We start from the raw sequence: 117,287 nt of genomic DNA, 5'->3' as shown, positions 1-117,287 counted from the left end.
CGTTGAGCTATCCAACGGGCCAGTCTTCGGTTGCCAGGAGGCCGCACGACCTCCTGGCGACTCGGAGTTAGTTCCGAACCCTAGTTCTTTGCTCGGGATTTCGGATTGGTTTTCTTGCTGATCGTTCTCAGATCGTTCCTCTTTCAATCGTTCTGCCACATTCTGCTTCCTTTTCCCTCCTTCCACATACTGCTTTCAATTTCACCTGTTCGCGCTCGTTCTTCCGGAGTAGGGTGCGGTCTCCGCCCCGGACTCCGGGATTGCACCGTGGATTAGGGTTCTGGGAGGTGTGATGGACAAAGGGGGAAAGAAGAAGGGGGTGGACCTGGAAGGCCTCTTCCTAGGTCTTAAGCTGTCCCGGGAGGAATTGAGAGGCATGAAAGGATCTTGGTGCTTGGAGGAGAAGGATGGCGGAAAAGTTCAACAGGCAGTGGGGAAGTTATTCTCTCCACGAGCAGGGTATGTCGAAGGAATGGTGTAGGCGTTGGGCAAAATTTGGTGTCCACAGAGAGGGATTAGGGCTAAGGAGTTGGGAGATAACCTTTTCCTATTCTCTTTCTTGCAACGCGGGGGGGGGGGGGGGGAAGAGAAGAGCCATTACGGAAGGCCCGTGGGAATTCGGAGGAGATCTCATCGTAGTGGATTTTGATGAGACGAAGAGGCTGAAAGACCTTGTATTCACACATTTCCCAGTGTGGGTCAGGGTGTACAATCTGCCGTTCGGCTTGATGAATGTGGATACTGGCCGGGTAATTGGGAATAAAATTGGGAAAGCATTGGAGGTTGATACGGATGAGGATGGGTCAGCCGTGGGAGGTTATCTGCTGGTGAAGGTGCTCATGGATGCCCGCAAAGCCCTAATCGGCGGGGTGATGATGGAGGGTGTCGCCGGTGAGAAGGAGAATTGGTGTGGAGTGAAGTACGAGTTCCTGCCAAATTTTTGTTATTCCTGCGGCGTTCTGGGTCATGTGGAGGAGTGTGATGATAAGGTATGGAAGGAGGAAGAGCAGCAATTCGGGGACTGGTTGCGAGTCCTACCGATGAAACAGCGGGATGTGCGAGGCTGGAGCTCGGAAGGGGGCAGTTCTGGGGGTTCGTTTCAGCACAGGAGTGTCGTATCCTGGAGGAAAAGTGGAGTTGAGAAAGGAGGTAGCAGCGGTGTAGGTGGAAAATCTGCTAGCCGGGATGACCCTGAACTAAGGGATGATGCTGAAAGCCCGGGTAAAGGGCATCCCAAGATCCGGATGGGCGGTGCTCCGAAGAAGCTGACCTTTGTCGGTGATGGTAGTTCGGGGAGTTTGACTGAGGAGAGAGGGCATAAAAAGCTGCTGGAGATTACGGCTCCCTCGGAGCCGCAACTAGTTCCGACCACGGGTGAAGTAGCTAGTGGGTTAGATGGAGAGGACGCTCGGGGGAAGGAGCACAGTACCATGCAGGTTCCTGTGGGGGGAGGAGTAAAGGACAAAGTGTGCATGAATGTGGATATACAGGGATCAATCTCGTTGGAAAGCAACGTCGGGTAACAGCACACTCTCCCGTTGGCTGCTGAAAGTGGTACTTTGGATACTGGGCACTCGGGGACGGGAGATAAGAGGAAGGCCACTTTCAAGCGGCGTCCGCGAGTGATGGATAAGGAAGTCGGCGCCAAGGAGAGCGCGATTGCTGATACTCGAAAGTGCTCTGTAACGGAGGAGATGGTTGTGACCGAAGAACGGAAGAAACAGAATGCTCAGGTGGCTGTGAGTGATGACGCTTCCAAGGTCAATTATGATCTGCAGGCAGGATTGGCCGGCCAATCCCGCCGAGATAAATGAAGATAATTGCTTGGAACTGTCGGGGACTTGGGAATGGCTCGGCAGTTCGTGGCCTTCTGGATATCCAGAGGGAGGAGGATCCCGATGTTCTGTTTATTTCGGAGACGAAAAAAGGTGGTAAGTGGATGGAGGGTTTAAGATGGTGGTTGGATATGCCTAACATGTTGGCGAAGGACAGTGAGGGAGCTAGGGGTGGTCTAGCTTTGTTTTGGAAGAAGGGGGTGCAGGTTGATGTGCAGAGTTTTCTCGTTACCATATTGATGCCACCATCAAGGATGTGCGTGGGTTTGAGTGGAGGTTCACAGGAATGTATGGGGAACCGAGGAGCGAGGAGAAAGAAAAAACCTGGCGCCTATTAAGGATTCTGTGTGATCGGAGTACCCTTCCCTGGCTATGTTGTGGGGACTTTAATGAAATTTTGTTCAATTGTGAGAAGGAAGGGGGAGCTCCTCGGTCCGAAAGTTGTATGGCCAAGTTTCGACAGGCTTTGGAGGACTGCCAGCTGCATGATCTGGGTTTTGTTGGGGATGCCTTCACGTGGAGGAATCACCATCACCTGGCGTCCAACTACATAAAGGAAAGACTTGATAGAGCAGTGGCCAATGGTGCCTGGCGAGCACGCTTCCCGCTTGTTCGCGTAATCAATGGGGATCCGCGCCACTCAGACCATCGTTCGGTCATTGTGGAAACCGGTGCCACTGAAAAACAACAATGGGGGCAACCTTTGGAGATTATGCAGAAGTTTGAGGCTCGTTGGCTGGAGGAAGAAGAATGCCAGGCCAGAGTGGAGGAAGCGTGGGAGAATGCATTGGAAGGTGGTCAAACTCGGCTAATGGAGATCCAAAGCCGGGTCCTGAAGGAATTATGGGCTTGGGACCGCACTGTCCTGGGTGAGTTGAAGAAGAGGGTTAAAAATCTAAGGAAGGAATTGGAGAAGTGCAGGAGGGAGCCAATCTCTAACCGGCAAGTTAACAGAGAACATTTGTTGCGGTACAAGTTAGAGCGGCTGCTGGATCAACAACATATTTACTGGAAGCAGCGAGCACATTCTACCTGGTTAACCAAGGGCGACCGGAACACAAAGTTCTTCCATGCCCAAGCATCGGAGAAGAAGAAAAGAAATACAATACAGAAGTTGCAGGATGGCCACGGTGGTTTGGTTGCTGGAAATCAACTAAAAAGCTTCATTTCGAACCAGTACCAACAACTCTTTAGGTCGAATGGGTGCTCTCAGATGGATGCAGTATTACAATGTGTCCAAGCGCGTGTGACCCCGGAGATGAGAGAAGGCCTTGCTGCTCCTTATCAGAGAGAGGAAGTTTGGGTGGCTTTGAAGGATATGGGGGATTTAAAAGCACCAGGCGCAGATGGTATTCCAGCAATCTTCTACAAAAAATTTTTGTCACTAGCTGGCGATAAGGTGAAGGATGAGGTGCTGGCGGTTCTTAATGGTGGGGATATGCCACAGGGATGGAACGATACAGTTGTGGTATTAATACCAAAGACGAAACAGCCGGACACATTGAAAGACTTGAGACCGATAAGTTTATGCAATGTGGCATATAAACTGATCTCCAAGGTGATAGTCAATCGGTTGAAAGTTGTGCTGCTGGAAATAATCTCTCCGTCCCAAAGTGCGTTTGTCCCGAGGAGGTTGATCACATACAATGTATTACTGGCATATGAGCTCACACACTACTTGAATCAAAGGAAGAAGGGGAAGAATGGAGTGGCTGCGATCAAGCTGGACATGAGCAAAGCTTACGATAGGGTGGAATGGGATTTCCTGCGACACATGATGCTGAGGTTGGGCTTCCATGATCAGTGGGTTAACTTAGTCATGAAGTGTGTAACTTCTGTGACTTACCGGATCAAGATCAATGGGGAGCACTCAGATCAAATATACCCACAGAGGGGGCTGAGGCAGGGAGATCCACTTTCCCCTTACTTGTTCATTATTTGTGCGGAAGGCCTTTCAGCGCTATTACAGAAAGCACAAGCTGATGGAAAGATAGAGGGTATTAAAGTTTGCAGGGACACGCCAAGAATAAACCATCTCTTTTTCGCCGATGATTCCCTTGTCCTGATGCGAGCTGGCCAGAATGATGCGCAAGAGTTGAGAAGGGTTCTTAACATATACGAAGTGGCATCAGGCCAAGTCATAAACAAGGACAAATCATCTGTCCTCTTCAGCCCAAACACACTTCAGAGTGATAGGATGGAAGTTAGATCAGCGCTATGTATTAATCAGGAGGCAAAAAATGAAAGATATCTTGGCCTGCCTGTCTCTATTGGGAAGTCAAGGAGGAAAGCTTTTGAGTATATTAAGAGGAAGGTGTGGCTCCGGATCCAGGGTTGGCAGGAGAAATTACTATCAAAAGCAGGGAAGGAAATCCTTGTCAAAGCTGTGGCCCAAGCTATTCCTACCTATGCGATGTCATGTTTTGATTTGACTAAAGGTTTATGTGATGAAATCAATTCCATGATTAGCAAGTGGTGGTGGAGCCAGAATGACAAGGAAAATAAAATACACTGGCTGTCGTGGGAGAAGATGACGCTCCCTAAAAAGCTTGGCGGGCCAGGATTCCGGGATCTTCATCTGTTCAACATGGCGATGCTTGCTCGGCAGGCATGGCGGCTCCTCCTAAATGTAGACTCGCTCTGTGGGCAAGTCTTTGTTGACGAAAAAATCGAACACACCGGCCTGGGAGATCTGCTTAGCTCCTGTGCAAGTCCAAAGATTGATGAGATGCGGGCGTGCCAGTCAGTTTGATCCTGCAACTGACAAGATATGCAAATAGTAGATCAAAACAGCCAATCGGCTGACAAGCCGATGGAGTAGTTCCAGCCGATAGCCGATAATAGCCGATGCCGATATCAGCCGATAGCGATAGGGTTTAAGCAATCGGCTATATGTCCAATGTAGATAATGATATAGAGGCAATCGGCTAATGATGATGTAATAAAATAACAATAAAACCCAGTATAAACCAATCGGCAAATAATGATATGATAGATAAGCATCGATCCGAAGGTTAAAGCACACATCGGCTGGAGGTCCGATGTCATGAAATCCACAAGATTAGATTAAACAGTGAAACATTTGTTGTCATCGGCTAAATCCAACTTATATGTATATGCAATCCTTATGAGCCGATGCAACACCCGATAACTCACCGGCTGAAATCTCGATGAAACCCTTATTGGCAATCAAGAAGCAGGCTAGAGATTATGGTTCTAAGCATGACTTAGTAGATCAAACTTAACTAATGCAGCACTAAGTATGAAAAGAAACATAATATCTAGACAATCAAGCCGTTGACTGAGTTTTCAGGGTGGTAGATGTCTAAGCTAATCTAATCTAGCAAGACGATTTAGCCGATACCGGCAGAAACCCTAAAACGAGAAGCAACTGATAGAGCTAAATTGATATGCTAAGACTAGATTAACAGAGACATGATAAATAGGTAGGCAAGTATATCATCCAAACCAGAGCAATCCAAGAGGTCGAATGTACTGATGCAGCCTTGAACGACGCTGACGTAGACAATACAATAGCCTGGGCCTGCAGAACATTGGACTTATCCCTTCGCCGGAGATCGAAGACGATGCAGCCCCGCGTCGGGTGCCAAGTTCCGCCGGAACGTAAAAACAAAAGTAGAAATAAAAGGGTGGCGATGCGCCGAATTGTATTGATCGTGAGGATAGATTACATAGACCCCGGGTGTACATATTTATACCCATGGGTTGATACAAGTCCTTCTCGGACAAGAAAGAAACTAACCTAAAGATAAAAGGAAAATATAAAGTCCTTATCGGACACTAAACACACTTTCCTAAAGATAAAAGGAAACTAACAAACTATTCCTAATTAATAGATAAACTGCCATGCCGCATCCTCTTTAAACTCGGTCACTTAGGGATAAGCTTCCTTTAGTAGATTGATTTCCTTAACCGAATATAGTAGGAATCTGACTATTGGCGACTTTATAACTCCCATCGGCTGATTCCGAGATGCTGCAGCCGATAATGATTCTAAGCCGATGATGTTTTTGCCGATTACCAAATTTCACTGTTAACAGTCTTGAAAGCTAAATATTTCCTAGATGGAAGCATTCTGCAGTGTGCGCCGCGGGACGGGATATCATATACTTGGCGCAGTATCTTGAAAGGAGTCGATCTCATCAAGGAAGGTCTAGTGTGGCGAGTAGGAACCGGTGAAAATGTTAATATTTGGAATGATCCATGGATGCCCGTTGGATTTACACGCCGGCCGATCACTCCCAGAGGCAACTCAATCCTAACAAAGGTTGTTGAACTGATCGATCCAGGCACGGGATGGTGGGATGAGCAATTAGTCAATGATCTGTTTTGGCCGGAGGATGCTGCTACGATTCTTGCCACGCATGTTGATGAGAATTTGGAGGACTGGCCGACATGGCATTTTGATTCGAAGGGACTTTTCTCGGTCAAATCTGCCTATAAACTGGCAGTGCAAATCAGGGAGAAGGAAAAATGCAGAGATGCATCAGGATCTTCACTGAATACAAGTCATGCTGACACTCTTCAGTGGGAGAAAATCTGGAACATGGAGGTGCCAAATAAGATTAAAATGTTTGTTTGAAGACTAGCTCACAAAAGCCTGCCAGTTCGATGCAATATTCGGCGAAGGGGCATGGAGTCGGACAATTTATGTCCGATGTGTAATAGATTTGATGAGGACTGTGGGCATTTGTTTCTGAAATGTAAGGGAGTGAAGGAGTGCTGGAGGAGTCTGAATCTTGAAGAAGTCCGACTACGCCTAGTGCAATATCAGTCTGGGAAGGAAACCGTAAAGGAGATCCTGTCAATGACTGCCAAAGATCAGTTAAAAGCTGTTGTTCTGCTGTGGAAGTGGTGGTATGCCAGGAATAAGGCCAATGTGGGAGACAAGAAGCTCACGAGCCTAGAGGTCTGTGATGCCGTCCTTTACCATATAATGGACCTTGAAAAGCTGCACCAGTGTCGAACTCCATGCATGAAGGTGAATGGAAGATGGGAACAGCCTCCGGCCGATATTTACAAGATGAACAGTGATGCATCTTTTGATGTGAGTACGAAAACTGGCGGCTGGGGTTTCCTCGCACGAGGCAGCAATGGAGAATTCCTAGAGGGGGGTTACGGCTATATTTTGCGGGCATCTAGTCCGTTGTAGGCTAAAGCTACTGCGGCGCTTCAGAGCCTGGAGAGAGATGCACAACTCGGGATGACAAGAATCATACTGGAGACCGACGCCGTAGAGCTGCAGCGTGCTCTCACATCGACGGATTTTGATCGTCACCAAGATGGATGCTTATTCCGCCAAATTAAAGCTTTTGTTTCCTCTCATTTTGCAAGTTGTCTCATTCAACACTGTCCGAGGTCTTGTAACAAAGTGGCTGATTGCCTAGCTAAGTATGGGGCGAGTTCTGTTAACTCTGGCATGACAATGTACATCAGCCAAGTCCCCGAGTTTGTATCACATCTAGTCTCTGGTGATTTGCCTGGAGCCCTTGGTTAATGAAAGGGGTTAGCTGGTGTCAAAAAAAAAAACGTTGAGCTATCCAAGCTACACAATTCCATGCATATGTCTTCACCAACAATCTACACCGACACGTCGTTCAAGACTGACGAGGCTAGACAACGAGGGCGGGCGAAGCCGATGCGAAGGCTATGCTAACAACTCTGGCGCATGGACCGACGAGGCCGTGGATGCGTTGCCGACGCCCACATATACTTATATATCCACTATCTACACCTCACCATCATCACAATGCATGAAGAACGCGGGACTAAGATGACGAGATGACCACAAGCAGCTTAATCGGAGGTTCTCCAATTAACTGGGAGTTTCTCGAAGCCCCAGGAACCAGGAGACCACATCGCATAAGTCAGATCTGTCCAACGACAGATTATGGAGCGCACATATATATTACATTGGGAATTTGTATTTATGATCCTTGAGATTAATAAAGCACATGTTCTCTTAGTTTTGTTTATTGTGTATTTAGGTACACTGACACGCCTGCACACACACATAAATATAGAGATAGGGATAGGGAGAGGGAGATGGGAGGAGCGGAAGGAGTTGAGAGTGAGAGGGAGAGGGAGAGGGAGAGGGAGATGGGAGGAGCGAGAGGAGTTGAGAGCGAGTGGGATAGGGAAAGGGAGACGGGAGGAGTGGGAGGAGATGGGAGTGAGTGGGATGGGCGACGACTGTGGGATTATAAAAGTAGGTGAACTATTTTCATGTGCGGGTCTCTTAACAGGTTCGCACTAAAAATTGATTTTTTTTCCGTGCGGTTATTTTAAAGAGCCGCACGCCAAAATGGAGCACGATTTTTGCAGACGCGACCACTTACGGTGCGTCTGCAATCCAAAATGAGTCACGTCCAGAAAAATCATTCCTGTACTAGTGGACGACCTCGGCGGCAGAGACGCCCCTCGTGATGAGCGTTGAGGCTATGGAAGAAGGTACGACGAAGATGATATCGTCGATGGCGGCATCCCTAACGACAAGCTTTGAGGATATGGAGGAGGTACGATGACCTCGTCGCCGGCGGTGTCCCCCATGACGAGCGTCAAGGCTGTGGAAGGAGGTACAACAACGATGACCTCACCAACGACGGCGTCTCTAATGAGCATGGAGACTGTGGGAGGAGGCGTCGTCCCCATCCACCAAGGAGCTCTCCAAGCTTGGCCACCATGTCCTCTCGAAAGCTTCGCCAGCGTCTCCTTCCAGGCATGTGTTGTTGCTGCATGCTCGTGACTCAACTCTCGGTTTGCTGCAGTCTAGTGTGTATGTTTGTTCCATGTTTCATTATCTTTTGGTTAGATGTTGATGTGCAATATTTTTTCTTTGATGTTCCACACAATAGGCTCTCGATGTTGCAATTACATTTTTTCAATGTCACATATGTGTGAAACATTTTTTTACTAAACAATGAAACATTTTTCACTGAGTAATGGAACACCTGAAACAATTTTTTTGTTAAAAGAAGGAAAAAGCTTTGCCTCGTATATATTGATAAAGTAGGAGAGTAAAAATAGGACTGATATTTCCATGTGATTTGTCTTAGCTTTTAATTCAGGTAATCATCTTCTTAGTGAAGGAGGGGTTTATAGATTCACAACCCCATTTACTCAAAACACAAAACCGTAATTGAAAAAATAATCATCGATAGGTTTTAATTATGATCTTATCAAATTTTAATGGTACGTGTTAGGTGAGTGGAAGGGTTTGAATCTATCAATTGTTGGTAGAGATTGATAAGGTTCCATCTTTTCTAATTTATTTACATACTAAATTTGAATGGAAGATGGTTGATGGGGCAAGTAGTAATCCAACGTGATAATTATTTTAACATAAAATTTAAATCGTTTAGAAAACTATTTTGGGATGGAGAAAGTACATGCCAAATGCATTGTATGAGAAAGGCTACACCACAAACCAGCTCGTAAAATCGTCACTTTCCAAACTTAAGAGAGCTAGCATGTACTACTACAAAGTACAGATGTAGGGTGCATGTATCTCGATCATAAAATTTAAATCGTACTTAAGAGCAATTATTTTGGGATGGAAAAAGTACATGCCAAATGTGTTGGAAGAGAAAGACGACATTACAAACCAACACGTAAAATCACATTTTCCAAACTTAAGAAAGCTAGCAGCCTAGCATGTAGTGCTACAGTCCTGATGTGTAGTAGTACATTTGGTACTCTCGAGGTATCAAATATTGTACGGTAAAATTATCCGTATCGGATATACAGAATGTACGACACGAATTTATAACTACGCCCTTGGTTCGAGTCAACACAGGGTGATATTCTGAGGTCACGGTACTACACCTGCGCATGGGAAATGTTGCTGGTTCGGCGCTTGCCATCCATAGCCTTGAGCAGGAGCAGGTGCCGCGAATTGCTGGTTCGGTGCTTGCCCGTACCATCCTCCTTGTGGCGGCAAAGTAGCCGGATGAGCGAACGCCTGGTTCGGCGGCGGCGCTTGAACCGGCACAGGCACCAGAAGAGGATTAGGATATACCGGCTGGAACGCGATGACCATCGGGACCACGATCGGCGGCGTTGGCTCTGGCCGCGTGCGGAGCATGAGGTAGGAGATGATTCCGAGCACCGTGGAGACGAGGACCAGTACGCCCGTGCCAGCGTAGACGCCCTTGTGGATCTTGTCGCAATCAGACTCCTCGACCGCGGCGTGTAGGAGCAACACGAACACAATCACCGGCACTATCCTGCACGCAACGACGCAACAACCGGGCGCTTGCCGTTGTATGTGACCGTAGCAGCGACAACCGCGTACTGCGCGTGTGACGATCGATGGATCACTCACCATGAGGTGATGGCGCAGACGACCCGCGCCGTCTCGGAGGGGATGCAGAAGCTGCGGCAGCAGCAGCCGGCAGCAGCCATGGCGACGTGTGTTATCATCAGGAAGATGGCCGCGCAGATTCCCAGCTCGGCCGCTGCTGATCTCGACGACGAGCCGTGGACAACGCTGATGCCGCCGGTGTCCAGGAACATCACGAACGCGATCACCGTCGCAATCCTGTACTATCACGCAGCATATGGTGCACAGTGCACACACGTACGTGACGCGCGTGAGATCAAGGCGACGATCGATCGATCACGCGTAGTGCACGTGCAGTTTAATTACCTGACCGAGCAGATCGATCGGTGGTGACTCACCACGAGATGGCGGCGCAAGCGACGGCGACGGTCCGCTTGGTCGCGGACGGGACGACGGCGCGGGACTCGCGGCAGCCGCCGCCGGCCGCCACGGTGACCTTCGCCATCATCAGGAAGATTGACGCGGCCACCGCCATCCCAAGCGCTGATGCGCAATCCTGCAAGATACATATATGATAGTAAGATCTGCTACCTCACCTGAGTTCAACAAGATGTATATATCAATGTTCTACAAGAGCACTCTACAGAAGGAGAAGAAAAATAAAAGGAGATTGAGATTGAGAGATGAGCAGTGTGCGCACGCATATAAGCTTACACTGTGCTTTGCGGCATCGGCAGCGAACCCCAGGATGGCGCTGAGCGCGCCAAGGGAAGCAGCCACCGCGGACACGATGACCGTCGTCTTGTCCATTTTAATCGCGACGACGTACGTACGTGTCCGGTCGGTTCTACCGATCGCCGGCGGCCGCCAATTTTTTCCCCCAATAGTGGACCCTCTGTCTTCCAGGAAGAGAATAATTGGTGTCTATTCTCGAACGTCTGTTTATATGGAGGTCTGAAGCTGAAGATTTATGCCGCTACATATCAACGGGAGAACAGGAGGAGCTCCTAGTAATTAACACAGCCTTGCATGTTGCATGATGCATAAATTAACATTATTACTGTATATATTAATGTCTCCACGATCGGTTTATTAATTATGCACTGTATATATGGAGGCAGGTGCCGAGGATTCACAATTTGTTGGAACCTTTCAAGGCACACCAGCAGGCAACACACTATAGAGAGACCGTTGGTTTTGGGAGAATCTAATGGTTTGGAAATTTGGTAACCTATTACTAGTTCACCACCTATTATATACTCCAGGTCACCAATCACGGCTAAATTTGTGTATACTACTCCCCCCCATCTGTGAATATAAGAGATTTTAATATTTTACTTTCACCGTTTGACTATTCGTCTTATTAAAAAAAATTTAAAATTATTATTTATTTTATTTGTGATTTACTTTATTATCCAAAGTACTTTAAGCACAACTTTTCTTTTTTATATTTGTACAAATATTTTGAATAAAACGAATGGTCAAACGTTACACGGGAATAGTGTATCCCTTATATTTACGAACAGAGGGAGTATATGAATAGTGCTAAAATTTGCACACATGATCCGTTTGATAATCCTAATGCACGCGCCCTTTGCCAATGAGCAATGACTGGCTTCACACTTTCTCTCGTTTTATCACTGCAGTACCACCTAAGGGCATCCGCAGCAAGGTTCCTCAAACCGTTTTGGGTCAGGTTACCACCACCCCACACTCATCATGTTGTACACACACATATGTATACAAAGTATATACATATGTATAAAAAAACAGTAGTGGACTAAAGCAGGGCGAGTGCGTCAAGTGGGGAGAGGTGCACGCGTTAGGCTCCCTCTCAAATTGCATTGAACAGGAATAGACCCAGTACTGGCCCAAGGCTCGGGCCAACTCATAAAGACTATTTGGACATTACATAATGATTACATACTGAAAAAATAACTATCCTTCTATGCATTTCGCTCTAGGCCTCGGGCTGGGCCTAGATTCATCCCTGGCAGTGAGATCTTAAATACTCAAAGAGGCAGGACTAAAAATCCACATCCTCATTGTTTGGCTTTCAGCTTATAAGCTGTTATCATTTTTTTTGAATTATAAATCATAATTTTGGAGTTGATTTTGAAATTTTTACATCATAATTTATTTTTACAATTAGCTTTTAAATCTCAAATAACATATATAAAAGTTTACATTAGAGTTAGTATCAACGATAATGACTGCACTTGAATTTTCTTTCTTCTTACAAAGTGTGAGAAAGCAGTTGGCATCACGAGCAAAGGAGAGAATGGAAGTAAGTGTAAAGGAAACTAGATGATACCCCGCGCGTTGCTGCGGGAATTTGTAGCTATAATTTGTGTAAGACCTAAAACATATTAGCAAGCACAATAAAAATATTAAATAACATATAGTAACTTGTAGACGATCCATTATAAAAAAGAAAGGCTTTAGACGATCAATGTTGATTGAACTGTGAGAAATTATAGATGCTATCACACAGCAAAAGAGAACATATGAAAACTGTCTAATGTTGTAACGTAGCGATCTGCTATTAATTTGTCTTCAATTAGTGATAACCACTTGACGTGGAGTACTCCTTTTTTATGTATGCGATGCTGCAAATGTGACTCAATGGTAGATTGCCGATGTCTTCGATCGGTCATGTGGTGTTGATAGATACAGTTGTTTAATTGTAGCCATATATCTACTTTAGATCTCTGTAATGAAATTAATAGAAGAAAGAAAATCATCTTGTCCTGAAGGAAACAGTTTTAGATATTGGCCATATTGTAAAGTAGGGAAGATATGATAGTGTTGTGAAAAAAAAAAGAATGGAAAATGTTGTCATTCGAAAGAGATATGTAAAGATAAATTTGTTTATCAATGATAAGAGATAACCTGCTTGTTGTAGGTGATCCATGTGATGGCCAATGGTAGGAGAAATTGAGCAGGGAAGATGGAAATAAGCTCCCAGTGATACTGTCAGTCATTTATTTGATGAGAAACCAGTGCCTTGCTTCATTGTAAAGATAGCAAAAAAAAAAAAGTCTATATTGAAGCAGTGCAAATAAGAAAATATAACAATACTAAGGGTGTTACATTCCGAAGGTAAGAATGAGCTTAATCATATCTCTAGTATTTTTGTTCACCTTGCTTGGCCTGATTGTCGACTATCACCACTAACTTATTCCTGTACGTGTAAATGAGAGGGGTAGAAGCAAATTTAATAGAACTAGAACAATGGGTACCTAAAACTTGCAATCAGCTAGGAAGAACAATACAAGATGCAACGGAAGGAGGTTGATTTAATTAACACTATGATGAAAAATTGGTCTGTAATGTTATACACAACTACAGACAATGGATAAAAACTAAACATTTGACTGGAAAACTGAAGCCTGAAGGAGCCATAGCAGTGATTTGGAGGATGCATACTCACCTGATCTGTGATTGTTGATTTGTTGGTGGATTGAACTGTGGCGATCACGACAGAGATGTGAGCTGTGATAACAATGCCGTGGTGCGTATGGTACCCCTAGATGGAGAAAGCAATATTAATAGACGAATCGTAGAAGGATAACGAAGAGGATCAGTTGGATTAGCCATGGCCTCTCACCTTCACCTTAATGGTGACTCTTGTGAGAAATTACTACTGCTAGACGGCTTTTAGGACGGACAGATTAGCTTTCAGATTAGGCACTACAGGAGGAATTCATGACGCCATATATCATCTTTATCGCAAGAACGCAATCGGGAGGCGGCGTCCCTGCCCAGGGAGCGTGGAAACGATCTAGAATAGAGGATTGTACTTACTAAAGGCTGTATTAATCGGATGAGTTGGGCTAGGCCTGCCCTTGATTTGGCCCATTAGATGAAGACGTGGGGGCTTCCTGCCGTTCCTAGTTTCTAGTATTGCCTAGACAGCTTACCTGCCACCGGATGGAGATCGAACGTCTAAGAACACTTAGGATGACGTGGAAACACGAGAAGGCTGCAAAATCCTATTAACTACACTAAGTAAGGATCAATTGTATAGATATATAGGATAAGAATGGAAGTGTAAGAATAATGAGCGTTCTATTTTAGTCCTTTTTTATTTTCAAAAGGCATCTTATTAAAAAAATGGTCTTTACATATAGGCCATGATGGAACGACAACAAGCGGCTGATATGGTCGTGGTCATGCATGATGCCGCTCCCTTCATCTAAAAAAACAAATATAGTATGGGATATGATGTTTATTTTAATATAGAGGGAGTATACCTAAGCGTTTGCGCCTATGTAGTTGTGTCATGCTAGCCTTGAGGTGCAGTGAATTATGGGTACAATACTCGTTCCTAGCCAGCTTGCATGTGGTGGCAGAGCAGTCGGTGTTTGATCGCCGTTTTCCGGTGCTGGTAGAGGTGTAAGGTTGGTCATTCGAAGATTGGTGAGGTACCGCATTGTTGGTTATTCTGGCTGCGGTTGATGGCTAAGACATGATATAGGAGGCGATCCCTAGCAGGATTCTGATACGTGGCTAACCACACGCCTGCACCAACCGCCTCCCAACCTATACGTATATAAACATGCAAGTATATTTGTTTATATATGTATAAACTTTGTACATATAAAGTTTATACTTTATATGTATAAATTATGTATATACACTTATAAAAATATTTATATATGTATAAACATGTGTATATGATTTGAATGTAAAAAAAATACATATACATATCAACTTTGTATATATATATGTATACATACCAACTTCTTGTACACATATCTACTACTACTTAAAAAATAAGAGGTGCTTCCATCGTCCGTCAAAAAAACCGGGTGAAAAAAAACCGGGCAGAAAAAACCAAGTTTGTCCGATCAAAAAAACCGGACGAAAAAAAAGTCCGATCCAAAAAAAAGTGAAAAAAAAAACCGGGCGAAAAAAACACCCGTCCCTGGCAAAAAAACACCCGATCCCTTAAAAAGGGAAAAAAAAGTCCGAGAGACAAACCGTTTAATGAATAAAAAAAGCGAAAAAAAGAGTCTGATTCCCTGGAGAAAAAAATCTGATTTCCCTGGAAGAGATCCGATCTGTATTGGATTGGAGAAAAGAAAAAAAAAACACTTCTCTAGGTGCTTCTGTCGTCCGTCAAAAAACGGGAGAAAAAAACCGAGCGAAAAAAAAAAGAAAAGTCCGATAAAAAAACCTGGCGAAAAAAAACCGGGCGGAAAAAAAACAAATATGTCCGACAAAAAAAAAAGGAAAAAATACCGAAACGAATCCGACTACATCGACGCGGTAAAAAGAGTTTAAAAAAATAAAAAGAAAACTGTCCTATTCCAAAGAAAAATGAATTATATGTATCGTGGAGCAAAAAAAAAAAGAAAAGTCCGATAAAAAAACCTGGGCGGAAAAAAACCGGGTGGAAAAAAAACAAATCTGTCCGACAAAAAAGAAAGCAAAAAAAAGGAAAAAAATCGAAACGAATCCGACTACATCGACGCGGTAAAAAGAGTTTAAAAAAATAAAAAGAAAACTGTCCTATTCCAAAGAAAAAGGAATTATATATATCGTGGTAAAAAAATCGACCGGGCGAAAAAAGAAAAAAATAGTCCGATCCGAAAAAAACAGGAGAAAAAAAAATGGGCGAAAAAAAATTTGTCCGATAAAAGAAAAGGAAAAAGCTGAAAAGAATCTGACTCCATCGACGCGGTAAAAAAAGGCGAAAAAAACTTTCCGATAAAGAAAAAGGAATTATATGTGACGCGGTAAAAAAAATAAAAAAACCAGGCGAAAAAAAGATAAAAGTCCGATAAAAAAACGGGGCGAAAAAAAAACAAATCTGTCCTATCCAAAAAAAGCCAAAAAGGGGAAAAAATCAAAACGAATCCGACTCCGTCGACGTGGTGAAAACAGGGCGAAAAAATTCCAAAGTAAAGGGAGAAAAAAAATCAAAACGAATCCGACTCCGTCGACGCGGTAAAAAAAGGGCGAAAAAAATCCAAAGTAAAAGGAATTATATGTGACGCGGTAAAAAAAATCGATCGGGCGAAATAAACCGGGCAAAAAAAAATCTGTCCGATCCAAAAAAAGGGGAAAAAATCAAAACGATTCCGACTCCGTTGACGCGATAAAAAAGGGCGAAAAAATTGTCTGTTTCTAAAGAAAAAGGAATTATACGTGATGCGGTAAAAAAAATCGAATCCTATTATATCTAGAAAGGTTTGACACTATGTGAAAGTGGTGAAAAAAAACCCTTCGTAAAAGAAATGCACGAGAAAAAAAATTAAAAGGACGGAAAAAAGCGCGGAGGAAAAAAGTCAAATTTATATTCGTCGTTTTTTAATCCATTTATATATCTTCTTTATCTCTAATCTAATCTAATCTAACTATAAAAAGAGAAGTTTCTACGGTATATTAAAAAAGGAAAAAATGCGCGAGAAAATAAAAACGGTTTAAAAAAACACGTGAGGGAAAAATGTCAGAAAAAAGCACAAAAGAAAACGCGCTAGAAAATAAAGTTTCGTAGTTCTAATTTTCTGATTGTTATCGATATGGTTATGCATGAAAAACGTATATTATCATTACGTTTTTTCACCCGTTGCAACGCACGGGTATATTTGCTAGTATGTAAAAAAGTATAAAATTTGATGGGCCAGAACGCGATTGCGCATAGCATATGCGCCTTATCGCTAATTAGCAATTTTGGATGACGAGGCACGTTGCAATGGAGCCATTTCTTTTAAAAGTTTCTCTTAACTGAGTAAAGAAGTGAATAAATTAATGTAGCGCCATATTAATATATCTAGTGGATTCGAGTTAAACGGTGCATACTTTATATGTGGTCAATACTCAATACTAACTGATAATGCTAATCTAATCTAAGTAACTTAAAGTCCTGGATCAGCTAGCCCGTGATCAGCGGTCAGTCCAAGATCAAGTCTACTAGCACACAGTTGACTCAAAAAAAATTGCGCTTGCATGAATCTGAAAAGAAAAAAAATCTTCAAGTTCCAATTGTAGCTAGACTTCAAATTAAGGTTACATATATATCTTGTTTGGATAGATATAAATCCCACGTATACATTTGTCATTTTGTCTGTATACATCCTTTTGGTTGTAGAGCCCGGCCGGTTTTAATCAATTTCTAAGGAAGAATATAAATCTCACAATAGAAATAATACTAATATTGAACCAAGAACGGGTACACAAATACAAACTTCAAGCGTAGCCGCGTTAGGCTACTAATTAAACCGGATTGCTGATACTGTCGTCGACGGACGGTGCATTGCTTAGACCTGCTGCGGAGGAGGATGAGGAGGCCTCGGCGGGTACCCGGGAACAGCGTCCATCGGGATCCCGATCGGCGTGGGCTCGCCTCTCCCCGCCGCCGCGTCGGGCTGCGGGCGGAGCACGATGTAGGAGGTTAGCCCGAGCGCCGTGGCGATCAGGGCCAGCACCCCGGCGCCGGCGAAGAAGCCTTCCCTGACGATGAAGCACTCCGACGCCACGATCCCGGCGTCCAGGAACATCACGAACGCGATCACCGCCGCAATCCTGGTGCAAGAAACGAACGTACATGACGTACGTGATGTGAGATCATGGTGACGAGACGCGATCACGTGTCGTGTGCGCAGTGTGCGTGGTTAATTACATATGTGGATTATTTGATTAATTTGGCTAGATCGGCGACGACGAGTACTACTCACCATGAGATGACGGCGCAGACGACGCCGACGATCCGCTTGGTCTCGGACGGGATGGCGCGGGACTTGCAGCAGCCGCAGCAGCCGCCGACGGCCGTCACGGTGACCTGCGCCATCACCAGGAAGATGGCCGCGCATACGCCCAGCCCGAGCGCCGATGGGTTCGTCGACGAGTATAGGCAACTCTGCAAGACACATTCCCATCATGACATTGTCTGATCACTTAGATAGTACTCCCTCTATTTCAAAATGTTTGACACCGTTGACTTTTTAGCACATGTTTGATCGTTCGTCTTATTCAAAAACTTTTGTGAAATATATAAAATTATATGCCTACATAAAAATATATTTAATAATGAATCAAATGATAGGAAAAGAATTAATAATTACTTAAATTTTTTGAATAAGGCGAACGGTCAAACATGTTTTAAAATGTCAACGGCGTCAAACATTTTGAAACGGAGGGAGTAGTAAGATAAGATCCAGAACAAATTAAAGAAGAGGGAGAATTAATTCAAAGACGAGCAGAGTGTGCATGCATGCGTGCATTGCTAGCGCTTACAGTGAGCTTAGAGCCCTCGGCGGCGAACCCCAGGATGGCGCTCAGCAACCCCAGGGATCCGACCACGACGGACACGATGATCGTCGTCTTGTCCATTTTGATCGCAACTACGGTCGTTCCTGCCCCGGCGGCTACCGTATTTTGCCCCATGTCGATCGATCGATCGCGAGATATCCGTCTTCTAGGCAGATATTGAGAAACGGATCAGTGGCGTTGTGCCCGTACGATGGTACGTCTGTTTATATAGAGGGCTGGCGAGCTCGATCGGTCATCGGTCACACACTCACATGCTGATGCAGTTCGAATGATCGGCATGACGGCATAGGCAGGTTTACGCTACTGCCAACGAGAGGAGCTTAGAATAAAACGGCCTTGATGCAACAGGCCATGTTCGCCATAATTAATGCCTTCGTGGATGTTCCATTCTGTAACATGCTTGCAAGTTGGTGGGGATTCATGTAGTACATTAGATCGAGAACAGTCAATTTACAACTTAGATGTAGATGCATTTATCTATTACTACATGCTATATAAATGGTTATACATTTAATAATAATAATAATAATAATAATAATAATAATAATAATAATAATAATAATAATAATAATGTTATGTATTGCTTCATAAAAATTCAAGAAAAAAGTCCTGTTTATTCCCTAGAACTATTTCATGGGTTCATTTTACCCTAAACATCTTATTTTCATTTTATACCCTGAACTATTGAAAATAGAACACGTTACTCCTAAAAGGTGTTTCTCTCTTTTCTTTTCTCTCTATGTAAGTTGAATTTTGCAACGAAATTTAGTAGAATTGATAGATGCATTATAACTTACCTATCAGCATTTTTAAGAATTCTTTTATCACTGTTTAAGTATTGAGACTGATTTAAATATCGAGGTTTTAAATTTCAAGCAAATACTCATGAAATTTTTTTAAATTATTTTTGAACTTTGATAATGTTTCCATCTATGGCTCTACTAAATTTCAGTTTAAAATGCAACTCATATAAAGAGAAACAAAGAAAAAAATGCTATTAAGTAGTAAAAAATAGTTTAGACAGTTAATTAAGTGAACCAATGGAATAGTATGCGAGAGTAAAATGGATATTTTTTTCAAAAATCAATAATAAATCCAAGGATGTTTAGTTTGTAGTCGAAATTAGCCTTAGCAAGAAATTAGCCTTAGCAAGAGTTCATTTCAGCCTTTTGGAACAACTATTTACGTTTTCTGTTAGAACGTTCATAAACCGCTAAACGATATGTTTCCTACAAATAAATATATATTTTCAAATTTATGATAATTAGTACTCTATTAATTACATGCTAATGACTTGTCTCATTTTACGTGTGGCCGAAAATTTCAGCCTAAACACTGAGTACGCAATAAACTAGCATGCCTCCACTATCATTACCTCTATCATATTTTGGTAACTCCATAAACTTCTTTTAAAATTAAATCCAAAATTTGGCAAAGCTTCAAACAAAAACTACCTTAGCATCTTCCCTTGTAAAGATTTGGTTATGTTAAAATTTAGCATCATCAAAATTTGACAAGGTTAATTTCTATACGGAAAACCAACAGAGATAATCTCTAAATCCAAAAATCTCATAACAATAAACACAAACTAGGAAATAGCACAGATCGATCTCAATTATTGAACTTGTCCTAAGGACCAGGTCAACAATAAACACAACCTCTTGGTAGTAGGAAATTACCCCGGAATGATCAGCTGATGAAAGTCCACCATGATAAGGTCAACTAGTCGACTACGACTGTTAATTACGCGGATCGAGTAATTTACCATTGGCTTCGGTGATACATAAAGGGCTGCCTTTGTCGTCCTGGAGGTCAATGTGCGAATTACCCATTGTGTGGAGATACACGTACTTGCCATGGATAAATCTAGTACTTGCTGAGCTACTACTTCATTGCGTCGACCAACAAATCATCCACTTATTCATAGGGTGCATTTATTAGTCAGGGAGAATTTTTTTTTTAAAAAAAATGGACTAGCTAAAAAACTGTGGTTGCATTCTCTTAAGTTGGTTCCATTGTCCTCCACGGTATGTCCTATCTGACGCACGGAGATGTTAGGTCGGGATGAAAGGGTATCTCAAGCGAACACAAAACACATCGAGTTGATATCCAAGAGAATCAAAAATTTGTCACCGGCTGACAATCCCAACGAGCTAGATCCCCTCTCGTCAGGTTAGTAGAATGGGTTTTAGAGTTAGCTAGGATTTTCTTTTACTCCCCCACTTTTCACATGGCGTATCCCGTATCAATAAATATAAATAGAACGTACATAGTGCTATTAATCAGGTCTAAGGTAAAAAAATATATATAGCTGTATAAGATTTCTTATTTAGCTCTCTCTAGCTACATATTTATTTTGTACTCCCTCCGTCCCATAATATAAGAGATTTTGACTTTTTGCTTGCACTCTTTGACCACTCGTCTTATTTAAAAGATTTGTGCAAATATAAAAGACGAAAAGTTGTGCTTAAAGTACTTTAGATAATAAAGTAAGTCACAAATAAAATAAAGAGTAAATTACACTTTGGTCCACCTTTTATTACCCAAGTTTCACTTTGGACCACCCTTAAATCTATCTTTTCAATTTGGACCGGATAAATTTACAATTGTTGCGGTTTGGACTACCATAAACAACTCTTCTTGTCATGTCTAACTTCCCTTAAGACAAACATATGAACCATAAATAGAGAAGTTCGCCCGGCCCGTATACTAGAGTTGATGTGTTTAAGGCCGTTGATTGTACTGAAAAATAATCGTTCGTGGTGATCCAAATCGTAAAAATGGCAAATTTGTCCGGTTCAAAGTGAAAAGATATATTTAACGGTGGTCCAAAGTAAAACTTAGGTAATAAAATGTAGCCTAAAGCGTAATTCACTCTAAAATAAATAATAATTCCAAAATTTTTTGAATAAGACGAATGGTCAAACTGTGCAAGCAAAAAGTTAAAATTCCTTATATTATGGGACGGAGGGAGTATCTCATATTGGCTGAATTTCTTATAGATGAATACTATAATTGGAACTTTCTTCATGACAAACGCCCTACAACTGCTGCACAAACCCTTTGTAGCCCCGGTTTGCAACCCCCTTTAGTCCCGGGTAGCAAATTGAGGCTACGAATCTGGAACTAAAAATTGCTATCTTTAGTCCCAATTTAAATACCGGGGACTAAAGGTCAATCTTTAGTCCCGGTTGGTAATATCAATCAGGACTAAAGATGGCTAAGCCACGTGCCCAGCTCCGCCATCTTTAGTCCCGATTGGTACCAACCGAGACTAAAGATTTTTTTTTCTTTTCCTTTTCCATTGTTCTCTTTCTGCTTGAATATTGATTTCAAAATGAACTAAAGAATAAAATCATCCTCATTTACAAAATCATCCACATTCACATCACAAAATCATCAACAAATTTACAACACAAAATCATTCACAAAAATATCTAAAAATCATCCCCAAATTTACAACACAAAATCAACACATATATTTCCAACACAAAATCCTTCGTGACAGCCACGCCCCGCCGCCCTCCGCAACCTCGGTCACCGCCCTCTCCAGCCCTGGCCACGCTTTCGCCCGCAGCCTCGGCCGCCGCCCTCCGCGACAGCTGCGTCGGGCGCTGCCGCCGGCCACCACATCCCACAGAGTTGAGGGTGCCGCAGCCCGCGACCCACTGCCCGCTGCCGCCTGCCGCAACCCGCCGCCCACCAGCCGCAGCATCGGAGAGGGCAGGGGAAGAACCAATGCTAGCAGAACAAATGAGGGGAAAGTAATGTGCAATTTTTCTTCTGTAGAGCAGAGGAGTGCAATTAGGCAGGTTCCACCAATCCAAAATCTTGCCCTAATCTGAAGTAGTGGTGAGCCCTGAGATTGGGCAAACTGGTCATCATGGAACCTGAAAGCAACAATAGGGAGGGGGGAGCAGCAGGAGACGGCACATTTGTGAATTCTCAAAAGTTCCGGTTTAGGAACCGGTACCTTTAAGATTCTCGGGATGAAAAAAAAATCTGCTCGATGTATCGGCTCGAATCGACCCCGATTCGCCCCCAAAATCAACCACAACGAACTCTCAACAGTCAAAATTGCCATCACATATTAGTCATTATCACAAAATCACAAAAGGAACCGACACCACAGAACAACAACAACAACATCTAAAAACAGACGAAAGAAGAACTTCCAAGCACTTCTCTGCTCCCGCCACTGCTGGATCCACCACGGGAGGAGCCACTGCCGCCGGATCAGCCTATGGGAGAGCCGTTGCTGCCGACGCCGCCATCACCGGGTCCACCGCGGGAGGGAGGTGAGAGGTGGTGGAGGGAGCCGCCACCTGTGAAGGGAGACAAGAGGGGACGGAGGGAGAGGGAGGGGGAAGAGGGCCGCCGGATCCGCCAAGGGACGCCGAGGTGAGTGAGTACGCCGCGAGGGAGGCGAGATGGGGCGGAGGGAGAGGAGAAGGGGGCGGCGAGAGAGAGAGAGATTGGAAGGTGGGTACGAGAATGGATAAGGACGCAAGTGATATATGGGTGTCGATCGGTCGCTCAGCTCGGGTCGGTTTTCTTTGTCAATATTTTAAAAACTTCATTAAAAAATCGGCATTTATAGTATTGGTGTCGATTTTTCTTTAAAACCAACACCTATAGTTTCTAAAAGGTGCCGGTTCTATAATTTTTTGCACCTCGCAGGGACGGGAAAGCGGTTTTAACTATTTCGGTATATAAAGTGTCGACCTCTATGTGTTTTTCTATAGTAGTGAATAAGTCACACCACGCTATGCTACCCACAGTCACAATCGTTAATTAAACATTCGATAGTATCACTCCAACAGAAGACATTGACACAACTTGTGCTCTTTTAGCATGAAATTCGTAAATATTATATATGGACGCACTCTCTAGCCTTTTATTGGAGACATATAGCCAACTATAATATGTGTTAAATACTCATAGCTAGTCAAATCATTGGACAAATTAAGCCATCTCTTTCTATAATGCGATTATGTATATGATGAGCATGTAGATGGTTGCAAGCTGTAGGACGTAGATCGGTTAGCTTGGACAACCATAATGTTATTAATTAAGCATGATTCTTTAATTAGAACTATGTGCCTTACACGTGGCAATGGAACTGTGATATCACTATAGTATACTCTTTACAGATTTTTCTGGATACTTTGATCAGTTCCTAAGTCATAACTATCTCGCTTATATTAGTTGATGCTGTGTGTAGGAAGGCATAGACAAAACAAAGTGTCATCAAGTGGCCCAATTAATACATTAATAATTGCAATTACAGTTCGGTATTTTGTGCTTGACCCTGTGGTGTAGACTTGGATCTGTCTATTTGTCTAATAGACTAATTTGGGCAAATATAACAAACCTACATCAACATGCTATAAGAATTGCAACGTTAAATTTCTAATGGGTGGATGATAGAGAATTGTAGGCTACTACTGTAGCCAGACTGCAACACTCCTCCCAAGACCAAAAATTGAGGCCAATTACTTTCTGGCCAACGACATTTTACCATATTTGTCTAGAGACGAGAGAATTATATATTATAACCTGCCTAATGTATAATTTAACTACTATCACTGACGACTATAGATGATGGTACAATTTTTATAGCTAACTATTGTATATATTATTCACCTTGCTCTAATAGGGGATATGGAAAAAAAAAGTCATCAAGATAAGGGGTGTGGCATGAGAGTTTGGATGTATATAAATATATACTCCCTCCGTCTAAAAAAAATCAACCTAAGAAGGGATGTGACCACTCTTATATTGATTTTTTTTTGGTACGGAGAGAGTAAGTGTTACTAAAGGAGGCACTAGAGTACAACATGCATAGTGGTGTGTTTCTTCTGTGCAACTTAAAAACAAAAACAGATTTGCTAGATAACCTTTGACAGTTTTTTCCTCCCAAAATTTTCAATTTGTAGTCCATCAAATTGCATGGAGATTCATGCAAGGGGTGGGGAAGAATTTTTTGCGCCATGCGCAACCTGCCACTTCATGCGAGGGGCGCGTGGGGGCTAGCCAACCAACCAGATGTGGTTTCTCTAGTTGATTTTATACTTAGTTACATATTAGTTATAACACAATTACTATAGAGTTACAATGTAATTACATTTAGCAACAAGGGAATGACCTTACAACACATACTACCTACTTTGTTGTCACGCGTTTGAAACTTCTTTCCATCTACTAGCGGATTATAGATATAAAAAATCTAGGGCATGCCTACAACTTAAATTGCATGCGAAACAACTAATACCAAGGTCATGGGAGGCGATGAACACGATCGAAAATGGCGGGGGGCAATTGCCACACGAAAAGGGCTACCCAAACTTGGGACGTGATCTTTTATGCTACTAACGTCCTGGGAGATTTGAAAAGAAACAAACTAACAAGTTCTCCACCACAGAGAGCTCCCAACGGCTTCTTGTTGCTAAGATAAAGGAGGAAGGGAAAACTTAGACGCGAGTGGAAGGGAAAAGACCCTCAAAAATGTTACCCTAATTCCTTCAAAACACTTTTAAGTCATTTTTCTTTTCCAGACTCCTTTGTGACTTTTACTCCTACTCTATACAATGAAATTAGTATTGTCTTGTGCTAGCTGGTTCATTAAAAAAAAATAATTACAATTCAATTACACTATATACACTATAGCTAAATGTGAAAGTATTCCCATAAAAAACTTGCTGAACCATTTTAGGTAGTCCTTCAGAAAATCACAACCGTCCGTAGTTCTTGAATGCATAATTATTGATTATTTAAATTAAAATCAAGGGCCACTTTCCAAACATCAGAAAGCAAGCACGTGCATGCATCACACACACACACACACACACACACACACACATACACAGAAAAGCACAAATACAAACTTCACGAACAGTACACTAGCCGGCTAGTCCCTTGATTCTAAGCCAACACACGGGATGATCGCAGTGTGAAGTCAGTGTTACACCTCTGAACGCCCTCGAGGATTAGCCGGGAAGTGCTGCTGGTTAGACGCCTGCGATCCATAGCCTTGAGCAGCAGCAGGAGCAGGATCAGGAACAGCTGCATCAGCGAACCGCGCGTGCGGCAGCGCCTGGCTGGTAGCCGGATGAGCAAACTGCTGGTTCGGCGGCGCTTGAGCAGCAGGTACAGGCACCAGCAGAGGATTAGGCGACGACACTGGTGGCGGGAACCCGGCCGGGACCGCCGTCGGGACCCCGACGATCGGCGTGGGTTCATCGCCGCCCGCCGGACCTGGCGGTCGCCGCGCCGCCGGCGCCGCGGGCTCGTCCGGCTGTGCGCGGAGCATGAAGTAGGATGTCATCCCGAGGGCCGTGGTGATGAGGGTCAGCACGCCCGCGGAAGCAAAGAAGCCGCCCCTGACGAGGACGCAGTTGGACTCCACGATCGCGCCGTCCAGGAACAACACGAACGCGATCACCGCCGTTATCCTGCACGCACGTACGTACGTACGCAACCAGCGTACGTTCGTGAGTCGTGGCATCACAACACCGCGCGCAATCTGTCGATCAGAGCATGCACGTACGCGCGCGGGGCGCGACGACTCACCAGGAGAAGACGGCGCAGACGACGCCGACGATCCGCTTGGTCTCGGACGGGATGGCGCGGGACTTGCAGCACCCGCAGCAGCCGCCGATGGCAGCCACGGTGACCTGTGTTATCACCAGCAAGATGGCCCCGCAGACACCCAGCCCGACCGCTGCTGACGATGAGTTCGACGAGTAGTACAAGTCGTACAGGTCGAGTTCGCAACGCTGGAAATTAAACACATATATAATCACTAAGGCAGTAGTCATCAAGTTCAAAAAAAAAAAGCAGTAAACATATATATACCACTAGAGTCTAGATAATATGTAGCTAGTGTTAGCAAGAACTTGCCTTGGTGCGCTTCGCACCCTCGGCGGCGAATCCCAGGATGGCGCTGAGCAACCCAAGGGACCCAACCACCGCGGACACGATGATCGTCGTCTTGTCCATTTTAATCGCGAGGACGGCGGCCGGTTCTTCCAGGCCGGCGGCGGCGGGCGCTTCGATCTTAACCATATCGGACTCTTATTTCTCTTCGCGGCTGATACAAGATTGGCGTCTCGTGTTTATATATAGAGAGGTCTCACGAGAGCTCGGTTACACGCTGACACAGTTCAATGGGCACACGGTTTATGCTACGGCCAACAGGAGCAACTCGTAAAAACAGCGATGTGTGATATGGGCATGGTCAGCGTGATTTCTACATAACTCAATGGATCGTTTTTTATTCTACGTTTTATATATCTACCCTGCATTCTGACTTTTTATTAACTAGAAATGTAGCGCACGGGCACAAAGAGAACCCTGACCCCGGACACCCTAGGTCATGTGATGGCGTGCTCTCTCTCTCTTGACCTGATCTTCTAAGGAGATAACTTTTACTTTGATCGAGTATGACGTTTTCGACGTGGCTACTAACCAAAATAAGTATAGGACACCCATGCAATCGCTAAACCACAAACGATGGCATACCAATAACCATGACGTGCGGTTGATGATCTCTGCAATGCAAACGAGAGAACATTGCAAGAATAAAGTAGGATGCAATGGCATAAAAAAATAGTTGCGATTGAAGTGATAGATATAATCGATCACGCCAATCAACATATCAACTATTGGGGGCTCTGAATCTATAGTCGCCGAATAATTGAGCGAGGCCTAGAGGGAAGGTGAATGACACCTGGAAAAAATTCAACTAAACAAAACCCAATTGTTTTTTTAGGTTGTACAAATCTATTTATAGAGAAAAATAAAGTTAGAGATAGGTGCTAGTTCGTAGAGGTGGAGAGAGTCACTTCTTAGATGAGTTTACTCCATTACAAAGCCTAAGGCTCAAGGTCGGTTTCAGATACAATACTGTCTTGTTTTGACGTTTTCTATTAACTCGGAATGAATTTTGATATGAGACATGATGCGTTTGAAAGGTGACGAGATAAGCTTTCCAACAAACCCAAGATCATCCAAATCGGAGTTGACATGAAAATCAGCACTGCCTTCGGAGGCCGAACTGGAACTTATAGAGTTACATTCGTATCTGATGAAGTGATGTTCTCGTCATCATGGCCTCAGTATGGGGATGAAAGCCCATGCAGATATTTTTTTTTCACCATAATGTTGCTATTTTCTTTTATAAATTACTCCCTCTGTTTTGTTTTATGTTATAAATCGCTTTTATTTTTTCTAGTCAAACTTTTTTACGTTTGACTAAGTTTTTTAAAACAAATATATTTTCAATATAAAACAAATATATTGTCAAATATATTTGTTTATATTTAATTAAACAAATTTACTGTTATAAATATTACTAATTTGTCTAAACATTTGGTAAAACGTAAATAGATTTGACTAGAAAAAAAAATCACACTATCTAGAGTACAACATGAAACAGAGGGAATAATAGTGAACAAGTTTATTGCATTTACATATACTTCACATCAATAAGTTGTACGTCCTGGCATGAATCTGAAAAAATCGTGGAACTCCAATAAAACTCAAACTAATCTCCTTGCTTGAAAGGGTGAACAGTCCTCGGAAAAAAAATGGTGAACAGTAACGTTCGGTGCATAGATAAATGTCACGTACACAAATCATTGAAATCAAACCAATAAAAAAATAAGCAAAACAGGGCAGCACGTATGATCAAGGGCATTGCATTTGTCGCGTTAGGCCTTAATCGATTCAGTTCAACACCAGATGATGATAAATGCGTGCACGATGTTACAGCTACACGCCTACACCTGCGCATGACCTTGTGGATGAGGCGCGAGCTGCTGGTCGGGTGCTAATTGGTTGCCGTTTCCCTCAGCCGGAGCCGGAGCAGGAGCAGGAGCAGGGGAGTACGGTGGCGGTGGATAGTTCGGCAACGGCTCAGGCACCTGAGGGTTAGGAGGCATCGGCGGCCGGAATCCGTGGATGTCTATCGGCGTCCCGATCGGCGTGGGTTCGTCGTCGTCGTAATCCCGCGGGGCCGCCCGGTCTGCCGCCGCCTCGCCGGCCTGCGGATGCATACGGAGCATGATAAACGAGGTGATCCCGAGGCCCGTGGCGACGAGGACCAGCACGCCCGCGCCCGCGAACTCGCCGACCAGGCCGACGCACGCCACCGCCGCGCCGATTGATCCGTCCACGAACAACGCAAACGCGATCACCGCCGCCACCCTGCACGGAAGACGTAGCGAGAGGGTGTAAATAACGAGAAAGTATTTTCTACACCTAGGTGCCATGCATGTAATTTAAACAGTTATATAAAAAATTTATAAAATTCGATAAGATGAACTTTGATAATATAAGACAATATACAAACATGCAAGTCTAAATTCGATTGACATATGAAGAAACAAAAATAACAAATTTTATCTGCACTATACGGGTACTATTCACTGTCTGATTTTATTATTTTTATTTCTCTAGTTGTAGATCAAATTTAATCTTGCATGTTTGTCTATATACTTATATCATCACAATTGATATGTTACTAATTTTTTTAATTTTTTTCTATAACTATTTGTGTCTTATGTAAATAATGGGTGCCATGATATCTAGGTGTAGAAAATCTGCTAGTCTGCGATGATCTATCGTTTGTTGTACGTGCGCATGAATGCCGTGAGCTCATGATATCGTATCGATGAGAATGGTGATGAACTCACCATGAGATCGAGGCGCACACGACGCCGACGATCCGCTTGGTCTCGGACGGGACGGCACGGGACTTGCAGCACCCGCAGCAGCCGCCGACGGCCGCAACGGTGACCTGCGCCATCATCAGGAAGATGGTCGCTGCGATCGCCAACCCGAGCGACGATGCACAATCCTGCAAAGACACATAACAAAATGTCATTATGTTCGTTGATGATTAAGATCTACTCAGAAACAAGATCATCATCACAGTTCAACAAAAGAACAACAAGAAGCGAGAGAGAGAGAGAGAGAGAGAGAGAGAGAGAGAGAGATGATAAGATGAGTGCGTGCATGCATGCTTACAGTGAACTTTGCCGCCTCGGCAGCGAACCCCAGGATGGCGCTGAGCACGCCCAGGGAACCAACCACCGACGACACGATGATCGTCGTCTTGTCCATTTTAATCGCGACAACGATCGGTTCTTCACGCCCGGCGCTGGTGCCGGCGCCGGAGCCGGCGGCCGCCTTCGCTTTCTTCCCCATATCGGACTCTTGGTCTCTTCCCGGCTGAGACAATGTTGGCGTCGTGCGTGTATTTATGTACAGGTCTCGCGAGCTAGATCACAGACTCCGACGCAGTTCGAGTGGCACATATTTATGCCACACTACCAACGGGAATATACGGGAGGAGCTCGTAATATAATGGCACAACCATGCTGCACGATGCATAAACGTTGTTGTGGTTGTGTCCATGTTGGCGTAAGTAATTAATGTGTCCATGACTGGTTCATTAACTATTCCCTGTACATATGCAAGGTCTCGGGGGTTCACAGTTTGTTTAATTCCACCACACATATTTTGTTCCCCCTTTTAATTTCTACCAATTTTTTTTCTATTCTACAAAATTTGGTTCGATGGCTTCTTTAGGTCAGAGCCTCGCTTTCAAAATTATGTTCACTGACTGCATCAAAGTATCAAACCATGCATGCAATTAGTTCACTATTATGTTCCTTTTTTTTAATTGAAAATACTACCAGGGCTTTATTCAGTAGTTATATATTAAGAGCAGAAAGATATGCACAGAGAAAGAACAAAAAAAGAAAAACAAAGTCCTCAAAAATTACAAACCTTGTAACTAGCTAAGAATGGAAGTGCTAAGAGTATCCCTCATTTTTCAAACATGTAGAAGAATTTCATTCTTAAAAGCAACAAACCACCTATTAAAAATATGGTTGAATGTTGTCAAAATCATGGCCATTTCACTGCTTCCAAATGTGCCAACAAGCAAAGCGCATAATCTCCAAGAAACTTTTTATCCTTAAATGGTTTCTAGCCAACACCACCATTTGGCAAATTTCTAATTAGTATTCCACCTGATACCCAAACGCTCTCAGCACACCTCTTACTGAAAGGACAACTGAAAAACAAATTAAGCAAGGTTTCTCTTGGTCCTCCACTAATTCCATAGCACAAAACATCATCTTATGGGGCACAAATTATAAGTTGATTTTGATTTTTAAATTTGGCTAAGTTATAGAGCAATATAGCAATACTTTTAATACAAAACAAACATATTATCAAAATATATTCAATATCACATTTAACGAAACTTATTTGGTATTGTAAATGTTGCTAATTTTTTTATAAACTTGGTCAAACCTAAAAAGTTTGATTGAAAAAAGTCAAAGCGAAACAATGGAGTAAAAAGCAACATCACCAGGTGGTAAAATATAGAATATATGATCTGATATGAAATGAAAATTGCAAAACTTCTGAACAATGCGTTAACTATATAATTTAGTTTAATTATAAAGTCCACTACAAGAAAAACATACGCTATCTTATTAACTATTATCTATTAAGAATAGTCTAAATTACACACTTAAAGTTTTGCAACAATCCAAATTACTAACTTAACTCTAATACTAGATATTTTACACCCGAACTCATCAAACCGGAGAAATTAACCCTCCCTCACACCCCAAGAAAAAACTGGTTCTAGGCGGCGTAATGTGAGTGTCTTTTCTAAAGCTTGATTTTTCTTGTGTTGAATAGCTAAAATTACATAGCCACGATGTTTTAGGGGTGAAATTTGCCAAAGTTTAAACTGACGAGGAAAACGAACAATTCACTTACGTTATCATAGACTTTAGGTTAAACTATGTTTTTTTAGATAATTAGGTTAAACTATGTAGCGCCTGGTATGTACAACTTAGTAATATTTATAACTTATCCTCATTGTCAAACTTAAAAATATATACTACATGGACCAAGTCCAAAGTCACCCACGGCACTCACATGGCTCCCCATGATCACAAGCATTGTTAATTAATATCAGGATTGTGCATATGATCGAGTTGACCCAGTTTTCTGTTTCAAGCTTAATACATTCTGTTTGCTCTTGTTTTATATATACAGGGAAAGGAGTTTCTTTAGACACAGTTGCGCTGCAGCTGGCGCACATAGCTTCTGCTTCTTCTATCTAGTTGTCCTTTATAATTTTAAGACCGTGTACACATTTGACAATGCCCCCGTATTCTACTTGTTACGGCGCGCTTCTGATATACTCTGTTGTGTCAACGGCCACTATAATGGCCACCACCAACTAATTTTGGGAGAAAAAAACCCATTGGTAGCCAGATCATGCAGGCTGCGAGCCTCTCCGTTGCGTTGTACCTCGGCATTGACCAGAACTAGCCGTGTTAAGCTAAGGTCCATCGGGGCAGTAGATCGAGTCCATATCGCTGTTGCACCACGCATGGTTTGGAGAAAAAAAACTACTCTTTTAGCGACGACTTTGGATTTTGGAATAGGCTGACCCCCGCGCGCGTAGTAGTGGCCGCGCCGGCGGCAGTTCAGAGAAGCGCGCGGAGTGCCACGATTTTGCGCGGCTCATTTCGCCCGTGGCCGCGTGAAGACCCGACCGCCCGTGCGCCGCGAGCTATACGCGCGCGCGGGGGGAGGGCTCGAGAATCGAGATTGTGCCGTGCGCCAAAGAGGAGGTGCACCAGGCACCACCGCACCAGCGCAGCGCGACCGCGAGCGTCAGCTGGTCGTTTGTGAAAACTCGTTACTGACTATTGAGGCCCACCTTCTGAGGTCTGATTGGGCTAAAACTGTCTCCGGATTCTCTGGGGTAGTTCCGCCTTCCGTCCTCTTGGAGTCTTGGGCCGAAGGCACACCGCTGAATTATCACCAAAAAATGAATAGGTGAATGTCTAAAACTAAGAAATTTCAGAACTTCCCACACTATTAAAATTTTAAATCTTCATATGACTCTTACTCAAAATTATATTTGTATTTGGTGTAGCTGTGTGGGGCACATACTCGGTCCATAAGAACAACGCAACGTTAGACGCATGAATTTTATTTTATGGATATGGTCCAAAGAGATCGAAGGTTCTCGTTATCTTCTAGTTTCCATGGCTCGTCTCTCATTTTTATTTGACTTCTCAATGTGCCCCCACACTTATGATTCTATTGTTAGCTGACAGATCTAGCCATAAAGGGGCTCGCCCTCACCCATCCATTAGCTTCATCACGAATGCCTAGCCACGGTCATTGTCCCAGTCTCCATCCCCGACTATTTTCCATCCCTCTCCACTCTTGATGTGGTCCTGTAACCCTTAGCTCCTCCATGTCCATCTACCGTGTTTATCTAGCCATGTGGCACCACCACACCCTAGCTCCTCAACCTTATCTAGGTGTGGCAACAAGACAAGTCCGGGCTAAGTTGGGAAAGAGCACCCATGTGCCCGTCCCTGCCCCCTCAGCATAGATCGGGTGCAAAACAATTCCCGTCCTTGCCCTCACCGGATCCCCGCACCCCGGGTTAATGGCAGTGAGAGTAGCGCTAAGGATAGGCAGCCGGCAAACTACAACATCATCTTCTCCATAGATGACGAGACAAGCAGCACCAGACAAGAAAGGGCAAGTAGCCGACGAGCTATGGCGCCATTTCCGAAGAAGGGGAGGCAAACAACTGGGCAGAGATCGAGAAAGACTGGTGAAGTTGCAAGGACACAGGGCGACGCTGATCAGGGATGACGCCGCGACCTCCGCATGAACGCGGTGATGCAGGCGCAGACTACGTGACCTCCGCATGCAGGAAGAAGCGATACAGCCAAGGGCGGAGCTAGAGAAGAATGGAGGGGGGTGCACCACTATATAGTACAATGTATATATTTTAAAGCAATATTATAGTAAATTATAATGTTTTTTCGCGTTGTTATCATCAACGATAACAGTGGAGTGCACTAACAAAGAAGCATAGATAAAAACTGCACTAACCATAACCATTCGATCCGAAAAAAAAAGAGAGCTATTATCACGTAATTGAAAACTTATATCTCACGGTGAAGGAGCTCTTCCAATGAATTGATTGACTGGTAAAGAATTAGTAAAAAAGAACAAAAGATAGAGGAGGCAAGGAATTGCCTGTGCCCTATAGCCTAGTGGTTGCAGTGACGTGAGTAGCACACCAAGGTCCTGAGTTTAAATCTCCGTAGTAGCGAATTTCAGATTGGGTTATTTCAGAGTAAGTTCCTTATTTGATAGGCTAAATTCCTAATTTAGGCTCTATATATCCGGTTGGATATAAGACATATAAAGGTTGGGTAAAAAAAACCTTCTCTTCTAAAAAAAAGAATTGCCTATGCCCATCCTCGGTGACATCCTTTCATCTTGCTAAGGCATCGATTATTCATCCAGGATTAATTGTGACATTGGCGGCAAGAGGCGTTGGCGTTGGTAGGGAAAAAGAGGAAGAGCGAGTCGCCAGAAAGAAAAAAAAACGAGAAGAGGCGTGCGTGTGCGTACGTCCTCACGGTGATGCGGCAAGTAGGACTGAATTGGGCTCCTACTGAGGTTGTGGTTGTAGGCCGTTCGTGCTTCAATGGCCTGATTTCTAGCGTGGGGGTACACCAAACTTGGCTGAGGGGGATGCACATATGATTACGAAGGGGTATTAAGCACTAAATTTTCTTTTGCAACCGGGTGCCCAGGAACCCCCATAACACTACTTAGCTTCGCCACTGGATACAGCCTTGGTTGGTGGCTGGGTACCACAACCAGGAATGCAGTGATAGCTGAGGCCAACTTAAAAGAGGGAGGAATCGTGGAGACGTCTAAGGTTGAGTATGTAGATGACAATTATTTGATTTTTCTTGGTTGAAGTTTTGTGATTTTTAAGATAAAAGTTTTATGTTTTAATTGAAAGTTTTGTGATTTTGAGAATAAAGTTTTAGATCTCGAATAATTAGATGTTTTGTGATTTTTAGATGAAAGTTTAAATTTTTGGATTGAAGGTTATGTGATTTTAAGATGAAAGTTTGTGATTTTGAAATAAAAGTTTGAGGCACAAGTTAAAAGCTCAGAGCATTTTTTTTTTTGGATCAGAGTCCGAATTTCCCGCGGCACGTACGCAACTTAATATAATAGCGCATGCACTCGAATTAGGGGTGAACTCAAGATTGGAGTGAGCTCTTAGCTAGCCTGTTGAGTTGGGCTAGTATCTTAACAATACAAACTATTTTAAACTTCAAAAATGAATTAATATGATTTTTAAGGCAACTTTTATATAGAAAACTTTTGTAAAAAAAATACACCGTTTAGTAGTTCGGAAAGCGTGCGTGTGAAAAACGAAACAAACTATCTCACAATATCATGCTGCCGAACGCAGCAAAGAATACAGGGGCAGTGAAGTGGCCTTTTGGTCCTACACCTTGGGCCCTTGACCTATTTGGTTTGAGGTATGGTCTCATTATAATTTTATTAAAAATGCTGATGGTAACACATAGTAGCAGAGCTTGTGCGGTAATTTGGAGGTGGTCGATGTGTCAAAGTTTTCTTTTTGAACTAGTGGCTATTATACTTAGTTTGTTTAGCGGCAAAGTGAAATTCAGACCCCCAAAGTTGGAGTTCCACGATCAATGTAAGTCTCCATGCAGCTCCGTCGATTCAGCAATCTTTTGAGTGTCATTAATTATTATCATTTCGAGCAATTTATATTGTTTTTATATTGTCACACCAAAATATAAAAATGCACAATTACTAACTTGGAGGGATGAATAGGTTACATCATAATGATTTCGTTCCTACTAAAAAAATTTTAAAACGCTTCGCAAATTGGGACCTATCAGAGACGGACCGAGGCCTTGAGCCACCTAAGCCATGGCCATGGCCCGAGGCCTGAGAATAGAAGTCCACTATGAGTCTATGAAGTATAGATTTTCACCATCTATAGCTTGGCCCAAAAGTGTGTTGGGCTGACCCGCCTGCCTTACTTCAAATTATCAAACCTCTCCATTAGGATCCCTTTAATTTCTACGATATTATTCACAATCTTGTTTGCTTAGGGTGTGGACATGTGATTGCAGAGTAATTGATACATCAAGCAAAGTTCAAGATGGAAAATGATCGACTACTGGATTTCTACTACTACTGTTTATGTTTGACTCGACTAAGTCGATGGACCCGCAGTCGAGTATGAATCAGTAGTTCTCTAGCCGCATCCAGCTCGATTCAGATTGAACTCTCTGGTTTGACTTCACACGTAGGCTGTTCCGATTCATCCGCGGTTGACACCGTGCTAAACCTGCGAATGCCATTGAGGATGCGGCGGGAACTGCGGGTGGCCCATCGCGATCCCGGAGTGCAGCAGCGGCTGCCTCCAGGACGCGACCGCGCCCGCCGGTGCGTCGTCGTCGTCGTCGGGCAGCTGCCTGCGGAGCATGACGTAGGAGGCGACACCGAGCGCCGTGGCGGCGAGGGCCAGCACGGCCGCGGCCGCGAAGACGCCGTCCTTGAGGAAGTAGCACACCGGCGCGGTGTCCCTCGCCACGTTGGCGTTCCACGCCGCCCCCTCCACGAACAGCACTACGGCGATCACCGCCGCTATCCTGTACGCACGCACGCACGAACGCACGCGACACTTGTCGTGAGACCACACCGAGGTTGCGCATGAAAGCAGTCGTCGCTGCGTGCTTAATTTGCTCACCATGAGGCAACGGCGAAGACGATGCCGACGACCCGGTTGGTCTTGGAGGACGGGATGCCGCGGGGCTTGCCGTTGCCGCAGCAGCAGCCGCAGCCGCCGATGGCGGACACGGTGACCTGCGCCAGAAGCAGCAATACGGCGGCGCAGAGCCCCAGCCTTAGCGAGGGGTTCTGCGGGTACAGGCACTCGTCGCCGGAAACCCGCACGTCCGAAATCTGCAAAATCGATCGTTCAACTGTCAGTTGTTGGCCACGTATATGCGCCACGGCGCATCCATTCCAATGAAGCAAGAACGTACGCTTCAGGGGCCAGGAGAGAGATCGGCAATGTGCTTACAGTGATCTTTGTGCTCTCGGCGGCGAATCCCAGAATGGCGCTCAGCAACCCCAGGGACCCGACGACGGCGGAGACGACGATCACCGTCTTGTCCATTTTCCCGGAAATCCTTATCCTTCCCACCTCTCTGTCCGATCTTTATCCGTGGTGACAGATCAGATTTGTGTGAGCTTATATAGAGATAGACCAACTACACGGTTCGATCGGCACATGGTTGAAGTCAACGAACAGGATGAGGGACATGATGCATGTTCTGGGCATGTTCGGCGCGCCTCCGTTTCCAAATGTCCGTTTTTACCATGGGCATGTTAGCAGGGACTGGCAGTTGCATGCGTCTTTGTTTAAGGAATCAAGGTATTGCCATCGAGCTGCCAGGGTTTCTTCTCTTCTGGTTAGCAATCAGCAAAGAACATTTACAGCTGAACGTACGTGCAAGGTGCCATGTTCGTTGAGGCTAAATAATTAATATAATTGATATAGGTAGCTACTTTCTCTCCATCCCAAAATAGAATTGAGCATATTCTAGTGCTACGAATCTGGACATAGATCTTACTACTTTGAATTTGGATAGGAGTTTGTTCATGGTTACTCTTGTTCATATTCGTAATACTAGGATATGTTTGATCCTGTTCATATTTATAATACTAGGATGTGCTCGATCCGGTACTAGGTTGCAGTACTATATTTTCACTGGAGTAGTAATTTACTATTTGGATTAGACAACCAAATACTACGAATTTGAACCAGTATATGTTTAAATTTCATAATATTAAGCTATGTGTAATTCAGAAATAGTTTACAATATTTTGATTTTGAAATAGATGGAATATTAATTAAGATAGGTCGTGAATATGTCTGGCAGACTAGGAGATTTAATTTGACTCTCTTCTCGTTGGACATGCAGCTATCATAGCTCATGGGGGATAAACCACAGATCCTATTCCTGCCCCGCTGGCAGCTGATTGTTGTACATATGCAAGAGATGTTGGCTGTACGTTTGAAGGAATCCAAAGTCACCTCGCTGCACCACATGCCTGCACGATCACGAGCATTTGCAAATCACTTGCAAGAGCGTGTGAAGTGTGAACCGCGCATGATTTGACCAAGGTATTTTTACAAGCATAAGTGCATTTCTTTTTCGTATTATTTTCACAATGAGTAGGTAAGAGCATCTCCAACGAAAATGTCTATTTAACTCTCTAAGCTAAAATTTGACTAACACGAAAAAAAAAGAAATAGCTTCAATACACTCTCCATCCGGATAGCAAAACCACTCCTTTGGATGACTAAGGCTGAGTTTGAGAAAGGGGAGATAGAGAAGATTGGTAAGATACGCAAAACGAGGTGAGCCATTAGCACATGATTAATTGAGTATTAACTATTTTAAATTTTAAAAATAGACTAATATGATTTTTTAAAGCAAGTTTCCTATAGAAATTTTATACAAAAAAACGCACCGTCTAGTAGTTTGGGAAGCGTGCGCACGGAAAACAAGTCACAATCTCCTCAATCTCTCCCAAATCTCCTTTGAAAGAACGCAGCCTAAAGCTTCGTTCTAGCTGGTTCCAGCTCCCTCCGCCTCGTTTTCTGCACGCACACTTCCCAAACTGTTAAACGGTGTAGTTTTTTTAAAAAAAAAATTTTCTATACAAAAGTTACTTAAAAATCATATTGATCCATTTTTGAAAAAAAAATAGCTGTTGGACCACTCCGTTTTTCGTGCACATTGTTCGTGTTGGGAACAAAGGATAATGAACGCAGCCTAAATGTAGCTAGCCTCCTCCACTGGCTAAAGGTGGGTCCCACCACCTCTCCCATCCCTCCTTCCAATTCCTCCCCTTCCTGCTCTCTTCACAGGCTGCCCACCAACAAGCAGCGACACCGACAGTGGCAGTGACGGTGCTAATGGAGGAGTAAGGAGCAACGACGGAGCAAGTAGTGGCCTTGAGCATGATGGCCGTGGACGGATTGGAGGGGCCCATATGCCAATCGTTACGGCTATCGTCATCGTCGTCTATCGCCAGACCTCGTCAGGGTCGCCATCCGATGTTGTAGTTGTCGTCGCCAACGTCATATCTGCCCGGATGAAGAAGAAGAAGTTGGATGCGCTAGTAGCCGCTGTCGCGGTCGAGGATTCACTGCGCGAGCCGCTGCCATCACGGATTTGTCACACCAAACGGCGCCGCCGAACACTGGCTCCCCATCTCGCCACGAGCAGTAACCACCACCACCTCCTTATCTGTCGGGTGGGTGGGAAAAGGAAAGAGATGTGGTGTTAGAGAGAGGGGAAGAAGAAGGGTAGAGATTGACATGTGGGATCTAGTATCAGATTGGAGAAGGTAATAGAGAGGTTATTGGAGTGAAAGATAAATTTAAATCTTTAACTTTTTGACAAGCTGTCTAAATTGGTATTTGAAGAATGAAAAGTCGGATTTTGAGGTGCTGTTAAAGAGGCCCTAATTAAGGGATGATCGCTCGATCCTGCAAGCTGCAACTTGCAGGTGTGGTCTCAAACTCTCAACTCTCACTAAAAAAGTTGTTGGGTACTTGAGGTCCATCTAAGAGCAGGTCTAATAATATAGCCGGTAGTTGGCTGTAAAAATATACACATCGACTATTAGAGTTAACCACAAAGATAGATGTATACACTAGCTTGTTCATCATTTTTCTCTACACGACTGCCTATGCTTTCTTTATACTTTGATTTAATGATGCGTGTCATCAGCTTACTCAATTCCTAACCCATTCAGTCTTTGTAACGTGGGTCCACAGATAATCTTGCACCTTTGGTTCAATGCAAGCAGGTGATAGAGCATCGTTTATTGTGTTAGCGTTAGCGCTTAAATAAGCGCCCGCTTGGCTCTCTCTCCCCTCCTCTCTCTCTTCCACGGAAGATTTCAATGACGTGGATGATTTTGCCGCTAGCTGACTAGGCTTATTGTACTCGCTCTAATAACTGGCCCCAAATTTCGCCCGGGCTACCTGTCCCTGCACGGCCTCGCCCATCACTCCGCATGGGCCAAGGCCCACAGTCACTCCACCAGGCGACAGAGATTTCCCAGTTACAGACCTATCGATTCAGCTGTTCCCAATTCCCACTGCACTGCACCCAGCCATCCACGACCTGTTTATGCTTCGAAACTGAACGATCAAACGTCCAGCCATTCCCAATTTCCCATGGTGTGAAGTGGACGTACAGCGTCCGTGACAGGGACCTTCCGGCTGCATGCTCCCGGCTCCCCTGCCTCTAAGATCCTGCCTGCCTACTGCTACGTACGTATACGTTCGCATATTTGTTCAGTCGAACGGCATGCACGCGTCGCGCTCTGATCCCCTGCGGGTCGGCGTCGACTGGGACGGGGAGCACCTCCATCCATCTCCTCTCCTCTCCCCTGCTCTAATCGACCGGCCAAACGCCGATTTCAGTGTACATGCCCCCCATACATCGCACCGCATCGTCTCCACAGTTTGGCATTGTCACGCCGTGCGGTATACGTGTGGCCGACGCCACAGGTGCTGACAAACTTCCAACATGTGCGTGCATGATTTCAGTTTTTCTGCTCAGGGAGGCGCGAGTTCGAAGAAATTACGGTACGACAAACTATACTATACGCAGCATCAACCGTCATCAGGAGTACAATGCATGTAGTGGTGCGAAGAGAACAAATCCGATGATAAAACTAAATGCTAGAGAATTGGAAGAAACTCGATATCAAATAATTATAATATACAAAAACCACTATATGCAAGATAAAAGAACCGTGGTACATGTAACTTATCATGTGTACCATTTGATCAACGGGATAACACACCTGTATAATATAAAGTGCCACGAGATAGAACAAAACAATAAAATGTTCTACGCGTTCACAAGTGAATAGCCCACGGTTCACTTTCTTACTCTACTATTGTGACCGGATTCACTTTTTTCCTCTACTCAATTGGTCGGATCCACGGGAACTAGGCTTCCCATTCTGATGTCTAAGGTTGTATTCTATCCTAAAACATTGGAAGAAAAAATACATCGTCCTTCGCGCACACATTTTTTGAATTGCTAAATGGTACATTTTTTTTCACTAATTATATGCTAACGGTTTATCTCGTTTTGCGTAACTTTTTAATCTTCATTTTTCATTCTCTCAAGCACACCCGTTTTGCTTATATTCTCAATTTCCATTTTTCTCTTGTCTCAAAAACACCCTCAGTCATGGGTGCACTCGAAGCCTCTAGCCTCTCTATCCCGGTCCGGTCCTCCTCTCGCTTTTGTCTTGTCACCCCATGTCTACAGAATTGCTAGATAACTTCTCCAAGTTTTTTGCTCCAAAAACTTGCACATTTGTGACCATCGGATCACCTCTAGATTTACGCATGAAGAAAAAAATTGCTAGAAATAAATTTTCACGCATATCACGCTTAAGATCTCGGTGCTATCCAACCAAACCATAGTTGAATAGAAGTTTTATACAAATTATATCGTAAAAACAGTGTAGTTACGATGCAGTTATAGTGTAATTGCATTGTTATTACAATGTAATTACTCTTTCAGTTATACTACACTATATTTGAAAGTTTTTCATAAAAAAACTTACGGCAAAATTTTTAGATGCTCCCCACGTCTATTCTGGCCTCGTTACACATCATGTCCGCCAACCACATTGGAGTGTCGTGCCCAAAGGTAGAGGAGCTCCTGTGTCTGCATCGGACGTCCAGAGGGGATGGTTTCCCAAATGAAAATTCTAGAAATTCCAACGGAATACCATACTAATGTCTAAAAGTGTGCACGTCCTAGTTTCTAATGCAAATTCGTATCCAATATCCATAACCGAGTACGAACATAATCGTTAGGTGGGATCCAAATCGACCCATCAACATCCTACTAGTAATATACCCGTACTAACATTACGGCAATATTTGATATAATTCATCCTTCAACCAAAAGAAGATATTTGGTATTATTCATCCTTCAACCAACCAAAAGACGATAGAAGTATGTGCATAATAGTATTAGTATTGTTCTCTGAATCGCAGACTTTAGTTGCTAGGAAAAACAATAATGACATTATACTAAATATTTTTTTAAAAAAAATCATATGTTAATGCAATGCAAGAACTCTATACTTGTTGTGAGCTCTTCTTTGTACTCACAGTTCCTTTTCAGAAGTTCTCCCTTGCAATGCTCTTGCAATCCTAGATTTTTTCAACTCTAAGGTAGCCTAAGCATAAAAAAGATTGCAATTATCCTCTTTAAACAACTAAAATATCATTTGTGGTGCTACAAGAAGCTTACAAATTGACTACAACAAACTGTGCTGTTGCATCCTATGTATCCTTACCTTGCCAATTTATTTTCGTAGAGAAGAACCTGTTCTTGAACTGTACTGTGTCCAATTCATACTTTTGGTTACATGGAATTGTTGCACTCCCTGCAGTAAGAACTCAGGTCCATATTAAGGCTAAAAGATAAGTACAAATATCCCACCATCCCTATAGGTTGCCTCCTCTTGCAAAGATGGGAAAAAAAACTATTACCAGCTTATTGCAGTGCTTCAATTATCCCATTGCAATGCCATAGTACTAACTATGCCATCCGTCAGAACTTCAGAAAAAAAAGCTGAGAACTTGCTGTCTTCTCAAAACGAGAAACTAAGAATAAAACCCTCCCATCAGTAATAAACTATTTTATGTGAAAGTAACAATACTTCATGTAAAACTTTTGTTTGTTGAGAAAACCAGTAACGAGAAATAGAATCATCCTATCAGTAAATATAAACCGGTAAAATATGAGACACATGATTCAGTGAATTTACAGCCTACTCTTTGCAATACAAACTGCACCTGGCTATTCAGATAACATGGTTCAGTGTTTTATTGTATAGCATACTAAATGGAATCATACATCAATGAGGAAAGCAAGAAGAGGAACCTACCAACCTTGTGGACAACAGTGTCACTGAGGAAAAACTTCTCGGTGAATCAAATCTGCCAATGCTTACAACCATTGCCGATCCTCTAGAGTCATGAAATCCCTATCACCTATCACCAGATTAAATGATTTGTCACTGGACCCATATGTCATAGACACAAGAGAGACCACATATCATAGACATCGAGTGGCAAAACCTTAATTGCCACATTATAAATATAAAAAATCAACTGCATCAGAGCATGCATCTCTGCTTACATATAGTGCTATCTGTCTAGATCAGGTATTGGTAGAGTAATCATACACCAGCTTTTTGTTCACTCCTTTGCTTACATAGGAAACGAACATTAGAAATCCCATATATGTACGACGGATGGTATCATTTCACTTCAACAGTGGCAGCGTATGTCTAACATTAAAAGTTTCCTTTATCTCCCAGCAATATATCAAAAGAAGAAAAGTCAGAGAAAGTTATGAGTATCATCTTGCTGTGAGGCATTGTCACGAGCATCTCGTATGCAGCGGTCCTTCTCGTCGTGCTGCACTCCTGCATCCCTAATAAACCTGGAAGAAAACAGGAGTTACCTCATGGACTGCTGCAGAAAGATCAGGTTCATTCAGGAGCTGAAGTCGACACTCCAATCGATAAGAAATAGACTTCGAATCAGCTCGCAGGATCTCCATTACCTCCTGACCATGGCTGATCCAATACCTTACCTGCCCGTTTATCTCCATGAACTCCAAGAGAGGAATCAAAACATCAGTGTTCAAAGAAACAAAGAGTCAGAAAGCAACGGTTGATCAGCTAAAAAACTTGTTAACTTTTATGAATTAGAATTTGTTGAACAAGAGATCTTAAGAAACTGAAAAAAAAACACTGCAATATATCTGTAGCAGGACGAGGATCACGCAGTGCCGTCTCCCCCTGCACTGGTTGGCTACTGTTGCCGTCGTCGTCGCTGCTGCGCTCTGGCGGCAGGGGATCAACAACGGCGCTTGAGACGACGATGATCTTCGTGGCGGAGAATGCGACGGCGCCTGATGGTGGAGAAGGGGATGTGATCTTCACTGTTTGGAGGAACGTCGATGGCGCACGGCAGGGAGTGCTGGGCGCGCGGATGAGCGCAGATTGGTAGGTGAAGGGAAATGGAAAGGGGAGGAGATCGCGCAGATTGGCGTGGAAGGAAAGATCGCGTCCGCACGGAAGGAAAGGGAAAAGATCACGCGATTCCTTCGCCCGGGTTATCCCTACGCCGCAGCGATCATTTGATTTGGCCGGATGATTTTCGTCCGTCGGATTTGATGAATGAGTAATGTAGGTGTAAGAGTGAGTTGGTGAATTATGGGTAAAAGATTCGTAGAACCAAGCCACCCTAGTTTTAGGAGAAAATATAAAATCTTGACCACCTTATTGTCAAAAAAAGCTAATGAGCGAATCGCTCGTGCTCACCACGCAAGATTAGATTTAAAGTTCCTTTTTTGGCACAACAAACTACATACGGGATTGTTTAGTTTCTCTTTTTGGCAAATACGAGCAACAATTTGATTAATCACAGGCTCTCACTTATTTTTTCTAGTTAGTGTTTTCTCTTTTTGCTTGCATGTTTTCCACGGAAGGCCCATCGAGCAGGCATGCCATGCATGTGGTTTGCCCCAGGTCCATCTGGATGTTTTATTTTTATTTGTTTTAATTTTATCTGCATAAATTTTGGTACGAAGATATTCCTATGTAAAGTTTCCATCTATAAAGTTTCTATATATAAAGTTTGAATGTATAAAGTCTCTCTCTATATATATTTTCTGGGCAAAACAACAGTACTATTTATGCCGAAAATGTGAATTTTGAATGGCCGGGAAAAAGTCTTGTGCTCGCCCCCGCGTCGCCCACGCGTGGGCGAATCGGGGGGAAACCCTAGCGCCTCCGTCGCCACTCTCTCCTCCTCTCCCTCCCCTCGCCGCCGCCGGAGCGCGCCGCCGGAGAACCGCGTGGCCAGCCAGGATGGCGGCGGCGAGGCCAACCCCCGACGGCGCCCCATCTCCACGCGTGGATGGCGGGCCGGCGCGCGGTGCAAGGCTGACGACGCGGCGTGGAGACGGTGGATCCGACGCCGCCGCGGCCGGATCCGGCCTCCCCGCGGTTGGATCCGGCGGATCCACGCCGGATCTGGCCGGCGGCGGCGGCTGGCGGCTGGCGGCCGCCGGCAAAGGAGGCCGACGCGTGCCGAGGACGCGGTGGCGACGGCGAGGCCACGGTGGCGGAGGCGGTGGAGGATGGCGCGGGGAGACGCGGCTGGAGGCTGACGTGTGCGGAGGCCGCGAACGGCGATGCGACTGGAGGCTGCGGAGGCCGGCGTGCGTGGAGGCCGCGGTGGCGACCGCAGCGAAGGCTCGGCCGACAACGGCGGAGGGCGACGTGGCACAGCTCCCGACAGGGGACGGCTGCACGGCGCGACGGATCGGCGGTGGTGAAGGCCGTCGGCGGTGGTGACGGTGAGGCGATGGCTGCGGTGAGGAAGATGGAGGCGACGGCGATGCGACCAAGCACCCGTTGACACGGGCGGTCTGGTCGAGGCGGCAACGACGGTCATGCTGTGAGGGTGGGTGTTCAAGCCTGTGGCAAGCTTCCTTCCAGGCGTCTGCCCTCTTACGGTGGCGGCTTGCCGCCGAAAGATGGCCACAGTGGACGAGCGAGTGCGGGGGAGAGGGGATCCATTCTTCTCTCTCACCCTCTCCCTCTCCAACCCAACCACGTGGATGGATGTGAAGCGCGGTGAAGGTTAGGACTCTTCTTCGATGGCTAGCCGGCGGCGAGGCGTCGGCGCGGTGGCTGCGCGTCGAAGGGGATTAGATGGTGGTTCTGCTGAACTGGCATGCACTTTTTAACGCGGGAGAGTAGAACAACGGGCGAAAGCCTAGCCTTCGGGCCGGCAACGGCGACGCCTGCGGGCGCCGTTTTCCCCTTGGGGTGTTGCCGTGTTTTCTATTTTCCCAGTGGGTTCTTCAGGTGAAAACCTTGTCCTGGTTACCTAGGACGAACGGCGGCGGCGCTTTTGGCGTCGTTTTCCTTCTTGGAGACGTCGTTTAGAAGTCATATTCCTTTGAGAGTGTTGTGTGCTTGTTTTGTTTTAAACAATAGGATCAGACGTATAAGCGTGGTGTGGTTGTTTATTTTCTTTTTCCTGACTATAGTCTCCCAGGACTATAGGCTTGTATTTTATTCCTTCTTTATCAATAGAAACATCATACTATCTTATGCGGGTTGTTTCAAAAAAAATGGCCGGGAAAACAAAATAAGGCTTTGCAGACAATTTTTTTTCTAAACCACAAGATAGTGTTCATTGAAGAAAACAAATGTGGGCTAAGAAAATGCCTGAGAAATAAAAATAGGCTAATATATGGGTTGTTAAATAGGAATGTCCAAACTGAAGTCCAACAAACACGCATCCGCACATGGGGTTGTAGGATCGTGTGATCGCGCGGGACGTTGGACTAGCGATCGATCGTGCAGTAGACTTATTACCCCTCTATTGCCCCTATTTATGTACTGTACATACTTGCATACAGTAGCAGTTTCGGAAGCATCTGCTGTGTACTCGTCGTGCCACAGAACCGGTCGTCGGCGTCTTTCTTCCTATACACGCCAATGGCAGTGACAGTGGCCCCCACACGCAGTGCGCCAGTGCCTATATATAAGGCACACAGGCTCCTGGCACGCCGCGCCATGCACCGCAAAGCGACACACGCGACACGCCGCCTCCACCTGTATCCCTCAATCACCGATTCGTCGATCTCCCCTCCTCCTCCTCCTCCTCCTCTCCCCGGCGGCGGTGGCGGTGGCCTCCCCCAGCGTGAGAGACAGATCAGAGTGCTCAGCTCCCCACTAGGTAGGTGCGGGTGTGTTGCCGCGTGCGCCGGCCGGCATGGACACGTACGAGGAGGTGCGGAGCATCGGGTCAGGCAACTTCGGGGTGACACGGCTGATGTGCAACCGCGACACCGGGGAGCTCGTCGCCGTCAAGACCATCCCACGCGGCAATCACCGGGTCCGAGTCCTTCTACCCTCTTCACTAGCGTAATAGGGTTTTGGGGTTGTAGGCTGGGGTTTGGTGGGTCTTGCTCGTGTGGATCCGGTGGCCAACATTTGGTTGTTCTGATGGGGCTTTGGATTGGTTTTTGCGCAGATTAACAAGAGCGCGTACCGGGAGATCATCAACCACCGTTCGCTGCGGCACCCAAACATCATCCAGTTCATAGAGGTGTGTATCTATTGTTGTCTTGTTGATGAGGAGCAAACATTTTTGGTTTAGAAAAAATAGGAGCAGATAGTCAGGGATTGTTCACTCATTGTTTTGTCCGTCTGGGTTAATTGTCTGCTATGCCATGATTTACTAGTTTCTTGAGCATGAATATTGAATGGGTAAGGATTCGATTTTGTATTTTTTTTCCTCCCTAGTTTGATGGGTTTTGGTGATGTGTTTTCTATTTGAAGGTGACAATTGTGGAATGTACCATGTTTCTTCTTCATTCTAATCACTTTATGGTTTAATCTCGGTTTTATGGGTGCATTTAAGTTTGATCTCCTTTTGATCTTACTCCTTTCTCTCATAATCCCATGCCGTGTGGAACAAAATAAACAATGCTTTGTTTTCAATTTGCACAGGCGATCCTAACTCATACACATCTTGCAATCGTGATGGAGTATGCATCTGGTGGAGAACTCTTTGATCGGATTGTCGATCTTGAGCGATTTAGTGAGGATGAGGTCACAATATATAATCTCTGGTTTTGATTTCAATAATATTTTTTAAAGTTTTATGCTTCTAAAGTTTGTTTCTTCTACTCAATGCAGGCCAGATATTTCTTCCAGCAATTGATTTGGGGTGTAAGCTATTGCCATCACATGGTATGGATAAACAATAAATTGGTCTTATCTTATCAGCACATTCAATAATCTAATGTTCCATGTTGCTCTGTAGTATGTGTAGTAGAAACTGCTAGTATGTTTTCTCAAATAACGTGAGTGGGACCTGAAAAAATGCTTAAATATTGCAACCATCTTCGCTACTTTCTAGAAAATATGCCATAGAGATTTGAAGCTGGAGAATGTTCTCTTGGATGGCAGCGCAGCTCCGCGCCTGAAGATATGTGATTTTGGGTACTCCAAGGTTGTCTCCAATTATTCAGAGTTTGCTCATGCTTTTAGTTCTTTTTTAGTTTGAACAGGAATAATTGTTTGCCATTTCTAACAGTCATCAATGTTGCATTCAAGGCCCAAATCAGCAGTTGGGACTCCGGCATATATTGCACCAGAGATACTAAACCTCCAGGAGTATGATGGGAAGGTGAGTTAAATAGCTTCTTGTTTACCTATGATATGTACTTTGATGTTTCTTTGGTAACATTTATCAGAAGCACGTCATTTATCTTGGTTCCATATATGGCTTATTTTCTTATTTTCCTTTCATTATGGCATGCATATTAATACTTTCCATGTCAGCAAAAACCTGGAACTGGAAGTACAAGTTGATTATTTAGATATAGAATTATTACTTTCTAAGCACTTTGGCATTGCCTAATTAACCTAGACTATTGCACAGATATGGTTTGATGTACCAAGAACCATCACATTAGCAAGCCATATGCGAATAATGGTATACGTTCATGTGCTTTCATCACAAGAATAGTTTTGACTTACAGAGTATGATATCGTTTCTAGTTTCAACACAGTTACTATTGATTGAATCATGGTACTAGTTACACTAACTAAAATTGACAAATTGTGGATGACCTTGTCATTGTTTTTTTTCCCTTTGAGATAGGTTTAGTTCCTGTGTGTATAGCATGTTAGATTCTTCTTGAAGATGATTTTGGAGTAATGTTGTAAACAAGAGAGAAGTTCAACCAGCGTTAGTGTGCTATACTCTACTATGATCTCTTAATTCATAGTACAGTTACACAGTTTTGGAAAGATAAGCACTGCAGGGCTGAAATGAACTTTTAGTAATGATTTAACTGATTGGTTGCATACTTTGTTATCACCAATTGAAAACTCAGATAGAAGATATATCTCTTACTTTACAATGGTACTCCTGTGTCACACCCTGAATTTCTTTTCCCAAGCCTAAATTGAATTTATAAATCGCCTAGAGAAAATATCAGTGTAAAAGCAAGAGAGAAACCCTAATAAATTAATGCAAATAATAATCAGAATTGGCATGTGGAATTTTTCTTGAGTTCTACATGTCGAAATATGCTAACAAGATTTTTAGTGGAATTTTCAAAGCTCTAGAAATAATTTTAACCAATTAAAAACGAGCACAAGCAGTATTTAATCCCAGGAAAATTCATTTCCTTCTTTTTTTTTTCTTTTTCCTTTTTCCCTCCTTTTCCCAATGGGCCGCCAGCCCATATTCCTCCCCCTCCCCGCTGGGCCGGCCGAAGGCCACGGCCCAGCCGGCCGCCCGAGCCCCCCTCCTCTCTCCCAGGGTCACCGACAAGTGGGGCCCACCTGTCGGGTCCTCCCCCAACCTCCAGTCGCCGCCGCGCATCCCGCAACCACCGCCGCCCCCTCGCTCCCGTGCCTCCCGGGCAACGTTGCCCACATCGCCGCCCGCGCCCGCCTTCCCCGCGCCCACTCCCTCTCTTTCCCGCCCGCGCCCGCGCTCGAGACGTCCAGGATTCAATTTTTGAATCCCGCCTCTCTCTCCTCTCCCCCTCTCCCCACTCCACCGGCGAAATCGCGGCCATCCCGGCCACGATCAACCCTTGCGAGCCTATATAAAGCACCCCCGCTCTCCCCTCTCTCTTTTTCTCCATTTCGCCGAGCTCTCATGTGCCCTCTATCGCCCTAGCGCCGTCGCCCTCCTCTCCACCGCTGTCGCCGCCGCTCCGGTAGCCGCTAGCCGCCGCGCCGAGCCGTGCCGTTGCCGCCGTCGGGTTCGCAAGCCCAAGGGCCACGCCGTCTGCCTCTCCGCCACCGCTTTCCGCCGCGGGAACCCCGTTCGCACCGCGCGCCGGTGAGCTCCGCCATGGCTGCCGCCTTCGGCCGGCGTCCTCGCCCTCTTCCATCTTCCTCTCTCTCTCTCTCTCTCTAACCCCTTTCTTCGTGTTCGCTAGGTGGTTCCGGAGCTCGTCCCGTCGTCGCCATCGCCCTCCGTCGCTCGCCATCGTCAATCGTCGTCGGTGAGGCCCCTCCTCCTCTTCCTCTCTCTCTCTCTCTCTCTCACCGCTTAGCCGCCGCTGTCGCCGTCCGCGTCGCCACGACACCGCCGCCAGCTGATCGCCGCCTTGCGCCGCCGCCGTGCGCCATGGCCGCCGGGCCGGCTTGAGCCGCCCGTGCGCGCCGGCCACGCGCTCCCGCCGCCGTCCGATCTACCCTCGGGTAGATCGGGGCCATCCAACCCCGCCGCCCGCGTGGCTGCCATGTGGCCGCCACGTGTGCGCCGTGTCGACGCCACGTGTGCACCACGTGGTGCGCTGCTCCTTCCCCGGTCCGTGGACCCGGTCCACCGCGGACCGCCCTCCCCCCGAGTCACTGCCAAGTGGGGCCCGCATGTCGACGCCGCCCTCTCTCTCCCCGGGATTTTAATTATTGCGCAATAAATCAATTAAGGATTTTTCTGGTTATAGTAAAAACACAGCGAATCTTCTAAAATTCATATCTAATTCATCCGAGCTCCGTTTAAGCCCATTCAAGTCTCAGTAAATCAAGAAAAGTGCATAGAATCCATTAAAAATGGTTTTGTTCGCTGTTTTAGTAGTCTTATAGCATGTTTGTATTATTTGCTTTGTATGTCGCTTAGATTCCGGCTCTCCCGACGCTCCGGTGTACTTTGAAATAGTCGCCGAGGTTCCTCCAGCAGCAGAGAAGGCAAGTCATGCTTGTCACTTGAACATGTTGATCCTATATTGCAAATGCTCTACCGTTTTCCTTTAAATACTGCATTGTTTTATAATGATACTATGGGATGTTTACCTACTGTTACAGCCATGCTACTTTTGTACCATGCTCCTTTGTTAGCTTGGGATATAACATGACTAAAGATTGGACTAGGGATTGCTTAGCCATGCTTAGTTCAACTAGCACACCGTGGGGGAAATCACATTAATGCATAGACTTCAGGTTCTAGTGTTGGTGTTGGATTAAAGCCGCCGTCCTGGTGTTAGTCAATTAAAATATACCTTATGGTGGGCTGTGGGTGCATGGTTTTGATGGTCGCGCCCATGGCACTTAAGGACCGGTTCGCGGGAAACCCTGGAAGAATTCCTCGTACTTACCACAAGCCAGCGTGGGCAACGGCTGGGCTTGTAGTGTAGCTTTCCTCTAGTTGACTCATCCAGGCAAGGGTGTGCGTGATGGAGCGGGGCGGGCCCTGCGACGGCCTCTGTCGCTTCCGGATTCACCTAGGCACGAGAGGGGACTGCCCGTTGCCCGCTGGGGACGGGGGTGAAACCTGAGGTGTGGTGTGCTTGGCTAGAGGGGGTTATGCGAAGGGTCCTGTCACGGCCTCTTTCCGGTATGTCGTGGTGGCATGTCGGCACACGGAAACGTGTCGTGGGGCTGTGTCTTGTGGGTACAGTTGTACACCTCTGATCAGAGTGAAACTATTCGAATAGCCGTGCCCGCGGTTATGAGCGGTCAACCAGATTCACCGTGATTAGCCTCACCCTAGTCTAGTGTAATGGAATTGATTAGTTCAGGTGGATGGTGGGGCCTGTTGCAACGTGGTGTAGCGTTGGACAGTGGATGGTTAATATTGAGTAATTATTACAACTGATTTACTGCTTTCAACTACCGTCTTTAAATGCTCGCTTTATGCAAATGAACCGCTCAAGCTGTCCTTCAATTATATCCTGCATCATACCCTCTATTCCGGTATGACTTGCTGAGTACGGTGGTTGTACTCAGTCTTGCTCTATTTTTCCCCAAACCCCCAGAGTTTGAGTGCGTGTCAGATGGTGGGTTCTCCGAGGAGTAGGCTTCGTCCGTGCTGTCGAGGATGCATGTGGAGTGGTGTTCCCGCTGCAGTCCAAGTCAAGGCTTAGCTCCATTTATCTTTTAATTTTCCGCTGCATTTATGTAAGACTTTTATAATGTTTGTAAGACGTGGATCTGTATGTCGACTTTGTCGTTTGTGTACCCCGGCCGGTCCTCGACGGGGGTTTTAATGCACATTTTGCTTGGAATTCTATTCGGGAATTTCTGGGCGTGACATCCTGTTTTTTAGACAGCACAGTTAATTAATTAGTGACAAGTGTATTTTTATATTGTAGCTTGCAGATGTATGGTCGTGTGGGGTTACTCTCTATGTCATGCTTGTGGGGGCCTACTCATTGAAGACAAGGATGATCCCAAGAATATTATGAAGACCGTCAAGGTGATAGCTCAGTCCTATAATCTCATGGATATATTTCATTGGCATTTCTGTGAATATATTTGCGGTCTTGTTTACACTCATGAATTCCGGCGGCTTATCTTCGTTTGCAGCTAATAAAAGCAATTCAATATGAGATACCACAGCAAGTCCACATATCTACTGATTGCAGAGAACTCATATCACGAATCTTTGTCAGTGATCCATCGAAGGTAATGAACGCAAGTTAACATTTATCTCGGTTTCCATATTGATATCCATAAGTGACTTTATTTTCATGTGGTGATTAATTATGGCATGTGGTAAACCATACTAGTGAATGAGCCATATCGAGCTGTGGTCTTACTCTAGAACTCAAGTTCGATGAGCTCTTTTCTTTTCCTGTATAGAGAATCACCATGCAGGAAATAAAGAACCATCCATGGTTCTTGAAGAATTTCCCGAGGGAGCTCACAGAAGAGGCACAATCTATCTACTTCACAAAGAATGACTATTTCCCTACTTTCTCAGCCCAAACTAGTGGAGAAATCATGACTTTCATGGAAGAAGCGCAGAAAATACCCAAATCATTCGGCGATGGCTATATTGATTACAGATCAGATGAAGAGGAAATGCAGGAAGAGGAGGAGGGGCCAGAAGAGAACGAGGAAGAGGAAGATGAATGTGACAAGATTCTAAGGGAGGTCCAAGAGAAGGAAACTCCGAATATGAAAGCACTTAGCATCGGCTAGATGGTGCTACTTGTAAGGTCGGGCATGTTGATAATTGCATCGCTATGTAGTTTGCGTTTGGTAGGTTGTATGCAATTCTGGCTGCAGATACAATGTAGTCTAAATTATACCTTTTTGCATCTTGGAACATAATTTTAGTCGAATATGTATGTGTGATCTTAAGATTCACTCTGAAGGAGAGATGTTTTGTACATGAATCCATCCGATTGTCTTTTGGATAAAGAGATTTTCCATTGTGTGCGGCAAAGCATCTCTTAATAATCTGGATAATTTGGAGTGAAATTTTTCTATGCATACGACCCAATTGTCCGATTCACGTACGATTGGATTTGATCAATAGTTGTAAACGGCCACAGTGCATATGAAGATGCTCTCCTTTAATTGATCTATGGTTGCATGTCTATCGTTGTACAACTGGGTCGTACGTATAGCAGTACTCTTTGGAGTGCATCTGTGCATCAACATAGCTTTTGCCTGGTTAAAAGCCTAAAGAAGATAGATCGCTACCATGTTTTCAGGTCCATCCAAAATGGTCGGTGCCATGGTTGGCATGACCATGAACAGTAGGATCGACCGACTTCCTAGATTATTTTTTAAGAGAAAATCCATGAAATACCATCGACAAGCACCATAATCCCAGAAATACCATCGACAAAAGCATCTTCCTAAAAATGCCATTGCATCTTTCTCCCAAAAATACCATCACAGTCAAACTGTTATTAACATCTCTCCGTTAAGTTGTATGAAAAGACAATTTTACCCCAGGCAACCATTTGCTCACACAACATCATTTGCATTGTTTGCTCACACAACATTATTTTGCATTGATCCATATTTCTGTTAGCATCTAAATACAGACATCAATTTTGCTATCAATCAAATTATTTTAGAATTAAATTCACATAAATCAAATTCACAAACCAATTTCACACATTCGCCTCGTCCGGACGCGCTGCACCTCCACACGAGGAGGAGCAACTGGCAAACACCACTGCAGAGGCAGCAACTCAGTATCTCTGCATCGGAAGAGAAATCCAAAAGAAACTTAACCTACCACTGGACATCGGCGGGAAGCGAGCACAAAGAGAAAGAAGAAACCCCGAGGCCAATGTCATTGCTCCTGGTTCGTGAGGCGAGTACGGCGGCGGTGCCATCTCCACTCCGAGGTCCAGTAGCTATTCTCTGGGAGGAGGAGCAGGGACGGAGCCATCGGTGGGGGCTTCCGCCGCTAGAAACCCGCCTCTCCCTTGCGGCCGCTGTGGACCGTTGCGCCGCCGCCGTGGACCGTCGCCGAGCCCCGCACCATCGCCGCTATGGATAGCCGCACCGCCGCCTGCGACCTCCTCGCCGCGTCCTGCCCCATCGCCGCTATGGACCGCCATGCCGCCACCGTGGACCGACGCCTCATCGCTGTCACCGAGCCCTGCACCGAGCTGCCGCTAGGAGAGCCGCCTGGATCAGGATCGTTCTAGGGTTAGGGTTAGAAATTTTCACTGTTTCATCTCTCTTTTTCTTTTACCATAAAAACTGGGTATATTCTGCACTGAGGGGAAAATGGTCATTGTTAAAAAAAAATAACGGTTGTAATGGTGTTGAATTGACGGTGATGGTATTTTTGGGAGAAAGAGGCTTGTGCAATGGCATTTCTAGAAACTAGGAAGTTGCTTTTATCGATGGCATTAATATCTCGATGGGCAACTGAACACCAGATGGAAATGGAAAATGCTTCGTGTCGCGCGTCCGACGGGAAGACAAACATCGGACGCCAGCTTCCTCCTCTATACTAGTCTAAAATTGATTTACCTTTCCTGGTGTTTTTCCTGGTTTCTCTTTCCAAGTTACTTTTACTCAGCCGTATGCATGCACAACTTGCATGCAAGTATATAGGAACATGCAAATTGAGACATGATCTTTAAAACTATTTTTCTTCCAAACTAATTATGCGATTCATGATCCGATTATTGTGGTATATTTGTTGTTATTAAATCTTGCATGATTATATTCTGACGAAAAAAATATATATGTTTCTACTGTTAAAATTCAGTGTTTCACTCAATGAGAAACAAATGTTTCAATTAGATATGGACTATGTTGCACTTTAAAGTTTTTTTTTGTTGCAATGGGTTTTTGAAATGTCACATATAGCTGTTGTTGCAATAAGCATTTCATGATGTTTCAGTAGTTTTTTATATCAAAATATAGCCATATGAGATCTTGTTATAAAGATTTTATTATAACAAATCTAATGATGCAATCAAATTACATATCAAATATATATTTTAAGAGAAAAGAGTTCAAAGAATAAAAATATATGTGTACATTATAATATAGTGCTAGTAGCCGTACATGCTGCATACACAGGCTAGCACATGTAGCTGCATGCTCTTGCGCTTTAAATGTAGTGCTAGGTGCGCTGCTACTAAGGGCTGTGAGAGGCGGCCGATATTTCGTTTTTTATTAGACGTCCGATGGGTAACCTCCTCCGATGGAAATTGGAGACACTTGAACCAGCTAAGGAGTCTCTCTGTTGTGGTCTTTAACCAAAGCAGGATTATACCTCCTCGGTGCCCATGGCCCATGGCCCATGGGAAACCACGCAGCCACGCAGGTGGTTGCGAAGGTTGGTGGGGGTTCGGAATTTTCTTCTCCGACCCCCGTCAGTCGTAATCCGTTCGGCTACGAATCGAGATTTCGATGGCGAGTAAGGAATTTTTTTTATTTTTAATTTTTTTTATTAAAAGTTTTACAAAAATAATTTTCCATTTTGAAAATTGACGGAAGTAGTCGCCTACCGCCCTCTGGGAAGGCGATTTTTAAAAATCGCCCTCCCAGAGGGCGGCGAAAATGACGTGGCAGACGGCCGTTCGCTCTCGGGCGACGGCCGTCAACGAAATTTGCAGGCGGCCCCCTTGCCGCCCTCCGCGAGGGCGATTTTGTACTGTGCGGGGGGCTGCCTGCAAATGGGCGGCGAGGGGGGGCATGGAATTTTGCAGGCGGCCCCCTTGCCGCCCTCCGCGAGGGCGATTTTGTACTGTGCGGGGGGCCGCCTGCAAATGGGCGGCGAGGGGGCATGGAATTTTGCAGGCGGCCCCCTTGCCGCCCTCCGCAAGGGTGATTTTGTACTGTGCTCTATATTTTTGTATAAATATCAATAGTTATCAAATCTTTTTATATTGAAAACTATACAAGATTAAAATCTCCAAGACTGGTAAAATACAATTTTATTATTTTTTAGGGCATATTTGGATTGTTACCGTACAAATATTTTGTTACCGTACAAATATTTTATTAATTTTTAGGGCATATTTGGATTGTTAGTGCCAAATTTTTCTTCACGACCAAATATTTGGTAAGGTAAAATTGCATTTGATCATATTTGGTTTGCTGCCAAAATGTAAAATTGTAGTGAAGAATGTTCTACATAATCTCAAATCTAGATTACGTATTACCAATAAATAGGCTTCCATTTTCGTGTGTTGTGTGCTAGTGGGAAAGAAGATATGAAGAGGTTGCCTTCAGATTGTCAATTATATAGCGTCGTTTTCACTGCAATATATGTGAACTCAATGAGATACATTATTCATTAGATGTGACAAGACGATCACGCGTGGGCGTGATTCACTTTATGTAAACAGGCAGCGCCGAAAGTTGATAGTGATAACTCGAGCTGCCGCTTTTCATGTGTGCTGTTGTAGACTGTGCGCGCTACTGGATCTGACACTACCGTGCAGCGCCGAAAGTGTGTTGTCGTGAGCATAAGTTGTTCTAGCACCATATGAATGAAAAGAACTATGTAGACGAGACAAACACAAGTAGTACTGCAGTAGTAATAGCAAAAGTAGTACTGCTTTACAAGTTTGTAAGCCAAAAGAAACGGTCACATAAGGACTGAAGAGGTAGAACACTACTGACGAGGCCTCTTACCCCTGTCCCTCCTACCCTGCGCCCTAATGTGCCCGTGGGAGTACGTGAGTCGGTCCGGGAGTACGGCACGGCCAACCCGTCCTGCCTGTACAGGTGTGACCTCTGGCTGCTCCTGAGTGTGCGCCTCTGGAGCTCCTCCAAGCTGAGAGGAGCCTAGTACGTCGTGGTGGTCTGCACCGTGCAAGTCGTCGTCGTAGAACTGGCTAGTAGGACCAGTCCTACCGGCGTGAGACGAAGAGGCCCCAGTACCGAAGATCCCGGCTGCAAATCCTGCTGGACAAGGACCATCAGTTTCGTACAGGTATTTAACAGTATTAATAAAAAGTAAAGTACCGTGTGGGCGAGAGATCGACGCTCCGTGAGAGGAAGAGCTGGCGAACGCGCCCGAAGAGGTGGCGAACGCCCCTGCGGAGCTCGTGGAAGCGCCGGTCGTGCCTGCGAACGCGCTCGAAGGCAGACGAGGTCCTGCGATGAGGAAACGTGCAGTTAAAACATGGTGACATAATCGTGCAAAAGCTGAAACAAAAATGAACTAATATCTGGGCTGAACTGTACCGTGCGAAACCGGTGCTGTAGGTCGCACTGATCCGAAGCTAGGGGCGCTCGAAGGCAAACGAGGTCCTGCGAGGATGGATCATCAAGTTATGACGGGGTGATGTTTTCGTACAAAAATAGAAACAAAACTTAAGAAACCTCTGGGCTGAGCAGTACCGTGCGAAATAGGTGCCGTAGGTCGAGGTCCTGCTCCGACGGTAGGCGCGCGAGGCCGTGGTTGTACCGGACCAGCTGGAGGTACGACGTCCACGGCGCTGCGACAGGAGAAGACGCGCATGACCGCACGCATCTTCTCCTGCATCCGGTCGAAGGTCACCCTCTGCTCAACGTCAGTCAAGTGCAAACCTCTGTTCAACCTCACTTGGACTGCGGTGATATCGGCACTGATATCCCGTGCGGCATCAGCCTATGCAAGATGGAAATAACAAATTCAGTAGTTGTCCTATATTATGCAAGATAAATGAAATAATTGTAAGAAGTAATACAAATTGGATGTACCGCCACGAAGTAGTCTCGGTCACGGTGCGTGGGATACGCGTCCGTGACAGCGGCAACGTGCGGCTCTGGGGCGTCTGGAGTGAAGGTCACACGCGCACGAGTGCGAGGAAGGTACCAACGAAGGTAGTCACGGTAGTTCTCCTCCGTGTGTGGGAAGAGCTCGTTGATCACCTCCTCTGTAGCTAACACCCAGTCGTCAACGTACTGCTGTACACGTGGAGCCCAAAGTGCGCCTGCTAGCTGTCCCCGTCGAGTCAACCTGTGAAGAGAGGTAAATTATATGGCTCAATGAAGTAATTATCATAAAAATTTAGAAATGAACAATCCGAACTCACGAGTGGTCGGCAGGGAGGACGGTCGGCTGCACGTTGCCCGGAAACACCTGCCTAAGTCCGAACTGTCTCATCACACGCTGCGGGCAGTGAGGCTCAACGAAAATGTCGAACACCATCGGCAGGATGGTGAGCCAGTAAGCCTGGTCGCGTGTGCACAAGGACGAAAGTCCTAGCGGTGCTCTCGCAGCGACGGCCTCTTCTGTGTACGGCTCCCAGATGACGTCGCTCGGCTGGAGACGGTCAAACTCGAACACGAAGTCCGGGTAACCACGTCTCACCTGGACGTGAGCGTAACGACGCTGCAATAAACATGATCGGAATTAGACATGTTATGTGAAGAAAAAAAAAGACGACTGATAAACTTATAACGCAGCGAAGTTGCACTAACCCCACGTCGACACCAGTAAGTCCCCATCGTGTGTGTGCTACAGATGTGCTAAAATATATGGAACTAAAACTAAAACGCAACATATATACTCAAACATAACATATTAGTACAAATGCAAAAGATGTATGGGAGCATACCTGTGATGAATTGAGCGAACCAGCAGGGCTTCGCCGCTCCCCTTCTGCTGCCCTCCCCTCTCTCTCTTTTGTTTTTTTTGGATTTTTAAGTGAATATAATGAAATTTCACAGAGGAGGGACTGGGCTTTATAGGGGGAGAGGCAAAAATCGCCCTCCCCCAGGGCGGCAAGGGGGCCGCCTGCAAAATTCCATGCCCCCTCGCCGCCCATTTGCAGGCGCCCCCCCCCCCACAGTACAAAATCGCCCTAGCGGAGGGCGGCAAGGGGGCCGCCTGCAAAATTCCATGCCCCCCCTCGCCGCCAATTTGCAGGCGGCCCCCCGCACAGTATAAAATCGCCCTAGCGGAGGGCGGCAAGGGGGCCGCCTGCAAATTTCGTTGACGGCCGTCGCCCGAGAGCGAACGGCCGTCTGCCACGTCATTTTCGCCGCCCTCTGAGAGGGCGATTTTTAAGGCGGTAGGCGACTCCTTCCGTCAATTTTCAAAATGGAAAATTATTTTTGTAAAACTTTTAATAAAAAAAATTATAAATAAAAAAAATTCGGCGAGTAAGTAGGATTGTTCTACGGCCCATGAAGCGGCCCAGATGGCTGGGCCCAAGCTGGGGCCTTCGCATAGACTTTTCACGCCTTAATCTGGGCCTGGGATAGTAGTGATCAAACGGTCATTTGATTGCCTCGGCTCGTAGCGGACGGCAGGATCATTCACACCCTGATTGAGTGATTGTGTTGCTTTCGTTGGGAGATGCAGAGCAGCAGAGGAGCACACTGTTCTACTCTTCTCGTATATGAACCTGGTTATACGAGGCTCTTCAAATTATTATTGGAATAAAATGATTTACAAGTTTAATGTTCTTGTTTCGTCATTCGGTAGTTTGGTTCTCTACGTACCCATTTGTTAGTACTTAGTAGCGTTAAAATCTTGGTAAAATTTGAAACTATCAATTTGTTGATAGGAGAGAGATATATTGCTCATATTTAGTTTATTATAAATATGATATCAGAGTTCATAAAATATCATTTAAATCTTATTTGCATGTACTTTTCAGTGTAACATATTGGCTTCGATCATAGGTTATTCTACAAAAGTGTGATGATGACACTAAATTAATAAAAGTTGCATGTCGCAAACTGGAGTCAACCGGCCTCATCTTTTCGCTTATGCTTATGCTTATCAACGAAAATTTAAATTTTCAATCTTAAATTTGAAGTTGATTTTTGGATTGTTTTTTCATTGAAGTTTATCTTTCAGCCTTAGCTTTTAGGTTGCTAAGAACATACTACCTCCGTTCCATAATATAATGTATTTTGGAGGGATGTGACACTTCCTAGGACTATGAATCTGGACAGGCTCAGTGTCACATCCCTCTAAAATCTGTTATATTATAGGACGGAGGGAGTATATAAAAGTTTTGTTTACAAATACTTCTCGTTTGCAAATATGCCGTTTGGCTTATTAAACAATGAGACTGAACGGTTGTGCAACTTTTTGCCAATTTTGGCTGGAGGTTCACAGATAGAATTCAATAAATGTGCGTTTTATTTTTTTTCTATTGGTGTTAGTACCGGTGTGCGTCTCTATCAGTTTGGATGTGTCCCTATTATGTCTTCTTTTGAGGTGTGATTATGTTTGAAACTTTTTTTTAATAATTAGCTGTAATTCTGTGAGCAAAGGTCAGGATTATATTTTATTATCTTAAAAAAAATAATGTCAAATTTCGTTCCATTGTGAAGAAATTTTGCCACATTTGCATTACCATTGGCTTCAAACAAAACCATTATATTTTCAATACTTGTGAATTGCCATCACACTACTTATCACGGATTGGAAAAAATATGAGAAATCATGCCATGTGTTTATCCCATTGAAAAAAGTTCTTCCTCTTGTGGTGACTCTGCCTACCTAATAAGCAAACAGATAATATGAAAGAGAATGAGGTGTAATCCGAGAAAAGCTTCATAATCATACAAGCTTCTTTTATTTTCCCCTTTTCTTATCCCAGAAGAAAACCTTTTTTTCCTCAATTAAATCTAACACAGAAAACCTTTTTATAGAATAAACCAAACCTTGTGAAGCCAAACTGCAAAAACTTGTGGGGGAGAAGAAGAAAAATAAAAACTTCGTCGAGAAGGCAAAGCAAATCAAGCCAAGATAACGCGGAAGAGAACGAGAATATCACGGCTATTAAGACCTCGGAATCCACGGGTGATGAAGACCAAATCCTCGAGCGTTCTCAGCAACTCCTTCCCAATCCTCCTCCTCATCTTCCTCGCGGCGGCAGCATCCGTTCCCCAGATCGCCATGTCGGCCGAGCAGCCGGAGCAGGCGGCCCCCGCGGCGCAGGAGGCGACCGTGCAGATCGTCTACCTGGACCGCCCCGCGGACGCCGACCCCGAGGAGTTCCACATCCGCACCCTCGCCCCCGTCCTCGGCAGGTATACTCGCGGAATTTGGATCCCCCGCCTGGTTGTTTCTACTATTTGTGCGATCTATGTTGCTCCGGTTGTAGGAGTTTGGATTCCGGTGGTTCGATTGAGATAGAAACTTGTGTCCTTCTGGGGGCTCGATTAGCTCCAATATGACCGTGGTGATACTGGGTAGGAATAGGGTTTTCTGAGAGGTGTGGATTGTATGGCGATTTGCTGATTTTGGGGTTGGTTGATTGCAGCGAGGAGAAGGCAAAGGAGGCGGTGCTCTACCACTACAAGCACGCCGCAAGCGGTTTCTCTGCAAAACTTACTCCCCAGCAGGTCGAGGAGCTCAAGAGTGAGTACTCTATCCTATTTTTCTTTCAGAATTATGCCCGTTTACCGTTCTTCTATATCTGGAAAATGAAACGAGAGGAATAAATCTGGTTTTTGGCTGGCACCAAACCAATGGATGAACATCGGAGTCTCAAATTCTTATTGGAACATAAATGTATCATTTGTCAATCTGTAATACAGCGGCCGTACTGAATAACTTCCATCTTGTTGAGTAAAATTAAGTATGATCCTTAAGCTTTTAGATCTTTGGACTTAGGTGTGATTGATTGGTGATGTTCTGTGGTAATGTTGATGGTTATCAAAGTTTCTTTCACACTGTAGTCTTCCGTTGCAATAATTGCGAAAGCAATCATTCTTTTCTCTCACAAGCCCAGGTTCAGGCTTAAGTGCACACTCACAAATCATAGGATTGTAAGCTACTAAGAACCTGTTCGGGGATTGTACATTATAACTATAACTAATTCTTCATTGCCCCATAATAATGTGCTTCAGTCATATTTGTCATGTAATATTTGGTACTTTGGAACCAGGAAGTACAATATTTCCTTTGTAGACCAGGATGTATCAATTTACATCCTACTTATCCCATATAGTATGAACAATCCTATTGAAGGATATTTGTGAATTCTGATGCTCTTAGCTGTTATTGTAAGTATTTGCCAAACTGATAAGATATTTGCAAATAAAACCTATTCCTTATGAACTGGACTTGCATCTGTTCATTTTCTAGGATTATATATGCAAGGTTTTTCTTTTCACCGTGGATTTTATTAATACCATTTTAACTTATATTTCTAACATGATTCGATCTTACATATACGCTATCTATGACCAAGCAGCTACCGGATTTCTTAGTGTACTGTTCTTTTTATCATTAATCAAGTAAAACTTATCTAATGTACATGCCAGTGTCGTGTGGTTATAGATTACAATACGGCACATGATTTCTTTGGATTTTGGTTAAGTTTCTGAAGTATGTATGCTAAAGTCGCCAATAGTGCGAATCGTACTTGGGCCATTTGCACTTCTGTTTGTATCCTTACGTCTGATTTGGCTCCTGCCTCTTTTGTTGCAGAGCAACCAGGTGTTCTTCAGGTTGTACCAAGCCAGACATACCAGCTCCATGGACCCGGGGCTGGCACTGGCACAATGAACACCTTTAGTCTTGTGTAGTGTACCGGCCTAGCTGATAAGGTAGTGTAATGCAAGTGTTTCTGGTGTGTGCATCTCATGGCATGGTTGTAATACTATATGGTAGTAACAATAAGAGATGCAACACCTGTACATCCCCAGTGGATACAATGATCTTTTAGCTTGTATCCTAAGTTTGTAATGAGTATTAAAAAAAAGGCTGTAATGCACTAATGTATAACAAGATCATTTGATACTATATATAACTATGTGTTGATCTAATGTTATTCTCTTTTAGAATTTTGGGTCTTCATGTTGCTGAGTTTGCACCTGTGGAAGACCTTCCCTGTCTTCGTATTTGCTTTGTTATTCACATTCGCAAAAGTAGTACTCCTTCCGTTTCACAATGTAAGACTTTTTAGCATTGTCCATATACATATAGATGTAATGAATCTAACACATACATATGTCTAGATTCATTATATGATGAATGTAGACAATGCTAGAAAGTTTTATATTGTGAAACGGAGGAAGTAGTAACAATAATCGTTTACGACAAAAATACGCATGGGCCCACTAGTCAGTGTCTTCCCAGCTCCGCACAGTGGGGAATACCTCTCGCAAGGTGGGCCCCACCAAGCGCCCATTTCTTAACCGACGAAACGGGCTCACGTGTCTGACCATCGCTCGCAATCGCAATTCGCAAGTTGGCATCCAACTCCGTCCCGTCCCTCCCTCCCCCCCAACCCGATGGGAAACGCGGCCGCCGGCGATTCGGCCGCCGAGCTGCTGCTCCGCGCGGCGGCGCTGGTGCCGCCGGCGCACTACGCCCTCGCCGCCCTCCTCCTCGCCTGCGCCTTACTGTACCGCTTCCTCGAGCTCCACCTCATCGGCGACCTCCTCCGCGGCCTCCGCGGGGGCCGCGTCGCGCTCACCTTCCACCCCGCCTCCCACGTCTACCACCGCGTCGCATCCAAGTGCCGCTCCCTCCATGGCAGGTGAGATGAGAGAACTCCGAGTTGTGTGGATTCGTCGGAATATTTTTTTGCGATGTCATCGCTAACATCGGGAACGCTGGTCGGTCGCGTAGGTACTTGGCGACGCCGTGGCTTGCGAGCCCTCATTTGCAGACACTGTTCCTGAGCATCTCTGGGAGACCCCCTTCGTTCACGTATAGGAGGTAGGAGTAAATTCATGTCTTGGAATTGTGCATTTACTCGTTGCATTTGTCTACGGTCTCTCTGCACCAACGTGAGTATTTGTTTGATTGTACATTGGTATGAGATGTTAATGGACTGTTCTGATGGCTCAATGGCCTAACGGTATCACTTGAAACTTCTCAATATGGATATGCTTGTGCGGTTTTAGCTTCCTTTTTTCCCTATGAAGTTATGATTGTTGCGCACCATTTTGTATAAAAATAAGGGGCAATAAACTTTTGTGCGAAATCTGGTATATGCAGAATTGCGGCATGCTGTTCCTTTATTATTATATGATATATATTGGTATTTAGTATTCTCATGAGTTCCAGTTCCAAGTTCAGTAAGATCAGCTACTATAAGGTAGAGACTCATGTTCTGTTTTGGTTGGACATTACAAATTAAACTTGGAACGGTGCTGCAGCTAGTTATGACATTAGTTTGCCATATTTATTAAATTCTTAGTTATGAAATTAGTTTCCCATATTCATTGAACTCTATAACACAGGCAGCTGTACACAGTTCGCGATGGTGGGACCATTGCTTTGGATTGGTTACTAGCCTCTGATTGTGAAGGTGCTGATGTTTTTGTTGGATAGCTTCAGATCAATAGGCTAGAGATGCCTGATAGTTAGTTCTATGTTGCAGAAGAAGATGTTGGTTTTTGTGATGGAGTTATCTCTAGGGATGATTCGACGCCTCTTGTTGTTGTGATACCTGGATTAACTAGTGATTCTACTGCTGCTGTAAGTCCCTATGATTTCTCTACCAAACTTTGGTTTAAACACAATCTGGAATTTTCCATAAAATCAATTTTAGGTATTTGGGCTACCTTCCCTAATTGTTCTAAACAAGATGCAGCTGTCTGTTGCAGTATGTGAAGCACTTGGTCTTTTCTATGGCAAGCAAAGGGTGGAATGTTGTTGTAGGCAATCATAGGGGTCTGGGTGGCATCTCCATAACTGTAAGTTTCCTCCTATTCTATAGTGATATGCAGCATTGAAAAATCGATGGTGTCATCTGCTTTAACTGATTGGTTTTAATAGCCATGCTTGTCTAAACTAAAGTCCAAAGACAAAAGGATGATAAAATGAACTACAGGGCAGAAGTTTCGAGAGAGGCATTGCTGAAGCTTACTGTCGATCTGCACCTTCCGTACGAGGACAAGCAATTAATTAACCAGTGTCATAAGATTAAATATGGTGGAAAGCACATTTGTTACTTGTGCTCCCTTAAATTCTGTTAGCTGAATGATTCATGTTTGTCTTATAAGGTAGATATTAGGATTGATAGCAAATGTAAAGACACTGCATATTCCTGTTTTGAACCACTTGAACATTTTTTTTTTATTAAGCTTTTGAACCATGTGGTCCATATTCCCAGTCTATTACATGATATGTGCATGAAAGTGAAAATGGGTGAAATGGTGTTAGGCCTAAACCATCAATCAATGATGCTGATGTGGAAATTAGAAAATCCTTGAATACATGTTCTGACTCCAGGAAAATTATGTCCCAGAATCATCAATTTGGTAGCAGTTGATGAAAAATGTTCAGGTGGTACTTGTTCCTCAACCTAGTATTTATTCTTGCAGTCTGATTGCTTCTACAATGCTGGATGGACAGAAGATTTCCGTGAGATTGTCAATTACCTTCATCAGAAGTATCCACAGGCTCCATTATTTGCTGTTGGGACAAGCATAGGTGCCAATATTCTGGTAGACTTTGTCTGTTCTTAAGATCTTCTGTTTTGTTTTGCATAATCTCTCTTGCTTGCTCTCACTCCACGCATGCACGCACTCTGCTATACACTGTAGTTGATATTGTAAAAGTGAGCTGCAATTTGTTTATGTTGTTTTCATCTGTTGCCCTTTTAGGTTAAGTATCTCGGAGAAGAAGGTGAGGGTACCCCTGTGGCTGGTGCTGTATCTATTTGCTCACCCTGGGATCTGCTGGTCAGCGTCTACAGTTTTTTTTTTTTTTTGAATTTTTTTTTATGGTTCTATAGATATTATTTTATGCATAAATAATTGTTTATTTGTTTTGAAACACAATTTTGCATTATGATACCTATATTTTTGTTTGCTAACAATTTCGCTGTGTCTCACTTAATGAAATAACAAATAGCAAATAATATCCTCTTCTAGTGTTTCATTTCACACCAATACTTCTTAATTGTTTTCTTACATCTATCCGTAATATTTTGTTATATCAATCAATATTGCAGGTGACCAACAGATTTATTCAGCGCAAGCTTGTGCAACGATGTTATGACAAAGCTCTTGCAATTGGTCTGAAAGGATATGCAAAACTGTATGTTCTCATTACGCTTCTTTACCAGCTAAGCATTTAAACAAGACTAACATTGTATACAACTTGCCACAACCTTTATTCATTGAATTACTATAGTTTGTGCTAATCAAGGTTTAGTGATTATCAAATAAATCCTTTTTCAATTTATTTGATTTGCATTTCAAATAAAATACAATGGCAATGATGGTTTGCGTTTTGCACCTTTAGCTAAAGATCCAAGTTCTTGCCTATATCAATTGAAATGTGTGTTTATGATCTTTGTTAAAATTAATTTCATTGTGGACAAATCAAGATGAGACACTATTCTTGAGCTCATGGTATCAAGGGCCTGCATCCCATACAATCTTGTGGACAATTGTAGACTAGTATCCTGGGTTAGAGTTTATATGTTAGGTACAAGCAGTTTGATTAGTGTGGCTTTGTGATCATGTTGCTCATTGCGACAGAACCCACATAATGGTCTTACTCGTTGCCTATCGTCAAGTGCTGTCTTATGGGGATTTGGAGGGTCAAGAGGGCTTTTTGTTAAGTGGTAGGAGAGAAACCAGCACTAATTGACAAATATCAAATAAGAGAATGAGGAGAGGGTGGGACGTCCAGTAAAGAACTTCTGCTTGCAGTCAACCAAGAATGATTAAATTAGTAAATATGAAGTTTATGTTCCCTGAACAGTTGTTTTTTTGTATTTCTTCTTACTCTCGAGAAATTTACTGTAGACCACATCTCCCTTATGGCTTTGCTTTGATGGTGACTGATGAGTTTCCAATCCCATGTGAGCCCTAAGGAAATGTTTGGACCTTTCTGATGAATTGTTGCTTAAACTTGTGATCTGATACTTGAAGAGCAAATAGCTGTTGCTAGCTGAACTGTTAAGGCACTCGACTATTCTAGTGAGGTCCAGACTACATTGAAGGAATTTTCTCATAGTTATGTGATAGTTGGAGTAATCGGGGTATTTCATATTGTGATCTGTAACTGATCTGTGCCGTAAGAAGATACTAGGTCTTGTAGCAAATTCTTGCAGCACTAACTCTCGAGTAGTTACCATCTTCAGTTCTAGTACAAGTGCCACAACTGCAGAATGTACACTCCATTTACTGATAATCTGATTAGAGGACAATAACTTGAAGTACTACCTCCTTACTAGATTCATAGTATTAGGATATGTCCACATCTAGTAATAGATTAACTTATTCTGGGACGGAGGTAGTACATGTTTACATTCAGACCATTAAACCCATTTCCATCTGCATTAACTCTGATTTTTCTTACTTTTTGTAATTTCTAACAATGTTAATGAATTTAATTGATACATAATATACCGAATATGCAAATGTCCTGATAAAATGTTTAGGCTTAGCAGTCTCGCACCATCATCCAGAGCAACGGATGTAGTATAAGCCCGTGCTGCGTAATGACAACCAAAGATGGTGAATGCACTTTTTCTTCATACTCAACTACTGAGTTTTCTCCCCATTTTGTTTTTGCAGACACCAACCCGTCTTGGCAAGACTTGCTAACTGGGAAGATATTAGAAAGGTACATTGACTGACTGACCCTGTTGTTCTATTATCTCATGTGTATATAGTATGTACTGTACATTGGAACTTTCCCTGTGAACCATGACAAAGTATTGAGTGTTGTTTCAGTTTCCATAAAAAAGGGTTATATATTGTAGTTCACAGAGGCTACAGTAGATTACTTTTAAGGGTCAAAAGAGCAATTGTCCCTTTAAATTAATTGGCTGGTTACACAAATTTGTACTTATCCTATCATCTTCTATTTCATTTTTTCAGTCACGATCTATCAGGGAATTCGACCGTCATGCCACTTGTGTGGTTGCAAAATATGAGGTATTCTTTCTAATGCTAGTGTACCTGCTAAATATTTTAGCATTGCTTAATATCATGAGTTAGATACTTAGATCAAATCAAATAGCATTGTGCTGTTCCAATTACATTTGAAGGTAGAGGTGGACTGGCAAAGCAACATACAACTATTTGGTTCAAACATAAATGGACCAAATTAATTTACCACCTTTGATTTTCAAAGGGATGTGATCAGAATTGACCATAAGCTAGTGCATCAAATCCAATTTTGTAACAAATAAGCAAAATTCAAATTGAACTGCCAGTAAGCCTCTTAATCTACTTTTAACACCAGTAAGCCTCTAACTTGCATCAGTATAAATTTGTCAGACAGTGGACACATTCTACCGTCGGTGCAGCAGTGCAAATTACATTAGTAATGTGTCAGTGCCCCTGCTTTGTATCAGTGCTCTTGATGACCCACTTTGCACAAGGGAGGCCATTCCCTGGGACGAATGCAGGTAAGCTTACTTTTCTTTCAAAAGATCACCATCCTAAAGTTTTATTGTGTATTGATGAGGTCCACATTGTGTGATTCAGGGCAAACAAAAACATTGTTTTGGCAACTGCACCTAACGGTGGCCATCTTGCCTTTTTTCAAGGGCTAACTGCTGGAAAGCTGTGGTATGTTGTTTGCCCCTATTATGAATAGTAAGGACAAAGTACCGTTACCTTTCTGTTCATGGTCTAAGAAACTTGAAAATAGATATTTGTAAGGAATTGCGATTACCGGGGAAAGCTTGTTTTAGTTGTAGTTGATAATTTGTAGGATATTTTAGATAAGTAGAAGTAATATACATTTATAAACACAAAAATTATGTATTTTGAGGTGCAAGCGGCTAAATTATACTATTTTGTGCGGGGATATAATTGGGCAGGGATGAAAAGACAATTCTTTAATCCGCTTTCCACTCACACCTCCATTTTTCACTTGTGATGTTTCTTCAATATACATTATTATCCAATAGCGATTAAGTCAGTGTGTTCCTTTATGAATATTTGGTAGGTGGGTGGGAGCTGTTTCTGAGTTTCTACTTGCTCTACATGATAGCCCCTGCATGCATCGGCAAAAGGTAGAGATTATTAAATCGCAAACTGGCGTACGATAGCATGAATACATGATATAACATGTAGTTGAATGCAGGCACAAGAACACAGCTTGCACACTTCGTTGGAATCATCCATTGATAAAAGCCCATATGTGAATTTCATGGAAGATGGGATGGTAACTGCGGTGACAAATGATGATGCCAACAATAGTGACTCAGATAATCCTATTTCCAATGAAATGGAACTCCGCAATGGCATGGTTGGTGTGCAACAGGATGGAATCGCCACAGAAATACAGAATGAGTGTGACGGTAATAGGTCACAAGAGAATGTGACGCCAGCCCAAGGTCCTGTAGGATCACAGGAACAGCCAAAACAAAACATAGATAAAATCCAGGATGCTATTGCTCCTGTAAAGATATCCATTAATCAGCTCATTCGATCGCAGGGGAGATCTGTTTGGTTGCTTACTTACATTGCTTTTGTAACATCTTGGCCTTTCCTTGGTGCCCTGGGTTTTATCTTGTTTAGGAAAAAGTTCAGGAATTCTTTGCCTGCTAAACGGTTATGAAACTAAGGCAATTATGCTTACAGTACATACACATAATTGTTTCACGTGTAGTATGTAAAATGCTGGCAACAACAGTTCATATTTGTGTATCAGTTCCTAAGAAAATAAATTATATAGGTGTAACATGCTGTCATGCAATGATTCAATTCCTCTGTAATTTTCTGTAGTTGGAATTACTAAACATTTCCCAGTATTTTACTGGTTCTGCATTTCTTCTACTCTGCACTACTTTGTTATTCTAACTACATTTACAATGTTTATAGGGGATCAGTGAGGGATTTAGCTAATGTGAAACTTCTGTGGAGAGGTAGGGATGGAAGTGGATCCACCCACGGGTACCCCCACTAACTTGTCTCTATTTAGTTTATAACTATAAGAGGTCGCCATGTATAATTTCACGGTAAATACAGCTAGCACAAGGATGCAGTTTGCAATTTATCACAATCGATTTTAAATAAAATTACACATCCATGTTCGTGGCTACTGAACCAAAACATGATGAAATCAGATACTGGGTCTAGTATTTCTGTTTTTAGCTGTTACTAGAGTTCATGAACACCAGAATATAACCGACGCAGTAAGTTACTAGCAGCAAGCAACTGAAAAACATCAGGTGATTAAACACCAACAGTTACAATTCTAGAAGACGCATGTCTCTAATCATTTCTTCTACCAGACTAAGGAACCTTTCAGTCAATCCTGTTTGTCACGAGCAAGCTGAGCCCGATGCCTTAGTTCTGCTCTCTTCCATTTCACCATCAACCGACATAATGTAATAAGGGAGCTAACCTGGAATAGTAAAAAGTGTTCAATATGCATACAAGATGAACTGCAAATAGATAGAGAGCATAACACCAACTAATTAATAAGGACTTTAATAACAGGGAATGGAAGGTCTTTTACTAACCACAATGACCATAGATATGAAGATAAGGGGACCCGACCAGACGACAGAAACAAAAACTCCAGCGCGGTCGAAGTAATTTCGTGTGGCAATGCTCTTCCAGTGCTCTGCCATATAGCTATTTATCTTTTCAGCAAGATAAACTCCTGAATCTGCAGATAGGCAACCATGGAACCAATCAGACAATTAATCAAACCAAGCAGCCTACTCTGATCAATCAAACAACCAGGTTTTTATTCTAGATAATTTACTGCCACCTAACGTCCTGAGATATCCGTTGTCTCTTCCTAATATCAGAATTGAGAAGATACCAATTATAGAAACTCACAATAGCCACAAACTCAAGCTCTGTAGTAGACTTTGAGTGGCACACTAGCAGACACCAAGAATACTCTAATTCTACATTATTGACAGAATAATAAAATGTTGATCATTTATAGTGCACTCCCTCTGTTTCATATTACAAGTTTCAGCCTTATGCATTCCTTTCACATTACAAGTTTTAGCCTCCTGACATAATTTTATCACATTCTTTCCACTCAAACCCTTATCATAGTTCGCATTGCGATATCCTGAATATTTGTCTTGTGCCAACTGCCAAGGCATCACATCTTTAGAAAGGTTTAGTGGCCAATTCTGCTTTAACTTCTTTGTGCTCAAAGCAGCATCTAGGTGAGCGCTGTATGTGCTAAAGTTTAAGCAAATGCAGTAACTCGGTTAAACTGTTAGTTGCTATTGACCCAATTACTACGACAAGGTTCGGTTTATGCAAATGGAAGATTATACTACCAAAATATTATTATACCCTAGCCTCTCTTCTCCGACGACAATGTCTCAGTCCTAAACATACTGCAAAAATATGCAAAAAGAAACAAGAAAACTCACAGGCAAGAAACAGCATGAAGAGCTGGAAATTGGCATTCCTCCTCAACCCGACGGCCGTGAGCAACAGAGTCGCATGGAATACCATCAAGCAAATCAGCCATGGTTCCTGAAATAGCCTCAGTGCCACAAGCACAAGGCACGCGAATCATCAGCAAAAGAGAAAGGAGGCGGCGCGGCGCGGCGGCTGGAAATCGGTGATCTCCGCTAATCTGGGGATCGGGGAGTTAGTTACCGTCCAGTCGACGGCGCGGACGAAGGCGAGAAGGCTGTCGGCGGCGGGGCCGATCCCGCGGCGGAGCTCGGCGGAGAGCGCCTGGACGAGGCCCGAGACCTGGTCCAGGTGCGCCATCACGGCGGCCTGCGCCTCCTCCATCGGATGGCGCGTGCGGCGGAGGGCGGCAGATTGGCCCAGAGTACTCAGGAAGAAGAGGGGAGATGTGCTGCCGAGAGTTGTTGCGATGATTCGGTTGCCTGCATATTTGCAACGTTTACCTTCGCAAATTTTCTCCAAAATTTATCATAGAGATGTTGGATGACACACATAGTAAGGCTGAGTTCCCCGCACGAGAAACGGTGGGCCATTTTGGTTTGATGCTAAAATGATGCCCTACCAAATTGTTGGTATTTTAAATAGTAGTTTGGCTAGTGTTTGGTTTGCTACCAAAATATGCCAATAAGACACATAAGTTGCCAAAACATTTGTTACTACCAAAATTTGCCAATGATTTGGTATTGCCAATATTTTGGCATGATAGCAAACCAAACAAGCCCGGTGTTATTAAGTACTTAAATATAGATAATATGATTTTTTTAAACAACTTTCCTATAGAAAACTTTTACAAAAAATACATTGTTTAGCAGTTTGAAAAAGCATGCTTAACGAAAGAGGATGTTTAGCCGTTTGAAAAGGCATGCTTAAGGAAAGAGGAAGATGAGCTGAGAAAGAAGGGGAAAGAACATATCTTAATAAGTAGACAAATCCAAGCGTGATTAACTAAGTATTAGTCTAAAAGAACTTGAAAATAGAGTAGTATGATTTTTTAAAGCAACTTTCATATTAAGAATTTTTGAAAAAAAAAACACACCGTTTAATAGTTTGAAAAGCGAAAGCGCGCGTGCAAAAAAAAAAGGAACTGTGAGGTAGCAAAGGGGAAAAACACAGCATGAGTAGGCAGATCTGTTATTTGACAATTGGTGACCAGGCTCTGTTTGGCAAGACTGCAACTCAAGAACTTTTGCAGAAAATAGAGTTTATTATGAATAAAGAAATCCAATAATCTGATTTTACACGAAAGTAAAGAACAGTGATGATCTTAATCTGGAGCTCCATAAAAACTCGAGTTAGAGCGGTGCCAAACAGCGCTGCATAACACAGTATACGACAATCCCAACAGTTATTACTGCTTCAACCAGTAGAAGACATGCATAGATGAGATTTACTCATAAATCAACTCAAATTATGTGATCTAGTCTTGAGTTTCTGGCAGCGTATCTATAAACGCATTACACAGCAAGTCATGGAGTTCTCTTACAAACGAGCTGCTGCATAACAACATTCAGATGAACTAAAATGAACGATCGTGGGGGCAAATCAAACTTGACGCCATTCCAGCCTGCGTATATTAATACAAGGAAAACAGCGTTTCAAATTAATCCCCCAACAAGCGACAAGCTGAAACAACAGCAAAAGATTATCTTCACCTATTTCCTTTCGCTTGTATCCCCCCATGGCAAAGAAAAGTTGATGGCCCAGAAGAACATAAAAGAGTCTGGCAGGCAACAATAAGCTAATCAGCAACTGAATAGCTAAAGCCAGTGCTGTGATATATCTTTGATGTTACTAGGAACGGAGCATTTTAACTTTGGGCATGGACTTCTTCATCTGACGAGCCCTTTCTTTTTCCTCTTTCTTGCGGAGTGCCTCGGCGCTCAATTTGGCCTCTGCCTCTTCCATAAGTTTTTTCTTCTCAGCCTTCTTCCTTTGAAGGGCTTCCTGCCTTAGACCCTGTTGCTCCCTGAAAGCCTCCTGGGAAGCTTTTGTTCTTGCAGCTTCAGTTTTGGAACGAGCCTGCAATTACCATGAATAAGAAGAATTAGACACTGTAACCGAAAAATGGTTGTGGCCTAAAACAAAGATAGAGGAGATACTCACATGGTTGCTGAGCTTGTAACGCCCCACCAAATCAATGTAGTATGGCACGAGAGCAACTAATCTTGTCATCTCAGCCATGTTGCTTGCATCTGGCAGTACAAACTTGAAAGAAAGGACTTTCTTGTAAGAGCCTGCCAGTTGATCTGAAAAATGAAGTGAGATGAACCATTTCCCAAATTTCTCAAAAGCTTTGTCACCAAGGACCTGCAGAGAAACAGGTTGTAAAACATTATATATGTATGCCACTGTATAGCATTGCTCAGTCTTACTAAAGACATGCGGATCATATTGAGCCAGCCCATGACAAAATTCTGAGCAAAGCTATGTCAATCCTTAATTACTAAACCTTCCATCTAATTTTCTTTATCATAGCATTAAGACAGGCTACTTCAGTCGTTAAAAAAGATATAGATGGCGACTTTGGTAGAACTCTAGCAGTCAAAAATTCAAGGTACTCCCTAAGTTCTTCGCTATCCAAATGTGCAAAACATCAACAGCTAGGAACAGTACCCCGACTTTCCCAAGACAAATATGGCATGTTCAATATCAACACTGCCTTATGCAAAAGCCTGATGATATTATTAAATTACAAACATAATGAAATGATAATACAAGCCATCATCACATTACTTGATCCACAGTTACTATTCTGGGAAAATCTTGGTACAAGAATAGTTATGAACATAATAGAATCCAATTGGTGCCAATTCACCCAAAAAGTAAGAAACTCAGATCAATTCACAATTTAATTCCTTTACACTTCATCCATATTGAAGTTAGTGATTAATGATATAATTGAAGGGAGTGAGATGTTTCTCGAATGTCGAATATTGCACCTTTCTCACTTCCAAATTATTTGATGATAATTTGTAATATATACCGTTTCGTTTTAGAAGGCACTTACCTATATTACTTTCATAAAAGAATCAACATCAACAGGACACCTCACTATATCATCTGTACAATCTTACCAGAAGAACCATTTACCCAGTACCACCGAAGCTAAAAACAGCAATTCTAAAAATAAGTAAGCAGGTTAAATCATCACCTGGTCCAGCACGGCTTCAGTAATCATATCCCCAGCAACCTCCTTTGACTCGGCCACTACCGCAAGCTCATCCGCAACCCATCTCCTCCCGGCGGGTGCCGAGGTCAGAACCCCGGCAAATTTCTGCAGATCCCTCTCCTCCTTCTGCATCGTCTTGGCCGCCTTCTTCCTCGCCACGGCCAACATGACGTGGTCCATGGCTTCCTCGTTCATCACCACCTCGAACGTGATGGTGTCCTTCCTGGGGAACACCAGCTCCACCAGCTTGGACAGCAGGTCGTGCCGCGCGCGCATCTCCATGGTGGCGAGCATCCCCTGGCAGTACCGCCTCCCGCTCGCGTAGAACTTGAACACGTCCTGCCCTTCCTTCATCAGGAGCGGCGTGTCCTTGCCGTCGCCGGTGCCGAGGAGGCTGAAGTTCTTGTCGAAGATGGAGTCCCTGGTGGCGAACCTGGTGGCCCAGGCGAGCGCGATCGCCTCGTTCTGCCGCTTCCCGGTGAAGTAGTTGAGCAGGAAGCAGATCAGGAAGCTGACGCACGCGATCTCGACGGTGTACGCGCGGAGCAGCTCCGCGGGCCGCCGGGGCGGGGCTGGCGCCGCCTCGGCCGCGGCATCGGCCGCGGGATCTGACGGGGCGGCTTCCGCCGGCGTGGAGGATTCGTCGGAGGAGGCCGCTTCCGGGACAGGGATGCCCTCGAACTCGTCCTCGTCCCAGAGATCGAGCGTCGGGGTGGGGTTCGGCGGGGTCAGCGTCGGGTTGGGATCGGGGTTAGGGTTTGGAGCGGAGGTGGTGGTGGTGGTGGTGGTGACGGGAGGGGAAGGAGTTGAAGTGGAGAGGGAGATGCGCGGCGGCGGCGGGAGCTCGACGTCGAGCCCCTCGTCGTCTTCGTCGTCTGCCGAGGCCGCGTCGGCGTGGGCGGAGTGGAGGTCGTCGGAGCCAAAGCCCTCGAAGTGGGCGGCGAGGGTGAGGGAGAAGGACAGCGCGAGCAGGAGGAGGACTAGCGCCGCGCGTGGCGGCCGGATCGAGCTCGCCGTCGCCATGGACGGGGAGGTTTGGACTCTGGAAGTGGGGATAATTCTCCTGTTCTTTTTTTTTTCTTTTTCGGGTGGACGCGTAGGGAAGACGAAGGAGATGTTTGCTACTACAGCGGCGGCCGGCTGCGATTTGCGAAAGGTGAGAGATAAAGGTAGGCACTCGATTTGGGCGCTGAAGGCTTGTAGCGGGAGGTGGAGTAGTTGATCGTTGGACTTGGATCTGATCGATCTGTGGTTTCTCGAAATTTAATGACACTTCGCAACTAAGTGCACTTCGAATGGTAGGATCGAAAAAAATAAAGGTATAAAAAACACATAATTCTGATAAAAAAATAAATGTAAATCAGAGTTTTATAAAACACAGGAAAAACACAGGAATTGCCGTTTGAGTGAACTACATAAAAAACATAGAAATTGGATGAGAAAGATAGACTCGAAGAAAATTTTCTAAGAGGTTGTAGCTCTTGCTAAGATTCCTCCAAAATCCATGTGCAATGAGCCATTCCATAGGAATTTTATAGAATTTGAAAGCTTTCTTGAATCAAATGGTCACACAGGAAAAATTCCTATAGGATTTGAATCCTATGAAATTTCTACATAAAATTCTTTGAATCAAATGGGCCCTAAATAAATTGTGTGAATTCCAGCATGCAATTGGCAATTGCAGTTTTATGGTGCAGATCAAATTCTCAATGAGAAAAAATGAGTGAATTCCATAAAATTACTGTTTACTATAGTTAAAGTTAAAGAAAATATAAAGTTCGACATCTAACACATTAATCTAGAATCTACACCCTCCGTTCAAAAAACCAATTTATATGGATGAACATAATGCTTGCGCAGATTCATTCCTATAAGTTATTTTTTTATACGAAAGTAGGTACTACAGCTCACATAATCACACTGTTATCAATTATTTTTTGTATTCTCAACATTTACAAGTTTAAAAGTTACATTCCAATCACTTAAAGTATTTTCGCAGGCATCCCTCTCTCACTCAATCTCTCATTTCCTCTCTCGCCCTGCACCTCACTATAGTCGCATGTTTCACCCTTGTCCTCTAAACTGTTTAGGCCGAATAGGGGGGACGACATTTAACACCCCCCCCCCTCTCTGCTTCAACAAGTTTAGTAATAAGTTCACTCTAGATCCCTCAGTTTGTCGCCTAGTCTAATTTTCATCCTTAGTCCAGAAAACCAGATACAACGCATCCATCAACTCACAAAACCGTGCAGAATAGGTCCCTCAGCAGTATTATGCTCGGTTTTGGATGACATGGCACCTATGTGGCTCCCTTTGACTAGGTCATCATCCCATGTGGCATTGACATGGCGCTTACGTGTGTTAACGACCAAATTTGGCAAATCATAGATCGGATTCGAAGTTAAAATCGAAGAGGATTTGGAGAGAGTTTGCTTTTCAAAAGCAAAGTGTATGTTTTTCGCATCAACAACGTGTCAATTGGATCTCAAAAAATAATAAAAACTGTAGGACCCACATGTCAACCACACACAAAAAAGTTTAAAAAGGTGGGGCCCATGTGGTCCCACATGTCATCCCCCCTCTTCCCTCACCCCCCTCTCTCTCTTTCTCCCCTACACTGCAAAAGGCAAGCGGCGGCGCAAAGTAGTGGGCGGAGCAAAGGGGCAGCGAGTGGAAGTGGAGTGGTGGGCGGAGCGATGGCGGGCGGCAGGGTGGAAGCGGAGCAACGGCGGGTGGAAGTGGAGCGGCGGAGGGCGGTGGGCAGAGTGACGGCAGGCGCCAAGCGGAGCAGAGGGGCGGTGGGTGGAAGCGGAGCGTTGGCGGGGCGGTGGGCGGAGCAACGGCGGGTGCCAGGCACCGAGTGGAACATAGGGGCAGTGGGCGGCGCCGGGTGAAGCGGTCATTCTCAACATCGAAGCTGCCATCTCCGCCCCTCCACCGCCGCCGCCGCCCCCTCCCCCCCCCCCAAAAAAAAAAAAAACCCGACCCTTCCCCGTCCACCAGGGCTTGCCCGCAAGGCACTGCTAGCATTGACCCTACTGCCCTCGCCGCCTTCCCCACCCGCGCCTTCTCCTCCTCCGTCGCCACTGCTGGTGGTAGCCGCGTCGCCCCGATGCGGCTCGGCCTCCTCCTTCGGCTCATCGGCTCCCTCACCTCCATCCTTTTCTCCGCCACCGGAACGCCGCAGCTCCCTCCTTGCTGCCTCGCAGGCCACTTCCGCCACTGCTGCCTTGCGTCGCCATTGACCCCCATTGGGACCCATAGGGGATAGAGAGAGGGGGTGAGGTGGAGGTAGTACGACCCACTTACATATTTTTATTTTGTTTGACTAATATATGGGCCTCACATCTTTTGTTGTAATTTTTTATTTTCCAATTTTATTTTTTCCGGATCAAACTGCCACATAAGTGCCACGTCAACGCCACGTAGGACGAAGACTTAGTCAAAAGATGCCACGTATCCACGTCAGTCAAAACCGAGGTCAATACCACATAGGAACCTCGTTTGCACTGGTTTTGTAAGTTGGGGGATGCAATATACCGGTTTTTCGAACTGAGGATGAAAATCAGACTGGGCGACAAATTGAGGGACCTAATGTGAACGTATTCCACAAGCAGCTTATTACCGCGTTCACTTCCGTTGCTAGCTGGGCCAGGCCCGATGGATTAGGCCTCTGTCTTTGTTAGTGCATTCTTGGGCCCTGCTACGCATGAGCACGCGACAGTTTACTTCTGCGCCGTCGTTTAAGTTGTGGTTAGTTTGGCTTAACACTGTCAGGCGTTTGGTAGATCGGTGGCTGACGACGCCGACCCGTGTTTTGGCTGCACCTACTCTTCTAGTGCCTCGTCTGCACCCAGATTTGCTGCCATATATTGGTCACATGCAGCGAAGTGCCAAAGCTACAATGCACCCGTGTGATCGAGAGTAGCTAGCGTACGTACGAGCAATCTTCCCTTGTAAGCCGTGCCAGTCATGATTTCTCTTGCTGAATAGCTGACACGCACGCACACGCACAAAATGGTTTTCGTGCATCGTTGCTAGTAATCGCGCTACTATACCCCAAGCTTTTCCCAACCATGCATAGCAAGGCAAAACTGAAAAAGTTGCTACGCAATTTAATCATAAAAGCAAATACTTCATTATATTACTTATTTGCTCGTACACGGTCGATCGATCGATCGATCACGACACGCCACATATATATGCACACACATCATACATATTCCAAGTAGCAAATACGCGATATAGCAAAGCTAGCATGCATATGCAAGCTACATGCATGCAGGCACGAAGTAGGTAGCACATCTAGCTAGCTAGGATCATCACAAGGTTGCCGCCATGTATCATCACCGGTCGGTTGGATAGCAAAGCGGCGGCGCGGTGATCGAGCGGTGATATATTGGTCGAGATGATCAAGGGCACTTGTGGCGGCCGTTGTGGGTGGTCATGTTGGCGTAGCAGGGGCAGACGTTCTCGTTGCCGGAGGTGCCCGGCGGCACGCAGCCGCAGCGCTGGCAGCAGGTGCCGCATGCTCTCAGGCACATCTTCGGCCGCCCCGACTTGCTGCACCGGTACCCGCACTTCGCCCCGCAATCTACACGAGATTACATACATTTGCATGCAACTCATCAGTTCATCACACTCACACAGATCAGAAAAAAAGGGAAAAGAAAAACTGAACTAGATCACGCATTGCTTACCGATGGCGTAAGCTTGTCCATGTGGAGCAGTAGTCTGAAGACCAAACAAGAAATAAACAGGATCGGATCAGTAACTGAAATATATACAATTCAGGAAACCGTTTCGTTTAGGTTAAAAGATCAGTTTGAAATATCTGATTAATTACCTCGACGAGGAGCAGGATGGCGACGAGCGAGATGCACAAGAGCGACTTGGCCATACTGGCCATGATGATCAAACGACTGAACCTGAACGAGCCGAATTCAACTGAATTTGCAAGGTGAAATTAAAGTACTGGTTCTGTTTGCGAGGTGGAGGTGATGAACAAAAGACGCCGGCCGGTAGCCCAATTTATAGGGCGAGAGGTCGGATGGGGCTGCCAGATCTATCACACGGTGTATCCCAGGAGGCACGCATACGCAGCAGCAGCACGCAGCACAGCAAGCTCTGCGTGCGCCCCCCATCCTTGGTGGTTCCGTGTTGGGCTCTCCACGTCGCCACACCTTGCATGCATCAATCGCTTCTGTGATCAGATCAGCGTGCAAACAATTTTAATTATGTCTTCGATGAGAAATCAGCGGCTGGATATATTAGTGATTAGTTCTCTGACGAGCACTAAGCTTGCATGCGTGCTGTAATCTACACGCTCCCCGCTGCTGAACGGAGAAGAGTGAGTTCACTTTTTGGCCAAAGATATACCCCATCAACGCGATGGACTCCACTAAACCTGAAAATATGTGTCATGTGGTTTCACCATTTCAGCAAGTTTACCTTTGGTTTTAAGCATGCCAAACACCTGAACTTTTGTTACAGGTGTTGTTCTGCCCATCTTTTCTGGGTGTTATACACTTGTACTGTTAACATCACTAGCTGCCGTCAAAAGATTTAATAATCTCGGCCAAATCAATTCAGGAAGTAAGTACAAGCTCGCAAAGGGAAGGGCAGTACGTAGCCACTAGCCAGTAGGAGGAGAGTCTACTTAGAGCCTGAGGAGTGAGGCCCAAATAATTCCTAGCCGGACTTGCTATCGGAATATGGGCCTCATGCGCATATAGTACGTTGGAATAAGTTCATTTAGCTCCCTTAACTTGACAGCAAGTTCGGTCTTCTCCCCTCAATTGTTAAAACCAGTCAAATAAGATCCCAATACGGTTTGAATGACGGTTTTGATTGACGTGGCATCTATGTGGCTAATTCGACTTGATCCTTGTCCTACGTGACAGTGACATGGCACTAGAAGCAAAAAAATAAAAAATAAAATAAAAATATGGGGCCCACATGTCAGTCAGACAAAAGATATCATCAACCGGCTACCGCTGCCGATGACCATCGCAATGAGGGAAATCATTGTCGGCATCCCAGCGACGAGATCCACTTGAGGCCCAACGAATCCACTCTCCCTAGGGCCGGCCACTGCTCCAGCCGCCACCGCCACTAATGCACGAGGAGAGCGTCGACTGGTTGAGGATTCACCCGCGGCTGACATGCGGGGGCCCGCATGGGTCTCACGCTAACTCAACCGGTTGATATGTGGGTCCCACATGGTCGCCACTGTAATTTTTTTTTGTTGTAATTGATATGTGGGCTCCATGGGTTTAAATTTTTTTCCGGGATCAAACTGTCACGTAAGCGCCATATCAATATCATGTGAGATGAAGAACTAGTCAAAGTAGCCACGTAGGTGCCAAGTCAGCCAAACCTGGTAACAATACTGTTGAGGGATCTCGTTTGCACTGGTTTTGTAAGTTGGGAGGCTTGTTGTATCTGGTTTTTGGTTCAAGGTTGAAAATCGAACTTGGTGTCAAGTTAAGAGACCAAAAAATTAACTTATCTATACTATCTATATAGTTGATGCCCACTAACTTCTAAAGATCAACATGCAAGTGTGCCACGTCATCACTCACTATTAATTATTATCTAAAGTATTTTAAATCACATACAAGTGTGCCACATCATCATCCACTAACAATTATTATCTAAAGTAGTTTAAATATAATGCAAACATGACAAATCATTTATAATTTTGTTATTTTTTAGAACTCAATATGCAAGCAATGTTAAATCATTATCTCCAGATCATTTTCACATTATTTAAACATATACATTATTTTCCATTCTATGCCATCGACAAAGCGCGGGTTCTACAAGATGCCATTGACAATGCTCGGTTCTACAATATACCATTGAACGACTCATTTTCTTCCTTATATGCCATCGGTGTTAGTCAGTCGTTAGTCATACACCGTTAAGGGAGAAAAAAATGACAATTTTACCCCTAGGATAAAATTGAGATTTTGCACAATGTCATGACTCATTAAATAATCTTGGAGGATAAAAAGACAAGTGATTTCTATTTTTCATCAATGAGAAGAATTAGTGGATCTTGACCAATGAAATCTGAGTACGCATGATACCCTAGGGGGTAAAATGGACATTTTCTTCCTCTTAACGGAATTTGACTAGCTGTTGACTAGCGGTGATGGTATGTAAGGAAGAAAAATAGTTGTTCGATGGTATATTATAGAACTGAGCTTTGTCAGTGGTATATTGTAGAATCCGTGCTTTGTCTACGGCATAGAATGGATTATCTCTTTTTATAATGTATAACATGCATTTTATCTACATATTTTACAACAAAGTGCGGGGTATCAACTAGTTCCTACTATGTTCGTGGACTGGACCTGGCCATCTGGCCATGCCTTGAAAAGACCTGTCTAGCCCTTTCACAGTGCAAGTTCGTGGCGCGTTACCTGGTCTACGTGGAGGAAAAAGCGAGTGGGCCGCATAGCTATGATTGGTTTTCGCATCTCTCTAGAGGAACGAGAGCCTGGCGCCTTGCTCTGCAAAAAGGCCGGTGCAGCCTTGGTGGTGAGCGTGGCCGTGGTCCTCCAAAGCCGGTGAAGCTGCTCAGCCGTCGGGGTTGCCGTTGCCAAGGGTGCCACAAGCAGATCGACCGTGTGCCATTGCCGCTCGAAACGAGGGCGCTCCAGACCGCCGTCGCCGCCTCGTCGGTTTGAAGTGCTGTCATGAAGGGAGAGGAGGGGCGCCGACCGGGGGAGCTCGTGGAGCTGGTGGAGTCACCACCGGGGCCCGCCATGACCGTGCCACCGCAGCCGCCGACGACCGCGCCTCCCTCCCGTTAGCCCGTCAACGACGCCACCGCCCGCCACGATCGCACCTCCCTCCTGTCATCCCGTCGACGACGCCACCGCCGCTCGCCATGACCGCTCATGGTTGTCCTCCTCCTCGCTTCAAGAGGCGGCCTCGGTGGCGGATCTCTACACCGCCAGCCATCGCACCGGTTGCAGATCTCGAGTGGCGGTGGCGTCGTCCTAAGTCCCCATGCTCTACTCCACTTCGCCGACCTCGGTGTCGCCGGGGAGCTCGTCGCCGTGCTGCTGGGTAGCTCCCCAACCACCACCCTTCTCCGCCTCGAAACGGAGGCCCCGGTGAGCTCTTGCGCAGCTCCGATCCGCGCCGTCAAGGCTCCGCTCCGCGCTTCCTGGAGACGAGCATGAGGACACCGTCGCCGCTCCACTCTAGATCCGCGCTGCCGCTCCAGATCCGTGGCGCCATCATCACCCCTCCGCCGCTCGAAGCTGGGACGAGCCCGAGGATGTCGCCTCCTCTCCGCTGGGCGCCGGTAAATGGGGGAAGTGTGAGAGAGAATGCGAGGAAAGTGGGAGAGAGAAGCGCCGGTAAAAGGGAAATGTAGCAGTAGTTGGGTTAGGGTGTTTGGCTTGGGGATCCCGTGAAAGTAACTTGCACTGTGAGATGAGTGGATTCTATATGCATTTGTCCTACGTGATATCTAAGGTAACTCGAATGAGAGACTTGCACTGGTTAGATCGAAGCCGAGGGAACCCCGGCCTTGTCCGAGGATGTACACCGCAGTAGGACTGGAGTATCGTACGTCCTCTCAAAAGGAAAGGTACAACGTAGTACTGCTACTGTAGATTAGTGTGCACATACAGCCCAACTGACCTTCCTCTCGGTACAAAAACGTTCAAAACGAGAATAATCTGCCCGTCTGGCGTCTGCTCATTTTGACCAAAATTCGTGGTGGAGAACCGAGGCACCCAAGATGCGTACCGCAGCTGACGCTGACAGCGTACTGCCAGAGCTCGCGAGTCCTAAGCACGCAACGTCGCCAACACCAGCCAGCCAATGAGCCATGTCCGGCGCCCGCCAAGACTAGCCATGCATGCATGTCCGGCGACCCACGGCCCCGTCACCGGCCACCTGGTCAACTGGCCGCTTTGCTTCAGGGTGTAGTTATATTATATTTATGGCGCCATATTTTTCATCAAAAAATAGTCGGTATGTATTTATATTGTAAGTCTCTAAATTACATATGTAATTTTAGTGTATTTACAATGTAAGTCTCAAAATTACATATGTAAGTACTAAAACTACATATGTAAATTCGAAAATTACATACTAATTACATATGTAAGTGAGGTGTAAATGAGGTGTAACTACTGTGTAAGTGGCTGAAAAAAAATCGACTGTAGCATATGGCGCCATATTTCTAGCAACTCCGTTGCTTCACGCACCCGTGCGTATAATGGGCCGTTTTGGACATTAATTTTGACAATTTGACCTTTTGCAAAAACTAATTTTACAAATAAACTGCTGCCAAAACTTATTTTAAAAGTGACCCTTCTGTTCAGCACCAAATCGTGTGGCGCTGAATTTAGACACATCAACGCCAAATAGCACGACGCTGAATATACGTTGGCACGCTGACTCAGCCTTCCATCCACGGTAGCACGGCATTCAGCACCAGGTGATGTGGCGCTGAGGTGTTTAAGTTCAGCGCCACATCATTTGGTGTTGAAAAAAAGGTTACTTTTGAAATAGGCGGCGGTTCATTTGTAAAATTAGTTTTTTAAAGAGTCAAATTGTCAAAATTAATGTGTTTTAGACTAGTGCTAAAAACGTGCCTTACCAACATTTTGGTAGTTTGAATAGTGTATTGGTGGTTTTGGTTAGAAGCCAAATCATTGGCAATGCCAAGGTCCAATTTGATATTTTCTATATTCCACTAAAAGCTTAGTTTTTAAATTGGCCTTAAACCAAATACAACTCTACCCTACCAAAATATTGGTTGTGCCAATACCAGTATTTTGGTAGGGTATTGAACCAAACAAATCCAACATGCGCGACGCGTGACGAGTGCGACCCCTCGTTCCATAGTACTAGTAGTGATAACTATTCCGTCTTGCTTAGCGCAATTTCAAATATCAGATCCACGATAGAATAGTAATTTAAAATTTTATTTAAAATAAACGCAAAATAATTATCCAAATATTATCAACATAATCGTATTCACATATCAACATAATCGTATCCGACTCTATCCGATATGGCGCGGCGCGGCGCGGATCTTTATTTCTAATGCTGGCTGCTTCTGCCAGCAGTGATTGGTCCACGTGTCCTCTCTCACATGGCACATAAATCCGAAGAGCACAAAGAAAAAAAAAGGAATTGAGCAGTTGTGCGTCTAGGAGTACGAAGGAAGTACAGGGTTGTGGCAGGCCAGTCCTCCTATGCCGATGAAAGGCTATTCTGGAAGGATCGATTAGGCAAAAGCAGCGAATGCCTATGTCAATAGAGCTCACATGCTCTACATATGTATAAGTACTGAGGTAGTACATTAGTATTACAAAAAAAATGTTGAATGCATATACAACTACTCAGTTTTCATACATATCAGCATCTTTGAAAAATTGAGTTAGCATATCTCAAAATAAAAAAAAATATTTTACTTCTCCGAACTAATTCGATGAATACTATTAAAAAATCTAATTTTTTTGGCTCATCTTACCTCCTAAACTGTAAAAAATGGTTCACTTTACTCCTTAATAATATTTTGTAGTTTTCTTACTTTAAGCTGAAATTTGTTGGAGTCATACATTAGAATATTATTAAAGTTCAAAAATATTTTTCAAAATGTGGTTGTTTGCTTGAACTTAAAATTTTGATGTTTAAATCAGTCCTATGTACTTTCAACCTGCATAAACGGTGGGAAAAAAATTAAAAAGAAATGTTGAATAAGAAAAAAACAATTTAGTATGTTAACTACTCCGGTGAAATAGTTCAGGAATTAAAATTAACTTCTTTTTCTTCTAAAATCAGCGAAATCACCACATGCAACTCATCATCAACGTATATATGTCACCCATCACTAATTAGCCATCAATACAAACACCTATACAATGTTTATGATTTAAACCCAATTTAGTATTGTTATGTCATCAAAACAAATGATGAACATTGTGGCTCCTAACAAAACAAAAATCTGAAACACTTTTTTTTAAAAAAAAACAACACCAATTTTATCATTAGTAAACAATTTAATTATAATTTTAGAAAAACAATGGAAGAATTAATAGTATGGATTGAAAAAAAGAGAAAATTTGATGATTTTCTCAACAATATGACCCGTTATGTTAAACTTAAACTCAAAAAATTCCATTCCTACGATTTTTTATGAGTTTCAAGGAAATTAAATTGATTTCTATATTTTTTATGAACAATGTGCTAATTAATAACACAAAAATAATATAAATGGGATATAAATCGAGCGCGCCAGTTGGCGCTTATTTTCTGTTGAGATCCATTCCCGGCCGATTCTCATGCTGCTTTGCTTATTTTAGCCGCCGCCAAGCCAAGGTGTGAGTGAGTAGGCATTGACTGCGAAAGTTTCGGCCGAGCTGCGGCTAGTTGTGTGCGTGAGAGAGAGAGAGCGAGCTGCCCATATATATAGTGTCAAAGCCGGCCGGCGACGATGCCTTCCGGCTCCGACTCCGGCTCCTACGACCCGCTGCTCGCACTGGACGACGGCATGGCGGACGGGGATGTGGCCGCCGCCGCCGCCGCCCCCGTGGACCACCGCGGCCGCCCCGCCCTCCGCGGCGCCACCGGCGGCTGGAGGTCGGCGCTCTTCATCATAGGCAAGTAGTGCGCTCGATTGGCAGGCCAGAACTGAGAATCATCGATGCGTACGAGTTGTGTGGTGGTGAATTTGACATGGATTATTGGGGGATCTGCAGCGGTGGAGATCGCGGAGCGGTTCGCGTTCTACGGGGTGTCGGCGAACCTGATCACCTACCTGACGGGCTCGCTCGGGGAAGGGAACGCGGCGGCGGCGGCGGCCATCAACGCCTGGAACGGCGTCTCCCAGCTGCTGCCGCTGCTCGGCGGCGCCCTCGCCGACTCCTGGCTCGGCCGCTACCGCACCATCCTCCTCGCCTCGCTGCTCTACATCCTGGTAAATTAATACCACCAAAACGCCATTGTTTTTTTTTTCTCTTCTTTTCTCTCGTCTGTTTCTCTCCTAGATATAGAAAAAAAAAGAGAGAAAAAAAATTCCCGTTTGTTCGGCATGGGCGAGAGATCTCAGGAGTGCGCTAGCGCGGGGCCCACGTGTCAGCAGCACACCGGAGATCTCTGAAAGCTATCCATGGCTTGGAATTGGTTCTTGGCTCGTGACTCGCGTGAGCATGTTTCTTCCATGAAGATATTTGTTAAGCCAGTAGCAGCTGTAGCACTGAGAGTTATTAGGAGCCAGATCGCAAAAATTATTCGAGTGGTTGGTGAGGTCTCGTCGGGGATCGACTAACCTACTCGTTTGATCGTGGAACACGACGAAGAGGGTCCCTTTCTATGACGAAGGCAAATCAAGCCATCAACTTTGATTTTTCTAGAGGGAAATGATCGATGATTCTATCCCAGGAGAGAGAGCACATCACTGATGAGTTTCTGGGCAAATACGGTTACGCACGCCCTGCACTTTAAATTCGCAATAATACAAAAATTTCTACTTTCAATGTAAAAAAAACCAATCTAGCAGCCTCATCTTTTTACATATCCTTTTACAGTAGCATACCCATACTAAAGCTACGGTAACATTTGGTAATGCACGTAGTCACGTTTTTACAAGCATATATATACATATATATATATATATATATATATGTATATATATATATATATATATATATATATATATATATATATATATATATATATATATGTATGTATGTATGTATGTAACAAATAATACATAATCATATTCGCAAATAAGTCGCGACCGAAATCGTTCATCAAAAATTTCGAAACATCTAGGAAACAACAAAATACAAAAAGTAATTATGCTAGCAAACAACTAAAAAGCAAAAATGCTTAGAGATGTTATATTAACTGATCCACTTCTTTTCTCTGACTCCGACCGCCTTACATGATGAGCACATGATATTTTGGCTGCTTAATACAATCTCTACAGCACATGCTGGCTGCACGGAGGAAGTATTATTTTCATTTGGATGTATACAAATAAAACTCATTACAATTTGCAACTGAGGTGAATCAAAAATACCATAGCTTGGCCTTAGAAAGAGAGAAAATCAGAATATTCTAGACCAAAAGCTTTCTAAATCAGCATACCTGATATTATTACTATATGAAAATAATAATCCATGACCATCGACAATTATATATAATCACTTCAATATACAATATATGTCCACACAAAAAGAAACAGTGGAGTTATTTTTATAGATATTCATATAATCTTGTTAGTTTTGACAAGTATAATTCAAGACCAGAATCTGGATAATTTTTCACACGATTTCCATGATCCGCATCAGAAAAACAAATAATCCTTACCCAAAAATCCTAGGCAACTTGGTAGTCCTACAAAAACCGATCCTTGTAAGTTGCAACCTGAAATTTATCGGATCTGAAAAATAAGAATGCTAATATTAGCCATAAAACAACATTTCCAATATGGCCCATGAAAATATATACAACGTTTGATGTAATTTGGTAGAAAAGCACTTGGTAAATTACCATCATTTTCTTGATTTACCATTGTCACAGTTGCCCAAAGGAATTTTACTGAAAACACCTTAGCAAACAAATGGTGTATGTAGAGCTTGGCAAACATCTTGGCAGATTCACATCTTCCAAAATTCGAACAGTGTATTCATATTTCTCATTCTAGTTGAGAATGCCAAAAAAAAACTGGCGTTCTCTCTCATGCTCCTCCCTCTCAAAGAAACATGTATTCACATACAGCACAACCCCACACTGCCCTGACATGTTTTCCAGTACAGAATCCTCTGTAGACAAACTACCAACAATCTGGCACAGGAATTGGCAATCTGGGAAGCTTGAGGTTACAAACAAAAGAATAAAAAATAATATTTCAGTCGATATAACACTCCATATACTGCAAACTCAAATTGTTGAAGAATCGTTGATTTGTTTCTTACCCAACAAAATATGAAGGCGATGGATCGACGGCAACCTGATGTCAGGGTGACGGAGACCCCAGCAAGCCAGCACCCTTGACCACATAGGAAAGATTCCCTACTATTGACTGCATTTACACCAGAAAGGCTATATATATGATTTTATGATTGCAATTTTTTTTTCTATACCACACATACAAATTTTCATCATATATTTTCGCTAAACAAAAATGATATATGAGCAAAAGACGACGCTATAATTGGAAACATATCTACAGAAACTCTCCAATTGGAAACAACAAAATTGGGGAAAATTGACCTGATCTCAATGGAGATTAGCAGCACAAACAGGGGAGCACAAAGATCGTTAGAGCTGCCACACAGATCGGTCGCCGGGGAGCGCCATGCTACTGTTCAAGCCGCCACTTGCCAACGAGGAGCACAATTGCCGATGGAAGATGGAGCAATGGCGCTGTGATGTTGCCGAAGATCCGCTGCAGTCCACGTCATGCCGGCGAGGCGCCTTTCGCTCCAGCCACTGCGCCACCTCGGACAGAAATGCCGCGCTGCACGTCGATTTCAACGGAGATCACCGCGCCACCGCTTCACCATCGTCGAGGACTCATAGTAGGCGGCGACAGGGGAGAGATGAGGGCGGCGATGGAGACCACGGCGAGCCGGCGCCCTTGACCACGGAGGATTGAAGGCAGCCGCAGCAGGGGAGAGATGAGAACGGCTATGGAGATTGCGGCGAGCGGCGCGAGCCGGCGCCCTTGACGACGAAGGATCTAAGGCGGCGGCACGCGGCAGGCGGCGATTAGGGCGGCGGCGTGGTTAGGGGCGGAGAGGAGACGTTGATCTGGGAGAGCGAGAGAGAGAGTGGGGCGTGCGCGATTCAGGAGGTGGGAGGTGGAATCGGCGATTCCGGGAGGGGGGGAGGTTGGATCGATCTCGATCGTTCGATTTTATATGGACGATCTGAACCGTTGAGTGATGAATGTAAGAGTGTAAGAGTGAAAGATGAGTAAAATGAGTTGGTGAATTATAGGGTAGATAAGTCAAAATTTGAATCATTTGCTTTTAGATCACTAAAAACATGTATATAAAAATTTTATTCACAAATCATTTCTTGTTTGCAATTATGTCATTTGGCTTTTTTCCTCAATAAGCCAAACAATGACCCTATAGATTTGGATGGGACATCACCTAGTACTTTGTTGTACTCGGGCTCTTTATATTCATCGTTTACATGATAGCATCTGGTAAGGTGTACACTGGCCCGTCGCGCCATTTGTGTCCCTCAACTAATGAATTGTTCACTTCACATCCCTCATCACCGATTAGGATTCCACATCAGCCAAAATTGCCCACAAACCACTAAGAGAGTCTATTTGCACTGGTTTCATCAGTTGAAACCTGTTATATCTGTTATTATGGTTCTAAGGATGTGATTTAAACTCAACCTCAAGATAAGGGATACAAAGTGAACTTATTCCTGTTTAATTACAGATGAAGTTGTGGGCCGATATGTGCATAAGTTGGGCCTTCAATTCTTTTGCATTCCTCGATAAAATTATAATGGCAAAATTTGCTGTAGGACACCTAAAAAATGTGTAATTAGCTGTGGGACATCGCAAAAACGTGAATTGCCTAAGGACACTCTAAAGGTGTGGTAATTTGCTGTAGGACACTGCACGCATTAAAATATAATATCCACCTAATTGATGAGAGAGAAACCACATCAAATGACCATTTTGCCCTTATCTTTATCTTGCTTCTTCCGACGTTTCTAAAAAGAACAAAAACCAAATCACATCAGCGGGGTGTACCACTGTGACCTTGAGCTTGAGAACCTGCTGCTTAACTAGGCTGAGAACCTCCGACTTCGGGCTCAGCACAGTCTGCTACCATGCGCGCCCCGACGAGCTCCTCCACACCGCTTGTGGCACGCCGACGTACATTGTCCCCGACGTGCTCGCCGGGTGGCTACGATAGCACCAAGGCCGACCTCTAGTCCTGTAGCATCATCCTCTATTGCTCGCCGGCGCGCTACTGTTCCAAGACGAGAACCTGGTGTGCATCTATCACAAGATGCGGCAGGTGACTTCAGCTGCCCGACGTGGTTGACAACGGACGCACGGAAGCTCATCAAGATGTTGTTCGACCTCAACCCAGACACCTGCATCACCTTCGCCGGCCTCCACAAGATGCAGTGGTTCCGGAAGATGGCACATGTTCTGTGACCCATCTCACCAAGCTCGCGCAGGAGCCAGTGGACATGCTTGGCAATGTCGACAACGACAAGGATGAATTGCGCAAGGTGCTGAACGCCTTCCACCTGATGTCCCTTCCAAGGGCTTTGACTTGTCGCCGTTGCTCGTGCGTACGACCCTGCCGTGTCGCAAGGGCGAGCCATGGCGCGCATGGGTGGCATGTGATTCACGACGCGCGAGCCGGCGAGCGGCGTGGTCACGCGATTGGAGGCGCTCGCGATGGGCAACACCATGCCCGTGCACGTGATAACGAGCAGCGTGTTCAGGGTGTGCCTCAAGTGTGAGGAGCCATGGGGCGGCTCGCCGGCGCATTTTATTTGGTTTGGTGTTTATTCTTTTCGGAAGCATCGGAAGAACAGCAGGAAGAGGGGAAGAAGATAAGGGCAAAACGGTCATTTGATGTGGTTTCTCTCTCATCAATTAGGTTGATATTATATTTTAATACGTCTAGTGTCCTGCAGCAAATTACCACACTTTTGAAGTGTCCTTGGGCAAATTTACGTTTTTGTGATGTCTCATAGCTAATTACATATTTTTTAGGTGTCCTGTAACAAATTTTGCCAATTATAAAATGCTTTACTATTGTTCCCTTTCCAACTTCGCCGCCATCTGCGCGCGCGTATGGCAACGTACTACATCACTGATCACTCAGCGCGATACTGCGTGCAGGGCTTGGCCATGTTAGCTTTCTCGACCTTGATCTCCACCGGCGGCAACCAATGCAGCAGCGCCGCCGTCGCCGGCGGCAAGACCTGCCCACCGTCGACTCTGCGGGTGGCGTTCTTCTACATCTCCCTCTACATGGTGGCCGTCGCGCAGGGCGGCCACAAGCCGTGCGTGCAGGCGTTCGGCGCCGACCAGTTCGACCCGAGCGACCCCGAGGAGTCGGTCTCCAGGAGCTCCTTCTTCAACTGGTGGTACTTCGGCATGTGCGGCGGCACCGCCGTCACGCTGGTGTTCCTCAGCTACGTCCAGGACAACATCGGCTGGGGCCTCGGCTTCGGCATCCCCTGCGTCGTCATGGCGTGCGCCCTCGCCGTGTTCCTGCTCGGCACCAGGACGTACCGCTACTACGTCTCCGGCAGCAAGAAGGGCGTGGTCGCTCGCGCCGGCGAGGCACTCGCGGCGTGGCGAAACAGGGCGAAGTCGATCCCCCTTCTTCCGCCGGCTTCGCAGGAGTGCCATCCAACGGCGACATCGGCGCCGGAGTTCAGGTAAACCAGTAATGCTCGCTGCAATGCGTCTTCACGCATCTGGTAATCTTGCACATATGGTGTTCGATAACATGATTTTTTTTGTCTGCAATTTTGTAGCACGGGAGTAGAGGAGGACGAACAGGTGGTGGGCAAGGCGGGCCTCGTGGAGCAAGCGAAGGGCATCGTCCGGCTGTTCCCGATCTGGGCGACGTGCCTGATCTACGCCGTGGCGTTAGCGCAGTCGTCGACGTTCTTCACGAAGCAGGCGGGGACGCTGGACCGGCGGATCGGCGACCATATACAGGTCCCACCGGCGGCGCTGCAGAGCTTCATCAGCATCACCATCGTGGCCATCATCCCGGTCTACGACCGCGTCATCGTGCCGGTGGCGCGCCGCTACACGGGCGTCCCCTCGGGCATCACCATGCTGCAGCGGATCGGCGCCGGGATGGTGCTGTCCCTGGTGTCCATGGTGATCGCGGCGCTCGTCGAGACCCGCCGGCTGCGGGCGGCGCGGGACGCCGGGCTCGTCGACAAGGCGGGCGTCCCGGTGCCGATGAGCCTGTGGTGGATGGTGCCGCAGTACGTGCTGTTCGGCGCGGCGGACGTGTTCACCATGGTGGGGCTCCAGGAGTTCTTCTACGACCAGGTGCCCGACAAGCTGCGCAGCCTCGGGCTGGCGCTCTACCTCAGCATCTTCGGCGTCGGCAGCTTCATCAGCAGCGCGCTCGTGTCCGGGATCGACCGGGCGACGGCGGCGAGGGGCGGCAGCTGGTTCTCCAACAACCTCAACCGCGCCCACCTCGACTACTTCTACTGGCTGATCGCCGCGCTCAGCGCGCTCGAGCTGCTCGCCTACGGCTACTTCGCCGTCACGTTCAAGTACAAGAACAAGAACAAGGGAGCTCTCCTCGCAACTTCTACGTCCTGTTGATGATGCACACAAATTGTGCTTTAGGTATGTACATGAATCAGCTGGGTACATATCTACATATTTAAACTTTGGGGAGATGTTCTTAATTATGTTATTAGTGTTTTCCGAATATCAGCCTTTGATCTATCACAGTAAAGATGAACATATTATTTTTTTATGGGAGGGGAATGTGGTTTTATTTTCGCGAGCTTTTGAATGGGAATGGGGCCGTACCACTTCGAAAATCCTAAACGTCGGGCGCCGGCGCGGCTGCAAAAAATCGGGCGCCGGGCGCCAGCCCTGGCGTCTCCCACCGCGCGCGCGCGCCCCGCCCCGCCACCTGTCCTCTGCCGCCCTCGTCACGTGTCCCTACATATACTCTATTACAACAAATTACTCATATATTTTCGAAACTCTCGATTAAGGGAATTCGTTTTATTTTTTGTTCCATAAAAAATATTTCACCTAGTGTACTTACAATGTTTTACTATGTATAGATATAATGTTACAGCGAATTGAAACATTCTTTTACAACAAATCACCCACATATTTTAGAAACCCTCTATTAAGGGAATTCGTTTCATTTTTTGTTCCACAAAAAATGTTTCACCTAATGTACTTATAATGTTTCACTACGTATAGCTCAAATGTTGCAGTGAACTGAAACATTTTTTCGCTATTTGCTGAAATATTGTTTTTATATAAAGTGAAATAACGCCCAATTTTTTGAGAAACTGTTGTTTCATACGTTGTAGCAAAATGTTTTACGAGGTGATTTGGTTGTGTTTCAACTTTTTAAATCATTGAAATATTTTTGATCTACCTAGTGAAATAATTACTATCTACTTAGTGGAACAATTTCTATATACTTGGCGGAACAGCGTGCAATATTTAAAAATAATTCAATAATAAGCTAATTTTTTTTTCATCGGATTATATTAATGTGTGGTCTTGTTTTAAAGATTTAATTGCAACGAGTTTAGTGGTGCAATCGGATCGTGAATTGGATAAGTAATTTTTGAGAAAAATTAGTTTAAAGTTTATTTAAAAAACTTGACACATGCATGGCTGCATGTTCTGTGCATGCAGTGCCTAAAAATAATCTCTCTGTGCATGCGTGTAGTAGTTTTGGGTCCTGTGATTTTCTTTCTCCCGGATCGGATGGCTGGGACGGCCGGACGGCCGCCCGATTTTTTGTCTCCCCGGATCGGGCGCCCGATCTCTAGTGCCCTCCGTACCACTTCGTCGGTCAGATTGCATTTTTTTTCCTTTACTAGCAATTAGCAGAGTGGCCCGCATAAATCGGGTGGCTAGCATCGTTTTATTTTTTTTCCGTATAATACTCTGCATAAAACATGTGGCTAGCATCGTTTTATTTTTTTCTCATATAATAGTTTAAATATTTTCACGTTTTATGATTAAAATATATTAAAACTAGCAACATAACTTTAAATTATGTACTAACTTAACCAAACTAACCAATCACGAACTAACTAATGCGTGATATTTATATTGTATTGTATATATGTGATATATTCATATTGTATTGTATATATGTGATAGTTATTAATTATTTTTAAATTTTGAATTTTAGATATTTCTAAAATATACTTTTTATGGATTCTAGATTAAAACTAGCTAGGTGGCCTGCGCTATTATACGGCTAGCACCCATACAAAATTATCTTTTTTTACATATGATTTTATTAAATAACTATCTTATGTTAGAACTTTAAAAGACCGACTTTATCATCCCCGTGTTTTTAATAGTCATGCCAATTACTACGCCTTATTTCGTTTTCATCGCTTTATTTGCTTTCTCGATCTACCATTGTTTTCATTCATCCTCGTTGGAACCTTTACTGTTGGTGATATGGGCCCGGGGGTATCAGGTTTAGAGGGAGGAGGCTGCCCCCCGATGCCATGTGGCCCTCCCCCAAGGGGAGTCAGGCCCGAGGTGGGGTGGCGGCCACTCCTTCCCCAGATACTAGTCGGAGGAGGCTGCCCCCCGATGCCACGTGGCCCATCCCCCGAGGGGAGTCAGGCCCGAGGTAGGGCAACGGCCACTCCTTCCCAGAGACTGGATGGAGGAGGCTGCCCTTCAATGCCACGTGGCCCTCCCCCGAGGGGGGTCAGGCCCGAGGTAGGGCGGCGGCCACTCCCTGGCCGAGACTAGAGGGAGAAGGCCGCCCCAGGCACCACGTGGCTCCCCCCCGAGGGGCGATCGGGCCCGAGGTCGGGCGGCGGCCGCCCCCTCCCGTGACTAGGGGTCGGGCTCCCCCGACCCCCTCTCTAGGTCACCACGTACGGTGGGTTAGGTGTCCACCTCCAGGTGCCCACCTGCCCGCATTTATGGCATCCCGAGCGGTCGCGCCACGCCGCGTTTTATGCGGTGTGCAGTGCACTTAACCGGTCTGTGACCGGTCGAATGACTGATGGGACCCAAGATGTTAGGCGCACCATCACGTGTGCCAGGCGACGTGCAGCCCGACATATCCCATCAAATAATGATGATGAGAGGTTCTCATCCTCTTATCCCAGCCGGAGTTGGTCCTCCCGCTTTGGTCAAAGCAAAGCTCCCGTTTCCCGGTGTAATAGGAGTCCAGAAGTCTTCACCCGTTAAATGGTGACTGACAGGGGCACCCCCCGTGTCAGGCGGCAAGATTTGACAGGCCCCATCATCAAGACGACGTGTGCTTGGCTTCCCAAGTCAAGAGACAAGACATGCATTTAATGCAAAGATTATAATACTTCTCCACCGGAGCTAGGTTAGATTGTTGGGCCCATGTGGTAACCCCTTGAGGTATAAAAGGAGGTCCAGGCCTAGTGGTGGAGGGGGGGGATTTCCGAGCGAACTGGCGCTTGGGTCTCGCAACCCCAAGCACTTGTGTTCTACATTCAATCAATCATGCACAGGAGTAAGGTATTACGCATCTCAGCGGCCCGAACCTATATAAACATATTTTGTCTCATCGTCTTGGAGGGGCCTAACCCCCTCAAGATCACACAGCTCCGCTCACCAAGCCCTCGAATCTCACCCGCTGCCCCTGGCCGAACTCACAAAGGGGGGCCTCACGGTTCCCTGGTGGAGGAGTTCATTCTCTGACATCTGGCGCGCCAGGTAGGCGGTGCGTTCGTGATTTTTGAGGTTCTTTTGAGTGCTGGCGTGGTGAGTGTCGCGCCACCGCTACGGGGAAGGCGCAGCATCCTTAGGAGTGTCGTGCCACCCCAGGCAGGGGGCAAGGCCCCCCACATCCCCACCAGGTAAGCTTGGCTACCAGGTCTTTGTGGCGAGTCTTCGGAATGTCCGATGGCCCCCAAAGTTCCGGCCTAGCCTCACCGAGAAGTACGACGACAGCGTCAATCCCTTGAGTCCTTCCAGATCCACATGACGATCATAGAGGCGATGGGGGGTGACGACCGGGTCATGGCGAACTTCTTCCCCATGGCCCTCAGGGGCCAAGCGCGGGGTTGGCTCATGAACCTGCTGCCCGCCTCGGTCCACTCCTGGGAGGACCCCTGCAGTTGAGCTCCGGCTGCCATCAAAGCCCAGGATCCCCTGTGCTGGCTCTTCCGTAGCGGCTAACTTTGGTCCCACCGGCTGGCTATGGTGCCTGGCCCGGCTCAACTAATCATCCTCTCATGTTTTCAGTACTTTCAAATTTTCAACTCATCAACCTAGTACAGCTTGAAATCTTATATTTATTTCCCCCCATTCTATTCTCATGGCCCTGCGACGCCCGCGTGTTGCTCATTTGTTTGCTCCCTCGGTGGTAAGAGCCCAACCTCTCTCCAATCTACATGAACGATTCTTCGCTAAGTGTGGGGGCTAAGTCTTCTAGCCTTATCCTAGCCTTAAGTTGAGCTCTGGGTGCCATCGACGCCCGGGACCCCCTGTGCTGGCTCTTCCGTAGCGGCTGGCTTTGGTCCCGCCGGCTGGCCATGGTACCCGGCCTGGCTCAACTGTGGACAGGAATTGCTGGCTCTAGAGTTTTCGGCTCTCACACTCGTGCGAAAGTAATCGTCCATGTAAAAGGAAAAGAGATTGGAAGGAGGCCACCGAAAGAAAAGAGCAAACAAAATGTGTAGCGTGAGGACACAGGCTCGTGGGAACCTGACCTCGTTTGCTAAGTGGTCACAGTCTTCCCAAGATGGTTCGGAACCCATAGTGGGGGGCCCTCTTCGAGCTAAAGGTTTGAAAGGTCGCGATATGCAAGCAAGGTTTGTGTTTGCTTCATTCATACAAGCAATTCTTTGCTAAAAGTGTGGGGGCTACGATTCCTAGCTCTATCCTAGCCCTGCGTCGAGCTCTGGACGCCGTCGACGCCCGGGGCCCCCTGTGCTAGCTCTTCCGTAGCGTCTGGCTTTGGCCCCGTCGGCTGGTTACGACGCTCAGCTTCGCTTGATCGCAGGCGAAGATTGCTGGCTATAGAAAGTTCAGTCCTCACACTTGCGCGAAGTTAATCGTTTGCATAGAATTATTCTTGCTTATATTTATCTCTCGCCTATCTCTTCCTCGCGGTCCCACGGTACCTATGTGTCGCGCGCAGGCTTGCCTCCCTTGGTAACAAAAAGTTTGTATTCGCTTCATCCATTCAAACGATTCTTTGCTTAAAGTGTGGGGGCTACGATTCCTAGCTCTATCCTAGCCCTGCGTCGAGCTCTGGGTACCGTCGACGCCCGGGGCCCCCTGTGCTAGCTCTTCCGTAGCGGCTGGCTTCGGCCCCGCCGGCTGGCTACGGCGCCCAGCTTAGCTTGATCACGGGTGAAGATTGCTGGCTATGGAAAGTTCATTCCTCACACTCGCGAAAATAATCGTTTGAATAGATGAAGTAGAACATGAACAGAGGTTAACAAATGGCAGGGGCAAGCGTAAGGTCACGGGCCCGAGATAATCTAACAACGTTTGCTGAATATATACAGAAAATAAGTTCACAGCCTAAGGCACGGGCTAGCGAGTCACCCTCAGGCTGGGGCGAAAAAGGCGCATGGGTCTTAGTGCCAGCAAAGAAAGAATAAGAGATCTGGTCCACATGTCATTTGACTAACAGAGTGGCGTCAACCCTGACCACCTAGGAAAAGTTTTGGTCAGGGCTAACGCCGGGGGCTACTGTCGGTGATATGGGCCCAGGAATATTAGGTTTAGAGGGAGGAGGCTACCCCACGATGCCACGTGGCCCTCCCCCGAGGGGAGTCAGGCCCGAGGTGGGGTGGCGGCCACTCCTTCCCCAAAGACTAGTCTGTAGCGCCCTTTCCGTCGTGGCGCCTAGCGGGAAAATTATCTCTTAAAAACCCTAATTGCGAAATTTGTTTCTTTGCTTGTTGTCTAGTGTCCGTGCCATCTCGGATCTCAATCCCCGATCTATCGTCGAGTCCAATTCCGAATCCAAATCCTTCCAAATCAATCCCTCCGCAAAAGTCTATTTTGCCTCCCCCGGGGTCGATGGGCCGAATCTCTCTCGGCCCATCTCCCCCTCCCTCCCGGCGCTCTCTCTCTCTCTCTCTCTCTCTCTTCCTCCCCCTCCGCTCCGCCCGCGCGCCGCGTGCGCGTGCGCGAGCGTCGCGCCGAGCGCCCTCCGCTCCGCCTGCGCCCTGCCCGCGCGCGTGCGCTTGAGCCGGCCGCGCCGAGCCAAGTCCTCCTTTCCGCTCCCTCGCTGCCGCTCCCCGCGCGTCGTTCGCGCGCGCGCCCGCGTGGTCGTCGCCCGCGTCGCGTCTGCGCCGTCCGCGCAGCCGCCCGGTTCCGCTAGCCAGCGCGCGTGCCCGAGCCGCGCCGCTCAAACCACCGCGCCGCCCGTTGTTTCCGCGCGCGCGTGCCGTGGTTGCCGACCGCCTGGTCGCTGCCGCCGTCAGCCCCTGCCGCGCCTGTCGCTCGTGTCGCTGCTCCGCTCCACACCGCCCCGCCGTCATCGCCGTCGTCATCGCCTCGGCCCCGCCTCTCCGCGCGCAAGCCGCCAAGGGACGGAGGCAGAGCTCCCCCTCCCTCTGCCGCGTCGCCCCCGCTCCCCTCCTCCTTTTCCCAAAGAGGCAAGGGACAAGCCCCCTTTCCCTCCCCTTTTTTTTTCTCTTTTTCCCTCTCGCCGGCGTCACCTTCTGTTGCCGTTTTGGCCGCTAGCCGGAGCGCCAGCTCGCCGGCTTGACCGTCCAATGTCGGTTCCCCTCTCCCAAACCGACATTGCTGCCCATTTAAACCCAAGCCCCTCCCCCTCCAATCTCCCTCGTTTTCGTCTCTCGCCGCCACTGTCGCCCCTGTTCGCCGTCGCCGTTCGTCGTCGCGTGCGTGCCGGAGGAGCCGGTGCGCACTAGGACGCGGAAGGGGACTCCGGGCGCGCCCTCTTCTTCCTCTTCCCCGGCCCGAGGCCGGAGAGTTTACTCCCGCGCCGTCGGCCTCTCGTCACTGCGTCCCGTCCGCACGGTAGTGCCTCCCTCCGTTCTTCCTCCTCGCTCCATCTCTCCTCCTTAGTTTTCGGTAGTAGCACGAGTAGCCTCCCCGTAGCTAGCCGGCGCCGCCCCGGCCGTTGCCGCCGCTCGCCGTGTGCTCGCCGCCGTCGCCGCCCGAGCTCGGAAGCGCCGCTCGTCGCCGGCCTCGCTCGGCGTAGCTCCGCCCAATCCGACGCTAGCAACGGATTCCCATAGCCGCGTAGGTGCTCTCGCCGCCGGGAATTGGCCCCTCGTGACCTCGTCGCCGTTTTCCCCTTTTCTCTCCGCCGGTTGCCGCCGCCGCAATCCGCAGCCGACGGACTCCCTCCGGCGAATCCGAGCCGTTGGCTCGTCTCCCCTCGTCCTGAGCAACCACCCGGTGTACTCGCTTTCGCCGGTATCGCCGTGGTTCACTCCGCCGCTCGCCGCTGTCGTCCGCCGTCCGTTCCGGCCGGCGTCGTCGTCTACCTCCCGCCGGCCCGCGTAGCGGCCACGTAGGCGCCACGTCGGCGCCAGCTCGGCCGAGATCGGATCGGGCCGATCCCGGTCAGTCCCTCCCGTGCGCGCGTTCCACCGCGAGCCGTGAGGCTGCGCGTGGGCCCGCCGCATCCGCATCCACCGCGAACCGCGCGCGTGCACCGCGTCCCTCCCCCACCCTAGCGCCGCGCCGCGTGCTCCCTCCGCACGGTGAGCCGAGCCGCTGACAAGCGGGTCCCACCCGGGACCACGCGTGGTGAGCCCGGTCCACCGGCCCTCTCTCTCCTCCCCTCCCCCGCGCGCGCGCTTGGGCCGCCTTGGGCCGGCCGGCCCATTTAGCTCGGCCGGACCGCCCCATCTCTCTCGGGCCGCGCCCTAGCCGCCCGAGGAAAAGTCTATTTTCCCTCCCTCTTTTCCTTTCTTTTCTTTTCTTTTTCAAAAAGGACTTAATTAAATCCTTTTCCTTTAGACCAAAAATCCAATAATCTTATAAATTCAATATCTTCCCAACTGTAAATCCGTTTGACTCCGTTCAACTTCCAAAATTCCTCAAATCTCGAGATCTATCTAATGGCATGCTTAGAGGTCATTAATAGGGCTTTATTTTCGCCGTTTGTTTCGCGTGTAGTTTCGGAGCCCGAAGACCCGCAGCGCGAGGATTTCGAGGATCAAGCTCCAGATCTCGAGCAAGGCAAGCCACCTTTGAACATCTTGAGCCTATATTTGAAATTTAATTATGTTGTTTGAAAATATTATGCATTGATAGGATCGCACTTAACCTGTTGTCCCGTCTGCAAGGCAGATTGGCGGACCTACCTAATTTGTTGCATTTGATCCTTCCTTTATTAATTGTGATACCATGTCCCCTTGTAACCATCTAGTTGCACCTCGATATTCGTGCACTCTGTGCGAGTATCGACGGTCGCCTTCAAACTTAAAATCTGAGTAACAACTTGGGTAAAACTTGGGTTTTACAAAAGACTTGGAAAACCCGACACCTGGGTCGGTGCTTGCGAACTAAATGAATTTCCGAAACCGCGGACCGGGGAACGTACCGGGTGTACGGTTTTCCGCTCTTGCACTTAAGGACCGTTTCCTTGGAATTTCATCAAAACATAAGACAAGTACGACCACATGGGTGGAATGGGACACCCCTGGCTGAGTAACTAGCTTATCAGGGGAGCCTTGATGCCGAGAGACATGTGGATTCGCCGGGGTGGTGTCGGGGAGGACCCCTGGGCTTCCTGGCACAGTATGGTCTGGGACCTAACCTGTTGTTGGTCTGGGACCCCTCTCGTCGGCATATGGTAAACCTGTGTCGGCTTTGGAAATGCCTTGTCATGAAAGCTTGGAGGTCTCCCGACGTGGCTGATCCCCATGGGCTGGGTGATCCGGGTTAGTAATGTCGTGTGGGTAAAGTGTACCCCCTCTGCAGAGGTTAACAAACTGTTCGAACAGCCGTGCCCACGGTCATGGGCGGATGTGAGATGATTCCTAGCGTAGTTTTGTTTGACTACTGCTTGTGAAATTGCTGTTGTGGAAAGGGGTTCGATGTTTGTAAAATCTGCAGCTGATGGGATCAGCTAGGCCCGGGTGGCCGTTTGAAAGTTGTTGGCCCGGGTGGCCGTTTGAAAAGCTGTTGGCCGGGTGCCAACCTTGTTTTCAAATTTTAAAGACTGATACATTGCACGTACTCCGACCGGACGAGACGCACTGTCTCAACCGTGTCGTTTGAGAAGCACTCACTTAGTTGTTTTTAGAAAAGAGTTCAAATAAAATCAACTGCAAAAACAACAGCCTTTCCTTGAAGCCTGCATTAAACACTTATTTCCCTTGGCTTGCTGAGTACTCCCGTACTCACCCTTGCTCTATATAAATAATCCCCCCCAGTTGCTGAAGAAGATGAAGCGGATCCTGCTGATGAGGAGTTCTTCCAGGAGCAAACCGGCTACGATGAGTTTTAGGGTTTCGGCCTAGTTCCCAAGTCGCGCCTGTGTTGGTTGGTCCTAGTCCTGGTTTCCGTTCCCTTTTGTAATGCAGTTGTGAGCTCGGGATCTGTCCGTAGCCCAACATGACTGTATCTCTACTCTATAATAAAGAGACCGCTGTTGCTGTGATATTCTGTCTCCCTGTGATACCAGCACTGTTTCCTGGGACTGGTATCGATCAACAGGTTAATTTGGAGCGTCACGGGCTAGTTCCGGTCGGGATTAGTTCGGGGCGTGACATAGTCGGAGGAGGCTGCCCCCCGATGCCACGTGGCCCTCCCCCGAGGGGAGTCAGGCCCGAGGTAGGGCAGCGGCCACTCCTTCCCAGAGACTGGATGGAGGAGGCTGCCCTCCAATGCCACGTAGCCCTCCCCCGAGGGGGGTCGGGCCCGAAGTAGGGCGGCGGCCACTCCCTGGCCGAGACTAGAGGGAGAAGGCCGCCCCAGGCGCCACGTGGCTCCCCCCGAGGGGGGATCGGGCCCGAGGTCAGGCGGCGGCCGCCCCCTCCCATGACCAGGGGTCGGGCTCCCCCGACCCCCTCTCTAGGTGTAACGCCCCGATTTTCGTTCGGGATTAAAAATCAATTAATAATACATTTTCTAGAAATTAAATAAAAGTTAAATCAACTTAATCAAGTGAATTATAGAGGAAATTAAAATTTTCTTTAAAAATCATTGGCCGGGAATATTTTGTAATATTCTTTGTGCCCTAAAATACTCTCTGAAATTTCCCGTGAATTTTCGGAGCTCAAGAAATAATTTTAATAGCACAAAGTTCATTTAATCAATTAAAATAAAAAGAAAACAAATAAAATTTTCCCCTCTTTGTCTTTGGGCCGCTTTCGGCCCAAGATCTTTTCCCCTCCCGCGGCCCGCGCCCTCTCTCTCCCTCTCCCGGCCGGCCTCCCTCCCCATCTCTTGGGCCGTCGGCCCGTTTCCCCTCTCCCTCGCGAAGTCTGTTTTACGTCCCCCATCCAGCTCTCCCTCCCTCTCTCCCCGACAGGTGGGACCCGTGGACCCCACCTGTCATCCCCTTCCTCCAGCTCCAACTGCCGCCATGGCCGCCCGAGCCGCCCCACGACGCGGCCGTTTCCGCCCACCTCCTCCACCCCCCGCGCGCGCGCTCGTCCGTGGGACCTCGCCGCCCACGTCCGCGCCGTTTTCCCCCACCTCTCCCCTCCAAAACCGCCACCCACACCCCACGATGCCGCCCACGCCACCGGCGGTTGCCGCCCCGACTCCGCCTCTCCCGGGCTCGATCCCGCCTCCCCTCCCCTATAAAAACAATCCCCGGCCTTCCCTCATCCATTTCCCCCATTTTTCCCAAGCCGCCGCGCCCTCCCTCGCTCTCCCCGCGCCGAGCCCACGCACCGCCGCTCTCCGGCGAACTCCAGCAGCGCCGCGCCGCCGCTCCCGTCCACCCCGCACTGCGCCGTCGCCCTCCCCGGCACCGCAGCCGCCGTGCACACCCCGTCCACCGCTCCGTCCTCTCCTTCCACCCCCGCAGCACCATTCCCACAGTGCAAGCCAAAACCACCGCCATTCACCGCCTCCAGCCGCCTGCTACTGCCGCCCTAGGGCTTGCCGCGTCGTGCCGTTTGTGTCGTCGGCATCACTGTGCCGAGCTCTACCCCGGCCCCTAGTCCTTTTCCCCTCCCCAACTCCGAAACACCGCCACCACGTGCACCACCTCTCTCCGCCGTCGCCGCTCCCGCACCCTGCCACCACCGCAGCCGGCTTCGCCGCCGCGAGGACAAGCCTGTCGGCCGCTCCCCTCCCCAACCGACCGCCAAGCTGTCACCTCCACTGCCAACCCGAGGCCGCCGCCGCTTTCGCCGCCCCGGCCACCGTTTACCGCCGCTCCTGGCCGTCCCGAGCCGCACCCGTGGCCATCCTCAGCGTCGCCGCGCCTCGGTCGCCGCCCCTCGCCGCCGAAATTCCACGGGAGCCCGCTTTTCCCCGTTCAAGGTCCCGGAGGCCCCCGGCCGTCACTCGTCGCCCGTCGGCCGCCGTTGGGGCGCCGCCGTCGTCCTCGCCCGGGGAGCGCCGCCGCTACCTCGCCTCCGTCCGGTGCCGTGCCGCTTGGTGAGCATCCCCCTTCCTCCTCTCCTTTCCGCCGCCCTTCGCGCGCCTTCTCGCGCCGCCGCTCGCCGCCGGTGGCCGTGCGCCGCCGTGCGTCGTGTCTCGGCCGGGCCGGCTCTGAGCCGTGCCCGTGCTCTGGGCGCCCTGCCTCGTGGCCGCCCGATCAGCTCGAGCTGATCTGGGCCGTCGGTTCCTGCGGACCGGCGGTGGACCACCCCGTGGTCCCGGTCCACGGTGGACCGATTCCCTTGACCCGCTGGCGTGTGGGGCCCGCCTGTCGGCGCCGGCCTCTTTGATGACGTCAGCACTTAAGCTTTTCCTTTGTAAAAATAAATAATAATTGCGCAATAAATCGAGTTTAATTCTAGAAATTCATTTAAATGGCTCAAAACTTCTAAAATTCATATCTAATTCATTCGAACTCCGAATTGAGCCATTCAACTTGCAAAATTCATCTAAAATTGAGCTCTACATGTTTGTTTAGTTTTTATGTACTATTTTCTTGGTTTTTATTAGAGTTTTTCCTCGTTTTGCGTGCCAGCGTGTAGTTCCCGTCGTTTCGGAAGATCGCGTTCGCAAGGATAAGAGTTCAGAAGATCCAAGTGAAGAAGCAAGGCAAGTCACACATTCCCCTTGAGCATGTTGATCCCAATTTACAAATGTTTTACTGTTTGCAAATAAATATGCATGTTTTGCTAATTACATGGGGTCAGGGTTTTACCTATCTGCTCGCTTGTGTCATGTTTACTTGATATCTGTCCTTTGTCAACCATGGGTAATAAATCGCCTAGCTGGTGTTACTTTGATGACCTAGCTAGAACTATATGCTTAGCCATGCTTAATTACCACTAGCTCAGTCGATGGGATAATTGCAGTATTAGACATTCTAGTATCTTGTTGAGCTGCGTGCTCGAGACATCTGGCCATGCTTCATGGTCGTAATTATCCAACTAAAATGCGACTGAATGGTGGGCTGTGGGTGCATGGTTTTGCTGGTCGCACCCATGGCAGTTAAGGACCGATTCGCGGGATGCCCTGGAAGAACTTATCGTACTTACCACAAGCCAGCGCGGGCAACGGCTGGGCTTGTAGTGTAGCTTTCCTCTAGTCGACGCATCCAGGCAAGGGTGGGCGTGATGGAGCGGGGCGGGCCCTGCGACGGCCTCTGTCGCTTCCGGATTCACCTAGGCACGAGAGGGGACTGCCCGTTGCCCGCTGGGGACGGGGGTGAAACCTGAGGTGTGGTGTGCTTGGCTAGAGGGGGTTATGCGAAGGGTCCTGTCACGGCCTCTTTCCGGTATGTCGTGGTGGCATGTCGGCGCACGGAAACGTGTCGTGGGGCTGTGTCTTGTGGGTACAGTTGTACACCTCTGATCAGAGTAAAACTATTCGAATAGCCGTGCCCGCGGTTATGGGCGGTCGACTAGATTCACCGTGATTAGTCTCACACTTAATAAATCGACCCAATACACTGTAGTTTAGGTGGGTTGGTTGGGCCTGTTCAACGTGGTGTAGCGTTGATCAGTGGAGATTTAATGTTACTTTAATTACTCAACAGTTTTACTGTTTTGCTCAATAAAATGTTTTACAACCGCCTTTATGCAAATAGCCACAAACCATCCTTGTATCCCCTTGCACGTCTGCATCGTTGGTGTGGCTTGCTGAGTACGGTGGTTGTACTCAGCCTTGCTATTATTCCCCCTTTTCAGAAGTGTAGTGCTTCTGAGCTGAAGATGGAGTTAGAGGACCAAGGCTCAGACCCCAGTTGAGTTTGGCCTGTGGAGTGGAGCTGAAGCCCCGCTAGGATCGTTTTTTTTTCCGCTGCTGCTGCTTTTGTTTCGGTGTGAGGACTAAGTGCCTCTTCTGTAAGTATTTTACGCTTATTTTACGTTTGGAACTGTATATTACTTGTCGTTTTGTGTACCCTGGCTGGTCCTGGACAGGGATTTAATACGCAAAATAGTCTGGAAATTTGGGTTAAATTTCTGGGCGTGACACTAGGTCACCACGTACAGTGGGTTAGGTGTCCGCCTCCAGGTGCCCACCTACCCGCATTTATGGCGTCCCGAGCGGTCGCGCCACGCCGCGTTTAATGCGGTGTGCAGTGCACTCAACCGGTCTGTGACCGGTCGAATGACTGATGGGACCCTTGATGTCAGGCGCACCATCGCGTGTGTCAGGCGGCGTGCAGCCCGACATATCCCATCAAATAATGATGGTGAGAGGTTCTCATCCTCTTATCCCAGCCGGATTCGGTCCTCCCGCTCTGGTCAAAGCAAGGCTCCCGTTTCCCGGTGTAATAGGAGACCAGAAGTCTTCACCCGTTAAATGGTGACTGACAGGGGCACCCCCGTGTCAGGCGGCAAGATTTGACAGGCCCCATCATCAAGACGACGTGTGCTTGGCTTCCCAAGTCAAGAGATAAGACATGCATTTAATGTAAAGATTATAATACTTCTCCACCGGAGCTAGGTTAGGTTGTTGGGCCCATGTGGTAACCCCTTGAGGTATAAAAGGAGGTCCAGGCCTAATGGTGGAGGGGGGGACTTCTGAGCGAACTGGCGCTTGGGTCTCGCAACCCCAAGCACTTGTATTCTACATTCAATCAATCATGCACAGGAGTAGGGTATTACGCTTCTCAGTGGCCCAAACCTGTATAATCCTCTTTTGTCTCATCGTCTTGGAGGGGCCTAACCCCCTCAAGATCACACAGCTCCGCTTGCCAAGCACTCGAATCTCATCCGCTGCCCCCGGCCGAACTCACAAAGGGGAGTCTCACGGTTCCCTGGTGGTGGAGTTCATTCTCCGTCATTTACAAATTTGACCTTGTGGTTTTAGAGTTCATTGTATCGTTGGGTTTTATTTTTATAATTTTTAGAAGTCTCACCAAACGCCACCATGTACTCCTCTACGGCCCGCCCGCTGCCTCTCATTTTTATTATCGTTGAGATTTGAATATCGAACATAATTATCATTGAGGTTTTTTTGTTACTTTCTAGAAATCCCGCCAATCATCGAGACCGTGCTGCTTAACGAACTGCTCGTCGTCCCTCCTCTTAATTATCATTAAAATTCTATTTTGAGATTTTGTTTATAGTTTTTATATGTTCCATCTACCTACGCCACTCTATTTTCTTATGGGTCTATTGTTTCTCTCATATGTATTATAACTAGCATGGTGGCTCGCGTAGATTACGCGGCTAGCATCATTATATTTTCTCTCATATAATAGCATATATGTTTTCTTAATTTATTATTAAAATATATTAAAATAACAACGTAATTTTAAATTTTGTACTAACTTTACGAAACTACTAATGCGTACTATTCATATTCATATTGTATTTTATATACGTGTTAATTATTAATTATTTTTAATATTATATATATATATATACACACACACACACATACAAATAACTAAAATTTGATATTAAAAATAATTAATAAATAACACGTATATAAAATACAATGTGAATATCACACATTAGTAGTTTCGTAAAGTTAGTATAAACTTTAAAATTATGTTGTCATTTTAATATATTTGAATAATATATTGAGAAAACATATATGCTATTATATGAGAGATACTATAATGATGCTAGCCGCGCAATCTGCGCGGGCCACCATGCTAGTTTGATATATTAAATGTAGACTAATAACAAAACAAATTACAGATTCCGCTTGTAAACTGCGAGATAAATTTATTAAGTCTAATTATTCATCATTAGCAAATGTTTACTGTAGCAACACATTGTCAAATCATGGAGTAATTAGGCTGAAAAGATTCGTCTCGTAATTTACATGCAAATTGTGCAATTGGTTTTTTTCCTACAATTAATACTTTATGCATGTGTCCAAACATTTGATGTGATGGATTTTTTAAAGTTTGAAGGGAATTAAACACATCCTTAGTTTTAAGTTACGAAGCCCACTTCTTTCATATGTGGCAGCGCGTTTTGCTTTTGTCGACTAAATCTACCATATAATTCACCAACTCATTTTACTTATCATTCACTCCTACTCTTACATTCATCACTCAACGGTTCAGATCGTCCGTGTAAAATCGAACGATGGAGATCGATCCAACCTCCCCCCTCCCGGAATCGCTGATTCCACCTCCCACCTCCTGAATCGCGCACGCCCCACTATCTCTCTTGCTCTCCCAGATCCACGTCTCCTCTCCGCCCCTAACCACGCCGCTGCCCTAATCGCCGCCTGCCGCATGCCGCCGCCTTAGATCCTCCGTCGTCAAGGGCGCCGGCTCGCCGTGGTCTCCATTGCCGCCCTCATCTCTCCCCTGTCGCCGCCTACTGTGAGTCCTCGACGAAGGTGAAGCGGTGGCGCGGTGATCTCCGGTGAAATCGACGCGCAACGCCGCAATTCGTTTCTGACTGAGGTGGCGCAGTGGCTGGAGCGAAAGGCGCCTCGCCGGCATGACGTGGACTGCAGCGGATCTTCGGCAACATCACAGCGCCATTGCTCCATCTTCCATCGGCAATTGTGCTCCTCGTTGGCAAGTGGCGGCTTGAACAGTAGCATGGCGCTCCCCGGCGACCGATCTGTGTGGCAGCTCTAACGATCTTTGTGCTCCCCTGTTGTGCTGCTAATCTCCATTGAGATCAGGTCAAATTTCCCCAATTTTGTTGTTTCCAATTAGAGAGTTTCTGTAGATATGTTTCCAATTATAGCGTCGTCTTTTGCTCATATATCATTTTTGTTTAGCGAAAATATATGATGAAAATTTGTATGTGTGGTAACAGAAAAAAAAATTGCAATCATAAAATCATATATATAGTCTGGTTCTGAACAAATTACATATCAGGTTAATTCATGTGGATCATTTGGTTAATTCAGACAAAAAAATTGCTGTACATAATTGTTCAAAGAAACCTTTTTTTAAGACAAATATGAGCTCATTTTTAGAAGAAAAAAATCCATTCCTCTACTTCAAACAGTGATCACTCCAAGTGCACATTCTATCGACCATATTATGATTTAATGAGATGCTTATAGCCCTTCTGGTGTAAATGCAGTCAATAGTAGGGAATCTCTCCTATGTGGTCAAGGGTGCTGGCTTGCTGGGGTCTCCGTCACCCTGACATCAGGTTGCCGTCGATCCATCGCCTTCATATTTTGTTGGGTAAGAAACAAATCAACGATTCTTCAACAATTTGAGTTTGCAGTAGATGGAGTGTTATATCGACTGAAATATTATTTTTTATTCTTTTGTTTGTAACCTCAAGCTTCCCAGATTGCCAATTCCTGTCCTAGATTGTTGGTAGTTTGTCTACTGAGGATTCTGTACTGGAAAACATGTCAGGGCAGTGTGGCGTTGTGCTGTCTGTGAATACATGTTTCTTTGAGAGGGAGGAGCATGAGAGAGAACGCCAGATTTTTTTGGCATTCTCAACTAGAATGAGAAATATGAATACACTGTTCGAATTTTGGAAGATGTGAATCTGCCAAGATGTTTGCCAAGCTCTACATACACCATTTGTTTGCTAAGGTGTTTTCAGTAAAATTCCTTTGGGCAACTGTGACAATGGTAAATCAAGAAAATGATGGTAATTTACCAAGTGCTTTTCTACCAAATTACATCAAACATTGTATATATTTTCATGGGCCATATTGGAAATGTTGTTTTATGGCTAATATTAGCATTCTTATTTTTTAGATCCGATAAATTTCAGGTTGCAACTTACAAGGATCGGTTTTGGTAGGACCACCAAGTTGCCTAGGATTTTCGGGTAAGGATTATTTGTTGTTCTGATGCGGATCATGGAAATCGTGTGAAAAATTATCCAGATTCTGGTCTTGAATTATACTTGCCAAAACTGACAAGATTATATGAATATCTATAAAAATAACTCTACTGTTTCTTTTTGTGTGGACATATATTGTATATTGAAGTGATAATATATAATTGTCGATGGTCATGGATTATTATTTTCATATAGTAATAATATCAGGTATGCTGATTTAGAAAGCTTTTGGTCTAGAATATTCTGATTTTCTCTCTTTCTAAGGCCAAGCTATGGTATTTTTTATTCACCTAAGTTGCAAATTGTAATGAGTTTTATTTCTATACATCCAAATGAAAATAATACTTCCTCCGTTGAAGCAAGCATGTGATATAGAGATTGTATCAAGCAGCCAAAATATCATGTGCTCGTCATGGAAGGCGGTCGGAGTCGGAGAAAAGAAGTGGACCAGTTAATATAACATCTCTAGGCATTTTGCTTTTTAGTTGTTGTTTGCTAGCATAATTACTTTTTGTATTTTGTTGTTTTCTAGATGTTTCGAAATTTTGATGAACGATTTCGGTCGCGACTTATTTGCGAATATGATTATGTATTATTTGTTACATATATATATGCTTGAAAAACATGACTACGTGCATTACCAAATGTTACCGTAGCGTTAGCACGGGCATGCTACTAGTATGGATAGGTTCTGAAGAATAATCTACACTATAGTTTAACAAATATTTTTACTCATTCATCATGTGACACATCCAACTATCCAAATTCATCTATGGGGTAAGATCCGATGGCTCCGCACCTCCCTCTGATCGCGCCTCTCTCTCCCGCATCCCCTCTCCCCTCCTCTCTCTCTCTCGCAGTCTCGCGCTGTCGCGCACGGTACACCCGGAAATCCTCACTCATCCCTTCAATCACGCGCTCCTCCCGCACGCCGCATTCATGCCTTCGCCGGTTCGCCCTTGCGTTGCATCCCTCCCCGTCGCCTCGTTGTCCCACCCCCATGCTAGGAACCGCGCCTCACCGCCGAACCCCATGATTCGCCGTCGCCGCAGATCCGCCACGCGCGCCAGAAACTGCCTCGGAGCCTCATCGGCTGCCGCACCGACCCCACTCCTCCATTCCTCCGCCGCGGTCGACGAATTATGAACTACTATAATTACGAGGACAGCCGACGGTGGGGTCGCCTCGTCGCATGGCCCGCACCCCCCACCGTCGGCTGCGCCACCAACGCCGGTCTGCGACGCGCCCGCTCCGCGATGACCCCACTCCTTTGCCGCGCTCGGCGCCTTCCTCGTCGCACGGCGCGCCCAACCGTCAGCTGCACCGTGAACGCTTGTCCGCCACGCCGCCGGTATCCCCATCTCGGATCCCCACTGCGAACGCCTGTCCTCTCCGGACGTCGTCGACTACTTCTAGCATCCGCCGCAATCGGCTTCGCCCCTGCCGCACAGGGCTGAGCCCTCGTTCGCCACTGCTCGATTTCTCCTCTCCCACGCGGCTCCTCCATCGTCGTCGCATCCCGTCACGTCGATCCGGCGGCGGCGTAGGTGGAGTGGCGGCTCAGGGAGCGGTCGGCACGGCGATATGCTGCTCCCGTCGATCCGGCGGCAGCGCAGGAAGCGGTCGGCGGAGGGAGCGGTGTCTTGCCAATATCTCAGGTGCCACCTGACTACCCTCAAGCACCGCTGCCGCCACGCCACGGGTGGACAGGTACTTCTCCGCCTCGCCGGCGCCACCGTCTACCACGCCTCCGCTGTTCGTCGCATCGGCTGGCACATGGAGGTAGTGGACACTGCTGCTGGTGTTGCCATTATATCTTGTAATCTACCCTCGATTTTTTTTTTTTTGCTTTTTTACACTTGTGCCTGCCCCAATTCAGTTGGTGATGTACTGTTAAAGATTGCCTTGAAATGCTATTACATCACAAATTTGAGAAGTGAGGTGACTTGTACTTACATGCAGGAGCTGAAGCCAAATCCTAGCTGCCGCTTCAGTTAGCATCAACGCTATTGTATTTCTTCCAAGATGATCCCGGAGCTCAATGCTAAGGTGAGCGTTAATGTCATTTACCAGATCTCATGTTGGGCTATGCTTGTACTATCATATTTGCTAATGGTTTCTTGATAAGCTAGCAGGCGGCTGCAGGAGGTGATGTGGGAGGCAGTTAAGCAAAGAAAGAATGTGTTCAGAAGCTGCTCAATCTGAAAATGGAGGTATGATCGATTTATTCAGCAGTCATCTTTGATGTCCCTGACTTTTTCTCTGATCATGGATTAGTGAATTGCATTATTGGTAATTCAGGAAAGAAATCTTCAAGAAGACTTGGGAGTGTGGTAGGTTGCAGGTGAAGAACCACATGTTGGCGAATGAGCTTGCACTGTTGAATGTGTATGTTTGTGCATCCAACCTGAAAGATGCAAATTCTTGCCTATGATAAGTGGAATGCATTTAGTTGTTTTTTGTCCGTTGGATTGACATATATGAACATTCAGCAGTAGTAAGAGATCCTTAAGTTGACCACTTGATAAATATATATGTGAACTGTTAGAATGTTGCATACTAAATAATTACACCAAATTGTTCCCCCTGCTGAAACTAGATGAGCACTATCTGAATGTTGCCTTTTTATATGTGATATTTCTCTAAAACTGAATGTGAATCCTTTATTGCAGAATTATGTCAGTCCCATTTTACAAAGCTTAGATTTAATATGATCCAAACTGAAACTCGATTCACCTCAGTTGCAAATTGTGACGAGTTTTATTGTATACACATCCAAATGAAAAAAAATTTACTCCCGCTGTTCCAGTTTAGAGGGTGTACGAGTATTTTGCCGCTGTCCTGCAATACACGGCACACATTTGGATTAACAACTCTTTTCATATTTATACAATTTGTGTTTTATTTGAGGGATAGTGATCAGGTGATTATATTGGCCTTTATTTATTGTTCATGCAAGCACTGCAGATAAGAGGAAGCTATAATGTAATTATTACTAGCTGAAATGGTAATGTACGCTCAGCTAACATTGTTCAAATTATCCCATCAATTTTAAGTGCATAGAAAGCAATTCAATCCTGATAATCATCATGGGTATTCATCTGTTTATTTACATGCGCAGCAGGGACATAAGGACATGTATCAATCATCAATCTGCGATGTAATAATATAGATTATTTATCATGTCATTCAATTGCTTAACAAAAATCTGTGTATGTACTTATCACAGGAGATATAGTAGTGAGTGATCAACAATGTACTTGTTCTCAGAGTAACTTTGGATTGTTATCTCTAACACAGAATATCATTTTGCTGATAATAACGGCATTCTGTATGCTTGATTTCCTACGAGGCAACCCTGTTGACTTGTTGTATGATATTCTGTTAGCAATAGTTTTTTACTAGCCCAAAAGTCAAGAACGACTTATTATGTAAAACTGAATCGTTTCTAGCTTTGTTTTTCAGTGCTAAACACGGTGATTAATGTGATCCACAACTTTGGGCACGTTGCAATGTAATATACTCCCTCTGTTTCATATTGTTTCATATTGTTTGACTTTTTTTTCTTAATTATGATTCTTAAAGTTTGATCAAGTTTGGAGAAAAATATACTAACATTTTCGATACAAAGCGAACATATTATCAAAATATATTCAATATTAAATTTAATGAAACTAATTTGGTGTTGTAAATGTTGCTAATTTTTCACTAAACTTAAATAAGCCTAAAGAATTTTGACTAAGAAAAAAGCTAAACGACTTATAATATGACTATAACTAACAACTAATCAGTATGGCAATCTTGCTAAAAAAATTCATAATAGCAACCCTGAAGTAAATTAACTGTATATTTTTTAATCAAATGATTTTTTTTTCTTTTAAACATGGGTTCTACTATATATTGCCGTAGCGTTAGCACGGGCAAATTACTAATCTATTCTTGGTATGATTTATTTATGGTGTTAATACATAGGAGGCTTGGTATCAACCATAGTGAGCAGCGAGGACCGGAATTACACTGTGAGTTCGCTGGTTCTGTTCCCATTCAGCACACAGTGAGCACGAAAAACGGAGCGATCCATTAGTGTGTGATTAATTAAGTATTAGCTAATTTTTTTTAAAAATAGATTAATTTGATTTTTTTAAGCAGCTTTCGTATAGAAACTTTTTTAAAAAAACACATCGTTTATCAGTTTGAAAAGCGTGTGCGTGGAAAACAAGGAAGAAGGGTTGGGAAAAGGGATATCCGTGCACATATGAGTAGAAACACATATGGCAAACGGATGCTATGTGAAATTATTGATGTGATGGGTTCATAAGTTGATTTCAGTTTCTAACTTTCTATGAGCACACAAAATCATGAAGAAAATATTTAGAGAAATGAAAATAGAAGAGTAGAAGAAATCCATTTGTCAATTCAAAAGGGAATTTGTGCTGCGTGGGCTACTGGTTCGTAAAACCGTGAAATTTTTACTGTACGTCACGCATGCCACAGTTGACAAGCTGCATGTATGGCTTGTTTTCCGTAGGCCCATCTGGCCTAGGTAAGGAATTAGGAAAAAGTACACCGAACGTCCCTCAACTTTGTCGTCGAGTTACATCCCTCAACTAACAAAGACCGGTCATAATAGGTTTTTGGTAGTTTTGACCTCGGTGGTTTTATTCCACGTGATGCTAAGTCAGCATGGGACCACATGTCAGGCTGTCACCTCAGCCAATTCTCTCTCTTTTCCCCTTCTCTCCCCCCTTCATCTCTATCCCTTCTCTCACTCAGCCGGCGGGAGGAGGAGGGCGTCGGCGGACGGACGCGGCGGCGGTGATGGCGGCAACGGGCGACGCGGCGGCGGTGGGGGGAGGGGCGGCGCGCGGGCGGCGGGGGGAGGAGCAGCGCGCGGGCTCCCCCGCCGGCCGCCGCCCACGAGTCCGAGGGAGAGGAGCGGCGCCCGACGGAGTGTAGTTGGGCGGCCCCTTAGTCCCCGCCCCCGCCGCCAACGTGGCGCTCCCCTTCCCGTCCCGGTCTCCCCTGCCGCCCTCGATTCGCTCCCCTCCCCTTCCCCCGCCGACCGCCGCTCCCATCCCCACCCCCGCCGCCGCCGCTCTGAAACGAGCCGGTGTTCCTGAGGATGAAATGGCTAACCTAAAAAGGCAACTAGCGCCAGGACCTTCCACAGCTCCACCAGCTCCAAGCACTGCTACTGCTCCTGCTAACCGGATGATGAACTTTGTCAGTGCTGGAGTGCAGGCATAGGCTGAGAGCAGCAGCAGGCAACAACAGGCTGCTGCTGCTAACAATGAGGATATCGAGCTGCCTGATGAGAGCGACGAGGAGGAAGACGATGACCAAATTGCGAAGAAGAGTGTTCCCGCTGCGGTGTTTGGAGAGCTTGGCAACAGAGCTGCAGAGAACAGGGAGGAGGAAAGCTCTGGTGCCCAGGAGAATGGGCAGCTTGGCGCCCTTGAGAGGATCAAGCGAAGGCGTCAATGATCTGCCACTGTCAAGATGCCCACAGAGCTGGTGCCCTTGTAACAACTTGTAAACATGATTTTGAGTGGTGTTTTTGCTCTTGTACAAGAATTTACGGGAGTTATTAATCCGTTATTGATCTGCGACCATTTTTTCGTGTACTAACTATTGGGTACATTCCCCGCTTTTTATTCTCTCTTCTAGGCTAGAAGGCAATCATGCATTATTCAATTCTTTTTCATTTTTGCGAGGAAACATTATTTGATTTCGAGAGTGTACACTGCTACTGGAGTGTTGAAACCTGAAAAATGGAACTAGGAGACTTCATTTCTGTTACTGTCTCATGTGGTTTAGCCTTTCATTTGCAAAGTTATTGGTTGAGCTACGGTTTTATAAACCGAGTAATATAATGATGGTGATATGTAAACAAAACTAGAAATTTCGTTAACTCGGATTATTCGAAGTGAACCAAAATAGTGTATTCCTTTGATCACAAAATAACCATCACAAAACTGTCAGAAATTTTGAACATATATTTGCAATTTGAGCTCTGAAGGTAATGAATAGTGGAAAAGAAAACATGTAGTGAAGAAGGCCAGAATAGAGGAAAGCATGTACAATTTGATCACAAGGTCTCTCATTCGTCGATGGGCCGGAACACCTCGAGCGACTCGCGCAGCAGTTCGTCGCCAATGGTGCTCACCACCTTAGCCGCGCCGATGGCCACCGGAAACGTGAAGCCGCCGGAGCTCACGACCTGAGCCGGAGCCGGGCTTCTTGCCGCGGTAAGCGCTTGCGGTGGCGGCGGCGACGACGCCAATGGCACCACCCATCTGGAGCTTAGTAGTAGCCACCGATGCGGCAGACTAGGCGTGGCCGGAGAGCAGCCCGGAGCGGCTGGTCCAGCTCGCCTCCGACGAGCACGCCACGGTGCGCCCGTTCTGGCTAGCCGCGTCCACGGCCATCTCCTGCCGCGGCTGCCTCTTGTCACACTCCTTCTTGACGACGTCGTCCTGCGTGTCGTTGACGGCGCCGCCTCCTCCCTCTCCCCAGCGTTGGCGTCGGCTTGGCGGTGGTGGCGAGGCGGGAGGACCGTGTCGGCGTCGGCGCTGGGAGCTAGAGCGGCAGGAGGCAGGGACAAACTGCGTTGCACTCCAGCTCCAGCCCCGGCCCCGCCCGCCGCCGAACCCGATCCCCTGCTGCTTCTGCTGCGTTGTCGGCGGCGGCGTGAGGATCGTCGACGGCAGCTGCATGGCGAGACGTGGCCCCACCGCCATCGGCATCCCCCGCGTCGAGCCCAGCGGCGCGCGGTGGAGGAAACCACCGCCAGCGACTCCGCTCAGCGGCCGGAAAGAGGCGAAGAAGAAGGCGGCGGCAACGAGGACGGCGGCGTTGCCTCCCCGGCCGCCGGACCCCCCGCGCCGCGTGGCGGCTTCGTCCCCACTCGTCGGTCGCCCTGCCGCTTGCCCTGAGAAGAGAGAGAGGATGGGAAATAAGAGAGAGATGATGACATGGCATCTTACATGTGGGGTCCACACGCTGACTCAGCCGTCATGTCGGATAAAACCGGGGTCAAAACCACTGAAGGACCTCAAGCAAACGGTTTTCTTAGTTGAGAGACGACCGGTATCCAGTATCTGATTTTATGGTTGGAGGATGATTTTATAACTTGATGACAAGTTGAGGACCTTAGGTGTACTTTTTCCAAGGAATTACCTTAGGAGACATCCAGGTGGTGGCAATGGGCAGAAGGCCCATCCGACCTAGGAAGAAGCGGAATTTTTTTTATTTTTAGATTTTTTTTAATATTTACAGAAATAATCTATCGGTCAAAAAAATTATAAAAATAGATCCTGCTGTCCACCACTTGGGCGGCAAGCTGACGTGGCAAACGGGGGAGGGACAGGCGGTGACGGAGGGAGGGTTTTTTGCAGGAAAACCCTTGCCGCCCTCTGTTGGGGCGGCAAGGGGTCCCAATGCAAAAAAGCCAGCCGGGACCGGCCATTTTCCAGGCGGCCCCTTGCCGCTCTCTGGTCGGGCGGCAGGCCTCGCTGCCTATAAAAGGCATGCCGCCCAGCCCCTAGCCCTCATTCCTCCCCCCACAAATCTAGTAAAAAAAAGAAGAAAGGGGAGGAGAAGAGAAGAAGGGGCGAAGCCCTGCCGGATTCACACGCCAATTTCAGGTAATATTCATTGATCCTATATGTGACTATTGAGTTAAATATTGTGTATTTTTTAAAACTTTGTTTGAATAAATGCATTATATTTTTAGGGTTTTAGTTGTACTAATCTAGAAGTGCGTATTGTAGATATCGGTAACTACGTAGATCTGCTAGTTTGGAATCAGTACTTTACCGTTGCATTGTCATACACAAGGAGATATTACGTTGTAGGTGTTTATTGCATGAAAGAATAATATGATCTAGTTATTTCGTTGACAGATATGTCGAACAAACAAATATTCCAAGTTTACCATGGCCCATGAAACGTCCGTTACGGGCCAACTGGGGTAGATCTGTCAGAATTTATTGTATCAGAAAGGGGAATTGATAGACCGGCTGAGAGGAGTGTACCTTCTATAAAAGGATGG

At 45.9% G+C, this 117,287-nt stretch overlaps 11 protein-coding genes, 3 long non-coding RNA genes and 1 pseudogene across 18 annotated transcripts; 6 read left to right on the top strand and 9 right to left on the bottom strand.

The window, feature by feature from the left end:
- Nucleotides 1-9,401: 9,401 nt before the first annotated feature.
- LOC136356437 (uncharacterized) lies at nt 9,402-11,113 on the bottom strand. Its single transcript, XM_066310334.1, has 4 exons — nt 10,852-11,113; nt 10,504-10,693; nt 10,180-10,395; nt 9,402-10,081 (listed from the first exon to the last, which is right to left on the bottom strand). Exons 3-4 carry the CDS (start codon nt 10,368-10,370, stop codon nt 9,667-9,669), a joined length of 606 nt encoding a protein of 201 aa, XP_066166431.1. The 5' UTR covers nt 10,371-10,395; nt 10,504-10,693; nt 10,852-11,113; the 3' UTR covers nt 9,402-9,666.
- A 5,997-nt stretch (nt 11,114-17,110) lies between these two features.
- Nucleotides 17,111-18,591, bottom strand: LOC9266784 (protein VASCULATURE COMPLEXITY AND CONNECTIVITY). The gene is made up of 3 exons (XM_015783350.3): nt 18,382-18,591; nt 17,823-18,004; nt 17,111-17,670 (listed from the first exon to the last, which is right to left on the bottom strand). Exons 1-3 carry the CDS (start codon nt 18,529-18,531, stop codon nt 17,406-17,408), a joined length of 597 nt encoding a protein of 198 aa, XP_015638836.1. The 5' UTR covers nt 18,532-18,591; the 3' UTR covers nt 17,111-17,405.
- Nucleotides 18,592-28,003: 9,412 nt separating this feature from the next.
- On the bottom strand, nt 28,004-29,674 carry LOC107277260 (uncharacterized). The gene is made up of 3 exons (XM_015783333.3): nt 29,449-29,674; nt 29,115-29,278; nt 28,004-28,626 (listed from the first exon to the last, which is right to left on the bottom strand). The coding sequence occupies exons 1-3, from the start codon at nt 29,626-29,628 to the stop codon at nt 28,200-28,202; spliced, it is 771 nt and encodes a 256-aa protein (XP_015638819.1). The 5' UTR covers nt 29,629-29,674; the 3' UTR covers nt 28,004-28,199.
- Nucleotides 29,675-35,397: 5,723 nt separating this feature from the next.
- LOC4338890 (protein VASCULATURE COMPLEXITY AND CONNECTIVITY) lies at nt 35,398-36,558 on the bottom strand. The gene is made up of 3 exons (XM_015783458.3): nt 36,419-36,558; nt 36,083-36,297; nt 35,398-35,984 (listed from the first exon to the last, which is right to left on the bottom strand). Exons 1-3 carry the CDS (start codon nt 36,512-36,514, stop codon nt 35,675-35,677), a joined length of 621 nt encoding a protein of 206 aa, XP_015638944.3. The 5' UTR covers nt 36,515-36,558; the 3' UTR covers nt 35,398-35,674.
- A 3,545-nt stretch (nt 36,559-40,103) lies between these two features.
- On the bottom strand, nt 40,104-43,543 carry LOC112939098 (uncharacterized). Of its 3 annotated transcripts, XR_003242619.2 has the most exons (3): nt 41,752-43,543; nt 41,564-41,631; nt 40,104-41,111 (listed from the first exon to the last, which is right to left on the bottom strand). It is a non-coding gene; the product is annotated as an uncharacterized lncRNA (long non-coding RNA). The 3 variants fall into 3 exon arrangements; XR_010741733.1 differs by having other exon boundaries at nt 41,564-43,543; XR_010741734.1 differs by lacking the exon at nt 41,564-41,631.
- Nucleotides 43,544-46,059: 2,516 nt separating this feature from the next.
- On the top strand, nt 46,060-52,637 carry LOC9266195 (serine/threonine-protein kinase SAPK4-like; annotated as a pseudogene).
- A 3,639-nt stretch (nt 52,638-56,276) lies between these two features.
- On the bottom strand, nt 56,277-58,163 carry LOC136356722 (uncharacterized). The gene is made up of 5 exons (XM_066310973.1): nt 57,759-58,163; nt 57,424-57,682; nt 57,082-57,331; nt 56,926-56,991; nt 56,277-56,835 (listed from the first exon to the last, which is right to left on the bottom strand). The coding sequence occupies exons 1-5, from the start codon at nt 57,872-57,874 to the stop codon at nt 56,351-56,353; spliced, it is 1,176 nt and encodes a 391-aa protein (XP_066167070.1). The 5' UTR covers nt 57,875-58,163; the 3' UTR covers nt 56,277-56,350.
- Nucleotides 58,164-60,425: 2,262 nt separating this feature from the next.
- LOC4338887 (subtilisin-like protease SBT3.17) lies at nt 60,426-62,460 on the top strand. Its single transcript, XM_015781892.2, has 3 exons — nt 60,426-60,717; nt 60,951-61,048; nt 62,123-62,460. The coding sequence occupies exons 1-3, from the start codon at nt 60,491-60,493 to the stop codon at nt 62,218-62,220; spliced, it is 423 nt and encodes a 140-aa protein (XP_015637378.1). The 5' UTR covers nt 60,426-60,490; the 3' UTR covers nt 62,221-62,460.
- Nucleotides 62,461-62,861: 401 nt separating this feature from the next.
- Nucleotides 62,862-69,387, top strand: LOC4338886 (embryogenesis-associated protein EMB8). Its single transcript, XM_015781922.3, has 14 exons — nt 62,862-63,176; nt 63,269-63,358; nt 63,886-63,953; nt 64,026-64,123; nt 64,252-64,341; nt 64,972-65,094; nt 65,254-65,331; nt 65,604-65,689; nt 67,180-67,228; nt 67,486-67,542; nt 67,888-68,018; nt 68,098-68,181; nt 68,564-68,630; nt 68,702-69,387. The coding sequence occupies exons 1-14, from the start codon at nt 62,929-62,931 to the stop codon at nt 69,176-69,178; spliced, it is 1,746 nt and encodes a 581-aa protein (XP_015637408.1). The 5' UTR covers nt 62,862-62,928; the 3' UTR covers nt 69,179-69,387.
- Nucleotides 69,388-69,589: 202 nt separating this feature from the next.
- LOC4338885 (uncharacterized) lies at nt 69,590-71,419 on the bottom strand. Its single transcript, XM_015781923.3, has 4 exons — nt 71,200-71,419; nt 70,968-71,073; nt 70,086-70,234; nt 69,590-69,967 (listed from the first exon to the last, which is right to left on the bottom strand). The coding sequence occupies exons 1-4, from the start codon at nt 71,338-71,340 to the stop codon at nt 69,872-69,874; spliced, it is 492 nt and encodes a 163-aa protein (XP_015637409.1). The 5' UTR covers nt 71,341-71,419; the 3' UTR covers nt 69,590-69,871.
- Nucleotides 71,420-72,402: 983 nt separating this feature from the next.
- On the bottom strand, nt 72,403-75,319 carry LOC4338884 (uncharacterized protein At5g49945). Of its 2 annotated transcripts, XR_001546138.2 has the most exons (4): nt 74,168-75,319; nt 73,120-73,323; nt 72,669-73,035; nt 72,403-72,580 (listed from the first exon to the last, which is right to left on the bottom strand). XR_001546138.2 is itself a non-coding variant. In XM_015784633.2 (3 exons), the coding sequence occupies exons 1-3, from the start codon at nt 75,206-75,208 to the stop codon at nt 72,808-72,810; spliced, it is 1,473 nt and encodes a 490-aa protein (XP_015640119.1). In that variant the 5' UTR covers nt 75,209-75,319; the 3' UTR covers nt 72,403-72,807. The 2 variants fall into 2 exon arrangements, 1 of the variants encoding a protein (XP_015640119.1); XM_015784633.2 differs by having other exon boundaries at nt 72,403-73,035.
- A 2,980-nt stretch (nt 75,320-78,299) lies between these two features.
- Nucleotides 78,300-86,127, bottom strand: LOC4338883 (cypmaclein). Of its 2 annotated transcripts, none has more exons than XM_015782812.3 (4): nt 85,983-86,127; nt 79,032-79,368; nt 78,886-78,919; nt 78,300-78,779 (listed from the first exon to the last, which is right to left on the bottom strand). In XM_015782812.3, the coding sequence occupies exons 2-4, from the start codon at nt 79,092-79,094 to the stop codon at nt 78,598-78,600; spliced, it is 279 nt and encodes a 92-aa protein (XP_015638298.1). In that variant the 5' UTR covers nt 79,095-79,368; nt 85,983-86,127; the 3' UTR covers nt 78,300-78,597. The 2 variants fall into 2 exon arrangements, with proteins under 2 accessions (XP_015638298.1, XP_066166739.1); XM_066310642.1 differs by having other exon boundaries at nt 79,032-79,388; nt 85,983-86,122.
- Nucleotides 85,386-92,685, top strand: LOC4338881 (protein NRT1/ PTR FAMILY 5.10). The gene is made up of 4 exons (XM_015784941.3): nt 85,386-85,824; nt 85,924-86,141; nt 91,068-91,612; nt 91,712-92,685. Exons 1-4 carry the CDS (start codon nt 85,659-85,661, stop codon nt 92,526-92,528), a joined length of 1,746 nt encoding a protein of 581 aa, XP_015640427.1. The 5' UTR covers nt 85,386-85,658; the 3' UTR covers nt 92,529-92,685.
- A 14,943-nt stretch (nt 92,686-107,628) lies between these two features.
- LOC107281032 (uncharacterized) lies at nt 107,629-109,592 on the top strand. The gene is made up of 4 exons (XR_001545921.3): nt 107,629-108,095; nt 108,506-108,612; nt 108,716-109,036; nt 109,163-109,592. It is a non-coding gene; the product is annotated as an uncharacterized lncRNA (long non-coding RNA).
- A 644-nt stretch (nt 109,593-110,236) lies between these two features.
- LOC107281046 (uncharacterized) lies at nt 110,237-111,767 on the top strand. Its single transcript, XR_001545937.3, has 4 exons — nt 110,237-111,016; nt 111,197-111,283; nt 111,370-111,447; nt 111,536-111,767. It is a non-coding gene; the product is annotated as an uncharacterized lncRNA (long non-coding RNA).
- The last annotated feature ends 5,520 nt before the right edge of the window (nt 111,768-117,287 follow it).

The sequence above is a fragment of the Oryza sativa genome, chromosome 5 (genome assembly GCF_034140825.1).
Source record: "Oryza sativa Japonica Group chromosome 5, ASM3414082v1".
Taxonomy (NCBI): domain Eukaryota; kingdom Viridiplantae; phylum Streptophyta; class Magnoliopsida; order Poales; family Poaceae; genus Oryza; species Oryza sativa.
This window is presented reverse-complemented; position numbering and strand designations above follow the sequence as displayed.

Excerpts from the sequence above, each read along its gene's own strand:
- LOC107277260 (XM_015783333.3), bottom strand. The coding sequence starts at position 29,628 with ATGGGGAAGAAAGCGAAGGCGGCCGCCGGCTCCGGCGCCGGCACCAGC. Across the intron at positions 29,279-29,448 it reads CCGAGGCGGCAAAGTTCACT|GATTGTGCATCGTCGCTCGG; the intron begins GTAAGCATGCAT and ends GTGTCTTTGCAG. Across the intron at positions 28,627-29,114 it reads GTGTGCGCCTCGATCTCATG|GGTGGCGGCGGTGATCGCGT; the intron begins GTGAGTTCATCA and ends TCTTCCGTGCAG.
- LOC4338885 (XM_015781923.3), bottom strand. The coding sequence starts at position 71,340 with ATGGAGGAGGCGCAGGCCGCCGTGATGGCGCACCTGGACCAGGTCTCG. Across the intron at positions 71,074-71,199 it reads TCCGCGCCGTCGACTGGACG|GAACCATGGCTGATTTGCTT; the intron begins GTAACTAACTCC and ends AGGCTATTTCAG. Across the intron at positions 70,235-70,967 it reads CTTCATGCTGTTTCTTGCCT|ATTCAGGAGTTTATCTTGCT; the intron begins GTGAGTTTTCTT and ends GCCTATCTGCAG.
- LOC4338883 (XM_015782812.3), bottom strand. The coding sequence starts at position 79,094 with ATGGCCAGTATGGCCAAGTCGCTCTTGTGCATCTCGCTCGTCGCCATC. Across the intron at positions 78,920-79,031 it reads CCATCCTGCTCCTCGTCGAG|ACTACTGCTCCACATGGACA; the intron begins GTAATTAATCAG and ends TTTGGTCTTCAG. Across the intron at positions 78,780-78,885 it reads TGGACAAGCTTACGCCATCG|ATTGCGGGGCGAAGTGCGGG; the intron begins GTAAGCAATGCG and ends AATCTCGTGTAG.
- LOC4338890 (XM_015783458.3), bottom strand. The coding sequence starts at position 36,514 with ATGGACAAGACGGTGATCGTCGTCTCCGCCGTCGTCGGGTCCCTGGGG. Across the intron at positions 36,298-36,418 it reads CCGAGAGCACAAAGATCACT|ATTTCGGACGTGCGGGTTTC; the intron begins GTAAGCACATTG and ends TCGATTTTGCAG. Across the intron at positions 35,985-36,082 it reads GTCTTCGCCGTTGCCTCATG|GATAGCGGCGGTGATCGCCG; the intron begins GTGAGCAAATTA and ends GCGTGCGTACAG.
- LOC136356722 (XM_066310973.1), bottom strand. The coding sequence starts at position 57,874 with ATGGTGTTCGACATTTTCGTTGAGCCTCACTGCCCGCAGCGTGTGATG. Across the intron at positions 56,992-57,081 it reads TACGGCACCTATTTCGCACG|GACCTCGTTTGCCTTCGAGC; the intron begins GTACTGCTCAGC and ends CCATCCTCGCAG. Across the intron at positions 56,836-56,925 it reads TACAGCACCGGTTTCGCACG|GACCTCGTCTGCCTTCGAGC; the intron begins GTACAGTTCAGC and ends TCCTCATCGCAG.
- LOC4338884 (XM_015784633.2), bottom strand. The coding sequence starts at position 75,208 with ATGGCGACGGCGAGCTCGATCCGGCCGCCACGCGCGGCGCTAGTCCTC. Across the intron at positions 73,324-74,167 it reads CTGAAGCCGTGCTGGACCAG|GTCCTTGGTGACAAAGCTTT; the intron begins GTGATGATTTAA and ends GTTTCTCTGCAG. Across the intron at positions 73,036-73,119 it reads GTTACAAGCTCAGCAACCAT|GCTCGTTCCAAAACTGAAGC; the intron begins GTGAGTATCTCC and ends TGGTAATTGCAG.
- LOC4338887 (XM_015781892.2), top strand. The coding sequence starts at position 60,491 with ATGAAGACCAAATCCTCGAGCGTTCTCAGCAACTCCTTCCCAATCCTC. Across the intron at positions 60,718-60,950 it reads CTCGCCCCCGTCCTCGGCAG|CGAGGAGAAGGCAAAGGAGG; the intron begins GTATACTCGCGG and ends GGTTGATTGCAG. Across the intron at positions 61,049-62,122 it reads GCAGGTCGAGGAGCTCAAGA|AGCAACCAGGTGTTCTTCAG; the intron begins GTGAGTACTCTA and ends CTTTTGTTGCAG.
- LOC4338881 (XM_015784941.3), top strand. The coding sequence starts at position 85,659 with ATGCCTTCCGGCTCCGACTCCGGCTCCTACGACCCGCTGCTCGCACTG. Across the intron at positions 85,825-85,923 it reads GTCGGCGCTCTTCATCATAG|CGGTGGAGATCGCGGAGCGG; the intron begins GCAAGTAGTGCG and ends GGGGATCTGCAG. Across the intron at positions 86,142-91,067 it reads CCTCGCTGCTCTACATCCTG|GGCTTGGCCATGTTAGCTTT; the intron begins GTAAATTAATAC and ends TACTGCGTGCAG.
- LOC4338886 (XM_015781922.3), top strand. The coding sequence starts at position 62,929 with ATGGGAAACGCGGCCGCCGGCGATTCGGCCGCCGAGCTGCTGCTCCGC. Across the intron at positions 65,690-67,179 it reads CTGAAAGGATATGCAAAACT|ACACCAACCCGTCTTGGCAA; the intron begins GTATGTTCTCAT and ends TTGTTTTTGCAG. Across the intron at positions 68,182-68,563 it reads CTAACTGCTGGAAAGCTGTG|GTGGGTGGGAGCTGTTTCTG; the intron begins GTATGTTGTTTG and ends AATATTTGGTAG.
- LOC9266784 (XM_015783350.3), bottom strand. The coding sequence starts at position 18,531 with ATGGGGCAAAATACGGTAGCCGCCGGGGCAGGAACGACCGTAGTTGCG. Across the intron at positions 18,005-18,381 it reads CCGAGGGCTCTAAGCTCACT|AGTTGCCTATACTCGTCGAC; the intron begins GTAAGCGCTAGC and ends TGTGTCTTGCAG. Across the intron at positions 17,671-17,822 it reads GTCTGCGCCGTCATCTCATG|GATTGCGGCGGTGATCGCGT; the intron begins GTGAGTAGTACT and ends TTCTTGCACCAG.
- LOC136356437 (XM_066310334.1), bottom strand. The coding sequence starts at position 10,370 with ATGTTCCTGGACACCGGCGGCATCAGCGTTGTCCACGGCTCGTCGTCG. Across the intron at positions 10,082-10,179 it reads GTCTGCGCCATCACCTCATG|GATAGTGCCGGTGATTGTGT; the intron begins GTGAGTGATCCA and ends CGTTGCGTGCAG.